This window comes from Notolepis coatsorum (assembly GCF_963971535.1).
Source record: "Notolepis coatsorum genome assembly, chromosome: 1".
Taxonomy (NCBI): domain Eukaryota; kingdom Metazoa; phylum Chordata; class Actinopteri; order Aulopiformes; family Paralepididae; genus Notolepis; species Notolepis coatsorum.
In genome coordinates this window covers 219656062-219800240 of record NC_140165.1, presented here as the reverse complement: position 1 = coordinate 219800240, position 144179 = coordinate 219656062, and the positions used below count along the sequence as shown (strand labels likewise).

General features: G+C 43.6%; 2 protein-coding genes across 2 annotated transcripts; one reads left to right on the top strand and one right to left on the bottom strand.

The window, feature by feature from the left end:
- Positions 1 to 1580: 1580 nt before the first annotated feature.
- On the bottom strand, positions 1581 to 3794 carry rnf7 (ring finger protein 7). Its single transcript, XM_084325987.1, has 3 exons — positions 3602 to 3794; positions 3420 to 3467; positions 1581 to 2070 (listed from the first exon to the last, which is right to left on the bottom strand). Exons 1-3 carry the CDS (start codon positions 3765 to 3767, stop codon positions 1952 to 1954), a joined length of 333 nt encoding a protein of 110 aa, XP_084182113.1. The 5' UTR covers positions 3768 to 3794; the 3' UTR covers positions 1581 to 1951.
- A 26337-nt stretch (positions 3795 to 30131) lies between these two features.
- On the top strand, positions 30132 to 129401 carry LOC311229220 (transmembrane protein 255B). Its single transcript, XM_084315293.1, has 9 exons — positions 30132 to 30265; positions 30914 to 31053; positions 61447 to 61509; positions 79964 to 80053; positions 80602 to 80682; positions 96204 to 96289; positions 117161 to 117320; positions 118532 to 118639; positions 129211 to 129401. Exons 1-9 carry the CDS (start codon positions 30196 to 30198, stop codon positions 129361 to 129363), a joined length of 951 nt encoding a protein of 316 aa, XP_084171419.1. The 5' UTR covers positions 30132 to 30195; the 3' UTR covers positions 129364 to 129401.
- The last annotated feature ends 14778 nt before the right edge of the window (positions 129402 to 144179 follow it).

Below are 144179 nucleotides of genomic sequence, written 5' to 3'. Positions count from 1 at the left end.
TGGTTAGAAGTGGTGGAGAGAATAAAAGCTAGCATTTAATGGTAATGTCTGGTTAGGAGCGAGGGATAATGGACGGATTATGCATGGGGGGGTGCGAGCAAGAGCATATGTGTGTAGGGGAATAGATAGCAGGTATTAGGGGTATATCTTGTATAAGACATTTATCCAAACGATGAGTTAACGGATGTACACTGTTTTACAATGCTTGTATATCTAATCGTGTGTTGTCATGTTTGTTTATGTGTTTGTTTAAAAAATAATTAAAAAAAAAATACAAAAAAAAAAGTTTTTTATCTTTAGTTTTTACTAAAACATTTAGATTAGATTAGATTTAATGTATTGTCATTATACACAGTACAGTACAATGAAAAGAGTTTGGCATCAAACCAGAGTGCAAATGTAACAAAGTGCAATAGTAATATACAATGTACAGGTGATTAAACTGGGTATGTTGAGTTGTAGTATTAATGTGTACAGTGATACAGGTATAAAGACACTATGGTAGTAAGTCATACTGGCCAGCAGTGTAACTAGGTAAGGGCTATGTACATATATATTATCTAAAGATTATATGCAGGTATTTACAGACAGGTGTGGATATATATATATATATACAGAGCATTATTGTACATGCCATCATACAGTTATGTTATATGCAGGTGTATTTAAGTAGGTATATAGAAGGATAAGGATTGTATGCAGGTATATTCAGACAGATAATGTATGTATATGCTGTACATTTAAATATATACGGTATATACAGCACTATTGTACATGCTATCATACAGAATTATATGGGTAGACTAAAGTACGAGGTAGGTAGTTATGATTACATTGTAGGGCAGTTGTAGAGTGAAAGCAGTAGATGTATATCCATGGCCAAATCTCTTGTGGATGTGATCTGTCCATAGATCTCACCACCAAAGTGACGGCATATACACTACACAACTGAACCGGTATGCTGTTTGTATGAGAAACTGCTATACTTCTTGAATTTACTAGTCTCACACGCCAGCTGTTTGCCAACATACAGTAGTACACTATATGCCAAACGGAATTCACAAATGTTGTCAGTTTCTTACCATCCTCTAGTGGTCAAGTAGAAATAGCACCATTCAATGATCAACAGATGCATTTGAGTTGTATTTATATTGTTTACCATAATTTAGTTTAGTTTCTCAGTAGAGAAACATACTGAGGACTTGTAGCACCTCCTATAGAAAAAACGATTGGGAATTACAGATTCAGTAAATTGAAAAATAAATGCAAACAATACCCTGCTCTTCTTTTAAAATGATTAATCAATAGAATGGAACAACTTGACACAATTCTAGGTCGTCCTCGGACGGGCCCTCCATCGGTGCTTCGAGTCATCCCGATTCTCCATGCATCTGGCTAGCTCGCCGGTGCATTCTGTTCCTGCATTTCTCCTGAGTACGTCCACGTAGGTTAATGTGGGACGTCCTCGTGATCGATGCCCGTGTGTTGGTTCCCACAGCACAAGTTTGCTGGTTGGCAGCTCATGGCACAATTCAGAAGGTACATAAATGAACAAAATGTGCATATTGTATATATATATATATACACTATTCTTTATTGTTATTATAAAGACCAAGATATCTATTCCAAGACATTTTGGACACCACCACAAACAACAATACAACATAAAAAACACAGAATCAAGCACTGCAACTAGGCTCAGTCTTCTCTTCAAAACTCTTCCACCTTCGTTCATCCACATTCGGCTCCACCAGTAGATGTCTACCCGGTCTTCATCATCTGAATATTGTCCACTGTACTTCTTTAGTGTCAGATGACTTGACAACAGCATGCACTATGTAGGAAGAGAACTGTAGATTTCAATGACTTGCGTACAGGATTGCAGCAATCAGTGTCTGATCTGCCATCACAAACAAGACAGAGGGGGGAGATGGGATCTTTGTAGTAGTGCTCATTTGCCAATTCTCTGAACGACCCAGTCCTGCTGGCAAAGGGGACAGCGATTGTTTTGTTTCACCCAAAGTGACATGCAGCAGTTATGGAAGGAGTGGTTGCACTCTCCCCACACCACTTTGAGAGAGAAAGATAGAGGAGGGATGGGGAGAGTGGGAGAGAGAGAGAGGTGTTAACATTTACATGAACCGTCAGAGCAAATTGAATAGTTACAGTAATTCAGCATGCACACACACACACCACACTTATACCGTTTAAATTCTGAACACTGTTGCCTATACTCAACCTATACCGTATGAACTCGGATGCCTATACTCAATCCATACTTGTCTACTGCCTACAACTGTCTTACACTGTACTCATAACTACCTACCTCAATCTATAGTCTATCCATATACTGTAACACTGTAGGATAGCAATGTACAATAGTATCTATATCTGATATATATATATACCAATACTGTACACTGTATACCATCTATATGTCATACCTACTATTATTAATACCACTGGCTAGTATTGTGTATTTATTACCAGTGTATTCATACAAGTACCACTGTATAATACTGTACATTAGCTAGCCTTAGCATATAGTCCGTAGCTTCGTCATATATACTCACATGTTCACATGTTATTCACTGTATATTGCTATGCACTTTACTGTTACTTTGCACTGTGGGTAGGTGCCAACTTAATTTCATTGTACTGTACTTGTGCTGTTCATTTAGTGTTAAAACACAGACGGGCCTTTTTTGTGTGTGTTAGCCTACAAAACGTAGCTAAACTGGCTAACTCATACCGTGACCGCCTCTATGTACAGAACCAAGATACTTGCTTTACTGCTAGTGGTAATGAGTTAACACACTGTGGTTCTCGACGTGGGGTTCAAGGGGTTTGTTCCGGTGGGCCCCCATACAAAACGGGGGATATTTTAATTTCACTATCAACTTACTTCATTGACTAGAAGTTAGCCCAATGAGAGAATGTTTGAACTACCATTCTGATCATAGCTAGCCTAATAAGCCTATACACTCATCACGGTTGCCTCCCTGCCTGGCTAGAGAGTTACTGTATGGAATGAATAACGTTACATCTTGGATGGGGATAAGAGCTTATCAATATGGGGGTCCGTAGCCTGATGTATGGATTTTGGGGTCCTTGACAGCAAAGGGGTTGTGAACCATTGAGTTAATATACTTAAACCAACGACCTGTATTTGCAAATCTGGTATGTCATAAATTTATAGATGTAGCAGTACTGTCTATCTGTATGTCATGTATGTCATATATGTCCTGATGAATTGAAAATGGAGGACCCTGATGTAAACAAGACGAAAGTCTCTCTGGTCTGCATATTGAACCCATTCTGCAATCTGTTAATAAAGTTTTCAATCAATCAATCACCAGTTTTGCTTAGCTAACTTAGCTAACGTTAGGAAACCCATACAACCACGAACAGTGTCTTACCAACACAGTCTTCTTGTTTGTTTTCAGCCTGGCATCGGAGGCACGCATCTGTAATGTGAATCAACGAGTAACGTTAAATAAAATCACAAGATAATCATTGATAATATATCTCAGTTCACGAGACACAAGCTAACTCGGTTGCCAGGCTAACGTTAGCCAGCTCACCGGTCATCAGGACGTACCCATCACTTGCACCCTGCAAATGGCACATGTGTCACATTCAACGTCCCAGCTCCACATGGCCACGGCGTTCCACTTCTTGAGAGAAAACATCTTGTCGCCGCTTTGTTTAGACCCCGAAGACGTGTTGTGAGAGTGAACTAAACTCGGTTCGTCACCCTCGTCCATCTCTGCTGCAGGATAAATTAGCTAGCTAAACAAAATGGACGAAGCTATATCATGCGACGAGATGCTAGTTGTTTTGGGTACTTGTGCTTATCTTTCGGAGCGACACTGGGGGGCGCTGTTTTCTGGGATTTGAGGGTGCTACACATATATAGAGAGAGAGAGAGAGAGAGAGAGAGAGAGAGAGAGAGAGAGAGAGAGAGAGAGAGAGAGAGAGAGAGAGAGAGAGAGAGAGAGAGAGAGAGAGAGAGAGAGAGAGAGAGAGAGAGAGAGAGAGAGAGAGAGAGAGAGAGAGAGAGAGAGAGAGAGAGAGAGAGAGAGAGAGAGAGACCTGTACTAGGGTGAAAGAAACAATCCCCACTACCAAAATGAAAGTTTACCCAAATCAAAAACCCTGGGTAGACAAATCCGTCCGTGAAGCTCTGAGAGAGCGCACCAAAGCATACAATGACGGCCTAGTGGCAGGCAACATGAATGACCACAAGGTGGCGCAACACAACGTAAGGAGGACAGTGTCAGAGGCCAAACGGCGCTACAGGGATAAAATTGAACTCCAGTTTGAACAAGCTGACTCTAGAGCTATGTGGCAGGGGCTCAAAACGATGACAGACTACAAAGGCGCCTCCCTCAAACTGAACAGTGACATCTCCTTAGCAAACGACCTCAATACCTTCTATGCGAGGTTTGATGCTGGTAATAACAACACCAGCTCACAAGCCTCGGCAATGGGGGGGGGGGGGTCGGCTGCTGATGGAGGCGCAGTGTTCAGGGTAACAGAGCATGAGGTGAGGCGGACCTTTAAAAAAGTGAATATCAGGAAGGCAGCAGGTCCGGACGGCATCCCCGGCCGCGTCCTAAAAGTCTGTGCCGACCAACTGGCCCCAGTATTCACTGACATATTTAACCTGTCCTTAGAACAGGCTGTCATCCCCACCTGCCTGAAGAAGTCCACTATTATCCCTGTACCCAAAAAATCCAAGCCTGCTTGCCTCAACGACTACCGCCCTGTAGCTCTCACCTCCATAGCCATGAAGTGCTTTGAGAAGCTAGTAAAGGGCTACATCTGCTCCTCCCTCCCCATCAACATGGACCCCCTGCAATTTGCATACCGCCCCAACAGGTCCACGGAGGACGCCATATCCCATGTGCTGCACACAGCAGCATCACACCTGGACAAGAGGCAGGGGAACTATGTGAGAATGCTATTCATCGACTACAGCTCGGCATTCAATACCATAGTCCCCTCCATACTCATAGCCAAGCTCAGGGACCTGGGCTTGGGCTATGACCTCTGCCAGTGGGTCTTGGACTTCCTGACTGGCAGACCCCAGGTGGTGAGAGCAGGCAACTGCACCTCCTCATCCATCACCCTCAACATAGGGGCCCCCCAGGGCTGTGTTCTGAGTCCCCTCCTCTACTCCCTGTACACACACGACTGTGTGGCTCAGCGGAGTAGCAATACAATCGTCAAATTTGCTGACGACACAGTGGTGGTGGGCCTGATCTCTGCCAACGACGAGAGGGCCTACCTGGAAGAGGTCAAGGTCCTGGCGGGATGGTGCCAGGAAAACAGCCTCTCCCTGAACGTCAGCAAAACAAAGGAGATGATTGTGGACTTCAGGAGGTCGGGGGTCAAGGACTACAGCCCCCTCAGCATCGACGGGGCACCGGTTGAGAGAGTCAACAGCTTCAAGTACCTCGGAGCCCACATATCCGAGGACTTGACATGGACCATACACATTAACAGTGTGGTGAAGAAGGCACGACAACGCCTCTACTTCCTCAGGCGCCTAAGGAAGTTCCAAGTCAGCCAGAAGATCCTTAAGAACTTCTACTCATGTACAATAGAGAGCATCTTGACCGGCAACATCACCTCCTGGTTTGGGAATAGCACTGCAAAAGACCAAAGCAGACTACAAAGAGTGACACGTTCAGCCGAACGCACAATTGGAGGGGGGCTCCCCACCCTCCAGAACATTTACTACAAGCGTTGCAAGGGGAAGGCTAAGAGAATTATTAAGGACTCGAGCCACCCGAACAACTGCCTCTTTGAACTGCTGCCGTCAGGCAAGCGATACAGGAGTCTCAAGGCGAGCACAGAAAGACTCAGAAGTAGCTTCTATCCCCAGGCCATCAGGCTGCTAAACGAACAATGAATGAACACTACACAACAACAACCACCAAACACACATAGCACACACATCCACACGCACACACTCACTTTAAACAAACACACTGTAGCACCCACTACACACACTTTATAGCACACACCCACTTTAAACAAACACACTGTAGCACCCACTCCCCACACTTTATATTTATGGATGAAGGATTGCACTACAACTCGTACACCTTACTGTAAATTGTACCTAAAATTGTACCTCATCCCATTTCTGCTTTGCACTAGATAGTACTGTACATTAGTACACTGCATAGTATTGTGTATTGTATATTATATGGTAACTCAGAACATTGTACATATGTCTATACCGAACAACTGTGACCTCATTTTCTTCTTCTAAATTCATGCTATATTATGTTATTATGTTATTTGATACTATCTTGTCTAGCACAGTCTCTGGAGCGTAACAGTAAGAAGCATTTTGTATGAAAGTATTCTGTACTTCTGTATGACAACTATTAAAGAACTTGAACTTGAACTTGAGAGAGGTGTCCGTGTGAGAAACGTGCATAATCAAGGGCGAAAGGCTCGACAGACAGTAGGCTGGCCTGGGTAAATAGGCTATTGTTGCTAGACATTTTTCTTTCTGTGTTTTTGTTTCATTAGATACATATTTCAAAAATATATGTAAAAAAAAAAAAAAAAATGTGTGAAGTCTGAAGACACACCAGTTTATTGAAGAGAGTGGCAACATTTGAGCAGATATAATGTTGTCATGACAAAGACTCCTCGGTGTGTGTGAGGATGGCCGATTTAACCTGTGCACACTCACAATGTGCAACAGGTGCGCACCCGGAATTTCTTATTTGAGGGTTTCCATGGTAACCTGTTGTGTATATAAGCTGTGGGCTTGCTGAGTTCTTCAGTTGGCAAATATTTCATACAGCAACTGAGGACAAGCAAACTCATTTCTATATTTCAGGTAGATAAGCACAGGATAATAATATAACTTATGTTAGGTAATTCATGTTATGTGTAATATAGAAACATACACTTTATTACCAGTAGATGTCAGTAAACGCTCTTGTTAGACAGTGTTACTGTAGGTAACAGTGTTGGAAGAAAATGTACCAGCTTATTACAGTACCACATTGGTCTAACTTTAAAGGCACATGCAGTCATTTGTGTTGCTACAACTGGAATATTACACTGGCCTTATCCTTTCAGTAGCCATAATACTGATATAGTAGGCTATTTAATTTGATTTCAAACCTTTATTTCAACTCGTGAGACACTGAGGTTACCATCATTTACAGCAACAAGACATAGTTTATCAGCTATTTCATACATATAGGCACAACAAATAGGTGTAAACAATTTAAAAAATCAATACATACAATCAATACAAGTCGACACAGTGGTCGGAGATCATACTTTTAAATGCAGCAAAAGAAGGAAGAGCTCAAAGAACACCTACGGGAGACTGCAATTCGAAACTGGCCCCTAGAAATGTCCTAACCCAGTTGTACAGTAAATTACCAAGTATGGCTTTGTCAGTATTCCAATGTACAGTGTACAGTGTCCCCCACCCACCCCCTACCCAACCCCCCCCCCCACCTCCAATGTACAGCCCCCCCCCCACCTCCAATGTACAGTCCCCACTCCCCCTCCCCCCACCCACCCAACCCCACCCCACCTACCCAACCTCCTCGAGTCCAATGTACAGTTTCTACGTCAAATGTATATACACTCTTTTCTGTACACTTTTTGTATCACAAACAGTACTGTATTTGCAAATCTGGTATGTCATAAATGTATAGATGTAGCAGTACTGTCTATCTGTATGTCGTGTGTGTCATATATGTTATGATGAATTGAAAATGGGGGACCCTGATGTAAACAAGACGAAAGTCTTTCTCTGGTCTGCATCCCCTTAACAATTGTATGTATTGAGCTGTACTGTACTGTACCCATTCTGCAATCTGTTAATACAATTTTCAATCAATCAAGCCTTCAGCTTCAGAGTCAGTCTGAGGACATTCCAGGTGTTGGAAGCATCAAAGGAGAAAGCAGTTTTTCCTAGTTCAGAGCAAACTCGAGGAACCCTAAGAACCAACCACTAACCAGCCATTTGAATATGTAGAATAGGTTACAATATTCCATTCCAATAGTGTTGTGATGTAAGGGGAAAGCTTACCAATAAGGGCTTTAAAAATAAATAAATACCAATGATAGTTATGCAACCAGAGAAGACCATCCAACCTTTTCATAAAGGACACAGTGGTGGGTACTGCTCATCATCTGTCACCAGTAATAAATCTGAGGGCAGAATGATAGACAGAGTCCAGCGTTGAAGAGTTGAAGCCATATAGAGAAGTTGTATAGAGAAATGTGGGTATAGCCTATACCCTACTCTATACTGCCCCCCAAACTCTCAAATATAATGCTGTTATATATACTTCAAGTTGCAGGTATATATCAAGGAGAGAGAGAAAGAGGAAGGAGTGGGGGGGGGGTTAAGGTATTTTGATATTTTGTTCTTCAGTTGAATGAAAACCTGCTTAAAATGTACCTGTAATGCTTAGGGGTTATGCTGCTGAATCCCTCATACACGCCTTCATCTCCTCCCGCCTGGACTATTGCAACTCCCTCCTCACTGGCATCACCTCCCGCTCCCTCCATAAACTGCAGATGGTCCAAAACTCAGCCGCCCGCCTCCTCACTAACACCCGGTCCCGTGAACACATCACTCCTGTCCTCCACTCTCTCCACTGGCTCCCGATCAAACAACGCATAAACTTCAAAACACTACTCCTCAACTTCAAAGCCCTCCATAGCCTGGCCCCCCCTACCTGACTGATCTCCTTCTTCCCTACCGCCCCACCCGTTCCCTCCGGTCCTCCTCCACTGCCTCCTTCACTGTCCCGACATCCAAACTCAAAAACGTTGGTGATCGGGCCTTCTCTCGCACTGCACCCCGACTCTGGAACTCCCTCCCTCAGTCCATCAGAGACTCCCCTACACTCTCCACCTTCAAAGCTCGCCTCAAAACCCACCTGTTCTCCCTTGCCTTCAACCCCCCCCACCCATACCCCCCCCCCCAACCCGATTGATGTCTGTTCCTGTCGCTCTGTCTTTTTGTGTTATCTCATGCTGTTTCCCCCATGGTCTCATGTTCCTTTTTTTTTTTTTTTGTATTTTTTTTTTAATAATTTTTTAAACAAACACATAAACAAACATGACAACACACGATAAGATATACAAGCATTAGTTGTCAGTGCACATCCAATGAAATCACATTTTAGTTAATTGTATTATATAGGATATGAATGAATGAATGAATGAAAACTTTATTAACAGATTGCAGAATGGGTACAGTGCAGTACAGCTCAATACATACAATTGTTAAGGGGATGCAGACCAGAGAAAGACTTTCGTCTTGTTTCCACCAGGGTCCCCCATTTCCAATTCATCGTAACATATATGACATACATGACATACAGATAGACAGTACTGCTACATCTATACATTTATGACATACCAGATTTGCAATTACAGTACTGTATTTGTGATACAAAAAGAGTCCAGAAAGAAAAGAGTATATACATTAGGCGTAGAAACTGTACATTGGATTGGGTAGGTGGGGGTGGGACTGTACATTGGAGGTGGTTGGGGGGGGGGGGGGGGGGTAGGAGTGGGGGGGGGGGGGGGTGTTGGCGGGGGTTGTGTTCGGACATTTACAGGGGCCAGTTTCGAGTTGCAGTCTCCCTTAGGTGTTTTTTGAGAGTGTTTTTGAAAGTGGGTAGTGATTCACATTCCTTTACAGCTTTGGGTAGGGCGTTCCACATTGATGTGGCATAATTGCGAAACGTGTTTAGTCCCTTGTTTGAGCCGAATCTGGGTTTAACATGATTTGTGGAGCTCCCTCTGGTGTTGTGATCGTGGTATTCACTGACCTTTGGGAAGTATTTAGTCATGTACATGGGTACCTTGGTCGTGTAGTGTATCTTGTAGACCAGGCCCATTGCAAGTTGCTGTACTCTGTCGTCTACTCTAAGCCATCCTAGGTTGTCAAAGTGGGCAGGGGTGAGGTGGGTTCTAGGAGTAAGGTCAAGCAGTAGTCTGACCAGTTTGTTTTGAGATGTTTGTAATTTTGTTTTTAGCGCCTTTGAGGTGCTTTGGTACCATGAGGTGCAAGCATAGTCGTAGTACCCTTGAATGAGTGCTCCTGCTAGAGTCTTCAGGGTATTCTTGTTTACCAGTGAGGAGATCCGGTACAAGAAACGAGTTCGTTGGTTGACTTTTTTTATTACATTGGATGCCATTTTGTCACAGGAAAGATTTGCCTCTAGGATGGAACCCAGGTAGGGGTAGATATACCCCTAATACCTGTTATCTAAAAACCTACACACATTATGCTCCACACATGTTCCTTTTTTTATGTTTTTTGTTTTTACTATAACTACTGTCAGCGACTTCGGGTCATTGAGAAGCGCTATACAAATAAGATGAATTATTATTATTATTATTATTATTATTATTATTATTATTATTATTATTATTATTATTATTATTATTATTATTATTATTATTATTATTATTATTATTATTATTATAAACCACAGCCCCCAACAGTTTGGCCACACTATCAAAGTGTTGAAGTGATTAATCATATTGTACGATTGAATAATAATAATAATAATAATAATAATAATAATAATAATAATAATAATAATAATAATAATAATAATAATAATAATAATAATAATAATAATAATAATAATAATAATAATAATGCAGGACCTGTTGCAGAGGTCTTTATTTATTTTTTATTTTTATTTTATTTATTTATTTATTTATTTATTTATTTATTTTTTATTTTTATTTTTATTTTTATATTTACTTTATTTATGAACAAGCCAAGCCAAATATTTCTATTATATCTTTATTCAGTGTCCTTTTATCTGCTGCTACATACATTATGAATGTGAATGGCAAGAGTCTCCTTTCCTTACATTCCTCATGAATTGATGGAGGACCATAATTTGCACCTTGTAATACAGTAGTTTATTTGTTAATATTGTTAGTGTTTTATAAATGAGTTGGCAGTTATTTCATACAGCAACCGAGGACAAGCCAACTAATTCAACTAAGTCTTTCATTCATTATTTCAGAATAAACCCAATCACCCAGTGACCATAAAATTTCACTGTGGAGAGTCCTTTCTTCATAATGGCAACATATTTTGGTGAGCCCAACAGCCAGGAGTGAGTTCATTGTTTTTCACCAGACGAACCATTTCATCAGAGTCAAACCTAGAGTCATCACAACCATCATTAGCCGTCATCAGCAGTAGGCTTGCCGCGGGAGTCAGTGTTACCGGTGTTACTCTGTGTTCAGGCATTTACATTTACATTTACATTTAGTCATTTAGCTGACGCTTTTATCCAAAGCGACTTACAAGTTCTGTACGACAAGACAGCAAGAAGGGTACAACTCTATCAGCTGAGTAACAATGTTTATCAAAGTGTATATATATATTTTTTTATTATCATTTCAGATAATGGTTGAAGAAGTGAGTCTTTAGTCGACGGCGAAAGATTGGACGGGATTCGGCTGTCCTAACTGGGATGGGTAGTTCATTCCACCATTGTGGGGCAAGGACTGAGAATAGGCGGCTTCTCTTTGATGACCCTCCGGGAGCTTGGATAGGAGTAGGTCTGAGGCGGCCAGAAGATGCAGAGCGTAGGGGTCTTGAGGGTGTGTAGTTAGAGACCATTGGCTGGAGGTAGGGGGGAGCGGTTCCCTTTGCCGCACGGTATGCTAGGTCGAGGGCCTTGAAGCGGATACGTGCAGCAATGGGGAGCCAGTGCAGGTCCCTAAGAAGTGGGGTGACATGGGCCGACTTCGGTAGGTTTGAGATCAGGTGGGCCGCTGCGTTTTGAATGAGTTGAAGAGGCTTGGTGGCAGTGGCCGGGAGGCCAGCTAGCAGTGCGTTGCAGTAGTCGAGGCGGGAGATGACTGTTGATTGGACAAGTAGTTGGGTGGCTTCTTTTGTCAGGAAGGGGCGTATCCTTCTGACGTTGCTCAGGAGGAATCTGCAGGTTCTGGTTGTCGCTGCGATGTGAGCAGAGAAGTTCAACTGGTCGTCGAGGACAACACCAAGGTTCTTGGCGGTCGGGGACGCGGTCACAGCTGCATTCTCGACTGTGATGGAGAGGTCGGTCAGGGGGGAGGATTTGGCCGTCAGGTGGAGCAATTCTGTTTTGCTTAGGTTCAGTTTGAGGTGGTTGGTCGTCATCCAGCCGGAGATGTCGGACAGACAGGCCGAGATCCGCTCAGAGACGTGGATATCTGAGGGAGGGAGGGAAGGAGAGGAAGAGTTGAGTATCATCGGCATAACAATGATATGAGAAGCCATGAGACGTGATAATGTTACCCAGTGATTTAGTGTAGAGGGAGAAGAGAAGGGGTCCTAGGACCGAGCCCTGGGGGACACCCGTCCGCAGGGGGCGGGTGGCTGACAGAGTCCCTCTCCATGACACTTGGTAGGAGCGGTCGTTGAGGTATGATGTCAGCCATGTCAGCGCAGATCCAGCCACTCCCATACCTGCGAGGGCCGCGAGGAGGATCTGATGGTTGCCTGTGTCGAAGGCTGCAGATAGATCTAGGAGAATCAGGACAGAGGAGAGGCCTTTCGCTTTTGCTAAGTGAAGTGCCTCTGTGACCGCAATGAGGGCCATTTCTGTGAGGTGGCCAGTCCGGAAGCCAGACTGATTGGGGTCTAGGAGGTCATTCTGTAAGAGATAAGCAGTAAGTTGGTTGGATACAGCACGTTCAAGTGTTTTAGAAAGGAAGGAGAGAAGAGAGACAGGACGATAGTTGCCTATGACGGTGGGGTTCAGGGTTGGTTTTTTTATGAGGGGCGTGACTCTGGCTTGTTTTAGGGAGGTGGGGACCACCCCCGAGTTGAGTGAGGAGTTGATGGTTGCAGTTAGGAATGGGAGAATGTCCGGTGCTATGGTCTGGAGGAGTGGGGAGGGTAGCTGGTCCAGCTGGCATGTAGTCGGACGGTTTGACGTTACCAGTGTCAGGATCTCGGCTTCTGTAATAGGAGAGAAAGATGACAGAGTGAAGGATGAGGTTCTCAATTCAGTGTTTGGAATGGGTGGGGGTTGGGAGAAGGAGCTGCGGATGTTCTCCACTTTTTCCTCAAAGAAGATCGCAAAGTCTTCGGCAGAAAAAGATGAGGGAGGAGGGGGTGGGGGGGGGGGGGGGTGGAGTGAGGAGGGAGGACATGGTAGCATGCAGTTTGCGAAGATTCTTGGCAGAGGCCTCGATCCTATGGTGAAAGAAAGAAGCTTTGGCATTAGTAATGGTTTTGGAGAATGTTAACAAGAGGTTGTGATATGTGTCGATGTCAGCAGTGAGGCGTGACTTTCTATACTTCCTCTCAGCCGCTCTCAGGACCTGTCTTTGTTCTCTCACTGCATCCGTCAGCCATGGACTGGGTGGGGAATGGCGGGCAGGTTTCTCAACGAGGGGACAGAGCTTGTCGAAGGAGGTTGCAAGGGCTGAGAGGAGGGTGGAGGTTGCCATCTCTGTGGGGAGAGCAGAGAAGGTGTCACTCAAAGGTAGAGCGGATATTATGTCAGAGGAGAGGGTGGAGGGGGATAGGGAGGGCAGGTTGCGTCTGAGTGAGACGGTTTGAGTTGGGGTGAAGACCTTTCGGTTAAGCATAAGAGTTAGTGAGAAGGATATGAAGGAATGGTCAGATACATGTAGGGGAGTTACCGTGGTGTTAATGATGCTGGAGTTACGGGAAAATATGAGATCCAAGGAGTTGCCTGCTTTGTGGGTGGGAGGCATGGCAGTGGGAGTCAGGTCAAATTGTTGTAGGAGGGAGACCACTGGGACCGACTGAGATGAGTCAGGCAGGTTGAAGTCGCCCAATAGAAGGAGAGGGGTACCATCTTCCGGTAAGGAGCTTAGAAGCATGTCCAGCTCATCTGTGAAGTGATCGAGGGGACCTGGAGGGCGATAGAGTGTAACAATGGTGAGATTGAAAGGATTAGAGACAGGCATCCACAGAGTACTTGCCCACCACCCCAACAATGTATGCTTAAAAAATAAGGTATATAGAAATAAAACCTGTTTAGTTCATCTCTGCATATCAGTGCCCACATTCATCAAATGAAAAACTAAAATTTATAAAATACTAAGTGTGTTATAAATACTTAGTCAGACAACATTATAAAGTGAAAGGGTCTGCACAGACAGCATATCTATTTTATAGATCTGTGCAGCAGAGTCACAGTACAGAGTATACTAAGGTAGATTTTACTTTGTGTGAAGGAGACATACCCCACATTCATTTTAATATAGAATTTTGGATTTGAGGGAATAAACAATAATTGAAAATCATAATTTTAAAATAACTGTACCAGCTTATTACAGTACCACATGGGTCTAACCTTAAAGGGACATGCAGTAATTTGTGTTGCTACAAATGGAATATTACACTGGCCTTATCCTTTCAGTAGCTATAAGACTAGAGAAAGTATAGGGACAGGGTATAGCCTACTCTAGTCTATACTGCACCCAAACTCAAATATATCTGAGTTGCAGATATATACTGTACCAGCGAGATAGATAGAGGACAGAGTGGGGGGCGGGGTTAAGGCACATTTGATATTTTGTTCTTCAGTGAGTGAAAAATTGCTTAAAATATACCTGTTATGTTTAGGGGTTATAAACTATAGCCCCCAACCGTTTGGTTAACTGTCAAAGTGTTTAATCATATTGTAAGCTTGAACAGGCCAAGCCAAATATTTATATTATATCTTTATACAGTATACTTTTCCTGCTGGAACATAAATTAGTTCTGTCTGTGCAAGAGAACAGTCTGTACTGTACTGTACAATCCCCATGAATTGATGGAGGACCAGAATAATGGTATAGCGCGCGCTCGCTCTCTCTCTCTCTCCGGTTGAAACCATCGTGATGCTATCAGCTTTTTAGCCACTGTGATACCGGATAAAACCAATCTCTTTAGCTGTGGAGGTACTGCATGCTCAAAGACATCATTTAGCAGTAATACAGAGGGGTGTACAGGTATATCCAGAGTTAAGAGATTTGCTAATTGCTGGGTCACTTCTTTCCAAAATATCTTAACTGGTGGGCAGTCCCAGTACATGTGCATAAATGTCCCTTCGTCCCCATTTATACATAGGGAGCATTTGGAGCAGTGGCGGCCGCTGCCGCTGGTGCCTTGTGGGTCGCAGTTCACGTTAATAGGTCGAGTTGAAAATGTAATGCTCTGAGATGCTCTGGAGCAATCTCTCTCTGTCTCTCGGATCAATCAAATCAAATAATTAACACATGTATGTTGTCATTTTAAACAACTCACCATTCATTCATTATGCATCAGCAGCAGCTAAATAAATGTTATACTTATAGTTCACAACACAGCAGCGCGTTTTGAATCGCCAGCCTATTATCGTCTCAGCAAGCACAGTCAATACTTTTTTCCGTAGCCGCATTTCGCGGAGACAGCTGTGTATAGCGAGAGAGAGAGAGAGAGCGAGAGAGAGAGTTACGTATCATGTATTAAACTAGAGTTAAGATCGCTAATCTACCTTGTTGTTGGCTTGTTGATAAAGTATATCCACTCTATGGCATTGTCCATCCAGCCTGTGTTGATGTCCATCCAGTGGCGGCTCGCCACTAGTGGGCGCAAGGGCGCCGACCCACCTGCTGGCCAGCTGCTGTTAAATCAGAGAAGAAGACAATAAAACTTTTTCGTTTTTGTGTTTTATAGCCCTATAAATAATATAAACATGTTTAAAATGAATACTATTTACTCATTTTAAGTATGTTTGTATTTCCAATGCACAATATAACGTTATTATCTAAATTAAAAAAACATCGTTTTCTTGAGCAGGAAGTGACGTTTTTTTTATTTTTTCGTATTTCTCGCCTGAGGGCTAGAAGCGATCGCGCTCTGAGTGCGCGTCACAGTTTGATCGCTGTCTCCGTCACAGCCAATCAGTGCATACGGCGTTGTGCGTTGAAATATGACTATTATGTTGGAATCCGAGCGCAATTTGAAGCGGTCTAGCCCAGCAGCGTGAACTTCCGTGAAGAATTTCCATAGCCGCATTTTCGTGGAGACGCTCTGATTGGCCGACGCGATGCCAGTTTTTTTCCATAGCCGCATTTCTCGGGTTCTTGCTTAGAGAGAGAATGCGCCAGGTTTATTCAAGGACTGAGTATTTTCATTTCGATTTATAGTTAGCTAAAGCTACCACCATGGAATTGGATAATTCTGTTAAATCCATCAAATCAACACCGTTTGAAAGACGGACAAATCATTGGCCGAATCCAATTTCTAGGTTATTATTCCTAGGTTGGTGATCGGTGGAGATAGTGTTGTTGTGAGAATGATGCAGGCAGCTGTTTGTCTTAGACGAGCGTACCGTGACTGCAAGTTCTTTAGACTGTTAAGCTTAGGCACTCTTTCAAAGTTGGTTATGGTTAGAGTTTGTCTTAGAGCATGGCGATAGAACGCCAGGTAGTTTGCAGGCTGTTCGAGGCGGAAATGGACAAAGACACAGCTCTTCACTCACACAGCTTGTTGGCTAACAACAAGCTATATGGATGCGCACAATGGATGGACATCAACACAGGCTGGATGGACAATGCCATAGAGTGGATATACTTTATCAACAAGCCAACAACAAGGTAGATTAGCGATCTTAACTCTAGTTTAATACATGATACGTAACTCTCTCTCTCGCTCTCTCTCTCTCTCTCGCTATACACAGCTGTCTCCGCGAAATGCGGCTACGGAAAAAAGTATTGACTGTGCTTGCTGAGACGATAATAGGCTGGCGATTCAAAACGCGCTGCTGTGTTGTGAACTATAAGTATAACATTTATTTAGCTGCTGCTGATGCATAATGAATGAATGGTGAGTTGTTTAAAATGACAACATACATGTGTTAATTATTTGATTTGATTGATCCGAGAGACAGAGAGAGATTGCTCCAGAGCATCTCAGAGCATTACATTTTCAACTCGACCTATTAACGTGAACTGCGACCCACAAGGCACCAGCGGCAGCGGCCGCCACAGTCCATCCATTGTGCGCATCCATATAGCTTGTTGTTAGCCAACAAGCTGTGTGAGTGAAGAGCTGTGTCTTTGTCCATTTCCGCCTCGAACAGCCTGCAAACTACCTGGCGTTCTATCGCCATGCTCTAAGACAAACTCTAACCATAACCAACTTTGAAAGAGTGCCTAAGCTTAACAGTCTAAAGAACTTGCAGTCACGGTACGCTCGTCTAAGACAAACAGCTGCCTGCATCATTCTCACAACAACACTATCTCCACCGATCACCAACCTAGGAATAATAACCTAGAAATTGGATTCGGCCAATGATTTGTCCGTCTTTCAAACGGTGTTGATTTGATGGATTTAACAGAATTATCCAATTCCATGGTGGTAGCTTTAGCTAACTATAAATCGAAATGAAAATACTCAGTCCTTGAATAAACCTGGCGCATTCTCTCTCTAAGCAAGAACCCGAGAAATGCGGCTATGGAAAAAAACTGGCATCGCGTCGGCCAATCAGAGCGTCTCCACGAAAATGCGGCTATGGAAATTCTTCACGGAAGTTCACGCTGCTGGGCTAGACCGCTTCAAATTGCGCTCGGATTCCAACATAATAGTCATATTTCAACGCACAACGCCGTATGCACTGATTGGCTGTGACGGAGACAGCGATCAAACTGTGACGCGCACTCAGAGCGCGATCGCTTCTAGCCCTCGGGCGAGAAATACGAAAAAATAAAAAAAACGTCACTTCCTGCTCAAGAAAACGATGTTTTTTTAATTTAGATAATAACGTTATATTGTGCATTGGAAATACAAACATACTTAAAATGAGTAAATAGTATTCATTTTAAACATGTTTATATTATTTATAGGGCTATAAAACACAAAAACGAAAAAGTTTTATTGTCTTCTTCTCTGATTTAACAGCAGCTGGCCAGCAGGTGGGTCGGCGCCCTTGCGCCCACTAGTGGCGAGCCGCCACTGTTGGAGTCTTGTTTAAGACCCATTTTGTTCAGTCTTATTGGAGTTAAGTATGTCCTGTGAATATAGTTAATATTGATTTGTTGATGGTCCGGGTTCCTTGATGCAAGTCGTACATTTGCCCAGGCCTCTTGCCAGTCAAAGTCTGTCTCCAGGTCTGGTATATCCCTCCTCCAGACTAAGTCTAGATGGAGGGTTTCATACGAGGCCGTTAGTAATTGATGATAAAGATCTGATACAAAACCTCTCGATGTCTCTCTTTCATAGAAAAAATTGTGGTATCTGTGGTGTACAATTGGTATATTTAATGGGACACCGTGAGCCTTCAAACATGCCAATAACTGTGCGTAAAAATAATATGTGGACTTGGTGAGATTAAATTTGTTGCGTATTTCATTGAAACTACAAAAACCCTGTTTGTTGAAAACGTCTCCTAATGAGTGTATGCCTTGCTTTTCCCATCTAGGGAATCTTATAGGTTGTTTTCCAATGAAGAGTGCATTGCGAGATCCAAACTTAAATAGACTCAAGGCATGGCCATAGGCACAGCTGCACTGGATCAGGTGCAATCAAGCCCATACACCTGCCGACCCATGAGGCAATCAACCACAGGGACCAGGGATTGACAGCTATCCCTCACAGAAAGGTGAAATAAAGCAAAAATAGACAGCTATCCCTCACAGAAAGGTGAAATAAAGCAAAAATAGACAGCTGTCCCTCACAGAAAGGTGAAATAAAGCAAAACAATGACACAACAGGGTTCTTTTACTGCTCTGTTGCCTAATGGTCAGACTGACATTGCAGTCATGTGGAGCCAATTAAGACATTCACCTCTATATGATCGCTCACATTCAAGTGTGATGAGCGCTCGCGTGGCAATTACAATAATAATAACAATGGCTGCATTTCTATAATGCGTTTTAGTTCAAGTTCCACTCAAAGCGCTGAAATGACTGCATTCTTTTTCAGTATGGGTGGCCCAGGAATCGAACCCCTAACCCTGGTAGTGTTAGTGCAATAGCCATTGAGTTACAAAGGACCACAAGTCTATGGACAAGGATAAGTATACTGTATGGACAAATATATGGACCACTGAATTATAGTATTGCCAATTCCTATTTAAACAATCACTCCTTTTCTGGTGACAGACACAAGCTCTTTTAATGCAAGTCTTCGGTGCTAGGTTATCTCGTAAAAGCATAAAAAGTGTCAAGCAAAGTGTCCGGCGTCACCGATAACGACGTCCAACACTCGACAAAAGCAGTTTATCCGAATAATTTCACTATTGTTTATTTTTATTTATTATTTAAATTTTAGCGTTTATCATTTTTATTTTTTATTTTTTTTACTACTGGGCAGTCCAGTAGAGAGAGAGAGAGAGAGAGAGGAAGAACGGGAGACAGAGTGGGGGGAAGACATTCGGCAAATGACGCCGGGTCCGGGAATTGAACCCGGGTCGGCCGTGCCGCGACGCAGCACGTTACATGGTTCGCCACTTGGGCGCCCCCCAGTATTGTTTATTTTTATTGTGAAACTAAGTTGAGAGTTGTAATCCTGTGGCTGCACCAGGACCAGCATGACTGCACGCCAAGGGGAGAGGCCTCCAGTGGACCAGCATGACTGCACGCCAAGGGGAGAAGCCTCCAGTGGACCAGCATGACTGCACGCCAAGGGGAGAGGCCTCCAGTGGACCAGCATGACTGCATGCCAAGGGGAGAGGCCTCCAGTGGACCAGCATGACTGCACGCCAAGGGGAGAGGCCTCCAGTGGACCAGCATGACTGCATGCCAAGGGGAGAGGCCTCCAGTGGACCAGCATGACTGCACGCCAAGGGGAGAGGCCTCCAGTGGACCAGCATGACTGCACGCCAAGGGGAGAAGCCTCCAGTGGACCAGCATGACTGCACGCCAAGGGGAGAGGCCTCCAGTGGACCAGCATGACTGCATGCCAAGGGGAGAGGCCTCCAGTGGACCAGCATGACTGCACGCCAAGGGGAGAGGCCTCCAGTGGACCAGCATGACTGCACGCCAAGGGGAGAGGCCTCCAGTGGACCAGCATGACTGCACGCCAAGGGGAGAGGCCTCCAGTGGACCAGCATGACTGCACGCCAAGGGGAGAGGCCTCCAGTGGACCAGCATGACTGCACGCCAAGGGGAGAGGCCTCCAGTGGACCAGCATGACTGCACGCCAAGGGGAGAGGCCTCCAGTGGGGTTGTGGTGATGAGAAACTCTGAGGGGTCTGGACTGAAGACCAGACAGAAGTTTTGGCTTCGTTTTTTTCTTTTTTACAATGTTGAACAATGTATCCCGCTGCTTGAAAACGGCATGCTGTGTTGTCTTTAGCCGCATATGGAAGATATAGTGATATATGATATTATATCATATATCACTATATCATCCAGATATAAATCCATAAGATAACATAGCCGCAACAGTGTCCCGGGCTTGCTAGCACACATATGGATGATATTGTGATTTATGATATTATATTCATCATCATATTTCATATTTCATATTTCATCATTCATCATACTGTTGCTGTCACCAACACTGTTGCTGCTATGTTATCCTATAGATTTCACTGCTTTGGCCATGTGAGAACTGTAGGTTTCCATGATTTAAAAAAGCTCTGTCAAGAACAATCTGGCTTCAGTGCATGTCACATGAGCTGTGATGCCCACCATGGGTGCCATTCTTGGCCTATTGATACAGTGGCAATGAAAGGGAAATAATCACCTGCCGGGGCTGACAGTGGCTCATGGGGGTTGAGTGGTCGTCTGGTAATCGGATGGTTCCCCGTTCAATTCTAGCTCCTCCCGGCAGCGTGTCGAAGTATCCTTGAGCAAGACACTTAACCCCTAACTGCTCCCGATGAGCAGGTTGGCACCGTGCATGGTTGTCTCCGCCGCCGGTGTGTCAGTGTGTGAATGTGAGGCACAAGTTGTAAAGCGCTTTGGATAAAAGCATTATATAAATGCAGTCCATTTACCTGCCTCAACAGTACAACCCATTGAAACACATCAATGCTTTGCAGCTGTCGGTATAGGATTCTCTTTCAATAAATCATTGCCAATTTTCATAAAGATCAGTGGTGTTATACTCTACAGTCCCTGTGTGCCCCCTCTCTACTATCATATTTCATATTCCATAAAGATCAGTGGTGTTATACTCTACAGTCCCTGTGTGCCTCCTCTCTACTATCATATATCATATTCCATAAAGATCAGTGGTGTTATACTCTACAGTCCCTGTGTGCCCCCCTCTCTACTATCATATTTCATATTCCATAAAGATCAGTGGTGTTATACTCTACAGTACCTGTGTGGGCCCCCTCTCTACTATCATATTTCATATTCCATAAAGATCAGTGGTGTTATACTCTACAGTACCTGTGTGCCCCCTCTCTACTATCATATTTCATATTCCATAAAGATCAGTGGTGTTATACTCTACAGTACCTGTGTGGGCCCCCTCTCTACTATCATATTTCATATTCCATAAAGATCAGTGGTGTTATACTCTACAGTACCTGTGTGGGCCCCCTCTCCCAGCTGCTGTTTTTTGTTTGGTTTGTTAGTAATGCCAATCAAACAAACAGTCAATGAACAAATATCTAAATATACAATCATACACACAGGGGATACAAATATTGGTAAAATGTTTTTGGCTAGGCTGTTTTAGTCTAGCTGGTCCATATCTGCTTCTATTAATTTCTGCTAAACTAGGCTAGCTTGCAGCTGGATAGCTTTCTACTGAATCCAGAGAGGAAATGTATATCTTCTTGTCTGACTCTGGAGAAGATGGAAAGTGCGTGGTTTGTCATTGGTCCAAAGGCTTTTCATTTGTGCTTGTATATTATGTATCAAAAGGAGAAACCTTATCGGATGACTTTTAACCAGATCCAGTAGCTCCTCTTTGAAGTCAGAAATGTTGATTTACAGCCCCACCAGTAGGAATGAACTAAGTAACACATTCTAACTAACTACAGTAACTAACCCCACAAGCCATGACAAATCTTGCATGATTTCATTATTTATGAGGGAAAGAACCACACCATTCAACAAGCTGGCAAAAACATGGGAACCTTCTGTAAGTGCCAACAAATCAACTTTATTTACACTCTAAAAAACAAAAGCTTCTATTTACAACCAAAAGCAGATCTTTGCTTGTAATACAAAGGGGAGTGATTTTCTTTCTTCTTTTTTGTAATATTTCTAAGAACTCTCAGAGTCTTCTTAGTTAATTGTTGTGATCCTCTTCCAACCGCTGGCTGAAGATCTTTGCCATGTTGAAAAAGGACAATGTTATGGAGGTATAGAAGACACCACTCCCAACAAGAAATATGATAGGACGAGGGTTGTTATGATAGAAGTGATCAGAATTTGCCGACATTACCATTTTGTTTGTGTTGTCGAATAGGGTTAATTATATTTGCAACACAATAATCATTGTGAGGACACTGGACACTGAATCCGTTTGTTGTGTTAATTACAGCTCAATGAAATTATGTAGATGAAAGAATAGCATGTGTGAGATTAAGTGCAACATAAATTATCGTTCTTTTTCGGTGAGGTGTAGGGCTGTCAATGCATATTCTATAGTCAAATTAATAATCGAAAAACATACATTCGATTGTGGGGGGAAAAAACAGCCTGACTGTCTGCCTCTCAACTTCTCACGTGGGCCTGAATGCGCTGCGTGACAGAGACAGGAGACACGTGACGTCAATTTCATTTAGTGGAGCTGAAGAAACCAATAACAACTGCATGGTCTGATGGCAGAGTTCAGAACCCAACTTGGTCATGAAGGGTTTGCACTCTGAGCAATCTAAAAAGCCCTGTTTGGAAATACTTCATTTTCATCAACTTGTGGAACCCCTAGACAAAGTTGTATGCAAGCTATTTAAACTACAGCTGGCCTACCTTCTTTTTCTATGCTAACACTATTTTGGGAGTTCTAGCGTCAAGAATGTAAGTAGTCTACTTTTAGTTATTTTTAATAGTACTTTATTGTAAATCATCCCTCAGGGTAAAACATAGATATTGAATAATGAATAGAGACAGAAGTGTCATGCAGGTCCCCAATCTCCCGTTTCATGTCAAGGAAAAGGTATTGTTCCATGTTTATCACACCTTGCCCAGAGGCGCGTTGCTGTGTATGAATGTCCATTCTATCAAACTTTCATTGATTTGATCTCGCTCCGAGAGACAGCCCCTTCTCAATCCAGCACCAATTCCTCCTCACGCAGAGAGAGAGTGTGTAGGTATGTTAATCTTGAAGGTAATTTATTTTATTTACATAATGCACAATAATATGTATATATTTGAATGGTTCAAACCTATGTGTTTTTTTTAGAAGGAATAGTCAAATGTCATTTTAGGCAGCCCTTGTGGCGTGCCCCTTTAAACTTTTAATTATTTCCTCCAACTGTCATGTGCTGTCATGAGTACTGCAGAAAAATTTCATGTTTTGTTGGATTCACTTCTGTCGGACTCCACACTACAAAGTCACAGTTTGCCTGCTTTGCTGCTTGGATTTGTCATCTATTTGTGGTCCCATTTGAGGATAATTGCTCTCTTTCCCACGTTGGGACGCACCTCATCATTGTTGCAGCTGTTGGCCAGAGAGGAAGGCCAAGGTATGAGGTTTCTGCCATCATGGTACAAGCAAACGCTGTACGGCAACATCAGAGTATGGGGTTGATGAGAAGAATGGTATGGTCGGGTGCCATGATGTCCCTCCTACTGCTGTCTCGAACCTAATGACCCACCTGGAAAGCAGTTGAATCCTAGAAATCTTCAAAGAGAACCATGACCCTCAACACCCTCAAATTCCAGCAACATTTTCATCTGAAGGTTTTTCATCTGGTTCATCTGAAGGTCACAAAGGTGGATGAACTCTTTTGGTTTCCACGGCAGGACGGTTTTGGTATTCATAGCGGCAGGATTAGACATTAAAATGTCTATGTAATATGGGATCTAAAGGCATAAATGTGATCCACTGAAAGATATACAGGTATATCCAAGTGGTTAGAATAAGGGATTAAGGGATTTGTCCATGTACAGTATATCATAATATCAAAAGCAATGTAAACCTCATATCAGGTGGCTTTTATTGAAGTTACCGTGAGTGCAGTGCACACGTAATATAAACCAGATAGCAAAGTCCAGCAGCCTCCGTCTCTTGTCATTGTGATTTAGAGGGTGGGAAATTTAATCAGGAATGATCCTCCACACACAGCCTCAAAGATTAGACTTCATGCTCCCCTATCTCACCTCACCCTCAAAGAAATTACAGCAGCTCGAGACGTTTAACATCCATGATTAACTCTCCTACCCCTTAAAGGAGGTGTCTGGGAAATGCTGCTTTTTAGTTGTTTTTTCAGATTTCACAAAATGTATCGGAAATAATCTGGCATCTATCTCTATTTATCTGTCTGTCTGTCTGTCTGTCTGTCTGTCTGTCTGTCTGTCTGTCTGTCTGTCTGTCTGTCTGTCTGTCTGTCTGTCTGTCTGTCTGTCTGTCTGTCTGTCTGTCTGTCTGTCTGTCTGTCTGTCTGTCTGTCTGTCTGTCTGTCTGTCTGTCTGTCTGTCTTTCTGTCTGTCTATCTATCCATCCATCAGTACATCTGTCTTAACATTTTAGAGACTGTTTTCCTCTTTACTAGAAATCTTCAAAGAGGACCATGACCGTCTGTCTGTTTGTCTGTCTGTCCGTCGGTTGATCAGTACTATCACCCCTCGCCTCATTGACAGGATAGTGTGCTCTTACAGTAACATGGAATAGGAATAACATTTGAGTGCTGAATTCTTCTTGAGATCTTCATCGCCGAAGTCAAGTAATATCACGTTTGCTTTTGTTTTATGTCCACAGGTGGTCTGTGTTTGTGTGTAATAGGGAGCGTGTAATTCAATTTATTAGAGTAAACAATGGACGGGTAAATAAAGATGCAAGGCATGTGATATCTGCTCATGAATTCTGTTACCGTGGCCTGAATTCCTTTGACAGATGAAGATTGTTGATAAATGAACACCCACAACAGCTCCCAGGCAGCAATGTTGGCAGTGTCCAAATGTGTAGCTATTTTGTAATCTGCATCTTGCAGTGGTTTGGAAAATAGAGTGTGCATCCATGTGTACTGCTGTTCTGAAGCATCTGCCCTACAAACACATTACATAATGTCAACGTTGCACTTTGGTCATCGTTTGGTAAGTGTTGTGTGTGTGGAAATGACTGTACACGCACACAGTTTCAATGTCGGAACCACAACTTGTTTACTTTAGTCAACTGTCACAAATCACAGATCACACTACTTATATATGTACTGTATCAGCGCATGCTCTGCCCGTAACCAACAGCAACCCATAATAGTCACACTCTTAAAGGCACTGTACCCACTATCACAACATACAGCAAACCTTGTGTAACCAGAACATAACAGTAAATTCATTACCAACATGTCCTCATGGATCGGTAATTTAATAATACAACAATTACGTTACATCACAGTCCTCATCCTTACTTCATTTGAAACGTTATAAGTAGGTTGTTAGAACGTTTGTAAATGACCGGGCTACTGGCTTACATTAAAATATATATCTATAGCCCTATTTATTCCAATGAGGAAACATATATAATTAATCTGATCATTATTCTTTGTAAATATTACACACCTAAGGTGGAATGTTGAAAGAAATGCCCTTCCTATATGTTTTAAAGTCACACTGACTGTCACAGAAGTTTGAATGAAGACCCTCTTTGTATTTCTATTCTATTTTGAGTATACGGTTACTGTGAGCTGAAATTACTCTATGCTTGACTCTCCTCCAGAAGTCAAACAATATCATTGCTTGAGATTTGTTTCCGGTGTGATTTGTCCAATGGCTGTACAGCATTGAGTAACTGTTCAGTTGTTTAAAACTGTGCAGACTTTCTTGTTCTCTGACGCACAGAAGATAATTTCTCATTCTTCTCACAGTCATTTCCCTGTTGATTTCATCATGATTCATATTTAGCTTTCACTAAAAGTAACAATATTTTTCTTATATGAAGTTTCCTCGTGAGATATCAACTAATGTTGGGACGAGTTGAGCTAACGTTAAGGTAGCCAGGGGCCAGCCTAGCTAGCGTTAGTGCAATAACGAGCTAAATTACAAGTTGCAGAATGTAGACTAACGTTATCACTCATATTTTCTATAATGTCAGTCAGCATGGCTAAAATTGTCGTTATCGTAGTCTGTGGCATTCGTTAGTGCAGTAAAACCAATTAATATGTTTTATATAGCCACTGGTTTGTGCTACTGGTGGCTAGATCTAGTTATTGTCATGGTCGGTTTTTCTCTGAGTGCAAAGTGTGATCGTCAGTGTGAAATGTGTGTAACAAATATACAAGAGCCAGATGAGGCGAGGAATGGAGTAAAACCCCAAAGCGGTTATATTTATTATACAAAGATATATGGAACAGGGGAATACTAGGAATTGGGGTAAACAGAACAACACAAAACAGAATAAAAGTCCAAATAAAATGCAACACAATATGTGACAAATAATAAACAAACTTGAGCATTGTCAAAAACAAATGAAACAAAGTATCAAAAGACACCACAGGAACAATTAAAGTCCAATTGCCTGGGAACAAAAAAGATAAACACACACCGGGGCAATCAGAAGGGCAACACGTGGGTAATGTTTCCTTTTTGATTAAATATGAAATATTATTTGGCAATATAGTTCCGTTCGGCGAACAGCATTACCCATTCGTTAAAATAAGAATACTTTAGTTATTCTTTTTTTTTAATCCACTTTTTCTCCTCTCTTTTTTCTATTTTTCTCCCATCCCAATTTCGCTGTGCCAATTCTCCCCTCCCCTGTCTTGAACGTTGGTCGCATATGACCCCCACTGGCCGGTTGTAGGGAGGATAGAAGCCTTGCATCACGTGTCCCCTCCGATACACGAGGAGGCAGCCTGTCACATCTTTTCACCTGCCAGCGCGGACTCTCATTGGCGAGGTGTCTCTGCTGTGCAGGCGTCCCCCAACCGACCTGTAGGAGTCGCTGTCCACAACGTCCAGATTACCACCCATCGACTTCCACCCGCTAACTCTGCCAATTGAGTTAGTATGACGGCCGGCCCAAGCCGGAGGCAACGCCGACAGCCGGATTTGAACCCGGTGTCTCTTGCGATGGTGACGAGCGCAATATCCGCTGCGCCACCCAGCCGCCTTACTTTAGTTATTCTTATGCTTAAATTGAGTGTGCCCGACAGCCCCAGGTGTGTGCTTGTGTAAACATGATGTGCCTGCCGTCATTCTGAGGATGAGGATCGTGCCGTCATTCTGCTGTGTCTATTTATGGAAAGCCAAAAGGGCCACATTTACATCTCATATGTGTGTGGTTACATGAGGCTGTCTCCTATATTGAGACAAAACCTGACGTTGGATATGAGATCTGCTCATCACGCTTTGAGTATCCCCGTACGCCTTAACGTGATGCCGCGTAAGAAGAGTACGTGTGGGTCCCCGCCCGGCCAGGTTGACCTGACGTCATGTTCAGCGTCAGAGCGGATATTACCATATCTTGGAGCGGGGGGGGGGGGGGGGCGGGGGGGGGGGGGGGTCAACTCGAGTTGTGGCATGTGTGGGACCTTTCCAGCCCCGGCTTAGCCATCCGGGGTAATTATGTGTGCGCTCTGCCTGGGTCTATGCCCACGGTCTCAGGAGCCCTCTCTCGGTGCACAGCATGATAAGTGGCCTGGTCGCTGAGAGGTTGAATATGGGACAAATAGGTATTGATGTGGTTAACCCTTTACTATCACACAACCGACGGTCGTGAAAGGGTTAACCTTCTGTGTATTGTCGCAGTGAAAAGGGTTAACCGGTTGGTAGCGCTGCAATGTTTTTTGGGGGGGGGGGGGGGGGGGGGGCGCAGTGGTGAACCTCGCCTAGGGCGCCAAATGTGCTAGGGGGCACATGCGCACAACGACCAGGTAGGGGAGGGGGGAATTGGCATAACGACTAAATTGGGAAGGGAGGAAAAAGCACAGAAAATCAGGCGGAGAAAAAGAGGATAAAAAAATAAAAAAAAATAACGTGTTGCTGTCATCATTGCATAAGAGGGAATTACAGGAACATTTCACAAGAGCCTCGTCTTTCTAGATTTATGCTATATATGACATGATATTCTGCAGATGTCTTTTCTTAATGTTCTGTAATAATCGGCTTATGCTTATATGAATATTTAGGTTTAAAGTATGTTTTGCACCTGAATTGTGTTAGTTATGTCTTTCTTTGATTCCATGTGTGAGTGTGTGTAGCCCCTTTCGTGACTGTGGTTTGCAAGCCTGGGGCTTTTGTGACCGCAGTCACTTGCTCATGGGGTGCGACCACTTTAGAAAATAGCAACCAAGCGTGAACACGGGCGTGGGGGTGTGTCAAAAATATATCAGATATGAATTTAAAAGATACCCAGCGTACAATATGGGTTTAACACAGCTTTACAGTGGGGTCTGGAAGCTCAGAGTTGCTAATAAACAGTTTAAATCATTGTTACAAAGCGAACGTACTTACAGAGCGAGCCGTGTATTTCCGCCTGTAATGCCTGGACCAGGCAGCCAAATGCCTGGTGCGCATGCGCGGTGACACCAATGGCGGAAATACACGGCCCGCTCTGTAAGTATGTTCGCTTTGTAACAATGATTTAAACTGTTTATTAGCAACTCCGAGCTTCCAGACCCCACTGTAAAGCTGTGTTAAACCCATATTGTACGCTGGGTATCTTTGAAATTCATATCTGATATATTTTTGACACACCCCCACGCCCGTGTTCACGCTTGGTTGGTATTTTCTAAAGTGGTCGCACCCCATGAGCAAGTGACTGCGGTCACAAAAGCCCCAGGCTTGCAAACCACAGTCACGAAAGGGGCTAGAGTGTGTGTATGCTATACTCTCCCTCGCCTTGCCTATAGTCAAATAAGGGTTAAAAATACAATTCAGGCCCCGCCAAAGGTTTTAGGAGGTCGTGTTGCCTAAACAAAAATAATGAGTCAATACTAAGCAAAACAACTACCAATCACCAACAACTATAGCTATGAACTTAGTACTCGTATTAAAAAAAGATCATAGAACTCAAAGAACAGGAATGAGGTGTCTGGGATGGCCCATGACAACCCGACGAAAAGTCTATCCCCGTGTTAAGATTGTTTTGCCTTTTTTCATAGTGTGACAATGCAGAATTCCCACGACATGTTTCTTTGGACAGCTATAAAATAGAGTTAATTTGCCAATACTTGGTTCAAATGTAAAATTCCTATGTTGGATTGATTTAACTTTTATCATTCTTACGTGGAATTCGTTAGATAATAGACATTAGGATCGAAATATGGAATATGGGCCTGTTTGCATTGTAGGGAAGATGTAACTTAAAAAAATATATATATATATATATATATAATTTATTTTTTTTATTTTACGATGATTTTAAAAGCAGTCTGTAACTTCTGCGTCACAGGGACTTCGGGTTTGAATTTCATTGTGCCTATTCGTTTGCATACCATATTGAGCCTATGTCCATCTTATTATCTTTCATAAGCATCTTCTAAAAATAGTTGCAACACACCATAACCCTAATGTATTGAGCCGTAGGGCGGCTACTGTATATTGTACCCATTCTGCAATCTGTTAAATACAGTTTTCATTCATTCATCATTCATAAATACATCCGATTTATTTATTGATTGATTGTCGATGCACAGCGTGAAAATATAGAATAAACAAAACAATGGGGGAACTAATTTCTTAGCATATAACGTTGACAGCAAACATTGCCTCAACGGATTGATGCTCATGTGCTGGAATAATAGTCTATTATCTCAAATTGGCTCGAACTGGCATGAAGTTCACCCGGGATCTGGGATCTTGGTTTGGACTTCTCATCTTTGAGAGATAGAATGCGCAGCAGCCTCAACTTTTGTTGCGCTCTAACCTCGTTCCCAGCTTTACCTCGAGAGATAGTTGCGCTCGAATCTTCTCACCTAATGATGCGCACGATTGGTCAGCGGGTTAAAATGGGCGTGACCGTTAGAGTTGTGTGCGCTGTGTAGAGCGTAGCGCTAGATTCGAGCGCAACAAAAGTTGGGGATCCCTACTGTTGTGAGGAGTCAGAACGGAATTTGGATTTCAAAGGAGTTGATATACAGAATCGTGTCTGCGAGCATGAGGACGGGAAACGTGTTGGAAACAGCCGACCGGGATAAACCCATGATGCCAAAGTGCAACCGAGCAGGTAGGCTCCTGCTCCAGCTGTTTGGTGGGGCTGCACGTTCAGCTAATACATATTAATTCTTATTATATCTATAGAGGCCTATTATACCCAAATCATTATACATGTGTAATCTTATTTTGCATATAAGCTATTATCTTAAATACATTCGCTGAAAATGTAACACCAATGGATTTGGGAATATTATGCATGTTTAGCATGTACGATAGATAATTAAGCCAGCAAATTCAAACATATATTTTGTCTAGCCTACTTTAAATAAATAAATACAAATATGTAGGTAATAGGCTGCCTATAGGCCTAGCGGAGACATCGACTATAACATGAACTAATTAAGTGATTACATGCATGTTTCTCGAGTCGAATCTGTAAAAAGTGTTTCCAATGTTGATATCCATAAAAGCAGACACAAATTCCACGTGTAAACTAGATGAGAAAGTCAAGATATTTGTATTTCTGCATGCCCAACTCTCAAAGAAAGGCTCGACTATCTAACTTGAATTGATAGCTAACACATAAAAGAGTATTGTATATTGGCATATTGTGCATATAGTAGGTTGCACTGCAACAAACAGTTAATTAAACACATGGGCTAAATAGAATGGGCAGACTGTACAAAGTGACTGCTGGTCTCTCCTCTTTGGATATCAGAAAGTGTGGTGCGGGCGAGGAGAGCTCTGTGGCTGGTAGTGGGGTTGCTCCTCCTCTCCCTGCTCCTGGTGGTGCTGGGCATCTATACGACGACCCGCACAGAGAGCCTGAACATCACCGGCTACTCCTCCGGAGTTGTGGTGAGTGTTTATTTTGTTCAGCCTCACGTTTGCCACCGACGACACCCCTAACAAAAAAGTATAGTGGCATTTACTTTTTTTTTTAATCCTTATTTCCATACCTTGATATTACCATTGTACTGTAAATTTGATTATTATTTAGGACAATGGCTGGTTGATACCTTTTTGTAAGGGACAGTTGAAGTTCATTATGGTTCTTATACCTTAAATGCTGCATTGATGCCACTCACATGGGTGAGGCGTTCAAGCGTTTGTTACCAAGGAAACCAACTGACAATAACATGTTCTCCTGAAGGGCTCTTAATCAACTAATAGTCATAAGATTCAGTCGATTAAACGATTAATTGATTTGATTGACACTTGAATTGAAATGCAATCATCCAGGCGGACCTGTGCACGCTTATAATTTGTCTAAAAATAACTCATTCAGCATGGAAAATCACATCAAATCGACTAATCGACTAACAAAGTCTTGGTTGAGACCAAACTGATCAATCAATCGACCGATCAATTAATTAGGAGAGGGCAGCCCTATTTTCTAGCCATAACCTATAGTTCACTTGGCTTCAGACACTCAGACAGTCTCAATACTTCCTGGAGTTGTGAGAGTTAGAAATAAACAGTTGCAATTGATTAAGCCCCTTTCTTTTCCCTTCCCCAACGTATACATACTGTACCTGTTTTTAACAAAGCCTGCAATTTTGGATGTAGCCTAAATTGTCTGAGAGACTTTATTGACAATATTGTTATGTTTATGTTGGATCGCAAACAAAGGATTAACATTGTGTTGTCAGTAAATGCAGGGGGGGGGGGGGGGGGGGGCATCACAGATTAGGGATTTGTTCTCTGTTGTTTCCAAGCTTCAGTTCAATTATGTTAAGTCCAGTAAACTGTTATCCATCCCAGAAGGACAGTTACTGTCGGAAAGCATAAAAGAACACAAGGAACATGGCCAGGACCTGGCACTAAGTCAGGAATAATTCATATCAAGACACAATTGCAGGATAGACGATGCGGAATCTACGATTATATGTATTTCAGAAACAATGCATGACTATACAGTATTATGACAAGCTGTAAAATGCAAATCCATGGTCATGAAGTATAGAAGTATAGGTTACAGGAGGGGGCAGGAGGCCCTGCTGTTTGGGAGGAAATTAATCATGTTTATGTAATGTTTCAGGGACCTTATGTCCCATTTTCTAAAAACCGTCCCTCCCTTAGACCTCAGTCAGAAAACATGTCTCCGTTCTTATTTCTTATTTTCCTGGCACTGGGGCTACACATTTGTTTTACGTTTGGATCACTGATAGGGACTTTAATCGTCTCTGTGTGTGTCGTGCGACCTCTGGACTTTTGACGAGGAAAAGGGCACAAGGGGACCTGCGGCTGCGGTCGAATAGAGGAAGTAGTCTGTTTCCTTTAATGAAGATCATTGCTGCATAAGTAGAGTCAGTACCACACAGTCTCATCGTCACGGCCGCTGAGAGGAGAGACCACATGAAGGCCACCGCTAACCAAATAGAAACCACTTGAAAATGACTTAGGAGTAGGGTTGGGCATAGTTTGGATTTGAATGATTCCGGTTCCGATTCCGATTCTCCGTTTCGATTCCTGTTCTAAACGATTATTTTTTTTTAAGAATCGAAATTAAGAATCAAAATGCAAATATGTTACTTTCGGTTCCAGAACCGGAAGTTGGGAACTGGTTCCTATTAGAACCGGTTCTCGGTGCCCAACCCTACTTAGGAGTGACACATTCAGATGAGAGGCCTGTGGAACTTCTACTCTGTAAAAGGAAGGTTCCAGAGCACTATCATACAGGGCTATACAGAGTCGAGCTACCTATCTGGGACACCGGAATGTAGGGATGGGCAAAACTCACAACATTGCTATTTGATAGTCACTGGGAACTATTTGCCTATTATTCAAAGATCCACCCTGCTCCCCACGTATTATTGTTGTGTTTTTACTTAACTCATTCCGGGCCAACAGCGCCCTCTGCTGATGGCCTTTTCCATGCCAGCGCTTTAGTCAATGGGAGGACGGGGATATTTGCGAACGCTTAAACTATATCTTAAATTATGGCTATGGGTCTAATACACCTGTCGCTTATCAATGACTTGCTTGCACTCAACATGTACGAAACGGATTGTTTTTGCATCTGTTCATTTCCATTTTATACCGCTTTGAATACGAGTATAGTTTTGGAAATTTCTATTAATTCCAGCGAAATCCGCGATAGTGGAATACACAAAACATGTTGTAATTTTTCGGCTGATTTATGAATAGTTTTCAAATAAACGCTAGATTATCGATAGTATATGTGTCCTCATGTACGAAGAGAAATGGGGTCTGAAAAATCGCTTCTAAGTACTTTGGTCGGCGCGAACCTCACACACACACACACACACACACACACACGCTCCGATGGCGGTGATAGGATCTGATTACGCCAAGATTCGTAACATAAAGGCCTTACCTCACATCTGATGTCATGCAAAAAGATTAATCCAATTCCTGATCGCCATTCCAAATATCGATCGCGTCCATTGCTCCAACATTATAGTCCAAAACACAATGGGTCTCATTCTCCAAAATTTTTCAAAGAGTTCTCTTGGAAGACTTATCTTGGAACCGACTGAGACAGAATCAATGACAAGTTCACTCTGAGTCCCGAACGTGCTGGTAATATGTCTTAACACTTTGGATGCCACGCCGTGTTTTCCTTTTCACCCCCTTGATGCCCAAACCCACTCCAATGTTAACTTAATATCGCCTAATCTATGTTTTGCATCTATTATGGCTATGTGTCTAATCTGCCTGTCGCTTATCAAAGACTCATTTTCCAGTCAACATTGACAAGGCAGATTGTTTTTTTATCGCTTCATTTCCGTTTGATAGCATTTTGAAAATCACTCGTTTTCGCGGAAAAAACTACCCATTCTATGATAATCGCCTTTTACTGGAATATTCCAGAACGTTGTCATTTGTCGGCCTATTTATGAATCGTTTTCAAATAAACGCTAGATGATCGATAGTATATGTGTGCGCACGCACGCTCGTGCCGCGCGCTGATAATCGCTGCTCTTATTTCCTGATGGCTTTTACAGTGAAACAGCAATATCACATATAGTGGAAACGCTTATATATCCGTGAAAACGAGTCTGATTATCCTAAGACTGATAACATAGATTCCTTACCTGACATCAGATGGTATCCAAATGGTATATTCCAATTCCTGATCACCATTAGAAAAAAACGATAATTGTATTGATCAACGGTGTATACAGTAGAACACATGATTCCCCGCGGCTCAGCGGCTCCAGAATGAACTCTGGTAACCCCGGCTGCGTCAGTGAGACGTAAAATGTGGAGTCAGAAATCCTTTATCCCATTCACTTTCATTGAGTCCAATCCAAAAGGGTGATTTACCATATGGGAGACGATAGGGGGCGCTTTTTTCACATCTGAGAGCCTGGGGTGACTGGATATCCAACGGTAGGCTTGCTTGATGCAATATGATTTCAGATCGCTAATAAAAAAAAACAAAAAAAACAGAGAAATCTCCTGATGGGCATTCAACGGTCGGGGGGTAAACCCGAGAAATCTCGGGCGTGGCATCCAAAGTGTTAAGGGGCTGAAACGGTCGCACCTGTGATATGATCTGATATCTGCTTGGAGAATGGCATTATGTCCTAAACTCAAAAGCGCGTTCCCGTTCAGGTCATTTGCATACAAAACAACGCCTCCAGAGCTCCTTATAAGGCAAAGTAATGACGCAGCTGTGTGGAAATGGATGCGGAAGTGTCTTGCGCGACCCATCGAAATGAGATTATTAATGTATTGTCATCATATATAGTACAGCTCGTGGTACACCTGCCGCAGCGCGAGCGCGCACACACACACACACACACACACACACACACACACACACACACACACACACACACACACAACACACACACACACGCAGTATACTGTAGCCTACGGCGTAATGAATGAACCCAGTATAGGCTTATTATTCCATTAATGCCTACGGCGTAATGAATGAACGCAGTATAGGCTTATTATTCCATTAATGACTTGTTGCATTAGGATTTAGTAGATACTATATGCTCTGCCCTACGTACAGTATAGGTACAGTCAGGGCCGCCTGGGAGAAATGCGAGGCCCTGTGCGAGATTTAAACGCGACCCCCCCCCCCCCCCCCCCCCCAAAAGGTAAAAAAATATATATATATATATATATATTTTTTTTTTTCATACAGTCAACATATTCTTAAATAATAGCGCTGCCCGAGGCTGGGCATGATACAGTCGACATATAGCAAGAGAGAGAGCGAGAGAGAGCTCCCGTTCTACAGTCAATATACAGTGTACAGAGAGAGAGAGAGAGAGAGAGAGAGACACATTGGAAAGAAATTGAAATGCTATTTGGCCCTAAACAGAGAGTACACAGTGGCAGAATACCTGAGCACTGTGACTGAAGATCCTTGACTAGGTACAGACTCAGCGAGCACAGCCTAGCCATCGAGAAAGGCCGCCATAGGCAGACTGTGTGTGTTAGAAAGAGAGAGAGAGAGAGAGAGAGCATGTGTGTTTGTCGTGTGTGTGTGTTAGAGAGAGAGCATGTATGAGAGAGATAAGCAAAGATGACCCCCTAAAGGATATTCAACTTTTAATGAAAGAACAAAACAGAAGGAAAAGATAACTTCACAAAGGCAACATGAATATACATAGATCCAAAAGGACAAAGATCAACACTTAAATCCAAAGAGAAGAGGGTCTATACCAGAGAAAACAAAGCAGCAAGGAGCCAATGGCCGACATCAACTAAATAGGCTAGCCAGGTAGGCTACTGACACCAGGCCACACACAGCTTTGGCCAACGGCCCAACGCTACCCAAGCTACACAAACGACCAAGACAATTCACACAGCACATGTCGTATCTCCAAATGTTGTGAAGTAACATATGTTTTGCCTGGAAAAAAACATCGTTATTAACAAAACATTCGGGAGGGGAAGGAAGGAAGAGTGGGGTAATGTCATGACATTTTCATTCATCTTACCTGCACCAAGGAACGCAGGGCGAAAGGCCGCAACACAGGTCTCCATGTTGACGAAAGGCCTCTCGCTGGCGGCACAAAAAGAAGCTATGGCCGGAGCCTTGTCATGGTGCAGGCCCGACTACATCTTCTGTCAAAGATGATGTCGTAGTCAGAGTGCCAGAACCCCCTGCTATTCTCACGGCTAATGTCAATGGTCGTAGCACAAGCTAACAGCTAACTCTAGGATAACTGATAGCATCAAGCTAACGTTCCCAGCCGAGCGCAGCCGGCAGCTAACGTCGTAGCTAAACAGCTAACTGGCTAACAGTTAGCTCAACCCGGCTATCGCTAACCATTAGCTAACGCAGAAGCAAGCTATGCGGCTACCACTGAAAAACTGTACAATGTGAGAAAAGCAATACAGGTGCTGACACCAGGCCACACACCGTTAGCTACTAGTACTACAACAGCTAGTCGGCCAGTTTGGCTCCAGAGAGAGAGAGAGAGAGAGAGAGAGATATCCACGGCGGGAATAGAATAGAGTTAATAGAATAGGTTAAAAACTCACCAAACGTCCAAGAGGATGGAGACAACCGCGTGGAGTTGACGAAGTTCATCTGCCAAACGACCATCCTCTTCATCTTGGCTGCATGCGCTGTCTCTAGGTTAGCTAACGCTAGTTAGCCTTTAGCTAAGCTAGCTACTAGCCGACATCATCATGGCTATATCCCGACTGCACCATGACAAGGCTCCGGCCATTTGTCCCGCCAGCGAGAGGCCTTTCGTCAACGTTCCTTGGTGACCGACCGACTGATAATGACCGACCTCTTCGTCTTGGCTGGCATAACTAAGCATAACCTCCAAAGCTGCACGCGCGAAATAGTCAAACGCAGCTGACGCACGCCGGCGTACACATGATGTAACCACTCCCTTCGTTGAAACCAATAGTATGTCTGCTGCAGAGCCCCAGAGCTCCAATAGTGAGTATGTCTCCTGCAGAGCCGCAGACCCAGGAACAAGTCAGACACATTCTACAAACGTGTCTAATGTGAAATATATAAGCATATAAGCAAAACTACATTTTTGGTCTGTGATGAAAAAGGGCCTCGCGGGAAGGGGGGCCTCGCAAAAAAAAAAAAAAAAAAATAAATAAATAAATAAATAAATTTATTTATTTTTTGTGCGAGGCCCCCCTTCCCGCGAGGCCCGCACTGCTCGCACACCCCCTGAGGCGGCCCTGGGTACAGTCTGTACTTATACTGTACGTAGGGCAGAGGCAGAGCATATATAGTATATACTAAATCCTAATGAAACAAGTAACTAGAATATATTAAGCCTATACTGTTCATTAGACACGTAGGCCATACTGGCGCACACAAGACTTGTTATGGAATATTAATACAGTCTATTTCCATGCGATTAGCTTTAGTTCTTATTTATTTATTTATCCACTGTCATTTCAGTGCTGGTGTATAGGCTATATAGTGTATTTCAATATAAGTTTAATTGATTAATGATATATTGGAAGGAATGCAGGTTTATAGCTATATCAACCCCCTCCAATGTACAGTAAATTACCAAGTATGGTTTTGTCAATATTCCAATGTACAGTTTTGCTTGTACAGTGTCCCCCACCCACCCCTCCTACCCAACCGCCCCCTCCCACCCAACCACCTCCAATGTACAGTCCCCCCCCCCCCCCAACCCCACCCCACCTACCCAACCTCCTCCAACCGTTTCTACGTCAAATGTATATACTCTCTTTTCTGGACTCTTTTTGTATCACAAACAGTACTGTATTTGCAAATCTGGTATGTCATAAATGTATAGATGTAGCAGTACTGTCTATCTGTATGTCGTGTGTGTCATATATGTTATGATGAATTGAAAATGGGGGACCCTGATGTAAACAAGACAAAAGTCTTTCTCTGGTCTGCATCCCCTTAACAATTGTATGTAATTGAGCTGTACTGTACTGTACCCATTCTGCAATCTGTTAATAAAGTTTTCAATCAATCAATCAATCAATCAATCAATCAATCAATCAATCAATCAATCAATCAATCAATCAATCAATCAAACAAAGGTCTGTCCCATTGTATACCAATCAATGGGATATATTGCATGTTGACCTGCATTCTTTCAAATGTATCTAATTAATCATTAAAACAGATGTGTAACAAATAAGAAATACAAATTCCACAGAAGGCATCAAATAATTATTATTTTCAATTATTTCACAATAATTGCATAATTGTGTTTGAATATCTGAGTAATTAAAGTAATTATACATTTGTCCAAAATAGCTGGTTCAGATATGGTTAAGCAGCTGCCCTGTGATCAGATGAATCCATATTATTTATTTTTCCGACATCAAATGCGTAATTTCTTATCGTACAAATATTGTCATATTTATTTTAATTATGATTAAGTAATTAATTCCAAGGAGGCCTGTAGCGTTAACATGAAGGAATCACTATGAGAACACAGTCTGTCAAGTTAATAACATTTTCAATTAGTCAATCAATCATAAGTGTGCTCCTCAGCACTCTTAAATCTGCTCTCAGCCACACTCAAATCTGATCTCAGGAAAATTTGGCGACTCGCGCTACCAGCCTTAATATGAGGACAGTTTTGGTCGTAAATTTGTTAGGGAATGAGACCCAATGATCCACGATGCTCCCAGTGGGGGGACTCAATGCAATGGTATCCAGCTGCATGCCTGAGAAGTAAAACCTGGACCGGACTTATTTTTTTGATGCACAGTCCCAGCCAATCCAATCCAATGATGTGCAATGCCATCCGGGAGACGATAGGCGGCGGTATTTGCCCTTTTGCGAGCTCAGACCCATTCCCAACAATAACATCCGGTTGGATGGATGAAAATGAATGGATATCGCTAATAAAAGAAATAACTATTGGGGGCGGCTGGGTGGCGCAACGGACTAAGCGCTCGTCACCAACGCAAGAGACACTGGTATCGAATCCGGCTGTCAGCGTTGCCTCCGGCTTGGCCGGCCATCATACTGGCTCGATTGTCAGAGTCAGCGGGAGGGAAGCCGGTGGGTGGGTCCGGGTCGTTGTAAACAGCGACTCCTACAGTTCGGTCGGGGGGCCTGCACAGCAAGGGAAGGATCTGGAGGAGGTAGTGTGACCTTCCACACGTTACACTCTCCCAGTGAGAGTCCGCGCTGCCAGGTGAAAAGAAGTGGTGGGCTGGGTACACATGTGTCGGAGGAAGCATGTGATAGTCTCCGCCCTCCCAGACCGACGGTAGGGGGTAGAGTGCACAACGACCAGGAAGGGGATTGGGAATTGGCATAACGACTAACATTGGGAGGGGAGAAAAACGGAAAAAGAAGGGGGAAAAAGATAATAATAAAAATAAAATAATAAAATAACGATTAAAACCCGACTATACTCGTGATTGGCACGGAAGCGATGGCGAGTTAACCTGACTATACTCGTGGTTGGCCCGGAATGAGTTAATAGTGAATGTGAGATTGTTACGTCTCGGGGTATTGAACCCACTATGAATAATTATACCATTATAAACATGGCCCAGGTAATAGCGAAACATGGCTCAGAATGCCAGATACCTCAACTAACCTATAAACATGGCCCAAAATGTCAGTAAAATGTAATGGTGTTCAACCTTGTTACAACCAAGCCTATGTGACTTGCCCTAAGGCCTCAACAGTCACAGGAATATGACTCGTTTTCCCGGTAGGCCTTGGTTGCAGCGTGGTGGACAACAAGAAGTCGGACACGTTTGACCAAAAAATAACAATATTTATTTAACAGCTATTTAAAGAACAAAAGGTGGAGAGCTCGGTGCTCCAGCCTCCATGGTTTAGGATACCACAAAAAGCACATGGACAAAAATATAGCAAAGAGCAAAAAGGTCAAGAATAGTGAGAGCACAGGTGAGAGAGCACTTCTGAGAGCACTCTGGTGAGAGACAACAAGTGACGAGCTCCTGGTCTGCTTATTACACCCCTTCCTGACAGGCAGCGACGCAAGCGAGCGTGATTGCGAAAATGATTAAAATGTATTCGTTTCAATCAGACTATCCTGATCTGCCGCGAGACAGCGAACTGAGCAGCGATGTCGTTCCCCCCTCAAATATTCGCTCGCTGTGTCTCTAGTTGAGCGATTGCGCGTCCGAGTCCTGCCCCTAAACACTTTTTATTGGTAGAGAATCGCAGGCTGCTTTTCCCCCTGTTCCTGGTAACACACACACACACACAGACACACTCGGACACGCGCCGCGTCATATCAGGACAGTGTCGCGCGCAATTTCGTCTCTAGTTCGCTCGCTCGCTGCATGTCAGGAACCGGTGTTATAGGGCGTGGAGCAACAGTGTGTCAATTACACCTCACCAATAGGGCTGACCTTCGATAATTTTTTTGGAATTCGAAGCTTCTGGGCCGAGATTCGATTTTAATTCGAGGCTTCGAAATACATTTCTTTTTTGTGGGACTTGTACAGTACAGCACTTTGTTCAACTTTGTCAGTGCTGTAAAGTTTAAACCTTTTAAAATCTTAGACAAACTAAACACTTTGCTTTCATGAAATATTGTAAGCCGTCATTTGAGGCTTTATAAAAGCAGTACAATGAACACAAATCTGTCAGTGCCGAGTCCGACCTCATCTTAAATAACAAACAGCATTTAAGACAGCCCTAAGTGACACCACACTCAAACCACAATGTGAATGTATCACCAAAAGACAGTAAGTATACCCTCCACCATGTGAAAGTACACATAACAAACCTAATATAATGTTTCCCTACCAGGAGCGTTCACACCGTGGTCTTGAGATGGCTATAGCTCTGGGTGCCCTGTGTCAACATTGTGTTGGAAGTGTGATTGACATTGATGTCAAGCTAATGCTTGTTGGACGCCACTGGGGGGCAGAACGGTATGAGTGAATTACTGATGAGTAAGTAAGTGAGTGAGTGAGTGAGTTAGTGACATTAGGCTTGTTTGAGATGACTTTCGGCTCGCCTCGAAAACAAGCAAGAGTAGCCGATTACAGCCGGGAGAGGCGTCAAAAAGTCGAACACTTCTTGAGTTGACTAGCCTGTTCGCCTCGTCTCGCAATGACAGATATCGCGTTCACGTTCTCACACACGCACACACACATACACACACATATATATATATAAATATTGAGGCAACACTGAATTATTCAGCAGACGCTTTATCATGTAAGATGTGTGCAATGAGATATAGGCCTATATGTTTCGGCTAATTATAATTTCGAGAGCACTGATAATGTTTGGCCAGCTAATTATCCTTTGGATCCTATGTGGGGGGGTCTATGAGAACAGGTAGAAATACTATAACACTCACTACAAATAGATGTGAATCAAGTCTTCATTTATTATTATTATTAGTATTATTGAATACAGGAGTGTGTGTACCAAGAGCTTCTTCAAATAACTTTCTCATTATATTTTGTTCAGGGGGTTGATAATAATAATAATACATTTTATTTATAAAGCGCTTTTCAAGAACCCAAAGACTCTGACAATGAGCAAAACAAATGAACAGAGAAACAAAGAACCACAGGGAATAAGCAACAGTATGAATATGCAGGACATAAAACCATGGGTATACAAGTAACAAATACAGAGTCCAGTAGGGAAGTAAGGAAACCGAGGGGAGGTGGTAGGTTGGAGGAGGGTGGTTATGGGTAGGGTAGGTTGTTATCATATCACTCGACATCGATAATTATTGATATTGTTATAAGTATTAAAAAATAAATAATAATAATTAAATTTAAAAGAAAATGTTTTTTTTTTTTTTTAACAACAGATATATGTTTATTTTGCAGCAATTCTTTGTCGTTGCTGCCATCTTTAGTGTTACAGCCCCTCACACTCCAGTTCACAGGCTGCAGCTGGTTTGAAAGCTAAAGTAAACAGGCTTCTCTGCTGGCTGTGGCTCCAGGGGAGTTGAATAGTTCTGGCTCTGCTAGTTTCTTTTCTATCTTTTGGCACTTTTTTGGAGGACAAACCACTGCACATGTGCACCGTGACTGGAGACTAGCTCTGCTAGCACACATAGCCTACTGGGTACTACAGACGGTTTCAAACTGTATTTTAAATTAGAAAGCAAGTTATAAATGGACAAGAGAAAAAGATATCTCAATTTGGTCAGTATTGTCATTTGGACAAGTAAAGACATTACTTTAAGTTGCAGGCAAGAAAGACAAGTCTGTCCACTGTCTCTGGTTTTAAAACTGCCCTGTTGCAGGTCACAAAAAAATAAAATAAAAAAAGTATTGATATTTTCTTTTATTATCAATCGATACTGATTATTAAAATATATCGCGATAATTATCGTTATCGTTTTATCGCCCAGCCCTAGTGTTTGGAAGTTTATGCATTCTTGTATACTGTTGTTATTTCGATATAAACTCCATTGCACAGGGCTGTACGCTAAGCTTTTTCATTATGGGCACTTTTTTAAATAAAATTTGTACCATTATAGTGCAAACAAATATGTTCCTCCTGCCTCATTACTGTGGTCCTTTTATTTAACATTTACGTGCTTTTGTTTTCAGGTTTGTATCTTTTATAATGAGCCAACTGTATTACCACAGCTGCAAACATTTCTTCTTTCATTGATAACAGTGTATTAACAGTGTTCATTAGGGATGGGTATCGTTAGGATTTTATTGATACTACTACTCTTATAGATACTTGCTTAACGGTTCAGTACTTTATCGATACTCTTATCGTTTTTTTTTAATTATTTTGCAAGAATAATTTTTTTTTTATTAAGAACAGAATCGACATTGCTTTATTATTCTTTTATATAACTATATTACTGCACATGGCTACTTTTTGATCAATTAATACAAGCAGTCAGATAAATTAACTATTTTGGGACTTTCTATTTTATTTAGAAAGTTCTTAAATCAGAATGTCCCACCCAATACTCAGCTGTTAAAAACGGTTCAATACTCCATTTTATTAGTAGAGATACTTTTAGAACAATAACCTGATGCTGTATTTTCCATGAGTTGAGTGGATGCATGACCGGAGCTGTGTGTGTGTGTGTGTGTGTGTGTGTGTGTGTGTGTGTGTGTGTGTGTGTGTGTGTGTGTGTGTGTGTGTGTGTGTTTCTGTGTGTGTGTGTGTGTGCGTGCGTGCGTGCATGCTTTGCGTAGTGGGCGTGTCAACAGTGTCAGCTGAACTTGCACCAAACAAGGCATAGGGAAATAGTCAGACAGACATCCCAGAATTATTTCATAATACAAAGTTTCTGAATGGATATTTGGATTAAACCAAGTTGTATGCAGTGATGAACGGTCTTTCCCCGCAGAACTCGTTACTTAACGTTACACGGGTCGCGCTATCTAACGATAGCAGTGTAACTTAAAGCGCGCTATGCATGCTTTTTTCGAACGTTTCGTTTTATCCGCTATGATGAGCTCTGCTCTGCTTCAGCACGGACATTACCTCTCAAGTACCCGTATGCATGCGTGAGTGTGAGCATTTGTGTGTAACTAACAGCCCCGCTCATCGGGCAGACGGAGAGAGACCGAGGGAGGAGAAATATAGAAAACGGCCAACAAGATTAGTTTGCAACGTTTAAATTCCTCGAAAAAAAGGAGTGAAATGCAAATGAAAGGGTTGAAATCAGTACTCGCATGGGTGCCCCCAAATATTTTTTTCTACTCGCAAAGGCAAAATTCGGGCACAATATGCGATGCCCTCGTCGCACTGTACAGCCCTGTTGCAGATATGTTTATTAAGACAGCATTTATGCGGAATGTGTAAAGCGTTCAATTGTGAATGTCAGTACTCTGATAAAAATTATTTGGTGTCTGTTCATGAAGTTTATCTTGGAATAATGATGGATAAGATAGACGTCTCATAACTTCCTTGTGGGTGGTGACAACTTTTCTGAGCCAATGAGCGCTTTGCGCAAACCAGAGCAAGTTGTTTCCCATCTAGGCTGGTAAAGATATGCCTCCTAAAGCGTGTAAACGGAAGTACAGGAAGTACAGGCTACAGGCTTTCCGGTTTCGACAAAACAATTATAGAAACGTGTGAAGTGCACAATATTTCCTCGTTTAAGCCACTGCAATGGCTTTGCCTGAAGAATTTACTACATGACCGGGACGTTCTAGCTTGTTTGCCGACAGGATTTGGGAAAAGTTTGGTCCGTTCGGAGGCAGCTTCCAGGGGAAGTACATACACCGGAAATTCTACCCCATACACACTTTCGGCGTAGTTCTTTACCAGACTTTATCTCACGGAGGAGATAAAACTGGGAACGAGGTTATTTCCCATCATGCATGAGGTTGAGCAGTCGGTGGAGTGCCTCGCTCCCGTGAGATTTCCGCAGCTCGCGCAGTCAGATAACCCGAACTAGCCGGACAACATTCTAACTGCCATGCAACACGCTTGGCAAGGCCGTGGTCAAAACTGTGCAGGCCTAGCTCATCTCAAACAAGCCTATTGTCAGTCATGGTGCTTTGCATCTAGGGAGTAAGGTGGTACATTTACCCACATAATCCTTGGTTTATATCTCATCTGTTTCTTGAATCAGAAGGGCTGTGCTAGCTGTTGTTTTTGAGAAAATACAAAATATACAGTACAGTATACAGTATAAACACTTCACAGTCAGTGGTGCGTTGGTGATTTCATACCTGGTTGCACTGTGTTTTAATGACGCCACGTGCACGCACGCTCCCGCGCATGCGCATAAATGTTCCCTTGTGTGCGCACAGACTAAAGACAATGCCTAATTGCCTCTAGGAATGGAATGTAACACATTTCATTCACAAGTTTTGTGTGAATGTATCTGAGGACGTATTTGAACACACCTGACACCCTGAGCTAATGTTATGCAAAGTAGCCAGGTGGGTACTTGGCGAGTTGGCGCATCAGTCGAGTGCAGCGCATTCCTCTGAGCACGCACGTGCACATCCGTGCATGTGCGTGCGCATGCTTCTGCTCACAGAGCCGGTTGCTCGCCGCGCAACCCCGTCCCATTACCAATGCACCCCTGCTCACAGGCTCATGCATTTTCATTGCATATATTTCTGTGAGGGCATTTATTTACCTCCCAGCTGGATTGTATATGATACACTTGTGTTGAAGTATGGGGGAATACTTATGGGACCAATATAAAACCATTATATATACTACAGAAGAGGGCTGTAAGAATCACACTTAAAGTGAATTATCGAGAACACACAAACACATTATTTATTAAATCTAGAATAATTAAACATGGTTAAGTTTCAAACAATGTTAATTATGTTTAGGGCAAGAAATAATAATTATTATTATTATTAAATTTTTTCTTGTTTAACTGTGGATTGTGTGTTTCTTGTATAATGGTATAAATTATTATTTTGTGTAAATTAGGTTGTAAGTAAATACTTGTTTAGTTTAGGAATAAGGGGCAGGTAACTATACGATTTATTCTTCTTCCTGCTCCTTTTGTCCATGGAATGATATTTATGATTGTGTAATGAAGAAACTCAGATTGTATTGATTCCATGTGGCAAATAAAAACTCTGAACTCTACTGAACTGAACTGAACAGACAGCATTCCAAGCTAAATAAAAGTAATTTCCCCTGCATTAATAGTACACACTGGATCATTTATAATCACTGGTTATTTTTACTGAGATTAATTTCACAGAGCTGACCAAAAATCTGCCAGGGGATGAGGACAAAAATAATTGCCCACGACTGGAGAACATCTTGTGAACATATCACCTCCCTCCAACAGCCCGACCTGCTGAAGCAAGTGCTGTCAAGTGTGGATGTGGATTTCACAGTACAAATTAAATGGCAGACTTGAGAGAGAGCGCTGTTCTTGCTGCAGGGGCAAATGTCTGCCAGATCTGGATCCTTACCTGTAGAATAAACACCTTCTCTTTGTAAGGAAATATGCCGGCCGTGTCTTATCATCCCAGTGCTGCACAGGGAAGAGGAAGCAGCTCTCCAGCCTGCAGTGATACGTACTGTCTGTGCCTGAAGAGGACACAAGGAAGAGGAAATGGCTCTGCAGTGATATTGTCTGTTGTGGGTGAATGTGAGTAAGGATTTACTCAGACAAAGGTAGACTCAGTTGATAAGGTTTATTAGCTTACAACCCATGAGAATTTGGCTGGAGAGACCCAACAATCCCCTGGCCGGGGGGGTCTCGTGCAGGCTCCTTGAGACAGGGGAAGCGCTGGTCTACAGGTCATAGAAGGTGGGTGTGTCCAGATGGGAGAGACAATTGGATTGGATGGGGGGGGGGGGGTGAGGGGGGGAGTTAGGAGATGGAAAGAGAGAGGGGGGGGGGGGTATTGGGTGAGAGGGACGAGGTAAGGAAGGGGGAAGGGGGGGGGGGGTGAGTTAGGAGATGGAGGTGAACATGGTTTGGGGGGCTGGTGGGAGGTTGAAGGTGGGAGACAGAAGGTGAATGGTAATTGAAGTGTTATCGAGACAATGAAGACAACGAGTTGCAGACTGGACTCAAGTTTACTTGGTTGACATAGCGACGCTCATACATACTGGTGCACTCTTATATATTGTCCGGGTTGCACACCGGCATTATATGGTACCTACTGCATATCACTACATCCCCCCTGTTTAGCAGCATCGCCCCATATAATTAGCGGAACACTCTTATGTCAATAGTCCACTGAAATCACATCACCAAGTGCAAATCCTCCCCCTTATTTAGGTTTACATTCACCCCCCAAGACCATAATGATAACAAAGCACCAGAGTCCCCATGATGACCCAGCCTTGTGCTCCTGTTGTTGTTCTGGCCCTCTGTAGTGGGCACCTTCCGTGCAATAATGTGTGCTCAGGTCACATAGTCTTTGTAAAAATCTGGTCTGTTCACAACCCTCCCACATCTTGTGCGTCTTGGTCCTGGGCTATTGGGCACCTGTGTAGTACAGGGTGACATCGTAGGTGTTTCCGGTGGGTCACTCTGCATTGTAGGTGTTTCCGGTGGGCCCTCGTGGGTGTCCTCTTGAAGCTGTGGCACAGCAAAGTGTGTCTGTGTTAGACTTCTCTGCATCTGTGGGATGTATAGCTCACGCAGGTGGCTCCTGCACCGCCTGACCTGGTTGCCATTTGGTGTTTGTACAACATAGCTTCTTGGCTCAATGCATTTTTGTACAATGATAGCTGGATGCCATGTCCCTCTATCCTTGTTCAGCACAGTCACATGCTGTCCGGGGCGGAGTGGGGGTAATTCTCTGCGGCAGCTGCGGTCGTGATGCTCTTTTAGGTCCGCTGTTCTCTGTTCCATGTGAACCCTATGCTCCTCCCTGCCTGGCTCTGCCCGACTTGGCAGCAGGGTGGTGACAGGTCTCCCAAATATCAATTCTGCTGGTGATGGCAGTTTACTGTCGATGGGCGTCGCTCTGACCTGTAGTAATGCCATCTGTAGATTGCCTCCCTGTTCCAGGGTTTTGGTCACAATTGATTTGATGTGTCTCACGTGCCTTTCAATGAACCCATTGCTCTTTGGGTAATGGGGCGAGCTTGTGATGTGTTTGACTCCCCAGTCTGTTACAAACCTTTGGAAGGCCTGCCCTGTGTACTGGGGCCCATTATCTGTTAGGATCTCGTCTACTCGGCCAAACAGTGACAGGTACATCTGCATTTTTTGTGCGATTGCATGGCTAGACACATTAGGCATTTCATCCACCAGTGGATATTTGGAATACCTGTCCACAGTCAGAAGGAACTGGCGACCTTTGACCTCAAATAGGTCAGAAGCGATAGACTGCCATGGTTTGGATGGTATGTGGTGTGGGTGGAGAGGTTCTTTTGGGTTTGCATCTTGATGTTCCACACACACTCTGCAGGATCTGCACACCCTTTCGATGTCATCATTCATTTTGATCCAATAGACACTTTCTCTGGCAAGGCGACGCGTTTTCTCAATCCCTTGGTGGCCCACATGTAACTGTTTCAGGATGTCCTCAGTCATGGAGTCTGGGATGAGTACCTGTCTACCTTTGAATATGACTCCTGCTTCCATTGCGAGCTCATCCCTGAAGGACCAGTAAGCACGCAGGTCCTTCGGTAGGTCTTTGATGTGCTCTGGCCATCCTAGGTGAATGACTTCTTTGAGGGCATTAAGTTTGAGATCCCTCACTGTTTCTGTACGGAGAGCGTCCTGTTTCTCAGGGGAGAAGTTTATTAATGCAATGGCATATTGCTTCTGATCCTCGATCTCCATATCAACTCCATCAATGCGCTCATCTAGCTCTATGTCCCCATGGTTTTCTGGGTTTGGCAACCGGCTGAGGGTGTCTGCCAGGATCATTTGAGTACCGGGTCGGTACATGACTTCATAATTGTACCCTTGTGTCTTTATCAGCATGCGCTGGAGTCGTGGTGGTGCAGCATGCAGTGGTTTTGCACATATGGTCACGAGTGGTTTGTGGTCTGTTACCACGAGAAACGATTTCCCATATAGGTACGTGTGGTATCGCTGCATCCCATATACAATGGCTAGCATCTCTCGCTCTATATTGCTGTATCTTGACTGGCAGTCAGTCAGTGTCTTTGAGCCAAAGGCGATGGGCCTGTTGTTCTGCACCAAAGCAATGCCCAATCCCTTCTGTGATGCATCCACTTCAAGGGTTAAAGGTGTGTTTGGGTCATAGTACTTCAGACATGCATGCTCGGTGACCGTAGACTTCAGGTCCTCGAAGCATTTCTGGTGGTCAGTGTCCCATATCCATGGAGCTTCGTTTTTTAGCAGCCCCCTCAAGGTGTGAGCCTTATCTGCAAACTTTGGTATATAGGGGGACAGGTATGTTAGCATTCCCATGAATCTGTGCAGATCATCTTTGTTTTGGGGTGTTGGCATGTGTTGTATGTCCCTGATCTTATCTGGGTCTGGCATGATGCCCTTGCCTGTGTACAGGTTGCCGAAGAAGGAAATGCTGCTTTGTTTTATGGTGCACTTGTCGCTGTTGAAAACAACACCTGCCTCGCCAGCTCGTTGCATCAGGTTGGTCAGGTTCTTGTCATGCTCTTCCTCGTTTGCTCCATATACTGCTATGTCATCAGCTATGCTGACCACACCTTGGAGCCCCTCTAGGATCTGGTCCATCTTGGCCTGGAAGAGGTCTTGAGACACACTCAGACCGAATGGTAAGCGCTTCCAGCAGTACCGGCCAAATGGAGTCCGGAATGTTGTTAGGAGTTGTGAGTCTTTATCCAGGTGTATAGACCAATACCCTGCTTTTGCGTCAAGCTTGCTAAATATTTTGGCATTAGCAAATTCTGGGTTTAATTCCTCCACAGTTGGAATTTTGTGTGGGCATCTCCTAAGGCTGGCATTCAGTTTTTGAGGATCTAGGCATAGCCTAAGGGAGCCGTCTTTTTTTGTGCCGTATGTCAGACTGGAGCACCAGTCTGTGTGTTCTTCCACCTTTCTTATTACACCTTGCTCCACCATTTTATCCAGCTCTGATTTTAGCTTGTCTTTGATGTGGATACTGCATTTCCGTGGTGGGTCAATGAAAGGTTTAGCATCCTTTTTTAAGAAGAGCTTAGCGGTTCCACTAAAATTGCCTAATTTATCAAACTGGTCTGGGTAAGCTTTCTTTAGCTCCGCAATGTTTGATATCCTCTTCAGTGGCTTCTGGCTGTTGTTAACCTTCTTGTTTACTGTATCAACATTGACAGTTACCAGGTTTAACAGCTCACTGGTTGGCAGTCCAACTACAGCTGGACCTGGCACATCCACAACATAGAACCTGGCATTGATCCATTGTGAGTCTTTGTACTGGCATGGAATGTCGATAGTACCCATACAGGGAATCTGATGACCACTGTATGCCGATAGCCTCCTGTAATTTCTCCTCAGCTTCTCCTGCGCACACGCATCCTTGCCATACATCTGTCTGAAGGTGCGTAGTGGAAGAGTATTGCCTGATGCCCCTGTGTCTATTTTTAGACGGAGTGTATGTCTGTGGCCTGGTAGGTCAGGTGGTCTCACGTTCAGTGTTGTGTATGCCTCTTCTCTGGGTGGCTTGCTCTCAATGCTGTGCATGCACTTCTCACTGATGGTGATTGAGTAGAATTTTGTTTGGTACTCCCCTGCTTCATCAGCCTCTGTGCTGTCTATAGCATTGATATGGGACTCACCCCGCTGTCTGTGGTAACTCCTGGAGGCCTGTTGTCTGTCCTGTCTTTGTGGTGGTGGTGGAGACTTGCTTCTTTGGCTTTGACCGAAGCGTTGTTGTCCCTGCCGCCTGCTTTTCCTGCAGCACTTCGCCCAGTGGCCTCTGGTACCACAGGCAGAGCATTCATCGTTGAATGCAGGACATTGACGGGGTTTATGGCTCCTGCCACAGTTTTGGCATATTCGCCCTCTGTCCACTGCATGTATTTTCTCACCATGTGACATACCCAGTTGGTGTAACTGTTCATTGCCTGCTGATAGGGCTTCATATTTCCGCCCCTCTTGTAGTACCTCTTGTAGAGGATGGCCTTTGGGTTTGCTGTACAGGTCATTCCTCAGAGCATCGTGGGGTGTGCTGGCAATGATCAGCTCCATTAAACGTTCATTGAGCTCTTCATCAATAAACTGGCATTTTTGAGCTAATGTTCTGGCTCTGGTCACAAAATCATCAATGCTTTCGTCTGTTTTTTGTCTATATTGCATTAATTGGAGCCTATGGATTCTAAAGTTAACATTCAATTTTAACTGACCTTCATAGAATTCCCATAGTTTGGCTGGCTTTTTTTTGTCAGCCTCACTGAGTCCACTAGCATTCAGCCGTTTCAGTCCTTCATCTCCAATGCCACGACATATTTTTCGTGCCTGTTTAGCATCGTCCTCTATTTCCTCATCTTCCAGGTAAAGAGATATTTTTTGTTTAAACAATGAAATAGCCTCACCCTGATCCGGGTCGGCCCAATTCATTGTTGGCAAATGTGATGCCATGACGTCTTCTCATTCGGGTTGCGCTTCCAGCGTGTGGACTGCTGCTGTCAGTTGTCAGCTGTCAGATTGCTTCATTAGCGCCGAGTTAGCGCTGACGGAGTGACGGGTTTCCTACTGCCGATGCATAATTATCCTCAGACAATCTCCCGTCCTGCTTGTAGCAATCCACTACTGTTACCGCTGTCACCATGAAGTGTTATCGAGACAATGAAGACAACGAGTTGCAGACTGGACTCAAGTTTACTTGGTTGACATAGGGACGCTCATACATACTGGTGCACTCTTATATATTGTCCGGGTTGCACACCGGCATTATATGGTACCTACTGCATATCACTACAGTAATAGGATGGGGGGAGGTTGCTGGGGGATTGTTTGAGGGGGGGGGTCTGGGGATTATTCCCTCACACTGTCCTGAAGAGGACAGAGGGAAGAGGAAACGTCTCTCCAGCTTGCAGTGATATTGTCTGTCCTGAAGAGGACGTCATTAGTAGCCTAACAGCCCAAACCCACCGAACGCGGGCGATCAGCGCTTCACTTTCGCTCCCATGTTAATGGGCGTCGCTGTTTACACCGGCCGCGCGCGGGCGGGAAGCACATGTCTTCACTTTGGTTGGATTCAGAGGTGATGCTGTTATTTTACTGAAATTCGAATAATAGCCGTAGGATTTTGCAGAGTAATTGAAGAGCTTATTTAATCAGCAAATCTGTAAAATTGTGAGGGAAAGTGAGCAGATGGACCTTGTTAAATCTAGCGCTCTCCGGGGATCCGCATGTGTACAGTAGTTCTCCTGGAAATAATTCATTCAGCATGACAAAGTGCATTAAGAACAACTACACTATATAATGTAATAAAGTCCAGTAAGGCCATAATCCATAGATTGAACCTCTAAGAGGGAACAGCTTCACAGGGCCCAGCTGCTCGGGGGCCCATGGAGGCCAGCAATAAACACATTTGAATATATTCCACAAGTGAAACAGGTTGGGAGGAACCATTCACTTGACCTTTTCAGGCGCCCCAGTCTGTGTTCGGGTTAACACATCATGTGTAATACTGTATTGGTCTGCATATAAGACCACCGGTCTAATTTTTGGAGAAATACTTTTTTGAAGACCAAATCTTGTATTTTATAAAGAAAATCATCTCTGTCAATCTCCTGGGAGCGACCCAATGAAACGGTAGCAGTTGCATAGCATAAATATAGAATTATAGATCCCTTCACTCATCTACATAGTTTCCATTGGTATTCATACTGTATATTAGAATATGAGCTCGATGCTGTTAAATATTTGTAAATAATGATTGTATATGTATCACTGTCATTGCTCTATGAAAAATGTGATGCTTGTAGTGACGACAGTAGGTGAAATGAGAGCTTTCACATAGGTCCTAATGGGGTATAAAGACTTGTGCGCGTGTGTGTGACATGTACAGAACGATAACAAGGAATTAGCCTATACAGCACATTAGCATTAACAGCTGCATATTGGTATAAAAACAATGAATAATTCCTGTTGACTTTCTGAAGCTAAGAAGTGAAAAGTGAAAATCATTACAATGTAATTTTTTGTTGAAATGTCCTCATTACAATTAGTTTCATAGGACATCCACTTCTCTCTCTCTCTCTCTCTCTCTCTCTCTCTCTCTCTCTCTCTCTCTCTCTCTCTCTCTCTCTCTCTCTCTCTCTCTCTCTCTCTCTCTCTCTCTCTCTCTCTCTCTCTCTCTCTCTCTCTCTCTCTCTCTCTCTCTCTCTCTCTCTCTATTTTAGAGTGTGAATGCAAACGTCAAACTATTCTGATGTGTCTGTTGTTGTGTGTGTGTGTGTGTGTGGGGCTGACGTGAAAGCCTGTTAAAATATTCAGACACGCTCGACGCAACCGATAGCTTCTCGGGACACACGGTTTGTATTATGCTTGGCTTTGACTGAGCTACAGTGTGATATTCAGACAGAGAGAGAGAGAGAGTGACAGAGAGAGAGGGGAAAAGAGGAGAGAAGGAGTGAAAAAAAGATAAAAAAAAACAAAAACACAATTACCTCTTCAGCTGGGCATGTCTCGAGCAGCTGGCCCATAACTCACACAAGGCTTTGTAATATGCTGGCGTTGGGCTGCGGGGACCAGTAGAGCCAGGCAATACATAAAAATATGTGGTGTGTTCTAGACGAGGATCATAACTCTCAGTTTAGCCTACAAACTATAAACATCAGGATCCAATGCGTTCTCATGTCCCCCTGCATCACATTCTCACCCGGTCCCCTAACCTCTGTGTGTGTTCTTCACACTCAGACACTCAACCCATAGATGCTCCCTATGGCGCCTTGCATGAGTTCCTCCACTGTGAATGTGTGAGTGAATGGGAGAAGTTGGAAAGTGCTTTGGATAAAAGCGATATATAAATGCATTCCATTTACCATTTATGTAGTCTGGGGAAACTGTGCCGTGGCACTGTTTCAAAGTTGTCATCTTTCAAGCGGTTTAAATGTTATGATTGGTTTTTTTTAAGTCCTCTTCTCATAGCCACAGATTGCTGCTTTCCAGAACTTGTTGATTGGTGCCGTGTTGTTTCTTGTGGCTCAAAATGATGACTTATACCCATTCCAATTTCTTTTTCTCTTTTGGGATATTCAAGAGTTTCATTCCAAAATGAGAAATTCACTACTTCAAAACACAGATTGCTGAAATTAAAGTAAAACTCATTATAAGATAGTCGGTATCTGCGGCTGGGTGGCGCAGCGGACATTGCGCTTGTCACCAACGCACGAGACACCGGTATCGAATCCGGCTGTCGGCGTTGCCTCCGGCTTGGGCCGGCCATCATACTAACTCAATTGGCAGAGTTAGCGGGTGGGAAGTCGATGGTAATCTGGACGTTGTAAACAGCGACTCCTACAGGTCGGTTGGGGCGCCTGCACAGCAGAGACAGGAAAATGGCGGGGGAAGTGTGAGCCTCCTACACGTTACTCCTCGCCAAATGAGAGTCCGCGCTGGCAGGTGAAAAGATGCGACTGGCTTCCTACACATGTATCGGAGGGGACATGCGATGGGCTTCTATCCTCCCTACAACCGGCCCGTGGGGGGCACATGCGTGCAACGTTTAAGACAGGGGAGGGGAGAATTGGCACGGAAAAATTGGGATGGGAGAAAAATTGAAAAAGAGGAGAAAAAGTGGATAAAAAAAAAGATAGTCGGTATCTTAACACCTTTGGATTTAAAATAACATTTTAAAATCCTTTTTACCATACAATTTTTTAATGCACACGTACAGTAGTTTGGCTCAGGTTAAAGAACACAGCTGTCAAACCATAAAGAGCACAGCTGACTTATCAACTTATATAACTAACGACCGGGAAGGAAAATGCACCAATGGCAACTGGAGAACTTTCCCCCAAAATTTGCAAATGCTTTTTTATCTAACATTGTTAGATATTAGTTGGGCAATATTTCAATATAATTGCTGGTATCAACGACATATAACTAGCCACAATGATCAGGTCTGCCTCGACAGAGGGACACATCTAATCGTGACTCAACAGCCTTCAATTAGATCCACTCAAATCAGTTACGTTGAGTGTACATACATATTATTTTGAAAAAATAATGTACAAAGCAAGAATACATTTATTCCCTGGCAACATCCCAAAAAAATTCTCAGATAGAGAGGTGGACTATGATTTAAGAGGGAAATTTAATTGAAAACAGCCGTGTGTTCGCACTACTCTTAAAAGCATGTGTATTTCTGTTTGTGGGGTGACTCTCTGGAATAGATTGGATGACGAAATTAAACTGAGTAAAAACATAATACAGTTCAAAAGGAAATACAAAAGAGCGATTCTTGAAAGGTACAGTAAAGAGGAGGGAAGTTGAGAGATGTTGAAAGGTACAGTAAAGAGGAGGGAAGTTGAGAGATGTTGAAAGGTACAGTAAAGAGGAGGGAGGTTGAGATATGTTGAAAGGTACAGTAAAGAGGAGGGAAGTTGAGAGATGTTGAAAGGTACAGTAAAGAGGAGGGAAGTTGAGAGATGTTGAAAGGTACAGTAAAGAGGAGGGAGGTTGAGATATGTTGAAAGGTACAGTAAGGTACAGTAAAGTACAGTAAAGAGGAGGGAAGTTGAGAGATGTTGAAAGGTATAAAGAGGAGGGAAGTTGAGAGATGTTGAAAGGTACAGTAAAGAGGAGGGAAGTTGAGAGATGTTGAAAGGTATAAAGAGGAGGGAAGTTGAGAGATGTTGAAAGGTACAGTAAAGAGGAGGGAGGTTGAGAGATGTTGAAATGATTGACTTGAGGGCGGCTGGGTGGCGCAGCGGACTAAGTGCTCGTCACCAACGCGAGAGACACTAGTATCGAATCCGGCTGTCAGCGTTGCCTCCGGCTTGGCCGGCCGTCATACTGGCTCAATTGGCTGAGTCAGCGGGAGGGAAGCCGGTGGGTGGTAATCTGGTCGTTGTAAACAGCAACTCCTACAGGTCGGTCAGGGCGCCTGCACAGCGAGGAAGGGAGATGGTGAGGGAAGTGTGAGCCTCCCACACGTTACACCTCACCAATGAGAGTCCACGCTGGCAGGTGAAAAGAAGCTGACTCTGCATGTATCGGAGGGGACATGTGATAGTATCTATCAACCCTCCCTAGACCGACCAGGCACATGCGAGCAACGCCCAGGAAGGGGAGGGGGGAATTGGCATGACTAAATTGGGATGGGAGAAAAACAGAGAAAAACAGGAGGAGAAAAAGTGGATAAAAAATTAAAATAAATGATTGACTTGAATGAATGAATGACTTTTATTTATATAGCACCCTTCACAGCACGAATGCACATGGTGCTTTACACTACAACTTAGTATATAAAAACAAAAACAAAAATCTGAAATAAATGACAACAGACAGCAGTTAAAAACAGTGAAACCAGATAAAATAGTAGAATAAAATAATTTAGATAAAATAATCAGTCACTAATTAAAAAACAAAACTATAGGAACAGTGAGGACAGGAAAGAGTGCCTATGTATGACCAAAAGCCTTTCTAAACATATGTGTTTTTAGTTGTTTTTTAAAGGAGTTTTCTGAGGGGGCAGTTTGCAGGTCCAGGGGGAGAGCGTTCCAGAGCATTGATGCCGTCACCTCGAAGGCTCGATCACCCCTTGTTTTAAGCCTGGACCTGGGGACCACCAGGAGGTGCTGATCGGCAGATCTGAGTGAGCGGGTGTTGGTAACTTGGTGTAGGGATGGATGAGTTCAGTGATGTAGATAGGGGCCTGACCGTGGAGTGCTCTGAAAGTAAAAGTGAGGACTTTGAAGTTCTATAGTGTACCGGGAACCAGTGCAGGGATGCCAGAATGGGAGTGATGTGACATGATTTTTTTGACCTTGTGAGTAGCCTGGCTGCAGCATTTTGGACCATTTGTAGTTTGTCTGTGGATGATTTGGTGAGACAGGTGAAAAGTGAGTTGCAGTAGTCAAGCCTAGAGGAAATAAAAGCATTAATACTTGTATTGTATTAGTTTGTTTTGGTTTTGGTTCTGATCTAGTCAGCATAAACCTTTTGCTTTCTAAAGATACTGGAAGGACAGTAACCTATTGATTGTACAATAAGTTATTATTCATTAAAAGTAATGATGAACTGATCGTCAAGTGATTTTGTCCGTAGATGACATTGAAGATTGTGTTTGAAGGTGTACTTGGTTATGTATCTCAGGACTAATGATGGAGTGGTTGAGATATCGAAAGACTGAAAACATCTTTTGTTAAGGGTTTATTGTAAATAAGGGGTTAAGAAGCTAAGCATCTTGCTTCTTCCTATTCCTTTTCGGACAAGAGACTGTTTTTTTTATTCTTCTATTTTACTTTACTTATTTTTCTTTCTTTCACAGCAAATGATCTTGCATTTTAATTGTATCTTTTCATTGTTATCTTTCGATTATTTGATATTGTTCGAAATAAACGATTCATTCATTCATTCATTCAGAGATAAGCAATCATAAATACAGCATATAAATCACAGCATATAAAATCACTAATACAAAAGCAATTTGATTAAAACATGTACAACTTGATCAACAATGATTAGTGATCATTGACAAAAGGCCTTCAACACTGTCAATCACACCATTCTGATTGACAAGCTAAAAGCAATTGGTTTGATAGTCTATCAGTGAGCTGGATGCAATCCTACCTGGAGGGGAGAGAACAGATGGTGGAGGTAAACGGTACGCGTGAATATTAAAGGCAACCAACTTGTGTTCAGCCTTTCGTTCAGCGTTTCTCTGATTGGCCACACGGCCACGTGACCGCGCTGGCGCGCGGCAGAGAGTTGCACCGCCTGCGGCAGCGGCCGTCTTCCATTGGCCGTCGCAATGACTTGTTTTGTTTACATCAGGGTGAACGCTGTTGTATTCGCAAATATGAGAGCCAGCAATACGCAGCTCCAGTTAACCTAATTTATACCGTAATGAATCATTAAAAAATATATACCGTTAACTGGAATATGTTGTTTCTTTACACATATGTTGGATTATGTAATTGGTTTGTCATGACAAAACAATAAAAATCGCTACTTTACATCAGGGTGAACGCTGTTACGCTGCCACCACCCACTTCAATGACAGAGCTCTCATATTTGCGAATGCATAAACTATATCTTAAATTATGGCTATGTGTCTAATATGGCTGTCGCGAAGTCATTGATAAGCATAAGATATAGTTTATGCATTCGCAAAATATGAGAGCTCTGTCATTGAAAGGGCTTCTACAACGGACGACGGCCGCTGCTGCTGGAGCTGGACCGAGTCAAGCCGGCGGCGGCGCACAGGAAGCCGGGGAACAACCACCGCATCGCCCCGCTGGCGCTTCAGCAGCCTCCACTGATGTACAGTGACGAGTGAATCTGGTAGTTGGTTTATGACGTTAAAAACACGAAATAACATATAACGTTACAGCGTACAGTTTCTAGTTAATCAGTCAGGCGTCAGCCTCCACACTGATGTACAGTGACTGACGTTAAAAACGCCAAATAACATATAACGTTACAATGTACAGTTTCTAGTTACAGTAGTGACGCGTGAATCGAGATAGTCCTAACAGTGTTTATTATTAAGAGTCAGATAGTCCTAACAGTGTTTATTAGTAAGAGTCAGATAGTCCTAACAGTGTTTATTATTAAGAGTCAGATAGTCCTAACAGTGTTTATTATTAAGAGTCCTAACAGTGTTTATTATTAATTAACGTCATAAACGAACTACCAGATTTATTTTGCACCAGGGAACTTGAAGGTTCCTGCCGCGCTCGCGGCAAAAGGGGGCGGGCTAGCGGCGTGGGGTCGTGGCCAATCAATATTCACGCAAACGGTACCCTATCCCCCACCCCCCTCCCTCCCAGTGAGCTGTGGTGTTCCACAAGGAAGCATACTAGGACCGCTACTGTTCCTAATTTATGCAAATGACATGTCATCAGCTTGTGACTGCAACTTGTTCCTGTTTGCGGACGACTCAGCCCTGCTGGTCTCTGACAAGAAAAAGTTACAGGTTGAAAAAACCCTCACCTCGGAACTACGCAAAATCTGCATATGGCTCGCTGATAACAAACTATCATTACACATGGGCAAAACAGAGTCCATTTTCTTCGGTTCAAATAACAAACTCAGCAAGACCGACGGCTTCTCAGTTACAGTGGGTGACAATATTGTCACAAGGAAAGATGAAATTACCTACCTGGGTTCCATCCTAGAGGCTAATCTTTCCTGTGACAAAATGGCATCCAATGTAATAAAAAAAGTCAACCAACGAACTTCATTCTTGTACCGGATCTCCTCTCTGGTAAACAAGAATACCCTGAAGTCTCTGGCAGGAGCACTCATTCAAGGGTACTACGACTATGCTTGCACCACATGGTACCAAAGCACCTCAAAGGCGCTAAAAACAAAATTACAAACATCTCAAAACAAACTGGTCAGACTACTGCTTGACCTTACTCCTAGAACCCACCTTACCCCTGCCCACTTTGACAACCTAGGGTGGCTTAGAGTAGACGACAGAGTACAGCAACTTGCAATGGGCCTGGTCTACAAGATACACTACACGACCAAGGTACCCATGTACATGTCAAAATACTTCCCAAAGGTCAGCGAATACGGTATACCACGATCACAACACCAGAGGGAGCTTCACAAATCATGTTAAACCCAGATTCGGCTCAAACAAGGGACTAAACACGTTTAGCAATTATGCCACATCAATGTGGAACGCCCTACCCAAAGCTGTAAAGGAATGTGAATCACTACCCACTTTCAAAACCACTCTCAAAGAACACCTACGGGAGACTTCAATTCGAAACTGGCCCCTGTAAATGTCCTAACCCAACCCCCTCCAATGTACAGTAAATGACCAAGTATGGTTTTGTCAATATTCCAATGTACAGTTTTGCTTGTACAGTGTCCCCCACCCACCCCTCCTACCCAACCACCTCCAATGTACAGTCCCCCCCCCACCCACCCAACCCCACCCCACCTACCCAACCTCCTCTAATGTAGCCTACAGTTTCTACGTCAAATGTATATACTCTCTTTTATGGACTCTTTTTGTATCACAAACAGTACTGTATTTGCAAATCTGGTATGTCATAAATGTATAGATGTAGCAGTACTGTCTATCTGTATGTCGTGTGTGTCATATATGTTATGATGAATTGAAAATGGGGGACCCTGATGTAAACTAGACGAAAGTCTTTCTCTGGTCTGCATCCCCTTAACAATTGTATGTATTGAGCTCTACTGTACAGTACCCATTCTGCAATCTGTTAATAAAGTTTTCAATCAATCAATCAATCAATCAATCAATCAATCAATCAATCAATCAAGGTCTAAAATTCTGCAATAGAGGGGAGAGCCACATTTTTTTGGGATTGGGATTGGCGGGCATTCCATGAGCTAGGGGCATCATAATAAAATGCAGATTTACCCTGTTCTGAGCAAACTCGGGGAACCTCAAGGACCAGCCAGGCACTAGAACGGGTTCCATAGGTTCCAACATTCCATTCCAATAATGATATGATATATAAGAAGGTAGCTTACCAGTAAAATCTACAAATACCAGTGTTTGTAGTGCCTCTCTGTCAGCCAGAGCCAACCAACCTTCTCATAAAGGACAAAGTGATGAGTGTCGTATCTATCACCAGTAAAGAATCTGAGGGCAGAGTGATAGACAGAGTCCAATGATTTAAGAGTTGAGGCCGCAGCATAGTAGTAATAGTAGTAGTAGTAATTAATTAATTAAACAGTGACAAGACGGAACTTTTCATCATCGGCACCAACACATCACACTCACTATCAATTACTCCACCATCACCCCTTCCCCCCTAGTCCGCAACCTCTGCGTCATCCTCGACCCCACCCTCTCATTTGACCCCCATGTCCGCTCCATTGTAAAAACATCATACTTTCACCTCTGCAACATTGCCAAAATTCGTCACTGCCTCTCCCCCCCTGCTGCTGAATCCCTCATCTCCTCCCGCCTTGACTACTGCAACTCCCTCCTCACTGGCATCACCTCCCGCTCCCTTCATAAACTGCAGATGGTCCAGTACTCAGCCGCCCGCCTCCTCACTAACACCCGGTCCCGTGAACACATCACTCCTGTCCTCCACTCCTTCCACTGGCTCCCGATCAAGGAACGCATCAACTTCAAAACTCACCTTCAAAGCCCTCCATAGCCTGGCCCCCCCCTACCTGACTGACCTCCTTCTCCCTTACCGCCCCACCCATTCCCTCCGGTCCTCTTCCACTGCTTCCCTCATTGTCCCGTCATCCAAACTTAAACATTTTGGTGACCGGGCTTTCTCACGAGCTGCACCCAGACTTTGGAACACCCTCCCTCAGACTGTCCGAGACTCTCCCTCACTCTCCACCTTTAAATCCCGACTCAAAACCTACCTGTTCTCCCAAGCATACAACCTTCCCTACCCATAACCACCCTCCTCCAACCTACCACCTCCCCTCCCCTTCCCTACTTTCTCTCCCTCTCCTGCGCCCCCCCCCCCCCCCCCCCTCCCCTCGGTTTCCTTACTTCCCTGACTGTTCCCCTACTGGACTCTGTATCTGTTACTTGTTACCCGTGGTTGTGTGTCCTGTGTATTCATCCTGTTGTTTTTTCCCCCTGTGGTTATTTGTTTCTCTGTTCATTTGTTTTGCTCATTGTCAGCGTCTTTGGGTTTTGAAAAGCGCTTTATAAATAAAATGTATTATTATTATTATTAAGATGAATAAGAAAAGTGCTTTGACAACTCTCTTCCTACTAATCAAAAGAAAGATGGTTCTGTTTCTGTACAGGAAGCCAAACATCTACTGTATTATTATTGTTGTTGTTTGTCATTTCATTGACAGTGACAGCGATGTTGTTTATTTGCAGTTGGCTTTTGGGTCATTCCTGGGTGTCCTTGGACTCTGTTTGGAGGAAAACCGCAAGCAGCTGGTACGTATATCTGTCTATCCTTTATTTTCTCTCTCTTTTTCTCTCTCACGTACGTGTACATACACACAGCAAAATCTTCTTTTGCTCTATGGTGCCTCAATAAATATTCACAAGCTACTGTGTGCTGATGTCGCGTTTCCTCAGGCACTGTAGAGGGTAGAGGCGCTGGTGTGCTGATGTTTCCTCAGGCACTGTAGAGGGTAGAGGCTAGAGCCATATGAAATCTGTTTTATTATTTTCCAAATTCCATTTTATTCTTTCCCAAATTCAGTTTTTTCAGAATTCTGTATTTAGATTTTTATGCTCATTTTACCATCAGAAATAGTGTCTAATAAGTGGGAATGAATAAATGTCCACAATTCAATAAGATATAACAGTCCATTTAATGTTTTTAAGTGCTGCAACTCAGAAATACAGTTAGATTTTACACAATATCTTTCAAATAATATTGTGACAAAATAAAAATGCACACAAAATAAAAATACACATGTCTAGTGTAAACAATAGATACAGCTAGCTACTACTGACATTATCACAATGACAATGTCAGTAGCCTAGCTATATCTATTATATTGTGATGAAATATAGTAATGCATAATTTAGGCACCTTTAGTTTATTTCATTTATAAAGGACAGTGTGTACTGACAATCATTTGCATTAAACAAATGGATGGGTGCACCAGATTTAGCAAGAAGCTATCATTTCCATCTATAGTCCTATGTACTATAACGTTACATAGCTATTTAAGTTTATTTAGTTTATAAAGGACAGTGTGTACTGACAATCATTTGCATTAAACAAATGGATGGGTGCACCAGATTTAGCAAGAAGCTATAATTTCCATCTATAGTCCTATGTACTGTAACGTTACAGTACATAGCTATTTAATCACAATAGTGTCAGTGATTAGCGATTGATTGATTGAATTGATTGAATTTATTTGACAACCAAAATTACATACAATACCGGTACACAACATGTACAGCCATCACATATAATCTAAAATCGTCGAGGATTAAAACACAATAAAACCTTACGGTTTATTTCCATTGTGGTCCTCACAATGGACAATGGACAATATTACTAGTATGCACCATGTACAAATAAGACATATAAATACAATACAAAAAACTATGTGACTAAGCCATTTCTTCATATCTTTTTTGAAATTTCTTTCTGAGACAATCATTTTTATGGACACTGGCAGTTTGTCCCACTCATAGGCTGCAGAGTACCGAAAGGTATTTTTCCCCATTGAGCTACTGAAAATGCACAGTTTGAGTAAGGGATAATGTATAGCTACGAGGTCATTGTCGCAAAATAATTGACCAACACGTAGTTTAAAATACCGAGCCGCTTCGGCGAGGTGTTTTAAACGTCAGTGAAGGTCAATTATTTTGCGACAATGACCGAGTAAAGCTATACATTATCCCGCTTATTACATGGCTAACTTACTAACAATATACCTAATTCATTTGACAAATCGCAGTTGTTCTGTGGCTCTGTCAGCCCAAATAAAGTGATTATTATTATCGCGGGCAGCCTCTGTTCTGGCTCCGCTGTAATCTACACACACTCCGCTGTCGCCTGTCAGTGCAGCCGCGGCAGGTGTGTCTGATTTGCTGCACTGATGTGGGCTTGATTGCGAACAGCTGCGCACATCGGTCATTATTGTCCCACAGCGGTCATTATTGAAAAATAATGACCGATGTCGGGGGGCTATTGACCAATCACAAGCAAGCATTTCGGCGAATGTGAAAACGCCATGTAATAATGTCAGTTAACATGCCCCTCGTTGCATAGGAGTGGGTGTCCCCAAAGCACATAAAATAATTTGCGAGATATGAGGGGACCCTATTATACATTATTTTATGGGTAAGGCCCAACTTGATTTGAATAACCCGTTTTTCCACTGGGAGCCAGTTAAGTTGTTTAAATATGGCTACATCCAGGTGAGTGCCGGTAGGAAGCTTCAACACTACTCTAATCATTTTGTTTTGGGCAGTGTGAATTTTTTTTCTTTTTTTTCTGGGGGGCACTACTGTACCAGAAGGAGGCAGCGTAGTCAAAATGACTCTGGATCAGGGCACCTGACACCATCCTAAGTGTTTTTTTATCCAACATCTCAGACTTACATGCTAGGAATTTGGTCCTTTGGCTTATCCTAGCCAGGGCTTTCAAGGCCATAGCCTCCCCTGTGAGACATTCGTCCAAGGTGCATCTTGATCTTCGCACGTGTTTTTGCGGGTCCAGTCCACGGTACGTTGACAGAATTAGCTAAACACCTTATCGCCGGAGGCATAAAAGTCATTAGGATACTGATCTGCTCAGAATTTAGGGCTTATTGCGGAATTTCTTAGCTTCTTGACGACGTTATCACTAAAGCAGCGAGACGCTGTACCGTCCCCGCCGGACTCCCCGGTCATGTTTGCTTTGTCCCTGCCGGACTCCCCGGTCATGTTTGCTTTGTCCCTGCCGGACTCCCCGGTCATGTTTGCTTTGTCCCTGCCGGACTCCCCGGTCATGTTTGCTTTGCACCAAACGTTCCATCTCCTCCCGAAAACGGAATTTCAGTCCAGATTAGACAAAATTCTGCAATATTCCACATTTTACAGTTGATTCCATTTTTATTGGTAAATTCCGCGATTCCGTGAACGCGGATTTCATATGGCTCTAGTAGAGGCGCTGGTGTGCTGATGTTTCCTCAGGCACTGTAGAGGGTAGAGGCGCTGGTGTGCTGATGTTTCCTCAGGCACTGTAGAGGGTAGAGGCGCTGGTGTACTGATGTTTCCTCAGGCACTGTAGAGGGTAGAGGCGCTGGTGTACTGATGTTTCCTCAGGCACTGTAGAGGGTAGAGACGCTGGTGTGCTGATGTTTCCTCAGGCACTGTAGAGGGTAGAGGCGCTGGTGTACTGATGTTTCCTCAGGCACTGTAGAGGGTAGAGGCGCTGGTGTACTGATGTTTCCTCAGGCACTGTAGAGGGTAGAGGCGCTGGTGTACTGATGTTTCCTCAGGCACTGTAGAGGGTAGAGGCGCTGGTGTACTGATGTTTCCTCAGGCACTGTAGAGGGTAGAGGCGCTGGTGTACTGATGTTTCCTCAGGCACTGTAGAGGGTAGAGGCGCTGGTGTACTGATGTTTCCTCAGGCACTGTAGAGGGTAGAGGCGCTGGTGTACTGATGTTTCCTCAGGCACTGTAGAGGGTAGAGGCGCTGGTGTACTGATGTTTCCTCAGGCACTGTAGAGGGTAGAGGCGCTGGTGTACTGATGTTTCCTCAGGCACTGTAGAGGGTAGAGGCGCTGGTGTACTGATGTTTCCTCAGGCACTGTAGAGGGTAGAGGCGCTGGTGTACTGATGTTTCCTCAGGCACTGTAGAGGGTAGAGGCGCTGGTGTGCTGATGTTTCCTCAGGCACTGTAGAGGGTAGAGGCGCTGGTGTACTGATGTTTCCTCAGGCACTGTAGAGGGTAGAGGCGCTGGTGTACTGATGTTTCCTCAGGCACTGTAGAGGGTAGAGGCGCTGGTGTACTGATGTTTCCTCAGGCACTGTAGAGGGTAGAGGCGCTGGTGTACTGATGTTTCCTCAGGCACTGTAGAGGGTAGAGGCGCTGGTGTACTGATGTTTCCTCAGGCACTGTAGAGCAGGGGTTCCCAAAGTTTTCAGGCCGTGACCCCCACTATTATAGGAAGTTATTATTTTTAATAAATGGAAATGTATGGTTGAAACATGCAAACGTTCAAACGCACACACACTAATAAGCATTGGAGGCTTTTAACCAGGGCCAGACTGGGGAAATCATTAAGGCCAGGAAATATAGTGCGAAATATAGCCCCAGTCAGGCCACTTTTTAAGCGGGGGGTCTGGGGGTCCCCCACCAGGACATTCTTTGTTACAAAGACTTCATTTCCTGCATTCTGGTGCAGGAATATTTTTATTTGTACCCTTTAAATGCCAGTGTTTGTGATGGCATCACAAATTATTGTTAAAGAACAGGCTAGCATATGTATGATTAGCAACAACACTGATTTTGATGGATTTTCAGTTTTTTTGTAATGTCAGATTGAAAAAAATACTCTTACCATAAGGGACTAAATTGTCCTCTTCAAAAACGCCATACAAATATGACTATATGTCGAAATAATTTACCACTTTTTCTTTCATAAATCTTTTATTCAACTTCAGCCCTGATCATAACACCACATATTCATTTTATAATTCTAACCCTTTAAATGCCAGTGTGTGTGATGGCATATATTTGCAATATATCAAATGCAAAGTAGATTTTTCTGGGGGGGATTATTACAGGCTAGCATGTGTCAATGATTAGCAACAACACTGATTTTGATGGATTTTTAGTTTTTTGTAAGGGTCCCGCCTCCACCAATCACATACGGCTCCCTTTGTGTGTGTGTGTGTGAGCGAGAGAGAGAGAGAGATAGTTCTCCAACTTGTGTGAGTTGCAGTGATCTCCTGGTTGTTCCCCACCTAGATAACTATTGCACCGCAGGGGTGGCCAACCCGCGGCCCGCAAGCCGCATGTGGCTCTTTGCCCGTCAATGTGTGGCTCTTGCATCCAAAACATTTTTAAATAAAAAAGATTTTATAATTTTTTATTATTATTATTTAAAAAATATGTCACTCATTCCATAAGGACGTAGAATAAACATTTACAGATTTTTTTTAAATGGACCATTTGCACATTTCCATTTATTAAAAAAATTATAAAAAAAATATAATTATTATTATAAAAAAAAGATATATATTTTTTTTACCTCCTATAATTGTGGGGGTTGCGGCTCTCTGACACCGTTATTTCGGGGGTCGCGGCCTGAAAACTTTGGGAACCCCTGATTTAGCTGACGCTTTTATCCAAAGCGACTTAGAAGTTCTGTACGACAAGTCATCAGGAAGGGCACAACTCTATCAGCTGAGTAACAATGTTCATCAAAGTGTTGAGTGCTACAGTGTAGGTTAGTTTATTAGAACAAGTGCATTACAGTAAGGTCAAATAAACATCCTGACAACTGAGGGATTTGTCTTCCTTCTTTCTTAATCTTGAAGTTTAAAGCTAAGTAGCCAACGATTGATTTGTAGAATATTTTGAATGCAATCAGGCATACAATGGGGTTAATTATTGACTGTTAAGAAGTAATCAGGAGCGAGTGCTATCATCAGCATTTCAAGGTCCCATAGGTTATTTTTTATTAATATTTGATCATATAAATGTGCATAACACTTTTCTTCCCAGATATTCAGAATATATCTACAATCTTATTAATATTAAATTATTCGTTATACGTTTGCATTATTCTGATTGGCAGCCTATACTTATTGAGATTAACACCTAAAAGCAGTGGTCATTGTCACTCCATCTGCTTGGCAGGCGATGGTAGATCTCTCCAGCCGGGGGAAAGGGCAAAGTAGATATTGTGCCAAAAAAGGGTTACCCACCCCTGCTCTACTATCAGTTATTCTTCTGTATATACTCTAACAAGATGCAACCTCTTGTTTTGGGTTACCGCCTCTTACGGACTGGAGTGCATCTAGGGGTATGAAGGTTAGTCATCCAACTCCAGCCCTAACGTTGAGTGAATTATTGAAGAAAGAAACAGAGAAAAGAAAAAAGGGTCCTGTTTTCCATGAACAAAGAAACAACCAGACATTACAACCACACAAACAACCATAGATTATCTTACCAGAATCTGCCCACAAGGTCTCTGGCAGGGACAAGCACCACCTGGGGCCCTCCTAGCACAGTAGAGTTTCTCCAGTCCCCTTAGAGTTTGTTTGGTTTGGTTGGGTCACCCTACAGTAGGTAGCTTCTCGTCTCGACGGTAATCGGTGTTACTTCCTTGCACGATATTATAGCAGCTATCCCTGTCTGAAATCTGATGACCTTCATGGTTGCCGCTTGTTACACGTGGCAAAGTAAAAGCTTGAATCTTGAAATACACACGAGCTGGTGTTAATAATTTCTTTAATTTCTCATTTCCTTTGTATTGGGGTGGGAAGTTGCCACAGGAATGGGTTGGATGATTTCTTTCACATGTTTCATTCATATGTTTGTATTTAGAAAATTATCAAAAACAGTCGACCAGAACAAAACTTATCTGAGATCAGTGCTCTTAGTCTAAGATGCTCTTTATGAGATCTTTATGAATCTGTGTGCATCTGCTATTATTTTTTCCTCTGGCCAAAAACCTTCGTATATCTTCATCCCCTGGCCTGCTCACTGACAAAGTAATCTTAGCTTGGCAGATTCATTGGACGTGCTGATGTTAGTAAATTACTAGCCTAGTTGATGTGTATTCAAATTCTTTTGATCACATTTTAATTTAAATGTTTTTATATACAACAACAAACACCACATTGACATCAACAATAATAATAATAATAATAATGACAAGACAATAAAAATAACAAATACAGACTTACAACTTGAGTTGATGTGTATTCAAAAGCATTCTTCATCATACATGTAAACCAGCCATGGGAAAAACACTTGAGTCATGGATTTGATGATGTGGTGTAATGAGGTCAACCATAGCAAGGAAGAGCGTGCCATATCAGAACATCAGAATATCAGAAAGATAAGAACTGAATCTTGGTATTCTGCCCTCCACATTTCTCCAAGCTTCAATAGAGGCCTTACACAGAATGTTTGTGTATTTCTCCTTCTTCCAGGATGGCTGTCTGTAACCATTGGTAACCACTTTCATAAGAACATGCTTAATTTATGTGCAGTGGTAGAATAGGTAAAACACTGAAAAAGCATATGGCATTGCTATTCTACTGTGAATTGTTTACAACATCAATTACATTTTATTTGTCATTAACACAATGTGCTGCAAATAATGACAATTAAAGGAGGGCTGCGGCTTCACCAAATAGTGCAAGAAAAAGGGGGGGCACATGGGGACATACTTAGCATCAGATAAATACAGATAAAAACACAGATTAAGATTAAAGATACAAATTAGAACACATGAATATCATCATATTTGCAGAATTACATTGAATGAGGTAGAGTCATGTGATTTAGCTGTTGTGCAAATGGTCTTGAATGAGGTAGAGGAGGCATGTATGGGGCTGTGCAAATATCATTAAATTAGGTAGAGTCATGTATGGAACTGTGCAAATATCATTGATTAATTGAAAATGGAGGACCCTTATGTAAACAAGACAAAAGTATTTTTCTGGTCTTCATCCTCTTAGCAGTTGTTTGTATTGAGCTGTACTCTATTGTACCCATTCCGTAATAAAGTTTTCAATCAATCAATCAATCAATCAATCAATCAATCAATCAATCAATCAATCAATCAATCAATCAATTGAATGATGTAGAGTCATGTATGGAACTGTGCAAATATCATTGAATGAGGTAGAGTCATGTATGGAACTGTGCAAATATCATTGAATGATGGAAGAGACAAAACGAAGCAGATGGGTATTTAATGGCCAAAAAATAAACAGTGCACAGAAACATATACAAAAAACTGAAATCAAAGTCACGCACTGGAAAGCATAACCCTAAGGTATGCAACGTAAAACAATGGGAGACATTGAACAATGACCAACACAGAGAACAGGAACTCAAATAAATACACAGGAACAAATTACCAACAAAAAACACCTGGGATGATTACAACAAGAGACACCTGGGAGGAGAAACAGACTACAGGAAGTGAAATGAGGAACTACAACTATGGAAAACAAGACAACCAAATATAAGACACTGGGGCAAAACAAGAAACTACAACTAATACTAAACAGTGAACATAATACAAGAAAGTAAAAAAAAAAGTCCAAACTAACAGGGAAACATGGAGGGGAGCGAGAAGGGGAGAGAAGAGAGAAAGAACACAGAGAGACAAAGATAACACATAATGACACAGGGAGAGGCAGAGCAGGGGAGAACTGTCCATGGACTGTGCATCTCCATCACTGAGGCCGATGCGATGCGCATCTCGATACGGTGCCAACGATATGATACATTAACGATACATTTGAAGCACCGGGCGATGCGATGCGATACGATTCACCCCCTGTTGAGATACGATACGATTCGATACGATTTGATTCAACCTAATGCGATTCGGGGCGATACGATGCGATTCAACACGATGCAAAATAATGATACAATTTTATGGTATGACAGAGGATTTGGTTGTATTCCTTATATGCAGCTTATATTATTATTAAAAATAAAATAATCTACTGTAAGACAATTTATATAAAAACTCTTGGGTGCCTAAGAAGACTTTTGCATAGTACTGTGTTTTCTATCCACTTTAGCTAAACACACACACACACACACACACACACACACACACACACACACACACACACACACACACACACACACACACACACACACACACACACACACACACACACACACACACACACACACACACACACACACACACACAATGTATATACACACTACTGTGAGACAATAATAATCACACACAAAGGGATAATGGCTTATAGCAGACTTAATGATTTTATAATATTTCAGATAATGAAATTAAATGTTTATCTTATCATCAACTATCCAATTAGTATTTATATTGTAACGTTTGGCCACTTTAAATCATTGAGAGAGAGAGAGAGAGAGAGAGAGAGAGAGAGAGAGAGAGAGAGAGAGAGAGAGAGAGAGAGAGAGAGAGAGAGAGAGAGAGAGAGAGAGAGAGAGAGAGATGCTCCGTAGCTGACCACACCATGATGGCATTTGTCAACAACACAGTTTGAACCTGGCTGGAGGAAGCGATATAAAGAAACAAATTGCCAATAAATGTGAAGTTATCTTTGAACCTGTTGTCAAGCGTCTTCAATATACCCCCCCCCCCCCCCCCCCCATTTCCACACTAATGGAACTGGTGTTGCAGAGTCACGTTAGTTAGTTAGACACTGTAGTTTAGCGTTAGCCAGAGGCTACTAGCGTTAGCCAGTTGATCAATTCTATTCATGTCTCCTCCTCCTCGACTTCCACTGTTTGTTGATAACTGTGACGCGGCTCTCGCCTTCTGTAGTAGCGAAGCAAAGATAGTATCTGCTGTGTGCAGTCACAGTGCAGTGGATGAGAGGAAATTATATGAATGAATCGGTTTTGACCGATGCAAAGACGCTACAACAAGATGCATCGCGAGTTCAGCCTGAATTGTAGCCGATGCGGACTTATTCCACCGGTGCACTCGCATCGTGAACGTTTATGCCGGTGCACCGATGCGAATCGATGAATTTTAACATCACTACCATGGACAGGCCAGAGAAGGAAGATTGGGGGAAAAGACCAGGAGAAGGGGACTGGAGAAGGAAGGCTGGGGAAACAAACCAAGGAGAAGGAGACTGGAGAAGGAAGGCTGGGGTAACAAACCAAGGAGAAGGAGACTGGAGAAGGAAGGCTGGGGAAACAAACCAAGGAGAAGGAGACTGGAGAAGGAAGGCTGGGGTAACAAACCAAGGAGAAGGAGACTGGAGAAGGAAGGCTGGGGAAACAGGGGCAGGGGCAAAAGCAGGGGTTTCTCTAAAGTGGGAGGAGGAGTAGGAGGTTCAAGGGGTATTCTGGGAGCAGGAGCAGAAGCAACGTGCTCCCCGGAAACAGGAGCAGGGAGCTGCTCAGTAACAGGAGCAGGGAGCTGCTCAGGAACAGGAGCAGGGAGCTGCTCAGTAACAGGAGCAGGGAGCTCCTCAGTAACAGGAGCAGGGAGCTCCTCAGTAACAGGAGCAGGGAGCTCCTCAGTAACAGGAGCAGGGAGCTCCTCAGTAACAGGAGCAGGGAGCTCCTCAGTAACAGGAGCAGGGAGCTCCTCAGTAACAGGAGCAGAGAGCTGCTCAGGAACAGGAGCAGGGAGCTGCTCAGTAACAGGAGCAGGGAGCTCCTCAGTAACAGGAGCAGGGAGCTGCTCAGTAACAGGAGCAGGGAGCTGCTCAGTAACAGGAGCAGGGAGCTCCTCAGTAACAGGAGCAGGGAGCTGCTCAGTAACAGGAGCAGGGAGCTGCTCAGTAACAGGAGCAGGGAGCTGCTCAGTAACAGGAGCAGGGAGCTGCTCAGTAACAGGAGCAGGGAGCTCCTCAGTAACAGGAGCAGGGAGCTGCTCAGTAACAGGAGCAGGGAGCTGCTCAGTAACAGGAGCAGGGAGCTCCTCAGTAACAGGAGCAGGGAGCTGCTCAGTAACAGGAGCAGGGAGCTCCTCAGTAACAGGAGCAGGGAGCTGCTCAGTAACAGGAGCAGGGAGCTGCTCAGTAACAGGAGCAGGGAGCTGCTCAGTAACAGGAGCAGGGAGCTCCTCAGTAACAGGAGCAGGGAGCTGCTCAGTAACAGGAGCAGAGAGCTCCTCAGTAACAGGAGCAGGGAGCTGCTCAGTAACAGGAGCAGGGAGCTCCTCAGTAACAGGAGCAGGGAGCTCCTCAGTAACAGGAGCAGGGAGCTGCTCAGTAACAGGAGCAGGGAGCTGCTCAGGAACAGGAGCAGGGAGCTGCTCAGTAACAGGAGCAGGGAGCTGCTCAGTAACAGGAGCAGGGAGCTCCTCAGTAACAGGAGCAGGGAGCTCCTCAGTAACAGGAGCAGGGAGCTGCTCAGTAACAGGAGCAGGGAGCTGCTCAGTAACAGGAGCAGGGAGCTGCTCAGTAACAGGAGCAGGGAGCTGCTCAGTAAGAGGAGCAGGGAGCTGCTCAGTAACAGGAGCAGGGAGCTGCTCAGTAACAGGAGCAGGGAGCTGCTCAGTAACAGGAGCAGGGAGCTGCTCAGTAACAGGAGCAGGGAGCTGCTCAGTAACAGGAGCAGGGAGCTGCTCAGTAACAGTGAACATAGACAATGGACCAGCACAGAGAACAGGAAACAAGGAACTAAAATACACAGGGAGAAATAACAAACAAGAAACACCTGGGATGATTATGATTGGAGACACCTGGGAGGGGAACAGACTGACAAAGAACTACAGGAAATTAAACCAAATTCCAGACACTGGGACAAAACAAGAAACTACAAACAGTGAACATAATACAAGAAAGTAAAAAAGTCTAAACTAGCAGGGGAAAAGAGAGAGATGGGGGGGGGAGAGAGAGAGAGAGAGAGAGAGAGAGAGAGAGAGAGAGAGAGAGAGAGAGAGAGAGAGAGAGAAGAGAAAGAACCCAGTGTGTGTGTGTGTGTGTGTGTGTGTGTGTGTGTGTGTGTGTGTGTGTGTGTGTGTGTGTGTGTGTGTGTGTGTGTGTGTGTTGTATTTCGCCGGGATCACCACCTTATTGTAGAGCTATGTCGGTGGGAATCTCGCACTCCTGGCAGCGTGTATGCTTTACCCAACGCAGTTGTGTTTCCGCGTGCGGGTTTTGCGCTCTGATTGGCCAGGTCATGTGACATGTGCGCCAATCGTGGGACAGCAAGTTCTGCGCCTATTTCCGGGTCTAACAGCCTGCAAACTACCTGGTGTTCTATCGCCATGCTCTAAGACAAACTCTAACCTTAACCAACTTCGAAAGAGTGCCTAAGCTTAACCGTCGAAAGAAGGGGAGGCGTTCTATCGCCATGCTCTAAGACAAACTCTAACCTTAACCAACTTCGAAAGAGCGCCTAAGCTTAACCAGTGTAGACACTTGCGGTCCCACGATTGGGCGTACATCATGTCACATGACCAGAAATTACCTGGCCAATCAGAGACGCGGAAACACAACTGCGTTGGGTAAAGCATTCACCCCTCCTGGCAGGGTCAGCCAAGCCGAACACGTCAAAGGGTAGAGGCCAGACTAAGAGTGATCCCAGAACACCTTAACGGCAGAGCAGGCGGAAGATGGTGGGTGTGAGAACCACCACAACGGCTGTGAAGGTGGAGGAAGGCACCCCCACTGCCACGTGGGTAAACCCGGGGGGGTACAGTGGCTAGGGGAGTAAACCCTGAAGACAAATCTGCCCTGGGGACAGGCACCGGACCACCGGCAGCCCCCTGCAACACCTGCCAGACGAACGTCAGCATGGGTTCTCTCCTGCCACTGGAGGTCAATCTGCAAGGAATGAAGATGGTGAGAGTGAGGACTGTACAGCCACACCCTCACCGTAATCCTCACCTATGTGCAAGCGTGGTGTTGTGGAATGGTGGTAGGTACAGGCCAAGGATGTGGCTGCGAGTGTCTAGCCAAATCATGCACACAGGTGACAATGGTCACTGAGACTGCGGGATGGAGCAGCGCATTGCTTTGGCAGCTTCCATTGTGACTGGGCAGCTCCACACTGCTCACCCCCGAGATGGGGAAGGACCTAGAAAAGGTGGTCCGAACATTATCTGCTCTTCTATCTCCGGGCGGTATACTGCAACTGTCAGAGCATCCCTCTGTGCGGTCGAAAAACTAAAGTAAGAAATAAGCATTTATGCATTGCTTCGTGGACTGTTCGCACACTGCAGCTCTCAGCAAGACCAGACTACATGGAGATGACTCCCTGGCAGAGGTTGGTGCAGGGTACACCTTCTTCTGGAAGGGGGTCCCTGAAGGCACTCCATGGAGTAGGCTTTGCTGTGAAGTCCCAACTGCTGCAACGCATCCCTGAGTCCCCTATCGGCGTCAAGCGAACGCCTAATGACATGACGCATTCCCCTTGCAAAGGGACGCTTCGCCACTCTCATTAGTGCTTATGCACCAACTCTAGATGCTGAGTTCAAGATCAAAGAGGATTTCTACCGAGCTCTGGACTCCATACTAGGGGTGTAACGGTACACAGAAGCCACGGTTCGGTACGTACCTCGGTATTGGGGTCACGGTTCGGTACGAGTTTGTTACAACAGAAAACACATATTTATAATAATTATTATTAATATAATTTATTTTAAATTTAAAATTTTTTATGTATATATTATATTTATGATAATTATTATAATTATTATTATTAAATAGAATAATTTTCTATAGGCTTGCCGTGGTAGTCAGTGATACTGGTGTCATTCTGCCCCTTTAACAACTTATCCTTGCTAAGTTTCAGTTTCACTTCTAGAGAGAATTTAACTTCACGACGAGACTGAATACTAGAGAACAGATGACATATTACAACAATGGCAGAGGATTATTTGGATTTAAACACAGTGGAGTTCAGATGATCTGTCCGGAAAAGTATGTTTATTTTTTTTATTTGATTGTGCCTGTGAGTCCGGTGGGGGAGAATGTTGATGTGTTTGTTGGCGATGCGTGTGTGTTTCTTTCCATTGATTTCATTTGGTTAACGTTATTGGGCGAACAAGAAAACAAAAGAAAACTGTAAAATTGTAATGACCCTGCAGCTGTTCCAATGTAAATGTGCCTTCCTCCGCTCTGAAGTCGGACTCGGTGTGCCCGGCCACGCGCTCTGTTCTCGCACGGACCTCGCGAGTGCCTGCATGTGGGACTTGTGTGTTTGCGCTGTGGGGCATATTCGTCGTATGATGCGCGTACCGCACCGTGACGGCCGTACTGTCAATTTGCGGGACAAATACACGTACCGTTACACCCCTACTCCATACTACAGAAAACTCCAGCTACGGACTCATGGGAGACTTCAATGCCAGAGTGGGCATGGAGCACCTGGTATGGGACAGAGTTATTGGCCAACACGGAGTAGGGAAGATAAATAACTATGGGCTTTGGCTCCTCTCCCTCTGTGCAGAACACCACCTGGTCATAACACCATCTTCCAGATGAAGAACAGGTTCAAAACCACCTGGCAGCCCCCCCCGCTCTAAACACTGGCATCTCCTGGTCTATGTGATTGTACGCCAAAAGAACAGGCAGGATGTCCTTACCACCTGGGTCATGCATGGAGCCGAGTGCTGGACTGATCACCTCATGGTCAGATCCAAACTCCTCATGAGTATTAAACCCTGTGGACCAAGGGCAGCACCTAACAAGAAACTCAATTATGCAGCACTGAACACTCCCACCTCGAAAGACCACCTCCTTGCTGAAAACCTCAACAAGATCCCGGGGCAATCAGCTGACTGTCCAGCTCTGCGCCAGGCTATCCACAGCGTAGCCTCTGAGGCGCTTGGTCAGATGAGGAAACGTCACCAGGACTGGTTTGATTGTAACTCAGCCAAGATAGTCCCTACTAAAAACCAAGCATGAAGCCCACAAAGCTCTCCTGTCCTGCCCTGGTTCTCCAACCCTGAAAGCTGCCTTTGCTGCAGCAAGAACAGCAACCCAGTGCGCCCTCTGGACTATGGAGGACACCTGGTGGATACAGCAATGGAGCCTGATCCAAAGCCTGGTAGACTGCAACAACACCCAGGGTTTTTACGATGCCATCAAAGCATTGTATGGCCCCAGGAAGCGGGCGATTGCTCCAGTTCGATCAGTCGACGGTTATAATCTCTTTAAGGACCGACATGAGATCCTCGCCCGATGGGCAAACCACTTTGAGTCTCTACTCTATCACACCAACCCCACTAACCCGCATAGCCTGGATAATCTCACAGACATGCCCCATCACACACCTGGACACCCCACCACACTTCTCTGAGACCCGTCAAGCCATTGCGGGTCTAAAGAACAATAAAAGCCCTGGACCCGATGGCATCCCAGCAGAGGGTTTCAAACACGGAGGATACCTCCTCACGCGCCGTCTGTACCTCCTGAGCACTTTGCTCTCATTTGGCGGCTCCGGGCTGCATTTTTTGCCAATATGCATTGTTTGAAAGTTGAATTTGCCGCCTTTCAATCGTCACCACACTCAACCTATTGTGTGCTTCGGTTCTCGAGTTACAAGACAAAATATCAAGACAAGCCATTCCGACAAGTGACCACGTCCGGTTGTAAACGGTCCTGATGGCGAAAATTATTGACCACCATTGTAGCCAAGCGCTGAGTGCAACGAGAAGGGGGCAGAAGAAGATGAACAAGTTCTTTGTTTTTACTCGTGCGTCTGAATGAATGGAAGTGGATGGCCATTTTGGATAATCACGCTGTAATTGCGGTACACACATTACAAAAACCTTTGTTAAACACACATTTTCTGTGGGATTTTTATAACCTGTACTACATAAGACTTCAGGCTATGGAACCGTCAGGTTTTCCAGCTCCTACCTCTCAGCTGGAACCCAAAAACACGCATCTGGCAACAAGTCAACATAAAAGTAAGGAGAAAATATTTTATTTCAGTGTGTTTAAACCCCTGTTTCTCTATTACATTAGCACTCAAAATGATTTTTCTTTATTGTGTAAGAAACTTCAAAATGTTACCTTTCAAAAGAGACCAGAGTCATGCATGGCCAATCGACAGGCATTTTTGCTAAATTTGCAGGACTGTTAACACTTTGAGCGCCACGCCGTGTTTTCCTTTTTACCCCCTTGAATGCCACGGTCCACTCCCAATGTTAACGTTAATATCGCCTAATCTATGTTTTAAATTATGGCTATGTGTCTAATCTGCCCGTCGCTTATCAAAGAATCATTTTCCAGTCAGTGTTGTCAAGGCAGATTGGTTTTTTATCGCTTCATTTACGTTTGAGAGCATTTTGAAAAGCACTCGTTTTCAGGTGAAAAACAGCCCATTCTGTGATAATCGCTTTTTACTGGAATATTCCAGAACGTTGATATTTGTCGGCCTATTTATGAATCGTTTTCAAATAAATGCTAGATGATCAATAGTATACGTGCACGCACGCACGTTCGAGCCGCACGCTGATAATAGCTGATTTCATTTCCTCATGGATTTTACAGTGAAACAGATAGAGCACATATCACAAAAAAGCTTATATCTCCTCGAAAACGAGTCTGATTATCCTAACACTGATAACATAGATTCCTTACCTGACATCAGATGGTATCCAAATGGTATATTCCAATTCCTGATCACCATTCGAAAAAATCGATAAGTGTATAGATCTAACGTGTATACAGTAGAACTCATGATCCGCGGGGCTCAGAGGATCCAGAATGAACTCTGGTAACCCCGGCTGCATCAGTGGACTGGAAAATGTGGACTGGAATTATTTTTTTTCCATCCATTTTCATTGAGTCCATTCCAAAAGGGTGATTTACCATCTGGGAGACGATAGGGGGTGCTTTTTTCACATCTGATCGCCGGCGGCCCTTGGGTAGGCTAGGGTAGGCTCGCGTGATGCAATATGATTTTAGATCGCTAAAAAAAAAATAATAATAATTCCGAGAAATCTCGTGAGTGGCTTTCAACGTAACTATCGTAAACACGAGATTAGCCGTGAGTGGCTCTCAAAGTGTTAAGGGGTTAAAACAGTGGATAATTTCACCTACCTCGGCTCCATGACTTATGCTGCTCGCTTGACGCGGATATACACACGTATCAATAAAACCACATCATCCTTTGGACACCTACGCAGCAGGGTTTTCGGAAATGAAACCTGAAGGTCAGCACCAAGGTTGTCGTTTATAACGCAGTATGTCTCTCCACTCTGCTCTATGGAGCAGAATCCTGGACCCCATACCGTCGGCACATCACCAACCTGGAGGCCTTCCACATCCGCTGCCTACAGAGGATTCTCTGCCTGACCTGGGAAGATCGAGTCCCCCATACAGACATCCTCAACAACACCAACTCAATCTGTATGGCGGCAGCTATGGCCAAAAAACATCTTTGCTGGATAGGGCACACCATTTGTATGCCTGACCATCGCCTGCCCCGCCAAGTCCTCTATGGCCAACTGAGAGGAGCAAAGCGGGCTGCTGGAGGCCAAAAGGACTATACCAGGGACCTCCTAAAGCGAGCAAACATCAACATCACGCAGCTTGAAACTCTGACACTCAACAGATCAGCCTGGCAAGTCACTTGTGCCACTGCAGTTTCCCAAATACACCAAACCAACCAAGACCAAAGATCTGAGAGGCGCACCAGCGACACCACGAGAAGTGGCACCAGCGGCAGCGTTGCTGAATCCCCCCCCATCCCTGGAGCAAGTGTCATCATCGAACACGATGGACAGCTAAGAGAGTATGTGTGTGTGTTTGTCTGTGTGTAGGGGTCAGATAAAGGTATAGGAGTGTCTGCATAATGTGTGTGTGTGTGTGTGTGTGTGTGTGTGTGTGTGTGTGTGTGTGTGTGTGTGTGTGTGTGTGTGTGTGTGTGTGTGTGTGTGTGTGTGTGTGTGTGTGTGTGTGTGTGTGTGTGTGTGTGTGTGTGTGTGTGTGTGTGTGTGTGTGTGTGTGTGTGTGTGTGTGTGTGTGTGTGTGAGCATGGCGAATGTGGGGTTCGGAGGGGGTGGGTAGAGTTCAGCAGGCAGCCAGGTTTAGATGGGTAACAGTTTGGAGAAGAAGCTGTTTCTGAGCCTGGTAGTGCAGGCTCTGAGGCTCCTGATACGCCTCCCAGAGGGCAGGAGGGAGAACGGGCCGTGGTTGGGGTTGGTGGGATCTCTGATGCTGATGCTGAGACCTCTACACAGGCAGTATTTGTGATAGATGTCTTTTATAGCTGGGAGCTGGTGATATACACTGGATCACCTTGACAACCCGCTGCACAGCTTTCTGGTCAGCTGATGTTACCGGCACACAGGGATATAAACAGCATCAGATAAATACAGATGCATGCTATTACTGTTATACTGCATCTTGTTTACATCCAGTAGTAAACCAAAATATTATGTTTTTAGCAACCATGGCCACCATTGTTTTGCACATAGCAACCATTGTCTCTTCCATTGACATGTACAAAACAATGGTTGCTATGTTACAGGCAGCCATGCTAGAAGAAAGAGAACTACACAAACATTCCGTGCAAGGCCTTGATCCTTTCAGAAGTATTATGTTGCTATTCCGTTGCTAGGGGGAACATCTTTGACTACTGTTTATTTCCTGTCAGTAACTGTATTAACAAACATTGCAACAGGAAATGACAAAGGGCCCTATTTACAATGTTTATGTTGTAAAGTTTGAAGAGGTGATTGAGATAATTATAACATAATCTGGAATACCTTGCGTTATTATTCCTAGCACAGTGCTCAGTGGCTGAGAAGAATCCCAATTATCCTATAATGCTTTATTCACTATAGTCAAACAAAGGTCATGGTGAACTTTATTATCCCATCATCTTGCGATCACAAGAATGAATGAAAATTCAGCCAAACTCTGCAAAACATTTGTGACGGCTTGCAATGTGACCAATCCCCACAAGCTACTTGCAATTTTAGACTCTAGCAATATTTTGTCTCATAATTTAAACAAAAAGTTAATCAGAAGAAGTTACTGCAGGTGAAAGTTTTGATTTAGAGATATAAATATTTGTCCAAGGTAGAACACACAAAACCGCATTGACTCTGATGAAGACGCTGCGTCGAAACGTTAGTTTAAAATAAAGTTTATTGCCTTAAATCCCTTGTGTTCTACTTTGGACCAAATCTCTGAAGTTTGTCCCTGATTCAAGATTGCTCTACTCTGAGAGCACCAGACAGGTGGCTTGGTTGGAGCGTGTGTAACTCCTCCCTTCATACATATTTGGCCTTTCTTTCTCCTCATCTCTCTCCAGCTGGTAGCTGCCATAGTGTTTCTCAGCTTTGGCATCATTGCCTCCTCCTTCTGTCTGGTCATCGATGGGATCTTCATTGTTTTTAACATGGTGAGTTACCTACACAAATTGTGGTTCTCAAAGTGGGGGTCTGGACCCTACAATACTTAATAATATGAATAATACTAATAATCATAATAATTACAATCATAATAACAATAATAATAACAATAATGATAATAACAACAATAATAATACTAATCATAATCATAATCATAATCATAGTTTCAGACCCCTTGCCCCCATCCGACATTAAAGGAAGTTCCTTCCTCAGCACAATCCATGCTGTGCTGGACCAAACGAATGCAACGGCAATGGGACCATGCTCCAGTCCATCCAAGCCCCGACATAAACACTGAGACGTACTTCGGCTGCACCGTGGAGCAGGTTTCAGGATTTATTTCAAGGGCTTGTACAGACTCGCTTTGTGACGAACAAACCGGAGCCGCCGGTCCTGAGTATGAAGAACAGCATGGATTGTGTTGAGAAAGGACTCTACCATCATATGTTTTGAAATATTGAGTAAATATTGGGTCACCCCCCTCCCCTAAAATGAAACCTAAGTATTGTAAGATGTTTCTTCGTCTGTCTCCTTGCAGGATGTGCGTCCTCTGGAAGCAGGGAGGTGTCAGTTTTACACCAGTGGCAGCGGCTACATCTATGAGAATTACTACGCCCATGTAAGTAACAGTGTCTATGAGAATTACTACGCCCCTGTAAGTAACAGTATCTATGAGAATTACTATGCCTCCATAAGTAACAGTATCTATGAGAATTACTACGCCTCCATCAGTAACAACGTCTATGAGAATTACTATGCCTCTGTAAGTAACCGTATCTATGAGAATTACTACGCCTCCATCAGTAACAGTATCTATGAGAATTACTATACCTCTGTAAGTAACAACGTCTATGACAATTACTACGCCTCCATCAGTAACAGTATCTATGAGAATTACTATACCTCTGTAAGTAACAACGTCTATGACAATTACTACGCCTCTGTAAGTAACAGTATCTACACTATGACAATTACTACGCCTCCATCAGTAACAACGTCTATGACAATTACTATGCCTCCATAAGTAACAGTATCTATGAGAATTACTACACCTCTATAAGTAACAGTGTCAATGAGAATTACTACGCCTCCATAAGTAACAGTGTCAATGAGAATTACTACGCCTCCATTAGTAACAATGTCTATGAGAATTACTATAGAGTAGGCATGTTTATGATCTCAATATTGTGGAGAAATAATGCCTTGCTCATTGGCCACGTCTTAACAGCACTTGTGGCTGTTGCTCCTGGTCTCTAATGCTAGATTATATACTACACAGCTTTCAGCTACCAGTTTTATTATTTCTCAAATTCTTATTTCATCTTTTTACATTTCCCTTCTTTCTTATTTCTCTGGCTTAATTTGTTATACATTTTTACCACCCAAAAATGTGTATAAATTAAACAGTACAAAAAGTTTACCATTTCTTGACACAGGGATTTTGGCTGTGGTCACTGCAGGTAGGCATATCACTCTTGTGTCAGGCTGTTTACTGATGGAGGAGCCATTCAAAAACATACAGACAGCAGCTACAACTAAGCGAACGTTCCTGTGTCTCAGTTCCCCCACCTATAGTGAAGTTGTGTCTGTAGTTTAGTTTAGTTTATTTTTATTTTATTTACCCAGGGACAGTGCACATTAATCAACATCTTCAGTCTCCATATCAATGTAAATGTGCCTGAATTAGCTAATGACCTAGTTTTCATCTGTAGTCTCCATGTCTTTATGGTGTGGGAGGAAACTGGAGTACCCAGAGGAAACCCACGCAAACACAGGGAAACATGCAAACTCCACACAGAAAGGCCCCCTGCTGGGGTTCGAACCCAGGCCCTTCTTGCTCCTAACACACTCCTAACACTAACCTGGAACACCCATGTAGATAGCCTGTGTAGCAGACTACAACAATGACTGCACTTTCTACGCCGCCTTAGAGTTCATGGTGTAAGGGCGGCTGGGTGGCGCAGCGGAGATTGCGCTCGTCACCAATGCGAGAGACTCCGGTCTCGAATCCGGGTGTCAGCATTGCCTCCGGCTTGGGCCAGCCGGCATACTAACTCGTTTGGCTGAGTAAGCGGGGGGGGGGGAAGTCGATGGGGTGGTAATCTGGCGTTGTGGACAGCGACTCCTACAGGTCAGGTCAGGGCGCCTGCACAGCAAAAGACAAGAAGTGGTGAAGGCAGCGTGACCTCTCACGCGTTACACTTCACCAATGAGAGTCTGCGCTGTCAGGTGTAAAGAGAGCCGCTGGCTATCTCTGCATGTGTCGGAGGAAGCATGTGGTAGACCTCAGGGCTCCCTTGACCGACCAGTGGGGGGCACATGTGCATAACGACTAAATTGGGATGGGAGGAAAAAGCACAGAAAATCAGGCGGAGAAAAAGATAAAATAAAAAATAAAGAGTTCATGGTGTAGATCAAAAATGTATGTTACTTTTTTACCAATCTGTATTAGAGAGTCTCATCAGATACGGTATTACAGCTTGGTTTGGTAACCTGTCTGTACAACTAAAGTCCAAACTGTTTCGTCTGATGCAGACTGCATGGAAGACCATAGGGGTGAAAGGTCACCCATCCCTGCAGTCTATTTTTTAACAGGCTACTCTAAGGCAAACCAATAGAATTGTCTCGGACCCCTCCCATGTTTTACATGCCGAGTATGAGCTACTGCCCTCTGGGAGGAGGTTTAGAGTTCCACGCTCTAGACTAAATAGGTTTAAAAACTCCTTTATTCCGATCTCAGTTAAACTTTTAAATAGTGCCAGATAAATGGCAATTATCAAATAACTGATATTTGGTTGTTATATTATCGATGTTCGATAACCGATATTTGGGTATACTATTATATGTATATATATGTGGTGTTTCCAGACATCCTGCTGTGCAGGTACTTTACTATCTTTTACATTGTTTATCTCCTCTGTTTGGAGTCAGTTGTGTTGCGTCATGTCTGTATGTATGTGTCTGTGGCTGTAGTGTGGGTGTAAGCCCAAGACAAATTTCCCAGCTGATGGGACAATGAAGTGACTCTTGACTTGACTCTTGCTGTGAGGCAGCAGTGCTAACCACTGTGCCACCATGCCGTCTGTAACACTGTATCGCAGCCTACTTCTTCTGACTCATGGACTGCTATTATTTGAGTTGTAGCCTGCTTGAACCTTGTCCACATATACAGGTATTTTTGAAACCGTAGGTGTTTCTATCCATTACTGGCCTTTCGTCCCCAATGCAAGTCTTAGGTCACTGAAACCGGACCCTATTTGAAAACTTGCCAGGGTGAAGATTCTTTAGAAACGTTTAAAAACACATTTGTGTGGACGGGTGAAACCAGAGCTTATGGAAAATGCTAACATCATGACTAATGGCCCTCATTCATCAACGTGACGTAGAAAATGTTCTATTTCCATACTTAAGCACAGAATTTAGAATGTGTGCACGCACAAAAAAACGGGATTCATCACACGTGCGTACACAGGTCCTACGCACACCTGTCATGATAAATATCACCTTGGTCCTACGCCGAGGCTCGTGCACACTTTCACGTATTTGCATACCAGAACCGCCCCGATTAACCATATACGGTAATGGACACCCCCATGAAATGTGGAAAAGTGGACTAACCCAAGCGAACTCTGAGAGACTTCACTGAGAGCGAGATTGATCACCAACAACTTGAACGTATAATCTTCGGTGCACCGGGAGCCAAGGATGTTGACTGACCCAGTCCTGCTACAGAACCAGCACATTGACAGAAATAAATGACAAGAGATGACCCGACATTAAGCACTGTAATGACTGAAATTAAATCAATTTCAGCACGCCAACTCTGCGCTCTACAATGCCTATTGTGTGCGCTCGTCATGAGCCTGTGGTTCTGATCAGAGTCATTATGGCTTCGGTGGATAACCCTGATCTACATTGTGATGTTTTAGATACCCCAGTAATAACATTACAATTGAATTAAATACAATTAGGCCTGAATGAGACTCCGGCCACCGGCACATTATCAGCCAAAATGCGCGTTTATTGATGGAGCAAACTCTGAGAGATTGTTCACAGAGGCGCTGCCGAACCAAGATATAATATGATGTGTATAATATAATGTGTGTAGAGGCATATGATACAATCTATTTCGTTGTTGGTATTAGGTAGCCTATGAATTACATATAATAGCAGCCAGCCTACATTATGCAACAGTAACTTGCGCATATATAACACACAGGCTGTATGTTATATATGCGCAAGATACAACAGCTAGATTAATGATCAAGTTAGTTTACTGTATGCAGGCTTCGCAGGGCTGTGTGACACAGCCCTGCGAAGCCTGCATACAGTAAACTAACTTGATCATTAATCTAGCTGTTGTATCTTTACGCTTATGAAAACATTAAATAATATGTATAGGCTATAGGCCGCCTATATTCTCAAATGGCTTAATGGCTATCCGAGTCCTCGATATCCGAGCGGACGGACCAGTATTTATATGATCATATCATATTCATATTCATATCATAGTTTACTCTATCAGCCTACCAGCATGTAATACGTTCTTTGTTAGAACTCAACTCGTTATTATTTTGCGCATAGATTGCAGAAATACGGGAACGTTTTGATTTAGGCTTTGACACAGAATACAAGTCATGATATCACCCACACGATATATGCTCTGTGTCCAGAGCATGTATGCTTTTCATTCATTTAAGACACATTTATTGCAAGGGTTTTGTATACACATACACTCTGTCACAAATACACAAATAACCTCTGTCTGTTCTCGTTGCAATGCGCGTTTATATCGTGGGTGTTCATATGACTTGTATTCTGCTTACAGCTTCGGGGTTCCACTTATTACGTTTAACAATGGCAAAGCCTTTTAAATATAATCAAAACGTTCCCGTATTTCTGCAATATATGCGCAAAATAATAACGAGTTGAGTTACGCGGAACGCAGTCAGTGCTTATTTCCGCGTTGTAAAAATATTCTACCACCGGGCGCCAACTACGCATGGTCCGACCTGTGCTTAAATATACGCACAAAGTCAAGCACAAGTTCAAATTGATGAATCCCACACTTTGCTTAGAAATGATTGTACGCACGGGTTACGCACATATCTGTGCGTACGTCAATTTGATAAATGAGGGCCCTGCAGGGTTCCCATTATTTTGGTTATTTTCTCTGCAATCAGTACCACGGAGAGCTCCCTGCAGCCTCCCTCCAGGTCATATCATTCGTTTTTGCGTGCTGGACAGCATTTTCTATTTAAACAAAGTGGGAAAAACCCTGGTTTAAAAAATACTCGATATGGACCAGGCCTTGGTCATCTGTTGTAACTTTTCCATTTTAAATTAGTTTAAATTAGACTTCATCATCTCTTGAGAAACCACATGGATTACTGGTAGACAATCCCCTTCTGGAAGTTACAGTCTAGAATGAACGCAGAGAATGAATGCAGACACCCGCTGACATAACGTACTGTGTACACACACAGCTGATTTTAATGATGAGGGTTCTCTTCCTTCGTTAAAATCTTTAGCTTTATTCAATTTTCTCAGTACTTCTCCGCTCTCTGTCTCAGTTTCTCTCCCTTTCTCTTTGACTGTGTGTGTGTGTGTGTGTGTGTGTGTGTGTGTGTGTGTGTGTGTGTGTGCGTGCGTGCGTGCGTGCGTGTTTGTGCATACTCTGCCCTCCCCCACCCCCACTCTATGCTGATAGGATGCAGGCAAAGAGTTATGGATGCTGACAGATGCCTAGACAGACATATGTGGAAGATGAGAGACCTACACTTTGATATGGAACGTTAATTATTATCAGATTTTCAATACTGCATCGATATCGTTACATCCCAAGCTCTTGGTATTGAGTTTTAGTATTGTGGAAATGCTCTCATGCTGAAACCCTGTTGTAGCCTGGTATTACCCTGATATCCAATACCAGTATTGTCAGTGTACCATAGCTCTAAGATTATATTGGGACAGCGGTGGTCTAAAGGTTAGAGTAGCGGGTTTGTGACCGGAAGGTCGTCTGTTTGAATCCCCCGGACAGGAAAGTGAATGAATAACTCTCTCCCATCCCTCAATACCAAGCGTTGAGCAAGGCACTTAACTGCCAACTGCTACAGTGGACTTGCACAGTGGTCAACAGTGTCAGACTGTGGTTGTACTGGGCAGCTCCTAGTGGTCAACAGTGTCAGACTGTGGTTGTACTGGGCAGCTCCTAGTGGTCAACAGTGTCAGACTGTGGTTGTACTCGGAAGCTCCTAGTGGTCAACAGTATCAGACTGTGGTTGTACTGGGAAGCTCCTAGTGGTCAACAGTGTCAGACTGTGGTTGTACTGGGAAGCTCCCAGGTATGAATGGAACTGTGTGAAGCAGGGTGTTCCTGCCTGGGGGGTAGCTTATAATGAGGCATCAATTCTCACAAGGCAACGATTCAACTAAAGGCTGATCGTAGCATCGTGTGGTGCTGTCTGATATAACAGAGTTGGAGAAATGTGTTAAGGTGTTAAACAGAGTTCTGTATCGTTAGTGGCTTAGCTTGGCATCGCTACTGCACTATCTCGCGTACGTGCACGCGTACTGAATAAACCACAAATGTACCTCTAATACCAGTATTAGTCTGACCACACCCCTCATCAGCTTACCTTCATAAGCAGGTGTGTGGTCACCTGCTCTCCTCCTTCTCGCTTTCACCACAAGGAAGAGGTGCCTCGGTAGATCCCCACACTTGACACCATGATGGAAGAAATTGGATTAGGAACAGCTTGGGAAACAAGGATACGTTGACATCATATCTTTATTTTCTCTCTCACTATTTTCGAGAAAATACGGCGATATTGTCTTCGTACTGGAGTGTCTAGAAGATGATGATCATTCTACAAACCCTCCACCGGTTTTCGTATTGGGAGCACGCCGCTGCATGCTTCTCAACTGCAGTTCCTTGCTGTGTTTGTTGGGGTGAAACCTGTCAGGCCACAGCTGAACTGTCGGACATGCCGCTGTTGTGAGGAGCGGTGCGTTCCAGGTTGGGTGAGTAGTGTTTGCTGGCGGGCTCCACTTGTCTGTTAGTGCTATGGGGGCTACTTGACAAAGTTTATGGAAACCGGCCCCAGGCTAGGGTCCTTTGTTTAGCCGTCTAGGCGACAGAAGGCCTTGGTCTGGCGACCATTATAGTTTTAACTAGTGGGCCGCGACCATTGACACTGGTGATCCCTGTGTGTTCTGGACGAGTGGATTCTCTCTGTCACCGTGTTAAGACCCCATCTTTCATATCCAAATGAGAGTATTCCTTCACGAGGGGATATGTGCATGTAATGTGCGATAGCGGCAGATTCATGTTCAAAGTCAGCTATACAGGCCAGTTGGTACTGTGCTGATTCCGCCGGACGTGTTAATGTCACCGTTGTGAAGCGGTGTTGACGTCTTGTTTTCTCTTTTCTCTTAAAAAGTGAGGAGGGTTCAGAACGGCGGCCTGTCTGGGTGAGTGTTATGTCATTGTTTACATGTTCATAGCTTACGGTTAGCCGGTCGGTGGCCTGGCGCGGGGTAGCTTGGCTTCTCGCGCGCCGCCGGGAGCTCGCTCCTGATCGCGTGCGTCGTAGATCGGCGTCTCGCGAGCGGAAGCAATAGCACCCGAACGGTTGGAGCAGCCGTTAGCTTGATGCTATTCTGTTGAACGTGCTTTGATTTTTAACATGTTTTACACTCTTGACCACGACGTCATCCTTGACAGGGGATGTTCGTCGACCCTGCCTGAGCCTAGACGGGGATTGCGTCAACAAAGAGGACTGTAGCGACTGGTGGAGCGGCGACGCTGCCCGGATCGAACAACACGGGACGGCTGTGTTCTACGGTGGCTTGTGACTGCACTTCGCTGATCTGCGTTCCGGGCAGGTACGGGGTTGGCCAGACCTCATAAACACGTCTTCTGGTTTTACCTTGCTAAATGTATTGTGAATAACGGTGTTTTTTCCCAAAGCGTGTGTTGTTGCAATGCATTTGAGATACGTTGCGGGTTGTGTGTGAGCTGTTTTTGTCACTGGCAGTTAGCTTCTCCGTGAGGTCGTGATGTATTGATCTGGTTGTTGTGTGAGAAACATCATGGTGTTTATGTGTACCGTGTACTCACTACTAAGGCAACTAACCTATGAAGCTATGCTTGGTGACGAGTGAGTAAAAGAATGTTCTTTCTCAGACTGTAATGACAATGAACAGTGAGTTCACACATTAACAGGTTTTCCTGTTTTAACTGGCCGTATTGAGGGTAAAATAGGAGGATTGTGTTTCCCCCCCCGGTTCCCTGGGGACTTTATCACCTCCTATCAGACATGTTGTGCATTAATTGTGTCTTTTGTGTGGTAGGGATACGATGTAACTCTCAGCTTGATTGCTGAGGTTGTGCTAAATCTGCTGGAGAAACTTATTTCCTAAAGGGAAATTGGTTTGGTTGCTGTCATGTGTGCTTAGCAAGGCCTGTGGTCGATACTAATCAAGAATGATGTATTCTCTCATTGTGAAAAAAACGGCGTTCCTCTGTTGAGTGTTTTTGCCATTTTTTGTAGGTGATGATGGGTTGTGTGTGTCATGTGACCTACAACTGGGTTGTACTGGCCACAGAAGCACATGTGTATGTTGGACCGGGGTTCTTAGAGCCCTCTCTATTCTGTGTTTTTCCTTAGTAAAAATCAGATAGCAGGTTAGCTCGTGCGCTGTGTGGAGCTGTGAAACGCTTCATAGAGCTGACTATGACTGTGTCATATTCTCTTTTTGTCGTTACGTCGTATCATGGGTGTGGGGTCGTAAAGGGGTGAACTGGTAACCTTTCCTCTCCCCATTGTTCTGTCGGTCAGGGGTACACCCCCTGTCCTTCAAGGTTCCCGTCACGTGGCGGTTCGGCACGTTACGGGGGGGGGGGGGGGGGGGGAGGGAGTTCCTGGTCCCACGGCCTGGTATATTGGGCGTGTGCACCGCAGGAATTCCCCCGCCATAGAGTACGTCACCGTGCGCGTCTCTGTTGGTAGGACTTCCGTGTGCTGTTCAGGTCCATGTGATGGATCTGTTTTCAGGGGGGGTGGTCAGGGCTCCTCCTCACCAAGCGCCTACTCAGGCCTTCTGTGAGTTCGGACTCCTTCTTCCATGTGAGGAAGCCTCCATCAGAGTACAGAGCCTTCCTCCTCAGATTGTCAAAGTGAGTGGACCCTCTAGAAGGGTCCTTTTCTATTGTATGTATATTCGATTCAATTCGTTTATTGAGTGTGTATGGGTTCGGTGCCTCTTCCCCGGAGGCCCTAAAACCAGTTTTTTACATGGCTCAAGGTGCAATATATTCTTTTCAATCTGTACAGCTCGCGTGGGAAGTCTCTCTGGGGATCCCCGTCTCTTTCCTATGGGAGGGTGGTGGGATGTAAAAATGTGAACATTTTTTACCCCGGCTGTGTAGACTGGGATACATACTGTTGATGCTTCCTTCTTTCTATTCCAGAAGTGTTGGAGTTAGGGAGTGTCACACCCCTCTTGTCGTTCCCCTGGGCGCCTTGGGGATTCAATGACAGGTCTAAATAGCCTGTTCATTGATGGGGGTGTGTCCCGACGCACGTATAGTGCTAGCTCGCTGTAAACAGGCGATTGACTGGCACGCCTTAGTTGCTTGTGGTTGAAACAGCGTTTTTATAAAGCAACTGAGATGGGGGTTTTTCCTCTTCCGGCGACCACATCCCATGACCTGGGTGGGTTGTCGACGGATTCTCGTTCATGTCTGGGGGATGATGACGGGATGGATCTGAACATATGTAGTGGGGTCTCACGCCCTTGGGGTGGGCCACCAGGCGCGGTTCGTCCCGACGTCTGGGTGGCGCCTTCTTTTCATGTTAAGATCAACACGCATATCTGCCCTTCTCCTGGAGTAGGCATGTCGGCGTGGTTAGGGCACGGGACTGGTTCTGGTCACGCTGGTCCAGATCAGTTGAACCCGTTGTCCGCCGGGGATGCAGATCTGCTGTTCTGGTACCCTGAGGGACTTGGGCTTTTTTCAGGGGGAAAAATGCCAGGTCGGTCTGGGTGTCACAGGGTTAAGCGCTATGGAGACCCTGGTTGGGTATGTTTTTACTCAGCACTGTCGTCATGGCTTACAGCCATGCCATTCTGTACGCGCTCGATCTCGTCGGATCTCGGCCGCTACACAGGTTGGTCCTGGTTAGTACTTGGTTGGGAGACCGCCGGGGAATACCAGGTACGGTGTGCTTAGGGGCTGGTTCTCCATTATTTTTCGCTCCTCTCTCACGCATGGCGAAGAGGGGCCTGTGGGGGTGGTTTTTTGACCTCCTCTGGTGACCCTGTGCTTCCCGTACCGCCAGGCCCGGTCCGAAGTGATGTTTGCGACCCGTAGGCCTGGGTTAACCCTTTTTGGAAACTGAAACACTTGTACTGCGGTATAGCCGGTGTATACCCGCAGGTGTGTTTTGGAGTTTTTTCTTGAGGGGTTATAGGAACAACCACCGCATTGGGTAACACCGAGGTGGTTGATTCCCTGGTGTGTTGGAGCAGTGTCAACTCCCGGGTTCACCGTTTGAGGGTGCCCCTGCACGTTCATGACGTCTGCCAATCGTGTCAGCCTTCTCTGCCTCGACCCCTCTGGGTGGGGGTTGTTAAATGGAGGCTTGGTCATGCAACACCGCCAGCTTACGCTCCTTCCGCCGGGGCGGCTGTGTTCAGCTGTCCCCTCTGGCGCCTGTCTCGTCCGCAGTCTCCAGGCTAGGGTTAACAGCCTGTTGCCTGGTTTTTCCCCGGTGCGCTGCCTGCTTCCGTTGGTTAACCTTTTTTGTGTGCTTACGGCCATGCTGACTGCCTATTCTGCAGGGTCAGTGTGCCAGGCGGTGTACTATTGGGGGGACGGGGCCCGCTCGGCTTACGGCCATACCGACCTGAACACGCCCGGTCTCGTCCGATCTCGGAAGCTGGGCAGGTTCTGGCCTGGTTGGTTCCGCCTGGGAATACCAGGTGCAGTAACTGAGGGGCCTTTGTCCGAATACGCTGGCGATGTGGGGGGCGGGGCACTACGTGCCCACCTGGTGGGGTCTTGATGCTGGCATCATGGACTTCTCCGGGCCCCCATTCCAGGGAGTCCAGTCCTTTTGGTGGGTCTGGGTCTTCCTTCGTGCTCCGCTGCTACGGCCTTGCCACGGGGTTGGGTTTGCCCTTGACCCCGTGATTCTGGGGGCAGTAACGAGGTTGTTCCTCCGTTCGTTCCCGGGTGGCATGCGGGTTGTGCGTGTGTGTAGTCGTGGGGTCAAGCCACGGTCTGCTCACCCTGTGCGTTGAGTTGCTTGAGTGCCTCTTCGCACGGTCGGGTCCGTCGCCCTCCCGTGACGTCCCTAATAGGGGGGCTACCCTCCATTAGGGGGGGTCGGGGGGGCTCGGCCCTCCCTGTTCTGATGGTTTTGGGGGGCTGTCAGCGGGGTGTATTTGTCAGCCAAGTGGCTCCGCTTGGCCTCCCTTGTGCAGTAGCGATGCCAAGCTAAGCCACTAACGATACAGAACGTTAGGTTATGACTATAACCAAGTTCTGTTAGTTAGGGGCGATGCTTGGCATCGGACGCCGCTGCAGCCCTTGTCCTCACCTTGTGGTGAAAGCTTGGGAAGGAGGAGAGCAGGTGACCACACACCTGCTTATGAAGGTAAGCTGATGAGGGGTGTGGTCAGACTAATACTGGTATTAGAGGTACATTTGTGGTTTATTCAGTACGCGTGCACGTACGCGAGATAGTGCAGTAGCGATGCCAAGCATCGCCCCTAACTAACAGAACTTGGTTATAGTCATAACCTAACGTTTTCTTCACAGCTCGCTTTTGTTTATATTCACATTTCCACCCACATATGAATGTTGTGTTGTTGTGTTGTATCATTACACTGTTTTACTCTGTCTATTCTATTTTACTAATTTTATTATTGTCTATTTTTTAAACTGAATCAAACCATAAACAAGGTGGCCTAGGATGTTAGATCCTAATGTGAAAAAACTGTGATCTTATTATGTCTGCACTTTATGTGCTCATTTTATGCCTGTCTTTTTTCTGTTATGAAGCACTTTGAGTTGCAATTTTTGTAGGAAAGGTGCTATACAAACAAAGTTTATTATTAGTATTATTATCAAATGGAACATTGTCCAGCTTACACTGTTTTTCATTCAAGTGTTAAGCACTGCTTAATAATAATATTGAACTCTCAACCTCATTTTGGTTGTAATATGATTTGACAAAGATGTTGTAATGTGTTGCCTGAATCACAATATATCAGATGATATCAATCATATGTCACTGATTGAAAATGTATTGTATTCATGTACTGTAGTAACAACACTTGTGATATCACCAACTATGGAATCGTTGTCTTAACTCATTCTGGGCCAGTCACGGGAAAAGTCGGGTTTTAATCGTTATTTCTTTTATTAGCTATATCCATTAATTTTTCATCCATCCAGCCTGATGTTATCATTGGGAATGGGTCTGAGCTCGCAAAAGGGCAAATACCGCCACCTACACCTTCCAGCTGGTATTGCACCCCATTATAAATGGTGTAGTTTCTTTTCTGGCCCGATCTGAGCCGTGCGGGCTGGGTTTAAATACTCCGGCAGGACTAGCGTTTACAAACGATACATCTCCGATGCTGCCCCCCCCCATCATATGCAATGCCGGACAATGTGGGACGGACCTCCACGAGCAGTATTTGGAATGGCGATCAGATAATTGGATACTTTTTTTTGCATTACATCAGAGACCAGGGCCCTCATTCATCAATAGTGTGCGTAGAACATTTCTATTTCCACACGTAAGCACGGAATGTAGAACTAGTGTACGCACAGGGAAGTCGGGATTCATCACACGGTGCGTACGCAGGCTCTATGCCCCTCCGTGTTGATGAATACCACTTTGTTCTACCGTCAATGCTTGTGCATGATTATCCATATATGGTCATGAAAATGAGGAAACACCCCCCATGGGATGTGAAATAATGGACTGACCCGAGCGGAACCCTGAGAAACTCCACGAAGATTGTTCACTGCTGTCGAACCAAGAAGACACTATCGCGTATTATGGGATAAATAATAAAAGGCGGACTTGTAAACGGTGATGTCAGATATCAACGGCTCCCTAAGACCATTGCTGCAATTCTGCCTGGACAGCTCAGAATACTAATAAAGACCGTTCGTTGACCACTGTTTGGCGTTGGTTGTGTGTCATTATAACCGTGCTGTAATATGAATGCCTTTATTAGTTGTGTTCGATTGGCTATATGATTTTTAGAGGCATCTATTTTGTTGTCGGCTAATAAAGACCGCGCTGGAATATGACTGCCTTTTCCCGTGTTGTTTGATTGATACCCAGGGATTAAAGTTCTCCTCAATTCTATTCCAAATCGCGATGGATCTCCCGTCAATTTTCTACCTGCTGCATATGATTTCTAGAGGCATACTACAATCTATTTTGATGTCAGTATTGGGTAGCCTATATAAACAATAATAGAGAGCATATACAAGAACAATGAATCACTGCATGTATGATGTAGGCATGCCTTTCAATACATGAACTTGAATTCCATCATGTTTGTGTGCGGGACTCACAAGGCTGTTGTCACAATGGGTGGTACCGGTACAGTAATAATTACAGTCCACACAATATCACGATCCATGCCATAGCCTATGTTCTATTAGGACAGGGGTTCCCAAACTTTTCAGGCCGGGGCCCAGAAAATAAGGCGTCAGAGAGCCGCGGCCCAATGCACATCGTCTGGCTTTTTTTATTTTTTTTGTCAGGCGACCGATTTTTTAAGCCAAATATCACTTCAATCCTATTAAGTTAGTTCAAGTTAGTTATTCATTTATATGTGCTATTTATGAGAGGGCTAACTTGTTGCAAAATAATAATGATAATAATAATAGCCTCATTAAAATACTATTGTTGCTTCGGTTGTTTTCAGCGTTTTATGTGCATAATCTGTTATTTAGTTTGAAATGTTCGTTGAAATAAGTAGATTTTTCGTTTTTGTTTATTTATTAAGTTAATATAAAACCATATAGTCACATTTTAGAATACAATAGAATAGAATTTTAGAATACAACTAGAAACACTGTCCTGGCCTGCTTCTAAGTTCAGTGGCCTGACAAAAAAAATTTAAATAAAAAAATAAAAAAATAAAAAATAAAAAATAAAAAAAATGTTTTTTTTATTTTTTTTTTATTTTTTTTTTTATTTTTTTAAAATCATCTCGCGGCCCATCCGTGGCTGCTCGCGGCCCACCTTTGGGTCGCGACCCCGACTTTGGGAACCACTGTATTAGGACATGATCTGTGACAACAAATGTTCTAGAATGTTTGATTAAGATATCATACTCTGACAGCATGCCTATGAGCAACAAAAACGCGAACTTGAATCCCATCATATACATAGTCTGTCCACTATCTGCATGGTGTCATTGCAATGCGTTTTCTATTCTTTCTTATACAGTAAAAAGGGGGAAGAACACTATATTCATATGACTTATTCTGCTTACAGCTTCGAAATTCCACTTGTTTCGTTTAACGTAAAGCCTTTTAAATATAATCAAAACGTTCCCGTGTTTCGGCGGTCTGTGCGCAAAATAATAACGAGTTGAGCTTTATGATTTATGATGAATTGAAAATGGGGGACCCTGATGTAAACAAGACGAAAGTTGGTCTGCATCCCCAATTAACAATTGTATGTACTGAGCTGTACTGTACTGTACCCATTCTGCAATCTGTTAATAAACTTTTCAATCAATCAATCAATCAAGCTACGCGGAGCGCAGTCAGTCAGTAGCCTACACCCCGTATATTCCGATAACGCTATATAAACCATGCTGCATTCATTCTGAGAGAAAGATCTATTATTCCAAATGCTATTTATAGGGTTTTGACCATAATTACACTACTGTTGCTATTTTACAATGAACTATAATGAACTACGGTTCGTACAGAACATGCCAGTGTTATTATGCACAGAAGCTCATTTCCTTGTTGTAATAATATATTCTACCACTGGGCGTCAGGTAAGTGTGGTCTGACCTGTGCGTAGATGTAAGCACGGAGTCAAGTTCAAATCGAAATTGATGAATCCCACTCTTTGCTTAGAAATGATCGTACGCACAGGGTAAGCACAGATCTGTGCGTAGAACACGTTGATGAATGAGGGCCCAGGTTAGGACTCTATATATCCAATCTTGCGTTGATCTGATATTTCTTTCTACCGTGATCGAAGCTGTCTGTGTGTGCTGTGTGTGGCTTTTTACCGTTGGCTGCGGTGGGGGGGGGGGGGGGGGGGGGGGGCACTAGGAGGGCCATTTCATGTATGCACAAGGAAAGATAATAATGATAATCTAGCGTTGATTTCAGGAAGATTCGATAATCAGGTGAAAAATGACAACGTGATAAGTGTATTCCACTAAAACGCTATTATCGCGTCTTTTCCTGCAATTACTCGGAAGCACCCAAACTATATTCACATTCAAAACGGTATAAAACGGAAATGTACGGATGAAAAAACTATCCGTTTTGTGCATGTTGACTGGAAGCAACTCACTGACAATCGACGGGTGTATTAGACCCATAGCTATAATATAAGATATATCTTAAGCACTCGCAAATGTCGCAGTCTCCCCATTGCTTAAAGCGATGGCGTTCTAGCGCCCCCTGGCGCCCTGACCCCTGGCGCTGATTGAGTTAAAGGGTAAGTTCAAATTGTTGCCCCATTCCTTGCCAAGGATGTTATCAATTGGTAGAGTCCTTTCTCAGCATTATTTTTCATACAAACAGCTTTGGCTAGTTAGCCACAAAACTAAAATAATGGGGCCATGTGCTTTTTTCAGTGGCCCCATTAACTTAACATTCGTTTTGTTGCTAACTAAAGACAAGCTTGGTATACAGTATGAAGCATGGCATGGATTGTGCTAAGAAATGACTCTACCCTTTGACAATGTGAGTAGGAAATATAATAATTCTGAACATTTAAGAAATTGCTTTGTATTGGTAAAAGATGTATACCTCTATTGTTGACACCTTTATATACCTCTACTGTTTATACCTCTATTGTTTATACTTCTACTGTTTATACCTATATTGTCTGTCTCGTCTTGCAGGTGCCATGTCGGAATCTGAAGGAGTCCTGCACTATGACAGTACGAAGTGGGACCTGCTATTGCTGTGACCTGTATGACTGTGCCAAGTAAGACAATTACCCGCCCCCCCTTCTTTCTACAGCTACTGTATCTCTCTCTCTCTGTCTCTCTCTCTCTCTCTCTCTCTCTCTCTCTCTCTCTCTCTCTCTCTCTCTCTCTCTCTCTCTCTCTCTCTCTCTCTCTCTCTCTCTCTCTCTCTCTCTCTCTCTCTCTCTCTCTCTCTCTCTCTCTCTCTCTCTCTCTCTATCTCTCTCTCTCTCTCTCTCTATCTCTCTCTCTCTCTCTCTCGAGCTTTGTTTAGGTGTGCAGCTTGACCTTACACTCCAAATATCAGATTCTAAGCATGTATATATTTGTACAGGTTAGCTGAAATGACATACATTTAAGCATTACATCACGCGCACGACTATAAGTGGTATAATGTCTTTTATACAATTGGCGAATTCATCCAACCTTATTGCTATGGACTTCACATATTCCATCTTAATACAAATAGCCTGAGACCTAAACTGGCTGAAATCAAACAGTTGTTTTTAAACGGTAAGGCTAACATATTGTGTTTCACAGAAACAAAATTAGACTCATCTGTACAGGATCCAGAGATTGAAATTGAAAACTACTCAATAGTCAGGAGAGATAGAAATCAGTATGGAGGTGGCGTCTGTGTGTATATACACAAGGATACCAAATACATCAACCGTACTGACCTTAAAGGATAACTCCACTTTTTTTTTAAATTAGCTTATTTAACATCTTCCCTGGAGTTAGACAAGAAGATGCATACCTTTTTTGTCTCTGTGCGTGCATTTTAGCTTTGGGAATAGACGCTCCGTTAGCATAGCTTAGCTTCATCACTGGAAGTGGGGGAGGACAGTAGCCTTACAGTGCCTTACAGTGTATTGCAAGGTCTGACATTGACCAAACTTGATATGCATGACCTTGGTGGGCTCTAGGTCAACTCCTGAAAAGGGGGTCAATGTCAGACCTTGCAATCAAAAGTTAGGGGCGCACTGAAATTATGGCAAGGGTTATTAGCCCCCTAACTTTTGATTGCAAAGTCTGACATTGACCCCCTTTTCAGGAGTTGACCTAGAGCCCACCAAGGTCATGCATATCAAGTTTGGTCAATGTCAGACCTTGCAATACACTGTAAGGCACTGTAAGGCTACTGTCCTCCCCCACTTCCAGTGATGAAGCTAAGCTATGCTAACGGAGCGTCTATTCCCAAAGCTAAAATGCACGCACAGAGACAAAAAAGGTATGCATCTTCTTGTCTAACTCCAGGGAAGATGTTAAATAAGCTAATTTAAAAAAAAAAGTGGAGTTATCCTTTAACCATGATGAAATTGAAACTGTTTGGATTGAAATCTTATTAGACAGGGCGAAACCAGTACTAGTAGGCACAATCTATAGACCACCAGAACAGAGTGGCTTTTATGACACACTTGATGGGTGTTTAGCTGGGGTGGAGGGGGTAGAAAAAATTCTTATTGGGGACTGGAACACGGATATGCTGCGTAAAGCAGCACCCGTCTTCAAGGCCTTCAGTAGATTTTCTGATCTGCACGGTTTCAGCCAGCTAATCACCCAACCCACAAGGGTATGTGATTCGACACAAACCACCATTGACCTCATTTTGACCTCTGACAAGTCAATGATCTCCAATAAAGGGGTGATAGCATGCGGGTTAAGTGATCATTATATGATTTTCTGTACCCGCAAAAAGCTAAAACAGAAGGCCGGCTGTCACAAAACAGTCACATCTAGAGACCTCAAAACTTACTCTAGTGAGGCCTTTAACCTAGAACTGGGGAGCTTGGACTGGTCAGATTAACTCAGTGGTACACAGGTTGAAGAAACATGGCTTGGATTCAAAACCAAATTCACAGAAATACTCAACAACATGGCACCCATAAGAACCACCAGGGTTAAAAATCGCGCTGAGCCATGGATGCACACTGAAATACTGGCCGCTATGAAAACCAGAGAAAAAAATGCTCTGAACTTCATAAAAGTCAGACAAAGCTTTCTAAAAGCTCAAACAGTGAACTCCAAGCCCACGTGGTTGAACTAAAAATTCAAAGAAACAGACTAAGAAATGACGTAAACACCATGATCAGAACCGCAAAAAGAAATTTCATCAACGACAAAACTGAGGAAAACAAAAACAAACCCCGCAAACTTTGGAAATTACTCAATAATCAACTAGGCTGCAGTAAAAAACTTAAAACCAGATTCTCAAACATAAACATAAAGACGGACAACACGCTCATCACAGACAAGCTGGATGTAGCCAATTACTTAATTAAACATCTTCTTCACAAACATAGCCACAACACTGGTAAACAAACTACCCTCCCACTCAGGGCATTATGGGGTAGAACACATAGTAGCATACTACAAAAACCTAGGGGTCCACAAAGACGACTTCAAACTTGAAATGGTAACAACCGATGAGGTACTAAAAAAATTTAGCGCCCTCCAACCTAACAAGGCCACTGGCCATGACAACATCCCCTCCAAATTCCTCAGAGACGCAGCAGCCGCCATCACCCCAGTCATCACACACATAATAAACCTCTCTATAAAACAGGGGCACGTCCCCAAGGACTTCAAAATTGCAAGAGTGACCCCTCTGCACAAAAAGGGCAGCAAATTAGACCCAGGCAACTACCGACCTGTTTCTATTCTTACCTCCATCTCGAAAGTCATGGAGAAAATAGTCTACGAACAGGTCGAAAAGTACCTGGCGGAAAAAAATCTAATCTACGAATTCCAATCTGGCTTCAGAACGTCCCACTCCACTGACACATGCCTCCTCTATTTGAACGACCACATCAAACAAGAGGTGGACGCGGGCAAATACTGCGGCATGGTCATGCTGGACCTACAAAAGGCCTTCGACACTGTCAATCACTCCATTCTAATGGACAAGCTAAAAGCAATTGGTTTTGATAGCTTATCAGTGAGCTGGATGCAATCCTACCTGGAGGGGAGAGAACAGATGGTAGAGGTAAACGGTACTCTATCCCCCTCCCTCACAGTGAGCTGTGGTGTTCCACAAGGAAGCATACTAGGACCGCTACTCTTCCTAATTTATGCAAATGACATATCGTCAGCCTGTGACTGCAACTTGTTCCTGTTTGCGGACGACTCAGCCCTGCTGGTCTCTGACAAGAACAAGTTGCAGGTTGAAAAAACCCTCAGCTCGGAACTAGGCAAAATCTGCATATGGCTCGCTGATAACAAACTATCATTACACATGGGCAAAACAGAGTCCATTCTCTTCGGTTCAAATAACAAACTCAGCAAGACCGACGGCTTCTCAGTTACAGTGGGTGACAATATTGTCACACGGAAAGATGAAATTACCTACCTGGGTTCCATCCTAGAGGCAAATCTTTCCTGTGACAAAATGGCATCCAATGTAATAAAAAAAGTCAACCAACAAACTAGATTCTTGTACCGGATCTCCTCTCTGGTAAACAAGAATACCCTGAAGACTCTGGCATGAGCACTCATTCAAGGGTACTATGACTATGCGTGCACCTCATGGTACCAAAGCACCTCAAAGGCGCTTAAAACAAAATTACAGGGGAGCTCCAGTAGCTCACCACGTACCGCGAGCGCTATTTCAGCGCCGTGGACAACCGTGCTCGTCACGGATCTGGGGCTTAGCGAGTTCGAATCCCGACTGCAGCCGTGCCTTTCCCAGAGTGTCTTCCCCCCCATCTGAACCCTTTCAGCCTGTTTCTGTCGGTCATCCTTGACCAGTATAAATGTGATAAACACATAAAAGAGCCAGGGGAATGGCCAAAGTTTAAAAAAAAAATAAAAAATTACAAACATCACAAAACAAACTGGTCAGACTACTACTTGACCTGAACCCCAGAACCCACCTCACCCCTGCCCACTTTGACAACGTAGGATGGCTTAGAGTAGACGACAGAGTACAGCAACTTGCAATGGGCCTGGTCTACAAGATACACTATACGACCGGGGTGCCCATGTACATGTCAAAATACTTCCCAAAGGTCAGTGAATACCACAACCACTACACCAGAGGAAGCTCAACAAATCATGTTAAACCCAGATTCGGCTCAAACAAGGGACTAAACACGTTTCGCAATTATGCCACAACAATGTGGAATGCCCTACCCAAAGCTGTAAAGGAATGTGAATCCCTGCCCACATTCAAAACCGCTCTTAAAGAGCACCTACGGGAGGCTGCAATTCGAAACTGGCCACCGTAAATGCCCAAAACCTCCACCACCTCCTAATAGACAGTCTCCTCCCCACCGCATGTATATATCCCCTCCCCGCCGTATGTATATTTCTCTCCCACCCACCCACCCCCTCCTAATGTACAGTCCCCTCCCCACCATATGTATATACTCTGTCAGGATCTAGGGGTAACAGTACTGTATATTTGAATACCGTTTATGTCACAAATGTATCAGTACTGTAACTGCCCCCCGGCTTGGTGTTGAAATAAAGATGCGGTTATGTTTCGTACAGATGCTTTTATTTATTTTCTCTTTTGCATTTCAGCTTAGCAGTACTGTAGCTTTTCTTTGGTAGTTTGTCGTTTGTACAGGTAGTGACGGTTGCCTCATTTGCTCCGTTTGCACCCCGTTTGCACCCCGTTTGCACCGTGAAAACTGCATAGGACAGTCAAACACAAACATACAATTAGTTACATAGTTCATAGTTCAATATTGTTCACATGTTGTTCATTATTATACCAACGTGTTCAAACAAACAATTGCATTCAAAGATATTTAAAGGTGAACTCGTCTTCCATAACAAAGGCACTCAGGGAAAAACAATGATAAATAATAACGTTACTTGTCCGGCAGCAGGTGCCTTTGATTAGAAGCTACTCCGTGAGTGCACCACTTTACATGTTTATAAATGTTTGGCAGTTACACATAATATATATATAGACCTCTTCAACAACAGTAATAATAATAATACATTTGAGTGTTCGACATACCTTATTCCGCTTTACCAAGGGGAGTTATTTAACTGGAGTAAGGTTCTTCTATCATACATATTTCGCTGCCTGCTCCGTCGTTATCTCTGAGTTACTTCCGCCTTGGTCACACAGGAAGCTGTGACCTTTATACTATAGGAAAGACGAGCTCTGCCCCCATGTGGACACGAAATGAAAATGCACAAGTGGCTCCGAAATATTCTTTTCTTAAATAGATAAATAGAGAGCTCAGTATTCTGAGCCAATACAGATAAGTTGATCATCTAGACCAACGCAAATCAAAGCTTACTGACAGTAAAGATGATAGGCATCTTTACCCTTGGCGGTCAGTTACACTCCCACCAAATCCTGCTATGACGGATAAGCACAAAACAATTAATTTAGTCATACAGGATTTCCTTTTAGATTTCACATAGCATCAAAATAATACAATTCAAGCGTTTCTATACTAATTACTCTCGAGGAGGAGTACCAATTTCTGGATCGGTCGCTCGAGGACTGAAGGTCTGGTAGAGTGATCTTTTCGCTCCCCAGTCTGTATTTTTACTCGACGTACTAGACCGTCGCTCTCTTGAGTGGCTTCGACGACCCGACATAGTTGCCACTGGCTTCTTGGCAGGTTACTGTCCTTGAGGATGACTATGTCGTTCACCTTGAGGTTACGCCGTGGTACGTGCCACTTCTGGCGTGTAGAAATGTTCAGGAGGTATTCCTTCTTCCAGCGGCTCCAGAATTGTTCGATTAGGTACTGGACTCTGCGCCATCTCTTGGTTGCATACATGTCCTCTTTAACAAATCTCCCAGGGGGTGGAAGAGCGATTTTAGACTTCATCATGACGAGATGGTTTGGTGTTTGATTTGATTTTAAGGTTTTAAGGGGATTTTAAGGGTCCTAGCGCCATAGGATCGTTGATACCATCTACTGTCAGTGGTCGGCTGTTTACAATAGCTGTAGCTTGATAGAAGAGTGTTCTAAGGGAGGCGTCATCAAGTCTGCCTGGACACAGAGCGATAGTGGCGTTCAGCACATTTCTTACTGTCCTGATTTGACGTTCCCAGACACCACCTGCATGGCTGGCGGATGGAGCGTTGAAGACAAATTCACACTGTTTCTCTGCTAGAAAGATCTCCAGTAAACTGGCATCACATTGTTTGAGTGCTTCTTTAAACTGGTTTCTAGCTCCCACGAAGTTAGTACCGTGGTCGCAATGAAGTTGCCGAACAGCTCCTCTGAGGCTGATGAAGCATCTCAAGGCGTTAATGAATGAGTCTGTTGATAAGTCTTCAAGCATCTCGATGTGGACAGCTCGTGAAGCTAGGCAAGTTAGTATCAGGCCATACCTTTTGTACTCCTTTCGAGCCTTTTTAATCAGGAAGGGGCCGAAGCAGTCCATGCCACTGTATGAGAAAGGCGGTGAGTCTTCCACACGCTCTTTAGGGAGTTCAGCCATTTGCTGCTCTTCAGTAGGTCGTCGGAGTTTCCTGCATCGTACACAGTTGTGAATCAGCTTGGCTACTAATTTGCTCCCATCAATGACCCAGAATCCATTTGCTCTCAGTTCCATTTGGGTTTGACTTCGGCCTTGGTGACAAACTTGAGCGTGGTGATGAGCCGTAATTAGCTTGGTGATAGGGCTGTCTTTTGGCAAAATGATGGGATATTTCATTTCTTGACTGAGGGATGAGCGTCTCAATCTTCCACCCACACAGAGAAGTTCTCGATGCAGAATTGGATCAAGGGAATGAAGAGCACTTGAACTTGGAAGAGCATCTCCTTCCTGGCATCTCTTAATTTCCTGAGAGAAGGCTTGCTGCTGGACAAGCTTGATCACTATTTTGGCAGCTCTTTCTCGTTCTTCGACTGTCACCAGTTCGGTGTTGTGTACTTTTCCCGATCCCAGCCTCTTGATTCTTGCAACTACTTTCAGGATCTTTGACCATGAAGAGATCTGATTTAGGCGAATTAGAATGTCTGTACAACTGTTAACTTTGGTTGTGAAAGCTTGGACAGCCTTAACCTCAGGATCGCCTACGAGTAGGTCTGCGAAGGGATTCAGTTTGGGATGTACTTCTTGCTCCCAGAGAAATGTAGGACCTGACATCCAGTTTGTTGAAGGAATGTGAGATGCCTGAAGGCCTCTGGAGGCATGATCTGCCGGGTTCTCTGCTGTTTCGATATAGTGCCATTTACTTGGGTCAGTGTTTTCTCTTATCAGTTGGACTCTGTTCGCGACGAACACATGGAACCTTCTTGCCTCATTATTGATGTAGCCCAGAACTACTTGTGAATCTGTCCAGAAGAATTCTTCATCGATCTTCATCTGCAGTTCTCTTTTCAGCAACACACTTAATTTGGTTGCGACCACTGCCGCTGAGAGCTCTAGTCGTGGGATGCTTGAGACCTTTGTGGGTGCTACTCTTGCTTTGGCCATCACAAGACTGGAGTGTACTGTATTTTTGTCATTTTTGTACCTGAGGTAGGAACAAGCGCCATACCCCATGCTGCTGGCATCGGCAAAGTGATGCAGTTCCGTCTTGATGATGTTGCCGAAGTCATGTGGGTGATAGCATCTAGGGATTGTGAATTCCTTTAAGTTATATAGCCCGATCTTCCATTCCTCCCACCGTGGCTTTAAGTCATCTGGCAGTGGATCGTCCCATCTTATGCCTCTGCGGCATAGTTCTTGGAGTATGCGTTTTCCGCTTAGGGTGAATGGGGCAACAAACCCGAGTGGGTCATAAAGAGAGGCGACGATGGAGAGGATTCCTCGACGGGTTGAAGGCTGGTCTTTCATGTTGACATTGAAGCTGAAGGTGTCGTTGTCTATAGACCACTGAAGGCCAAGTGCATGCTCAGTTGGGGTCGCTTCTAGCTTAAGTTCGAGAGGGTCAGTGATTGTTGCTCTTTCTGAGGGTTTCACACAGTCGAGGACGTCTTTGTGGTTAGAGTTGAATTTGTGGAGGCGTAGGCCTCCTCGTTTGCACAATTTTTGTGCCTCGATGATCAGTTTCTTGGCCTCTTCGACTGATGAAACGCTGGCTAACCCATCATCAATGTAGAAGTTCTTCTCAATGAAGGCTGAGGCTGCTGGGTAGTCTTCTCTATGTTGGTGTGCCATGTACCTTAGGCCAAAATTGGCACATCCAGGAGACGAAGCAGCTCCAAAGAGGTGAACTGCCATCCTGTATTCCTGTGGTTCTGTTTCCAAATCACCTTCCCTCCACCACTGGAACTTGAGGTATTTTCGAGAGTCAGGGTGGACGAAGAACTGGTGGAACATTCTTTCCACGTCGCAGATTATGGCCACGTCTTCCTTTCTGAAGCGGCATAGAACTCCTATTAGGGAGTTGATTAAGTCGGGACCGGTCAATAGACAGTCATTTAGGGAAACTGCACAGAATTTAGCTGAGCAGTCAAACACGACCCGTAGCCTGCCAGGCTTTTGAGGGTGGTAAATGCCGTGATGAGGAAGGTACCAAGCGGTCTCTCCATATGAAGTGGTATGGTCAAGTTCTGCGTCACCTTTCTCGATGATGTCTTTCATGAAAGCCTTATAGCGTTTGTGATACTCTTTATCCGTCTTTAGCTTCTTCTTTAGAGACTGGAGGCGGACTGTAGCTAGTCTGTTGTTGTTTGGTAGGGATGGTGGGCTGCTACCCTTGAAAGGTAGAGGCATCTCGTAGTGTCCATCTTCTTTCTGTCTGATGTTCTCGCTGAGGAATTGTATGAAGTGAACATCTTCTTGAGACACGTACTTGTCCTCGTAGTTCCTTTCAGAGAAGTCCGACTCAAGTACTTTAAGGACATCTGTTGTAGACAGGGCTGGTATTTCTTTTACTGACACTCTATGTACAAAGCTCTGGCTCCCTTGTCGGTCCAGATGAGGGTTAGATGAGCCTATTATGCTCCAGCCAAGCTCTGTCCTCTGTGCAAAAGGTTCGTTTTCACAGCCTGTGATGACTTCGAGTGGAGCTAGCGCTGAGGGACAATCACATCCTATTAACATACCCACTTCACAGTCTAGAAGTGATGGTAACTTGTTTACGAGATGCTTGAGGTGAGGCCACTGTAGCGCTGTTTTACCAGTAGGAATGTAGGATTTGTCTACTGGGATGAAGCTACGAGTGTAGGCTTGTGGCACTCTGATGTTGTTTGCAGAATGGAGTCCTCTGATTTGTAGGCCACTGACACTCTTGCTGGTTATAACTGTATTTACAGCAGTCATTGTACTGAGTCTCAGCTTCACAGGTTGACTTTCCACACTTAACTCCTTAAGCAGGTCCTCTAAGATAAACGTTGTATCACTCTGTGTGTCGAGTAGTGCGTAAGTGAGCACCGTTATCTGTGGCTCTTGAACTGAAGACACAAGGACTGGGACAATGCTTGAGGTCGCAGAAGCACATCGGGTTGTAGTGTGAGACACGACTCTGCGGACTTCTTGGCTCCGGTAGTTTGCAGTAGATGTGCCACTCTGGGTTGTCTCTGGTGCTTGTGACCTCTCTTCGTGCAGACACGTTGGATGACGACGGTTGCAGGTGTTGCAGGTATGTCGCCGTTTACAGTCCTTGCTGGAGTGTCCCTTCCTCAGACATCCAAAGCAGAGGTGATTTTGGTAGATGTACGTTCTCTTATCCTCTATAGACCTTGATGCGAAGTTAGTGCATGTAGCAATGCCATGATTCTCATTCTTGCAGATTGGGCAAGGTGGTCTGGCTCTATAGGGTGAATACTGTGTCTCCACGATGTTGCTCTTTATGTGAGTGCTTGTATTCAACGCTCTGGCTCTCTTGGAAAACCTCTCGTCTGAGGCTCTGGAGTTCAACAGTAGTGGGGTAGCGATGGGGTTACAAGCTATTCGTGCCTCTTTGTTCAGAAACTTTGAAAAGTGTGCAAGACTTGGATAGCTTCCAGATTTATCTAGCTCTTCTACGATGATCCTGCTCCATCTTCGCACAATCCACTCAGGTAGTTTCTTGAGCAGTTTGTGGTTCTCTTCACAGTCGTTCAAGATGTCCAGCCCTCGGACATGTGGAATTGCCTCTGTGCATCCCTGTAGGAAGTCTGCAAACTCTCGGAGCGCCAGAGGATCGTTTGTGTTTATCTTAGGCCATCTCATTAGCTTGTCTCTGAACGCCCTTTGTATAATGAAGGGGTTTCCATACCTCTCTTCCAACACTCTCCAGGCACCTTTATATGCTTCTTCGGAGTCTCTGTAAAATAATCCTTCCACAGACTTACGAGCTTCTCCAGTAAGGTACATTTTCAGATAAAACATCTTATCACTTGTTGGGAGAGGCTTTCGGTGTATCAGGGTCATGAAGGTCATTTTCCAATCAACAAATTTCATATGGTCACCGTTGAATATTGTTGGTTCTGGTGTAGGTAGGCGATTCATGCTTAATGCACTTGTGATTGCTTCGGCTAGACTGAAGGCCTTGGTTTGCCGTCGCGCTGGGAGATGCTTGACGTTGGAATGCTGTAGGATGTAGCGGAGCACTATATTCAGGATTTTGGTGAGCAGTATTTATTTCATGGTCAGTGACTTCTTCTTCTTCGTTGTCTAGATCACTTCCCGAACTGTATGCCCTCACTCGGGCTGCTGCTACCTGGACTTCCTTCTCTGCTTGTAGCTGCTGTAACTTCATCCTCTCCTCCTCCAGCTTACGTCGACTCTGCACCTTCATCTTCTCCATTTCCATCAGCATGGCTGCCTCTTCCCCCTCTAGTTGGAGGAGACTGGTTTGCTGAGCCTGGATCACTTGAATGGCCTTTACCTCTTCTACTTTAGCCGCGAGTTCAGCTTCCCTCCGCCTGTTTGATGCCTTGGAACGTTGAGAGTGAATTGTTTCAGTATTTGTGTGACCATATACAGATCTGTACTCTTCTTTGTTCAGAGCTATTCTCACCCTCTCCTTCTCAAGTCTTTCATTAAAATCTTCCTCTTTTGTTTCCAGCTGCTTACACACAAGCTCTTGGGTGTCTGTCGTCAGCTGAATACAGGCGTCCATTTTATTTGCGATCTCAGGAGTCGTGGCATGGTTACGTAAAATGGACTCATATAAACTTCTTACTAAGTCACAACTTGCTTGAATGTCTTGTTTTAGTCTTTCAAGTTCTTCTGCTGGACAGAAGGTTCTTAGCTTCCCTCTTGCTTCCTTGGCTATCTTCTTCCACTTCTGATAAGCTTTGTTAAAAGCTTTCTCATTCCTCTTATCCTCCACTTCACGATTTTCTTTTCCTTTCTCGGTTAGAGTTCTTTGGCGAGCACCTGTTCTGTTCTGTTCCAACTCCAAGAGGTTGCCAGCATCGTCTTCTTGGGCCGACATTGTGCTTGATCACACACACTCAAAATATCAAATAAATAGATGGTATTTAAGAGTTCCACTTGCTGGGATGGATATCAGACAGCATAATATTCATTAAATATACAGGAGTTGCCACACGTCCGTGGTATTGCTGGGATGGATACCAGACAGCATGAGGGTAATTAGATATACAGAAGTTGCCACACGTCCGTGGTATTGCTGGGATGGATACCAGACAGCATAGGGTTAATTAGATATACAGGAGTTGCCACACGTCCGTGGTTTTGCTGGGATGGATACCAGACAGCATAGGGTTAATTAGATATACAGGAGTTGCCACACGTCCGTGGTTTTGCTGGGATGGATACCAGACAGCATAGGGTTAACTCAGTAGGTTCATTCTTCCTTCTCTTCATACATGTATTTTCTTTAGTGTAGGGTCCTCAACATACATGTATTCTCTTCGGAGTATGGTCTTCATTGTACATGTATTTTCTTCAGAGTGAGGTCTTCAACATATATGTATTTTCTTCAGAGTATGGTCTTCATTGTACATGCATTTTCTTCAGAGTGAGGTCTTCAACATACATGCATTTTCTTTGGAGTATGATCTTCATTGTACATTTATCCACTTCAGAATAAAGTCTTCATAATACATCCATCCTCTTCAGAACATCTATCCTCTTCAGAGTAAGGTCTACTTCACATTTATCCACTTCAGAATGAGGTTTCATAATACATTTATCCTCTTCAGAGTATGGGTTTTACTCACTGTTTATCATCTTCAGAGTATGGGTTTTACTCACTGTTTATCATCTTCAGAGTATGGGTTTTACTCACTGTTGATCATCTTCAGAGTATGGGTTTTACTCACTGTTGATCATCTTCAGAGTATGGATTTTACTCACTGTTTATCATCTTCAGAGTATGGGTAAGTTTTCACTCACCACTGGTCGGTAAGTTTTCACTGTAACTGCCCCCCGGCTTGGTGTTGAAATAAAGATGCGGTTATGTTTCGTACAGATGCTTTTATTTATTTTCTCTTTTGCATTTCAGCTTAGCAGTACTGTAGCTTTTCTTTGGTAGTTTGTCGTTTGTACAGGTAGTGACGGTTGCCTCATTTGCTCCGTTTGCACCCCGTTTGCACCGTGAAAACTGCATAGGACAGTCAAACACAAACATACAATTAGTTACATAGTTCATAGTTAAATATTGTTCACATGTTGTTCATTATTATACCAACGTGTTCAAACAAACAATTGCATTCAAAGATATTTAAAGGTGAACTCGTCTTCCATAACAAAGGCACTCAGGGAAAAACAATGATAAATAATAACGTTACTTGTCCGGCAGCAGGTGCCTTTGATTAGAAGCTACTCCGTGAGTGCACCACTTTACATGTTTATAAATGTTTGGCAGTTACACATAATATATATATAGACCTCTTCAACAACAGTAATAATAATAATAATACATTTGAGTGTTCGACATACCTTATTCCGCTTTACCAAGGGGAGTTATTTAACTGGAGTAAGGTTCTTCTATCATACATAATTCGCTGCCTGCTCCGTCGTTATCTCTGAGTTACTTCCGCCTTGGTCACACAGGAAGCTGTGACCTTTATACTATAGGAAAGACGAGCTCTGCCCCCATGTGGACACGAAATGAAAATGCACAAGTGGCTCCGAAATATTCTTTTCTTAAATAGATAAATAGAGAGCTCAGTATTCTGAGCCAATACAGAGAAGTTGATCATCTAGACCAGGGGTTCCCAAACTTTTCTGGCCAGGGCCCAGAAAATAAGGCGTCAGAGAGCCGCGGCCCAATGCACATCGTCGGGCTTTTTTTTTTAATTTTTTTGCCAGGCGACCGATTTTTTAAGCCAAATATCACTTCAATCCTATTAAGTTAGTTCAAGTTAGTTATTCATTTATATGTGCTATTTATGAGAGGGCTAACTTGTTGCAAAATAATAATGATAATAATAATAGCCTCATTAAAATACTATTGTTGCTTCGGTTGTTTTCAGCGTTTTATGTGCATAATCTGTTATTTAGTTTGAAATGTTCGTTGAAATAAGTAGATTTTTCGTTTTTGTTTATTTATTAAGTTAATATAAAACCATATAGTCACATTTTAGAATACAATAGAATAGAATTTTAGAATACAACTAGAAACACTGTCCTGGCCTGCTTCTAAGTTCAGTGGCCTGACAAAAAAATAATAATAAAAAAATAAAAAATACGTTTTTTTTTTTTTTTTTATCATCTCGCGGCCCACCCGTGGCTGCTCGCGGCCCACCTTTGGGTCGCGACCCCGACTTTGGGAACCACTGATCTAGACCAACGCAAATCAAAGCTTCCTGACAGTAAAGATGATAGGCATCTTTACCCTTGGCGGTCAGTTACAAATACTAAATACCTATATGTCCCTATATGCCATAAATGTCATGTATGTTGTGTATGTCATAAATGTCTATATGAATTGAAAATGGGGGACCCTGATGGAAACAAGACTAACGTCTTTCTCAGGTCTGCATCCCCTTAACAATTGTATGTATTGAGCCGTACTGTATTGTACCCATTCTGCAATCTGTTAAATAAAGTTTTCATTCATTCATTCATTCTATACAATAAACACACATTAATTGAAGATTTATTCACAAAACCATCCGCAGAAGAGAAGTTGGCTCCGTGTGTAGAAGCAGCTCGGAGGTGCGCTGTTTCAAAGCATGCCATCTAAGAATGAAGTGAGCGGTTGTTATTGGATTGATTGATTGATTGATTGATTGATTGAACATTTTATTATTCATCCAACCTTATTGCTATACAATAAACACACATTAATTTAAGCATAATGGAGATTTATTCACAAAACCATCAGCAGAAAAAGTAGGTAAAAAAAAAAAAAGAGTTGCCTCCCTTTTTTTTAACCTACTTTCTATAGAAGCAGCTTGGATGTGCGCTGTTTCAAAGGATGCCATCTAAGAATGAAGTGAGCGGTTGTTATTGGATTGATTGATTGATTGATTGAAAATGTTATTAATGTCCGCCTTGTGCTTCGAAGTGGTTATGCTTTGGCCCTCTTTCGAAGTGGGTTATGCTTAGAGTTTGGAATCAGGGCTGGTGGTCTATCACCCTGCTCTAAAGATAAACTTTAACATAAAACTAGACAAACAATACAGTAACAGTAAAAATCAATGATAAATCACAGGACAATGACAGAAATAATAATAACAATAATGACAGTCCAGTAATTAAATCAAAATAAATGTAGATTAAAAGACATAAAAATAATAAATACAATACAATACAATACATGTGCTCTTGCTCGCTCTTCCTCGCTCTTTCCTTCCCCTTCCCTCCCCCTCCACCCCCCCTCAGGACCCCCTCTTGGACTATACATCCACTATTCCATTTAACATCAGAAATTACAAGTTCATATGCTTCCCTTTATCTTTTCCACCACAGCTAACCAGATTGCTATGCTGGCTTCATTAACACCTAAAATTCGTGCAGTAGATATCTCTAGATAAATCACATCGAGATAGGTAGAAACCCACACCTTCCAGCACATTTTATCCGGTTGAATCCAGCGTGACGCTATCAACTTTTTGGCAGCCGTAAGACTGGACAAAATTTTTCTTTTTACATGTACAGAGGTTGATAACTGAGAAACATCATTCAACAACAATACAGAAGGCAGTATAGGTATGGTCAGAGATACAAATTCTGATAATTGAGTGGTTACTGCATAAATGTACCAAGATCACAGTTTAAACATAAGGAGCATCGAGGGTCTTGTCTGAGCCCCATTAGGTGCAAACATCTAGGAGTCAGGTAAGTCCTATGAACAAAGTTAAGGTTAATCTGTTGGTGATCTGGGTTACGTGATGATAGCCGCACATTTGCCCAGACTTCATCCCAATCAAAATCTACTTCCAAGTTTGGGATATCCTTCCTCCAAACCGAGTCTAGGGGAAGGATTTCATATGAGGACGTAAGTAAGTGACGATAAAAGTCAGAGACGAAGCCTCTCGATGTCTCCTTTTCATAAAATAATTTGTAAAATCTGTGGTGCTCAAGTGGAATCTTTAATGAGACTTTGTGAGCCTTTAAAGCTGCTCTTAATTGTAGATAGAAAAAATAAGTGGAGCTGGTGAGGTTATATTTGTTAAATATATCTTGATAACTGCAGAAACCATGGTCATCGAAGATATCCCCCAATGTATGTATGCCTTTCTTTTCCCATTTAGGAAATCTGATAGGTTGTTGTGCAATAAGGAGTAAATTGTTATTAAATAGGGGAGAATGACTGTGCCATTTATGGCGGTTTGTACACTTTTTCTGTGTCACGCCATATCCGGATCACATGTGTAATAAGAGGGCCAAATCTCGAGTTGCATTGCTTAATTGATAAGTTGGTGTACACTATATCCTGCAGTCTATGTGGTGCCACTATGTTCTCCTCTAATGGTTTCCAGGATACAGATGCTTGAGAATCAAACCAGGTGATCAGTGGTCTTAAAGAGAACGCTTTAAAATAATAGTTGAAGTCTGGAAATGCTAAACCCTGTCGGCTTTATTTCTTTTGCTAAAATCATCTATTACTTTGAGAAGATGAGGTAGGGAGGTGGTAGGGTTTTGCATGAACAATAATACATTGTCCGCATATAAGCTAATGTGATGCTGTGTTCCCTTAATTGAGATCGGCGCTATGGACTGGGATTGTTTTATGTACTGTGCCAAAGGCTCTAGGGATAGAGCAAATAGTCCGGGACTAAGAGGACAACCCTGTCTAGACAAGCGTGACACAGGAAAGTGTGGGGAGCAGAATTTACCTGTTAAAATCATGACCGATGGATCTGTATATAGTACTTTGATCATATTAATGAACCCCTCTCCTAACCCCATCCTTCCAAGTACTGCCCATAAATAAGACCATTCCAACCTATCAAAGGCCTTCATCGCATTCCAAGGATAATACAGCTATAGGAGGCGCGGCATCCTTGCTGGAGTCTATCACATGCAGTAACCGTCTAATATTATCCGTGATCAGGCGGCCTCTTATGAAGCCTGTCTGATCAGGGTGAACTAAAGATGTCATATGTTTTTGAAGTCGGATGGCTAGTACCTTAGCGTACAGCTTGAGATCGGTTCCGAGGAGGCTTAAGGGTCTATAACAGTGGTGCCCAACCAGTAGATCGCGATCGACAGGTAGATCGCGGGCTGATTTCAAGTAGATCTTGATTAATAAAATTTGATTATTATAAAAATTTTTTTTTTTTTTTTTTTTTTTTTGCTAAATCAACTCTTCCTCTCCTTGTTAACTACAACAAGCAATGCTGTTTGTTATTTAAGATGAGGTCGGACTCGGCACTGACAGATTTGTGTTCATTATGCTGCTTTTATAAAGCCTCAAATGACGGCTGGTATAGCTCTCGGGCTAGGTGGTAAATAAAAAAGTAGATCTTGGTTCAAAAAAGGTTGGGCACCCCTGGTCTATAACTACCGCATTCGGTGGGGTCTTTATCTTTTTTAAGTAGGATAGATATGAGTGCCATATTGACATCCCTGGAGAAGTTCCCCTGTTTGATTGAGTATAAAATCATATCCAGTAATAGTGGTCCAATTACATCCCAACATGAGAGGTACAGTTCGGGTGGAATGCCATCCCAGCCAGGGGCTTTACCCTTTTGCAATTCAGATATAGCCTCCCTAAGTTCCTCTAGTGCAGGGGTCGGCAACCTGCGGCCTTGAGGCCGCATGCGGCTCTTTAGCCAATCAGCTGCGGCTCCCTGGCCAAAAAAATATTTTTAAATATTATTATTATTATAATTTTTTTTAATTATTATTATTTTGGAGATCGATGTCATACTGTGACACTGAAATTTAAAAATATTTCATTGACTACTTTTTATTTTATAAATGTTCCACAAATAAGGGAAGGACTCAAATATACCTGAATAGTTCAGGGTTTTATTTCAAAGTCGGTCTACAGACACCAGTGTTTTGTCTCCTCTTCTGTGTTTTATAAAAAAAATAGGTCTACACAGCCAGTATTTTTTCTCCTCTTCATAAGAGTTTGAGGTTTTCCTTTGTTATAACAGGTAAAAACAGCTATTAAAAAGTCAAAATTTTTCTTTTTGTTGCTTTATAATCCCATTAATGCAACAAACTGTGTGCTATAAGTATAAAGTATAATACATCGCAAATTACTTTGGGTATGCAATTGTCAGGCGTTTTATGCTAAATGTGGGGTATGCTTGGGGATATAAAACGTTATACACTGTGTTATCTTCATTTTAAGGGTAAATAGGTTGTGCGGCTCCCTGAGCATTTTATTTTGTGGGACGGGGGAAAAGTGGCTCTTTTGATAGTAAAGGTTGCTGACCCCTGCTCTAGTGTAATAGGTGCATCTAACCGTTTAGCATCTTCCTTTGAAAGTTTAGGTAAGTTAATTTGATCTAGAAATTTATCCAGTTTATTACGATCGAATATCACTTCTGACTTGTACAGGTTGGAGTAAAACGTACGGTAGGTCTCGTTGATTTTTTTGGGGTCTGTAATAACAAGTCCCTGTTGGTCCTTAATGGCAGGCATATCAGCAAATTGTTCACTGGATCGTATCTTCATAGCTAGTAGGTGACTAGGTTTAGAACCGTGAAAGTAATAATGTTGTCTTGTTCTGCGTATTTGAAATTCAGATTGTTGTCTTAAAATGGAGTTAATCTCCTTTTTCAACACTTTAATTTGAGACTCCAGTTGACACGAGTAGTTGCGTTGTAAAGAGGAGAACAACGAAGAGTGAAGCACTTCCAGCTCTACCAATTTGGATTGACGTTTCTTGCGGAGGTTGGAGGCAAAGACAGTAGTGTTTTCCTTGATAAAACCCTTTACCGATCTCCATAACGTTCTGGGGTCTTGTACCAAACACGCATTAATCTGCAGGAATTCACTGAGTTTATTTTTGAATTGTAGATTGAATTCATTGTTTTTCAACAGTGTCGAGTTAAAGCGCCATCTTGGGGCTCGGGATGTCATTCTACTGAATGAGCCCTTTAGGAGTAAATAGTTGTGATCTGACAGTGCAATGGGCCCCAGTTCAACGTCAAAGCTATCAAATAGTCTAGGGGATGCAAAAACATAATCTATTCTAAACAATGTCCTGTGTCTTGCTGAGAAAAAGGAGTACTCTCGCGCCGTTGGATTGAGCGATCGCCACAGATAATTTACTCCTGTATCTTTGGCCCAGGCCTGTAGTGCAGTAGAGGCCTGTTTCTGGTCATAGGATGTGGTGAGATTAGATTTATCAATCGAGGGATCCCAGATGGCATTAAAATCCGCACCAATTATAAATGAATACCCAGGGAGATCTAACATCGCTCTAGTGAGTGAAGCGTAGAAGTTAGCGTCGTAAAGATTAGGGGCGTAAGCCGCTACCAAAGCGATTTTCCTGTTACAGTAATCTATTTTAGCAATAGTTACTCGGCCATTTGCATCAGACCATACGTCCAACAATTTAATATTCAACTTCTGTTTCACTACTATAGCTACACCACGGGATTTAGTGCCAAAAGATTAGTAGCTTATGTTTTGATATATTTTATCCGCCAGCTTTACATTGTCAGCCAATAAAAGGTGCGTTTCACTTAAAAGAGCAACATCAACCTGTTGTCTTTTCATCCATGTAAGGATGCTTTTGCGTTTATGTTGTATATTGAGACCCCCTGTATTCCAAATCAAGATATTTAAATTAGCCATAGTCTAGACAGGTTGCAGTATTCCTGTGTGTAATTCGTCTGGAGTAGCAATTCATAATAGATATATATCCAACTGTTAAGGTCCTGTTGAGAGCCGAGCTTGAGCCTAGTAACAAACATATAAAATACACATACATATAATCCCCTATTCCCACTTCCCTCCCCCCCTTTAAAGTACACAACCAGTATACCCATATCGAGCTATTCAACCTTAACTCCCCTATGCAAATTTCCATAGGGTCTAAAACTATAAATTCTACCATTAGTAGATTATCATCAGTGGCTTGGCCACTCTCCCGTTAAATAAAAAGGAGATATAAAAATAAAATATGCCTCAAAGATTAGAGTACATTCACTTAAACCTTATACGAACTTGGCTAAGTTTAAACACATCGTAGAAATAGAAAGGAAAGGCATTGGAACTAAATAAAAGAAGCCTCAAAGAGTAGAGTACATTTACTTAAACCTTAAAAGAACTTGGCTAAGTTTAAACACCTAGAAGAAATAGAAAGGAAAGGCAATGGAACTATTGCAAAAGAAAAGAAGGAGGTTTAAATACTTATATGCAGTACGTCCACCAGGCCAGGGGTGGGCGATGTTCCGCTGTGAAGACTGTTGTTTCCTCCGGAGGTGACCTAAGCCGTGTGTGTATTCACAGAACGCATGTTAAAGTTCTAGAATATTCAATTTCATTTTAATAAAAGTGACATTAGTCCATCGTATCAGGAGAGGGCGCTGTGCAGCAGCTCGTCTGATATTATAGTATCTTCTGCAATGTTCCAAATGCACACACACGGGGAAAACATTAAAATAATAATAATAAAAACAATCTCCGGAGGTCCCAGTCATGGCCCAACACAATGACTTGCATAAAAATCATAGATCATTAAACCGAGCTAACTTGAATCTACCCAACCTAGATGTAGCGAACCATTAAAATAAAGTATCTAGACGATATCCAGCGTCACATAGTAAACCTATTTATGAATCAAGGTTATCAATCTGGTTCTTCAGGAAGGTTTCAGCTTCATCTAAAGATAAACTCTAAGCATAACCCACTTCGAAAGAGGGCCAAAGCATAACCACTTTGAAGCAATAGGTTGCTTCAAAGCATGCCGTCTAACAGTGAAGTGAGCGGTTGTTATTGGTTTGATTTATTGATTGATTGAAAATGTTATTAACAGTGAAATGAGAGTGTCCTTTTGAAGGAGAGGGAGGTTCTATAACAAATGGCACAAAAACAACACACTCCGCGCGATTTATATTTTGTTTCACAATGAGTCATGACCAACCAATTACATAATCCAACATTGTGTAAGCAACTAACACATTCCACGTGACAGAATCATTTTTGAATGAGTCGTTATGACGCTATTAATACATTCATTCATAAAGATTATTGTCCACCATCTTGGTTTCATTCCTAAAACCACGAACGGCGGAGTGATTGTAATTCGGTTGTGGGCGGGTTCTGGGATCACGTGGAGTGTGTTATGAGAAATAACAACGTCTAACTTGACTGTTTCAGAATCAAGAAATTTGCATGCCATTGTATAAAATGTAATAATGAGGCTATGAATACCTATCTGATGAAAATGTTGATTCATGTTGATTCAACCTAACTAACTCAATAACCAGAGCTGTTGTCCTTTGTGTGTGTGTGTGTGTGTGTGTGTGTGTGTGTGTGTGTGTGTGTGTGTGTGTGTGTGTGTGTGTGTGTGTGTGTGTGTGTGTGTGTGTGTGTATGTGTGTGTGTGTGTGTGTGTGTGTGTGTGTGTGTGTGTGTGTGTGTGTGTGTGTGTGTGTGTGTGTGTGTGTGTGTGTGTGTGTGTGTGTGCATATGTGTGTGTACAGCGGAGGCTATCTGAACAACTACTATGAGTTTGTTGGTGTTCAGAGCTGCCAGGATGTGCTGACTCTGTACGCTCTCATCTGGGTCCTGACTTGTCTCAACCTGGTGGCCTTCTTCATGGGAATACTGACCACAGCCGTACTGGGCAGCATCAAAGACCTGGTGAGAGACACACACACGCACGCACATACTGTATTACTCGCAACTCACTTTCTGATGCTCTCATATTTGATGAAAAGAGGTTACAATGTTTCAAACTCGCAAGGTATATTCGGCAGGTTTTGCAAACAGGTGCATTGCAGGTGTTAAATAGAAACACGACATACAAATATCAATTCATAGATCCATATTATGTCATTGTCCGCTGTTTCACATCAGCTTTAACCCTTTCACTACTGCACTACAGATGTTTAACCCTTTCAAAGGGTTAACCTTCTGTAGTGTGGTAGTGAAAGGGTTAAATGTTCAGATCACTTTATAGCATCCCAAAGTATAGGCATGATGAAGATAAAACCTCATGGGGAAGCTAGTGAATGTGACTATAGATGAGGCATGATGAAGATAAAACCTCATGGGGAAGCTAGTGAACGTGGCTATAGATGAGGCAGGATGAAGATAACACCTCATGGGGAAGCTAGTGAACGTGGCTATAGATGAGGCATGATGAAGATAAAACCTTATGGGGAAGCTAGTGAACGTGGCTATAGATGAGGCAGGATGAAGATAACACCTCATGGGGAAGCTAGTGAATGTGGCTATAGATGAGGCATGATGAAGATAACACCTCATGGGGAAGCTAGTGAATGTGACTATAGATGAGGCAGGATGAAGATAAAACCTCATGGGGAAGCTAGTGAACGTGGCTATAGATGAGGCAGGATGAAGATAAAACTTTATGGAGATGAGTAGCTCCAGCACTCATTCCCACACATGTATCAATCAGCTCAATGAAAACCAGCTTATACAAAAGGTGACTCAGAGGAAGGACAATAGAGAATCTCATCCTATTCCTCTCATCCCTGGCAGTTATCAAATCAAGATAGTTAATGGTCTGATTGTGTCTGAATGTTTTACACAAAACACATGCGACACAAACAATAGCTCAAGCTTGAAGCTTACCTAGAACCTGTAGGCACATCATTGGATGATTCAACAATATTACCCTTGATGTAAATCTTAGAAACTCTCTAACTTACCTTCTTAGAATCTTCTGTTCCAGACATTTTTTTGTGTGTTTTTTCATTTGGACTACAGACGTCTGTTGGGGCAATTTCTACCAGCCCTTAATTTTTTATAAATGTCTGTTTATTTGTTTGTGTGTGTGTGTGTGTGTTTGTCTTTGTCTGCACCTGTGTCTGTGTGTATACCAACAGAAGTGCAGCAGTCTTGGAGGAGGGACTCAGTCTTCTGAGAGTGGCGTGTCGTCTCCTACAGCTCCTCTGCTGATGGACAGCAGAAACTTAGCACATCAACTCTACCCGGTCAGTCTCCACTACGACACCCCTTATACCCACATCTTATCTTGCAGGGTCAGAGACCTGGGCCCTATTCCCCGTACCTGGTTCAACTAAGTCGATCAAAAGTCCCATTATCCAGATTAAATTAACCCGATGTTTGAATCCAGGCTTTCCCTGTTCCTCGAACGCTGATTCAGTCTCGTTAATTCGAACCAGACTTGATACTCGGGATCAGTGCGCGCGGCCGCCTCACCTGAAAAGACAGCAGGTGTCGATCGCAGAAATCCTGATTTTCTAATGGCATTGATTGATTGATTGATTGATTGATTGATTGATTGATTGATTGACAGGGCATCCGCGGATCCTTAAAAAGTCTTAAAAAGTCTTAAATTTGTTTATCAACTATTAAGGCCTTAATTTGTCTTAATGTCTTAAATCCATCTTTCAGAGGTCTTAAAAAATGCCATAGACAGGAAAGATAAAATACCATGTCATCTTATGTTTCATTATGAAATCTGGGGAAAAACGGTTAACGGGAGATACAGTCAGACTTTTTATTTACGCAGACCGGAATGGGGCGGAACCAACAGAGGTATGTTTGTCGGGAACTATTTCAGCAACGGAGTCTATAGCTAACGTTAGCAAGCACTAACGTTGCGTTTAGTTATGGGAAAGCGCAAATTTTACGAGAACTGGCTCGACAACCCAGTGTTTGCATCATGGAACTATTTCAGCAACGGAGTCTATAGCTAACGTAGCCCCTTTCGTGACTGTGATGCACGCCAATATGCTTTGGCATGCAGCACAGTCACGAATGGGGCTATAGCTAACGTAACGTTAGCAGCGAAGCCTGCTGCAAACGCAGCAAATCAAGATTTTAAACTGGGGACGGTGGGAGTGAAAGCAGTCGAGTCGCACATGCTGAGCTCTAAGCATACTTCTATTAACAAAACCCGCCTGCAAACTAGTATTTCGCATTTATTTTCGGCCCCTGCAGCCTCCACCTCAGCTGCACCATCTCAGGTAGGACTACCGGCAACCTGTCATGTATGTTGTGTATGTCATAAATGTCACTATGAATTGAAAATGGGGGACCTTGATGTAAACAAGACGAAAGTCTTTCTCTGGTCTGCATCTCCTTAACAATTGTGTGTATTGAGCCATACTGTATTATACCCATTCTGCAATCTGTTAAATAAAGTTTTCATTCATTCAACCTATTAATACTATATCTATATCTGTACATATATCTTACTTACTCTTAGTTACGCTGCTGGCTAGTACGACTTGAATGAATGAAAACTTTATTAACAGATTGCAGAATGGGTACAATACAGTACGGCTCAATACACAATTGTATTTATAGCCGGTGACGTCGTGTCCACCGGTAGTGGTGGCTTATTCACATTACTGTCTCCTAGACAGCTCACCCTCTAGCAGCCCAATCTTGCTTAAACAGTAACTATGTAAATTAAGTATAATAAGTACTTATCGACTTCAGAAAAAAGGTACCTATTGTACGTTATAGCCATAAGTAATATATTGACGCATTTGCGAAAATGTATAATGTGTACGTATTACAGTACATATTACATACAAATCTTTTTTTTTCATAAAACGTTTGAGTTCCCCTCAGTGGCGGAACTTTGGTCCCAGCGGTGGGGGGGACATATTAGGGGGCGTGGTCAGTGACGTCGTAGGGGGGGGGGGGCGGCCCCCCTTCCCAATTATTTTTTTTCTAATACCAGGTGTGCAATACGCATTTTCCCAGGCGGTGGCGCCTCTTGTAAGAAGTGGTCATCGTGGAGCCAGGGCGCGTGTAGCTTTATGCCAAGCAAGCAGTGCAAAAACTTACCGTAGTGGCATGCAGTAATGCGCCTTTCATTTTCCGCCGCCCAGCACCCAGGTCGCGCGGAAATAGGCTGTCTATTGCCATTCTCTTTGACAAACTCTAACCTTAACCAGCTCCTTAACAACGCCTAAACTTAACCGTTCTAACCTTAACCAACTCCGAAACCATGCCTAACCTTAACCATAGAAATTATATTGCCATTCTCTTTGACAAACTCTAACCTTAACCAGCTCCTTAACAGCGCCTAAACTTAACCGTTCTAACCTTAACCAACTCCGAAACAATGCCTAACCTTAATCGGCGAAAGAATACACGTTAAAAAAAAATCACGTTAAAAAATATTTTCGATGGGATTCGAACTCGCCAGCAAACAAGCCATAGGATCCACAGCCATGTGTCCTTGCCAATTGAGCTATTGCTAGATACTGAATTTAGGGGCGGTGACTTATATATATTGAGCTCCGCTCGTGTCGCATGCGCGGGCACCTCGCGCGAGCACGCCGGCGCACGCACGCACCTGAGCGAGCACGCCGCCGCCGGTGCACGCACGGTAGCATTTGTCTGAAAAGAAGGGCGCTTTACCGCACTAGCGTGCGGTGACGAATGCGGAAGCATTTTTGCACTGCTTGCTTGGCATTAACGTACAGGCAGCCAGGGCTTGTCCAGCTGCACGTCCGCTAATTTAATATAATGATACTAGTGAATATTTTTTAACTCTGTCAAAATAAACGAGCTGCATAGGCATAATAAACTGTAAGCGACATATACATGTTTGCACTGTCTTTTTTCTATTATAAAGTGCCTCTCGAGACTGGTCCATAACACATAACAGATCAGTCATTTGATTGTAATGCAGGTGCTCGCATTATAAATCGAATGTATGCGAGACAAACAATGTAATCGTTTTGATGCATACATCTCTGCCCAGCCTACCCCACCTGTTGCTGTTGCGCCCCCGCACAGAGACCCATATCCCCGCACCAGAACGCTACGACGGGGACGTCTCTAAATGTCATGCCTTTATTTTTCAATATTCACTAGTATTCGGACAACAGCCGCACACTTAAAGTGATACATCTAAAATCGCTTACCTTACCTGTCGGGGGTCCAGGACTCCTGCGTTAGAATGGGCGACAGGCAGCTCAATTCGTTCCCTGCATACATCACAAAAGGTATTCGATTTCGACCACCCTCCCGGGGCTCGGATTATGATAGTTCTTGTAACTGCCTCGGCTACACGCTGCTTTAATAACACTGCATTATCGAGACAGCGCCCCTATGTATGACTTTGAGGAACTGGCAATGAATTCCAAGAGTAGGGTAAATCTGCAGTGCCGGCACTGTGTAGTAGCGAGTCACAGTGCTGGCCGCCAGGCTGCGCAGTTGCAGCGGTTTGGAAAACATGGGGGGGACAAATACTGCATTCTGAAATCATGCGGGGGACATTTTCCGGGGACCCCCCCGCAAATTACGCCCCTGGTTCCCCTGCTGGGGAGTGAACATGGGGCACTCGCATGGAAGGCAAATGCCTTCACCCCAAGACTACAGAGACACACTTTTCCAATAGCCTTGCCCAAACCCTAACCACACTGTTACCATAAACTAAATACATAAATAACCTTAAGGTTAATCCTAACCGTGCCTAACCATGCCTAACCATGAACGTCGAACCCTAACCCTAACCTTAACCCTAACTTTATATCTTATCCATAACCGCTAAACCTTAAAACAAACCATCATCATAGTATTGCTGTGTTTGTATCAGGGTGGTTCAGTATAGTGGTGAGAGCACTCGTCCGCAACCACAATTATTATTGGTTTGACTCCTGGTCGCAGTGTTTGTTTTGGACCTTTGCCAATACGAAATCCTAACTTTCCTGTGGTCAATTAGTACTTTATTTACGTTTTCTGATGAGACTGTGTTGCCTCTTGGCAAGGCTGACAGTAGCGCGTTGACCGCAAAGAAATACAACCATCAGGATGCCTTTTTCCCTCTCAAAGATGCTTCTGTGGACCTACAAATTACAGGATCAGACTATAAACAATTAACATTTAATTACAAGCCAACCACTGGTGGACCCACAAAACAACAGGATCAGACTATAAACTGGACAATAAAGACAAAGGAATGTTTTGTGTTTTTTTTTATAAACAAGGAGAAAATATGATTCCAGGTGGATTCCATCACCTCACTGTTCATCAGCAAAACTGTCAGACCTTAATGATCAACCATAACTCCTGAACTGCTTTCAAAGAAAGATGATGCAACGTGGTACGGTCTTTCTTTGGGGTTGGGGTTCCCGTGTGACAGTTTTGGCAGTGGAGTTGTGTTTCTGTCTGGCCTGGTTTCTGTAGTGTCAATGGGCCTCATTCATGAAGCGATATAAGAACAGATTTCGTTCTTAACTAGCATTTCCTCTTATTTTGTTCTTACCTGGGATTCAGCAATGTTTTCTTATTGTTGCTTTTCTCTCAGGCAAGACCAAATTCTAAGAGTGCTCGAGAGCACTCTTACCCAGATAAGAAACTCTTACCCAGATGAGAAACATTTAAAAAAAAGCCTATCATTCCTAATAATAATAATACATCAGATTTATATAGCGCCTTTCCTAATGCTCAAAGACACTTTACAAAACAAACAATACAATACAGTTTTAGTAGATACAATACAAAAATATATATAAAAAGGTGAGAGAGGAAGGAGTTCATGGGTTGAAAGCAAACCATATTGGTCAATTAGCATAGAAATGAATGACAGGAAGGAGCTGACAACTCATAAAACGTCCGCTATGGACACAAGCCCTTCCTCTGTACTGTTCTGTTCAGTGTTGGGCAAGTTACTTTTAAAAAGTAACTAGTTACAGTTACTAGTTACTTCTTCCAAAAAGTAACTAAATTACTTACACAGTTACAAATTATAAAAGTAACTAGTTACTCCAGAAAGTAACTATTGCGTTACCTTCAATATATATATTTTTTTACATAAACAACATACACAAATCTAAACTATTTTAATGTTGCTGTGGGACAAAGTGAGACTAGCCTCCAATCAAATGCCATGTATGTAGATATTATAATTACTATGTTTATATATTAGTGGATCATACAAATACAATAGATGTTTTGGAACTTTTGATATGTATTGCCCCTCAACAGGCCACAACTGGGCAACATTAAATTATGCTTGTTAAGCACTATACCAAAAATAAATAACAAATATATACTGATTGATTGAACATTTTAATTAACAGATTGCAGAATGGGTACAATACAGTACGGCTCAATACACACAATTGTTAAGGGGATGCAGATCAGAGAAAGACTTTCGTCTTGTTTACATCAGGGTCCCCCATTTTCAATTCATGACATACACAACATACAGATATAAGAATCTAATCGAATCATTCTAAACCAATCTAATCATGACATTTAAGACATGCATGACATACAGATAAATTATCTCTGCGCACCAGACTGTGCTATTAAACCAGGAAGTGCAGCACTATGTTGAGCCCATAGATATATATCTATGGTTGAGCCTGTCAGCAGTAGAGCCACTACTGCCCTGCGCTGCAACACAAGAGTGAACCGCTGTCTCACACTGACTGCTCGCTTATTATGTTGTTCCGTTGGATTCGTTTTAGATTATTTGTACACTACACAGACCCGCGGTCTCCGCTGACTGAATCGCTTGTGTTGTGGCTCAGACTCTCGATGCGTTAGACCTGCCCACCTCTACCTTTGATTGGCTTACCATGACATTTTACTCAGCCTCAGCCAATCGTCAGCATGTATGCTTGGCTCGCGCACTGCCCACTAAACAAGGAAGAACATATTATTGCCTCTCGGCGCAGAGATCTGTCTGATGAAAGAAACAGGTTCATTCATAGTAACGTGCCGCATTTTTTTGCAGTAACGCTAATGGCGTTATTAAGATTGGAAGAGTAATCCGTTAGATTACTCGTTACTGAAAAAACTAATGCCGTTAGTAACGCCATTACTTTACTTATAGCGCCGTTATTCCCATCACTGGTTCTGTTCTCATCTGTTCTCTTCTGTTCTGTTCTCCTCTGTACTGTTCTGTTCTCATCTGTTCTCTTCTCTTCTCCTCTGTACTGTTCTGTTCTCATCTGTTCTGTTCTGTTCTCCTCTGTTCTGTTCTTTTCTGCCTGGTTCTGTTCTGTTCTCCTCTGTTATGTTCTCCTCTACTCTGTTCTGTTGTCACCTGGGCGCTGCAAGCTGCAAGCGCGAGCGATCACGACTCCATTTTTTTAATTCCTGCATACAAACAAAGATCGCGTGACGTCGTCGTGTCACGTGAGACAAAAAAGTGGTCTGACGAATCAGAGGCCGCGCTCCGTGATGCGTTCGAGGACACAGACTGGGACGTGTTTAAAGGAAGCGCCAGTGACGTCAGCGAGTACGCTGATACCGTTGTGAGTTATATAACAACAGTGGCAGACGGTATTGTCCTCACAAAGAAGGCGCGGGTTTTCCCAAACCAGAAGCCTTGGGTGGACAGCACTATAAGAGCAGCCCTGAACTCACGCACCACGGCTTATAACCTGGGCAGAGAGTCAGGAAATATGGAAGAGTACAAGGCTTCAGTCTACACTCTGCGCAAGGCTGTTAAACTTGCTAAGAGGACATATGCTGAGAAACTGGAGACACAAATGGCACAAAACGACACAAGAGGCTTGTGGAGGGGACTGAAGACAATAACTGACTACAAAGTCAGCGCCCCCTCAATGGGGAGCGACGACGCCTCTCTCGCGGACAAACTCAACTCCTTCTACGCTCGGTTCGGTGTAGACAGTGTCGCCGCTAGCCCTCTGGCTAGTGACGTCACTGGCACACCGGCTGTTGTGGAGGGGGGGGGGGGGGCAACCGCGGGGGGGCGGGGGCGCTCTCTCGTTGTCGGAACACAGTGTGAGAAGAGCATTTATGCAGGTGAACACCAGGAAGGCTGCGGGCCCAGATGGTATAACAGGACGCATACTTAAGTCCTGTGCAAACCAGCTTGCCCCGGTGTTCACCGCCATATTTAATCAATCCCTGGCGGAGTCAGTAGTCCCTGCCTGCTTCAAGATGTCTACCATCATCCCGGTACCGAAGAAACCCTCCCCAACATGTCCAAATGACTACAGACCGGTGGCACTCACCTCTGTGGTCATGAAATGTTTCGAGAGGCTGGTCAAGGACCACATTTGTGCCTCTCTCCCCAGTGATATGGACCCTATGCAATTTGCATACAGGACAAACAGGTCCACTGACGACGCGGTCTCCCAGGTACTGCACAGCACTCTCTCCCACCTTGACCGTCAGAAGGGGGGCTATGTGAGACTGTTGTTCATTGACTACAGCTCAGCGTTCAACACCATAGTCCCCACCAGACTGGTGGACAAGCTGATCGAGCTAGGTCTGAGCTCCGCCCTGAGCGCCTGGGTACTGGACTTTCTGAGTGAAAGACCGCAGGCGGTCAGGGTGGGGGGTCAGACCTCCAACACCATCACCCTGAGCATCGGGTCCCCCCAGGGCTGTGTTCTAAGCCCCCTGCTGTACTCACTCTACACACACGATTGTGTGGCCAAGTTCAGCTCCAACTCCATAGTGAAGTTCGCAGACGACACAGTGGTGGTGGGGCTGATCTCGGACAACGACGAGAAGGCCTACCGAGAGGAGGTTGAGGTACTGGAACGTTGGTGCCAGGACAACAGCCTGCTCCTGAACATTGGTAAAACCAAGGAGCTGATCGTGGATTATAGGAGAGGACAGCAGGAGACACACACACCACTGATGATTAACGGGGCTACCATGGACAGGGTGAGCAGCTTCAAGTACCTGGGGGTCCACATCTCAGAGGATCTGACATGGTCAACACACATAGACACAGTAGTAAAGAAAGCGAAGCAGCGCCTCTACCACCTGAGACAGTTAAGGAAGTTCAGAGTATCGGGGAAGATACTCCAGTCCTTCTACTCAGGAGCTGTAGAGAGCATCTTGACCGGAAACATCACTGCCTGGTATGGGAACAGCACGGCACAGGACAAGAAGGCCCTACAGAGAGTGGTGCGCTCAGCCGAGCGTACCACGGGTATTGCGCTACCTCCCCTGCAGGCTCTATACAACAAGAGGTGCAAATCCAGAGCCTGCAGGATAATGAAAGACCCCCACCACCCCAATAACAGCCTGTTCCAGCTGCTGAGGTCAGGCAGACGCCTGCGAACCCCAGCTACTAGGACGGAGAGGCTTAGGCTAAGCTTCTTCCCCCAGGCCATCAGAGCCTTGAACAATGAACATTGAGAGACACAGAAACTGAACTATCCACACACAAGCACACACTAGCACATACACGACACGCACGCTGAGCACGCTCACACACTAGCAGCCACTTTAACACTCATGCCGCACACACGCACACTTATGGCCAGAGGAAAGGCCACTTAAATTAGTATAACATCAGGAACAGTGTATTGCACTACTAAAGCTACCTAGCATGTCCTATATGCTCTGTAAATACTATGTACAGATACCGAGATGGCACACCATGTACCTGTTTATTGCACTGTTGTTTTTTATTGGATTCTATTATATGTTGTACCACTGTATTTTTATTGGACTCTATTATATGTTGTACCACTGTATTGCACATCGTCGCGGGCAAGACCAGCCGCATTTCATTGTTATGCCGTGACAATTAAAACTCTTGACTCTTGACTTGACCTGTACTGTTCTCCTCTGCCCTGTTCTGTTCACCTCGGTTCTGTTCTCCTCTGTACTGTGCTCCTCTGTTATGTTCTCTTCTACTCTGTTCTGTTCTGTTCACCTCTGTCCTGTTCTCCTCTATCCTGTTCTGTTCAGTTCTCCTCTGTTCTGTGCTATTCTCTTCAGTTCTGACCTGTTCTGTTCTGTCCCCTTCAGACCTGTTCTGCTCTGTTCTCCTCTGTTCTATGCTATTCTCTTCTCTTCTGTCCTGTTCCATTTACCTCTGTTCTATTATCCTCTGTTCTGTGCTATTTTCTTCTGTTCTGACCTGTTCTATCCCATTCTGTTCTATCCCGTCCTAATCTTTTCTATTCTGTCCTGTTCTGACCTGTTATATTCTGTTCTGTTCTGACCTGTTATATTCTGTTCTGTTCTGTTCTCCTCTATCCTGTTATGTTCAGTTATCTTCTGTTCTCTTCTGTTCTCTTCTGTTCTGTTCTGTTTTGTTCTCCTCTGTTCTCTTCTGTTCTCTTCTGTTCTCTTCTGTTCTGTTCTGTTCTGTTCTCTTCTCTTCTCTTCTCTTCTCTTCTCTTCTCTTCTCTTCTCTTCTCTTCTCTTCTCTTCTCTTCTCTTCTCTATTCTTCTCTTCTGAACTGAACGGGTCAAAACACGCAGAGGCACTGTACAAGAAGGGCCAGAGCTGACTCTACTTCCTCAGAAGGCTGAGATCCTTCAATGTCTGTACAAGGATGTTGAGGATGTTCTATGAGTCGGTGGTGGCGGGCGCCTTCTTGTACGCTGTGACCTGCTGGGGCAGCGGATTGAGAGCAGGGGACACAACCAGGCTGGATAAGCTGGTCAGGAAGGCCAGTAGCATGGTTGGGGTGGAGCTGGACTCCCTAGCGAGGGTGGCGGAGAGGAGGAGCCTTGCTAAGCTCCAGGCCATCAGGGAAAACCCCTCCCACCCACTATACACAGACTTGGCTGACAGGAGGAGCATGCTCAGTGCTAGGCTCACACTACCTAAATGCAGCACTGAACGGCACAGGAAGTCCTTCATTCCAACAGCCATCAGACTAGTAATGCATCACTGTGCCTCACTGCATCACTGAGCACAGAGTGACCATCTTCCTGGACTCTTACTTTTGAAACAGCACTGCAATATTACTTCAGTATATTTTTACTGTATTTATTTACTGTATATTTTATTCCATTTTTATTCTATTCTTATCTTAGGCGATTTGATTTGTTTTGTTATTCTTATTCGTGACCTGTTCTGTCTAAATGTTTAATGTTGAGCGATTTGCAGTGTCAAATTTCCCTCGGGATAATAAAAGTATTTCTATTCTATCTCTCCTCTCCTCTTCTCTTCTCTTCTCTTCTCTTCTCTTCTCTTCTCTTCTCTTCTCTTCTCTTCTCTTCTCTTCTCTTCTCTTCTCTTCTCTTCTCTTCTCTTCTCTTCTCTTCTCTTCTCTTCTCTTCTCTTCTGTCCTGTCCTGTCCTGTCCTGTCCTGTCCTGTTCTGACCTGTTCTCTTCTGTCCTGTTCTGACCTGTTCTTTTCTGTTCTGTTATGTCCTGTTCTGACCCGTTCTCTTCTGTTCTGACCTGTTCTGTCCTGTCCTGTTCTGACCTGTTCTCTTCTGTCCTGTCCTGTCCTGTTCTGACCTGTTCTCTTCTGTCCTGTCCTGTCCTGTCCTGTTCTGACCTGTTCTTTTCTGTTCTGTTATGTCCTGTTCTGACCCGTTATCTTCTGTTATGTCCTGTTCTGACCTGTTCTGTCCTGTTCTGACCCGTTCTCTTCTGTTCTGTCCTGTTCTGACCTGTTCTGACCTGTTCTGTCCTGTTCTGACCCGTTCTCTTCTGTTATGTCCTGTCCTGTCCTGCCCTGTTCTCTTCTGTCCTGTCCTGTTCTGACCTGTTATCTTCTGTCCTGTCCTGTTCTCTTCTCTTCTGTCCTGTCCTGTTCTGACCCATTCTCTTCTGTTCTGTCCTGTCCTGTTCTGACCCGTTCTCTTCTGTTATGTCCTGTCCATCCAGAGAGTCCCCATGTACCTCTCCCCGGCAGCAGAGAGCGGCAGCTGCCAGAGTCCTTCACCATCTGAGAGTCCTCCTCCCGCGCAGTCCAACCCTCCTCCCTTCGCCCCACTGTACAACCCTCTGGCCTTCAAAGCCCCAGGCTATTCTGCCTGAGCTGCTGCACTGCATTCTGCCGCCATGTTCCACCAGCAACCGGCTGCACATATCAAGAGAGACTGAACATGGGCAAAATAGAACACAATAAATATGCTATATCAATATATATTTTTATATATAACATAATTATACACAATATATATATTTTTTTTTATTTTGGTTTTCTTCTTCCTTCTCCTCCACCACAAAAGAGAAATATATATATATATATATATGTATATATATATATATATATATATATATATTTCTCTTTTGTGGTGGAGGAGAAGGAAGAAGAAAACCAAAATAAAAAAGATTACGACACTAATTATTGTTATTCTTCTTCACCAGACACAGTTTCTACAATTTGTCCTTCAACATGAAATGTTAGCATACCAAATCATAGGACTCATAGACAGTAGGGCTGAAAGCCTGGAGCGAGATGTGCCCAGTGATTTCAATATGGACATGCATCCTCTTCTTTATTTCCGCATTTTGACTGGTGTCTGGTGCAGACGAATAACTAACTAAAATCCTAAATGTCTAAGTATCCCTTTAAACTTTTATATTGTGGTTTTTGTTTTTTAACCCTTTCACTACCACACTACAAAGCGTTAACACTTTCACTACCACACTACAGAAGGTTAACCATTTCACTACCACACTACAAAGGGTTAACACGTTCACTACCACACAACAGAAGGTTAACCCTTTCACTACCACACTACAAAGGGTTAATGCTTTCACCACCACACGGCAGAAGGTAAACCTTTCACTACCACACTACAGACGGTTAATCGCCTGTAGTGTGGTAGTGAAAGGGTTATCCTTCTATCGGGTGGTAGTGAAAGGGTTAATATTATCTCTGAATTCTATATGGGGAAGTCTAGAACCCTGCAGGATCTCACATGAGAGTGTGTACACCTGGAGGGAGCGGTCACACTCATCTGACACACAGCAGAAAGGAAACAGATGGAAAGTATCACTGTCAGTTTGTTTTCAAAATACAATCTGACGTAATGTACGACTGGACAAAACGGACGGCGATGTATCTATCCATCAGTTCCAAAACTGTCTGGAACTCATCATATCGGATAAAAATCCGGCAGAGATGGACACATCATTAGCCACGTCTGGCAGGACGGACACTCAACGTTAACAAATATAAAACAGATGTAGACAGACATAACCGGACAAATCAGTGTGACTACCCCCTAAAGATGTATCAAATATACGTTTGTGCCCAGGTTTTGGGAGAGACTTGCTTTAATATGCTTGTCAACTGTAAATATCTTGTACTTACAAAATTGCTTTCACTAGTTCAGGAGTACATCAAGACACAAGACACAAAACAAAGTTACATGTTTACATTTATCGACAAAAGGAGAATGTAAAGGTAAAGGTAGGGCACATAATGAACAGCATCCCAGGGGACCAGCATGGATGCAGTGCCTGCTTGGGGGGGTTGTGACACGAGGTGCTTTCAGACTGCATTCCCTGGAGAAGGACAGTGGCTGGGCGTGGAGTGAAAAAGCTTGGCTGCAGTCCAGTTTGGCCAAATAGCGAACATTGAAAATAACGTTATAATCGTTTTCGTGTATTGATCACACTAGATTGATCAACTTACAACTAACCATTTCCTGGTTGATTTGATTTAATTTAATTTCAAACCTTTATTTCAACTCGTGAGACACCAAGGTTAACCTAATTTACAGCGACAACAAGCCTACAAAACAAAACACAGTTATCAGTAGATTCATTCATATACAGTAGGCACAACAACAAAGAATAAGATTATACTTTTAAATGCAGCAAGAGAAGAAAGAACCTCCAACTTTAGAGTCAGTAGGAGGTAGGGCTGTCTTAAATACTTCGAAGTTTGGCATGGGATTCGAATGGGAAAATAAAATAGAATTTTCTTTTTTTTACCTGCAAAATCAACTCTGCCTCTCTTTGTTAACCACAACAAGCAATGCTGTTTGTTATTTAAGATGAGGTCAGACTCTGCACTGACAGATTTGTGTTCATTGTGCTGCTTTTATAAAGCCTCAAATGACGGCTTACAATATTTCATGAAAGTGTTTCGTTTGTCTAAGATTTAAAAAGGTTTAAACTTTACAGCACTGATAATTCTCTATAGTATTTTTTATAGTGTCCCGACCGATATAAAAACATGTCTTAATAAAAGATTAAGTCGAATTCTGCCTTCTCTATTAACTACATATAAATATTTATATAATTGTTTGCTTTATAGACGAAGGTTGCAACATAATTATGTAATGTAATGTTGTTGGCTGTGTAATGGAGAGCAGCCGCCCAGGCAGCGCAGCTCCCGAGTCATTCATTAATTTAATTAATTAATTAATCCAATCCAATCCACTTTATTTATAGAGCACATTTAAAAACAACAAAGATGACCAAAGTGCTGTACAAGTCCCACAACATAAAAAATAAAGAAATAAAATATTTTTTAGATTTCTTTTATCTCGAAGCTTCGAATTAAAATCGAATCTTGGCCCCGAAGCTTCGAATGCCAAAAGAAAAATCGAAGGTCAGCCCTAGTAGGAGGGCTTCCAAGGTGTTGGAAGCACCAAAGGAAAAAAGCAGCTTTACCTAGTTCAGAGCAAAGAAGACCAGGCAGTCATTTTGAACATGTAGAATAGGTTCCAAGATTCCATTCCAACAGTGATGTGATGAACAGTAAGGGGGAAGCTTAACAATAAGGGCTTTAAAAAGTTTAACAAGTTGATGAGAGTGCTAAAATGGCCAATAGCCAACTTTAAATTGACCTAAATACTAACATGAAATTGTTCTGACAGCACTATTGATGTAACTAAGAGATCTGCTGGGAAATACGTTTTAATGCATTTCAACTACAATATGAGGTTGACTCGGGCATCCAGCCCCGTGCAGCAGAGCACAGTTGAACAGAAGTGCATCCCCAGGTCTGCTTGGTTGTGGTTATGACATGCAAACAGAAACAGAAAACAAACAAAAAACGAAACAAAATACTTTACAGTGTTAAATACAATTTAAGATAATTTATATAATCTTAATTAATAAAGTGAATCTACTGTAAATGCAGCAGAGGTTTTGAGGCAGGTTATTCCAAAGAGTTAATGCTCTAAAAATAAAATATCTCCTTAAAGCGTTGGTTTTTGGACCTGGCAAATCAAGCTGCCCACTACTGGAATTCAGGGGCGGGGCTAGGGGGTGGCTACTTGGGCTCAAGCCCCGAATGTTTTCTGAAAAGCCCCGAATCTACTTTAAAGGGGAACTATTTTACTATTTCTTTCACTATTTGGGCACTTTTACACAATTCCTGTGAGTCTATGGAACACCTCTGTAATATATAATATTTTTATTTAAATTTTTTTTTTGACAATTAATCATAAAATATGTTTGCACCAGATTTAGCATAAGCTAATTTCCATCTGTAGTCTATCCAGCTGCTAACTGTATTTGAGTGAGTTAAGTCTTGGTGTTATGGTAGACTCAGACCTAAGCTGTAAATCACAATCAGCAAGTTGACAAAAACATAATTCTTCCACCTTAGAAACATAGCTAAAGTACGCCATTTATAAATCAAAAGGACGCTGAAAACCAGATCCATGCCTTTATCTCAAGCCGACTCGACTACTGTAATGCACTCCTTACCGGCCTCCCGAAAAAATACGATGATAACTATTTTATTGCAATGCACTATTGCATTATTTTATTCTATTTGACTAACTATTTTATTGCACTGCACTATTTTACTTTGTATCAGTGATAATCAAACCGTAAACAAAGACGCCTATTAACACTTTCAGCGCCAGATGGCGCTGTTTACTGTTACTGTTGAAAGGCCAGCGCCTTTTAACATGGGGATACGTGGCTGTGTTTGCAGGCCTAAAGCTATATTATATATTATAGCTATGGATCTAATAATATAGTCGATTGTCATTGAGTTTCTTCCGGTCAAGATGCAAAAAACAGATAATTTTACCATCCATACATTTCCGTTTTATACCGTCGTGAATATGAGTGTAGTTTCAGGGTGGTCTGGTGTCATTTCCAAAATGCTTCGTAATGGCCGGCAACGTGTATTCTAGTAAACGCGTTATCGTTTCTTCCCTGGAATAGCTACTGTTCTCAAATCAAATTCAGATTATCGGTATTATGTTTCATCATGGATGCATGAAGGGGGGGGGGGGGGGGCGCCCCTCCGTGCTTTGATCGCAACCAACGGAACACGCCACACACACACACACGCCCCGATCAGCATGACGGAATTTTTGGATCAGCGCAATCTGTCCCGAAAAGAATATTCCAATTATCTGATCGCCATTCCAAGTACTGATGTCGATCAAGGTGCCAACGTAATCCAGCATTGAACATGAACCCGACCCTCGTCGATGCATGCGTTATAAGCGTTTGGCTTGACCGAGTAGTTAGACCCCGCCCGCAGGCCGCAGCTCGGCCCAGACACCAAGCCACATCGTTTCAAATGGAGTGCAATAGCGGCCGCAAGGCGTGAGGCGGACTTTTGAGATCTCAGACCCATCCCCAGTGATAACACAGGCTGCCGGCATGTCTTTATGAATGGAAATATCAAATAAAAGAAACAACGATGAAAACCCGACTATACTCTGGTTTTCGGGGGTCCTGGCGCTCAACGTTCGGCGAGTTAACCCTAGATCTTAGATCCTAATATGAAAAACAATGTGATTTAATGTTCTATGTCTTACCTTGACTTTGTCTATTTTGATGCTATCTATTTTATGCTTTATGTCTGCACTTTATGCATTGCTCTTGATCTGCCAATGTTGTGCTCATTTTATGCCTTTTTTTTTTACTGCTGTGAAGCACTTTGAGCTGCAATTCTTGTATGAAAGGTGCTATACAAATACAGTGTATTATTATTATTATTATAATTATTATAATTATAATTATTATTATTATTATTATTATTATTATTATTATTATTATTATTATTATTATTATTATTATTATTATTATTATTATTATTATTATTATTATTATTATTATTATTATTATTATTATTATTATTATTATTATTATTATTATTATTATTATTATTATTATTATTATTATTATTATTATTATTATTATTATTATTATTATTATTATTATTATTATTATTATTATTATTATTATTATTATTATTATTATTATTATTATTATTATTATTATTATTATTATTATTATTATTATTATTATTATTATTATTATTATTATTATTATTATTATTATTATTATTATTATTATTATTATTATTATTATTATTATTATTATTATTATTATTATTATTATTAATTATTATTATTATTGTTTGCTTCATTAATTAAAGGGTGTGAATTTAAGTGTTCTCTAGTGCCTTTTGTCCGCTTTAAGGTGGTGGTATAAGTTAAAGGTTGTGGTGTCGAAGTAAAAAGAATTCCGTGTCCGCTATCGCGGGCACCTATCTGGGCTAAGCCCCGGATCTCCTACAATCCTAAATCCGCCCCTGCTGGAACCTCTAGTGTAATGCCCATGCACAGTATTAGAGAGTTGCAGTCAGTTACCACAAACCAGCACACAGAAGGAGGGTGAAGGGCTGGTCCAGAAAAAGGCTGTAACTGCGAGGAGGACCCTACACGCAGCTGGCCCCCATCCAGGGCTGGGGTGATGGGGGGGAGACGGAAAGGGGGAAGGAAATGAAAGGAGGCAGTCTTGGGCTCCCATTCCCTGAGGGATGCGGACAAAAAAATATTTGGAATGGACTCAAAAAACGATTTCCTGACCTCTTTAGAATGAAGACGGTTGAGCGAGTTCCTGGGGAAAGGGGCCCCCTGACTATGAAACAATGGTGTGGCAGGTGGGTTGTTTCTTGCAGTGAGAGAAGAAGTCGCTCTGGAACAAGGAGAAAAATAGGGGTGTCGTGTATAACCAACAAATGAAGTGTATGGAAGGGTACACTTAAGAATTGCAATAGGCAAGTACATATCTTCAAGCTTGGCACAGTTGAGAGTGACAGAGAGGTGAAGGAATTACTTATTAATAGGAATACACAGGAATTGTGGAGAGAAGGAGAGATTAATTGGTAGAGCTTAGATATGGTGTGCCATAGAAGTAACATAGGAGAACTGTTCTATTACTAATCTATACTAAGGTGTTATGATTATGTTGAGGTGCAAACGTGTGGAGAGCACATGATGATTGATGAGGCAGAGTCCATGCGCAAAAGTGGGTAGCAAGGTGTTTGGTTACACCCTTCCTCCTGAAATTGTTATAACTTTGATTGCATATGAATACATTATTTTATTTTTTATAAATGTACTTTGTAGATGAAAAACACCTCATAGGCAGGCAATATTACTAACTCACTCACTCACTCACTCACTCGCATATTAATTCACTCATTCACTCATGGTTAAACGCTCTGCGCCTACTAAATGGTAAATGGCGCTTTTATGGCGCTTTACAATTTTGTTCCTCACATTCACCGATTCACTCACACATTCACACACCGACGGAAGAGGCAAGCATGCAAGGTGCCAACCTGCTCATCGGGAGCAATTAGGGGTTAAGTGTCTTGCTCAAGGACACTTCGACAGGAGCGGGAATCGAACCGGGAATATTCTGAATATCAGACAACCGCTCTACCTTCTGAGCATGAGTCTGTGCTTCCAACCTGACCCATATCAGAAAGGACCGATGCTACACTGATACCTCAGACCCATGGAACGCTATGCAAGCTAGCACTCCCTTGTGTCTGAAACAGAGAGAAAGAAACAAAGAGGCTCCCAGGGGGAAATGGGGAAATTATTCCTCTCATCTGACCCATCCTAATCGCTTAGGACCAGCGATCAGCCACAGACAGCCCGAGGACCAACTCCAGTTGTAATGCCAATATCTTGGTCAAGGGCAATTGCAGGAGTGAACCAAGCATGCATGTCTTTTATGGTGTGGGAGGAAACCAGAGTACCCGGAGGACTCCCACACACCCACAGGGAAAACATGGAAACTCCACACGTCTGGTTTGAACCCGGGATCGTCTTGTGCAACAGTACTCTGTGCCACCTGCCATTTATAAAGTCACAGTGAATCACTGTGGTGGTGGTGTGTGTTTATGGTCCTGTTCCTCATTCCATGATGAATTCCTGGCAATGTCATCACGTAAAGGAAAAAGATATATTTTGTCCTGTGCGAGTCAACGGCTCTCCCTACTATGTACAAGCCTCGGGCATGGAGTGAAACATTCAAATAAAAGCCTCCGAAGCTGGTAACCTCAACCCTTTAAACCTGTGTTACCAAGGCAATGGGTGTATACAGGTGCTTGGCCTACAAGGCTGCACAGCTGGAGAAAGAGAAATGAGGAGAGCAACGTCAGACCCAGAATTGCAAGATCATTTTCATGGTAGACGGGACTAGCAATTGGCGATTCAGGGTCTAGTTCCAATGCTCATTTCCATGACATCAAAGTGCCTGTCATCCATTCATGTGCTGTGGTCTGCTGCCTAGTCATGTCATTGCCATGCCAATTCTGGGCTGGTACCAGTAACAAGAATAAGCGTTATGGTGTTGGTGGATGTGGTGGTGGGGTGTTTGGAACATTGATCTGCGTCCAGACAGCATACCGTATGCTCCACAAACTGCCATTTCTCTTTTTATTGTATTACAAGAAGGGAATGGAATCTAGGCAATTCTCATACAAATGCCCCGACTCAAACACACAAACCAATGCAATTACTGTAATCCTAATTGGAACCCAATGACCAATGCTAATCCACTTTACCACCAGTAACATGATCAGATTCTATTGGATCGATCTGTGTATTGATTTCTCAGAAGAAATCAGGTTAATACAGGATCTGCGTCTCGACAACCACATAATGTACTGTATGTATATGGATTTTAGACTTTTTAACGAACAGACCACAAAAGGCGAGGATCAACAATCACATGTCTTCCACACTGGTGCTGAGCACAGGCTGCCCCCGGGGATGTGTGCTAAGCCCCCTATTATATTTGAATGACCACAGCCATTGGCTAATGGGGCGGACCTGTTAGTTGACTGGTTAGGCTATCGCCTGTTGTCTGGGTGACCCAGGTTTGATTCCTGGCTGCCAACCCCAATTCATTACAATATTCTACATGCACATAATTATGACTGTACTGTAGAAAATCGTCGGAAAGGAGAAATGCACAATTTCTATCTTGCGACCACACAAAGCCGTGTGTAATTTATTTCATTTAAAGCACAAGTGACAGCTGTCAGAACTATGCCGTGCTAGCCTCTGACAGCTCCTAGTAACCACACATTTTATCAATGAAATCCCACAGAGTGTCTTCTCTCAGCCCAACCCCAAAACCAACCTCCTTAAAGTGACAGTGCCCCATCAACACATCAAAACAATACAATGGTGAATTATGTCTATAGAACCCACTACAGTACTTCCCTATATGAGAATTTCAATTTGATTGTAAAATTTGCGGATAATACAACTGTAATTGGGCTCATTACTGCAAACGATGGATCATCATATAGGAGCGAGATTGCACGTCTTGTTAGTTGGTGCGAGGACAACAATCTAGACCTAGGAAATTATATTTGATTTTAGAAAGAACAAAGTGGAGCCACCGCTATTGTAATACATGGAGCATTTATGTTGAGAGGGTTCAATGTTTTCCATTCCTTGGAATTGAGATTGCACATGATTTGTTATGGTCAACAAACACAAACATCCCCATTAAAAGAAAAGCTCAACAACATGTATTTTTGAAGACAGCTTAAGAAGTTTTACATGGGACACAGTTGTACATACTCAGTTGTTGGCGCCATAGAGATCATCTATTGCTCTAGAATACGCTTGTGCGCAATGTGGATTGTGGAAGAACCAAGCCACCCAGCCAACAAGCTGTTTGTCTCTATGCAGTCGGGGAAGCAGTACCAATCTGCACATGTTCTCATCATAAAAAGTACAGAGACGATGAATGAATGACAACTGGTCAAAGAGCTGAGTCAGATTTTCTCTAAGATGCATGTCATGAGATGTAAACAGATTACATTGTTTGAATGTGTAATGTATGTACTTATTTTAAATATGTACATGTAACCCAGGTTTCAGATTCATAACTATTTAAGTTATAAGAACATAAATAGTTAATGCCATTGAATAAGAACATAAATAGTTAAGGCTATTATGTAGGAACAGAAGTAGTTAATATTATTGGGTACCAAGTCCCTTTGAATGACAGCATTGCCCTTTAATTTGCGTCATGACGTGAGTGAGATAGATGTCGCGACAGCCACGTTTTGCTTTATGGCACGCGAGTCTTGCTACTGCGCAGATGCAGACACAATGCCTGTAGATTCAACACGCAGTTGAACAGAGCTAGATAACGAGATGAGATAGCATGATAAAACCAGTTATCAAACAGTTATAAAAGATTCCCCCAGTTGCAAAACCGAAGAAGCGTTGCAGTTAAAGTAGCCTGCGGTTTTGGTGAGTTTGTCAACATTGACTGTTTTGTCGAATAGCTTAAATGGTTAGCTCCATGCTACAAGCTAATAATGCTACAAGCTAATAACGATACCGTAGCTTCATTCTGAGTCATACACGAACTACCCCAAGCTCAATTTGGTTAAATGGAAACTAGGAACGAACCATTTCAGAAGTAGGCCTACTTATAATTGTATTGATATGCTGTACGATAAGAACATGGTCTATATACATTTTGAATGTTTTTGAGAGTTTTATGAGTGGGGAATGTTCCACATGCTAGCGCACTTTACCCTAAATTAGCATGTGGCATATGATCCCACGTGCTGGGATGAGACAGCCTACTTTAGCTTAGCATAGCTAAAAGTAGCCTGATTGATTATTCATTCTGAAAGCAATGAAAATATGATGAAGCGATAAAAGATGGTAAATAGCTTTTATTTTCTGAATGCCTGCTCACAAGCAGGCCAGGTTTTTCTAGCACCCCGTTCCACCCTGGGAGCAGTTCCAGGAGTCCAGATCACCCATCACCACGTGTGCCTACGAGGGGACGAGGCGGTGTGCCGGACGATGCAAGATGGCGAGCCAACCCACTGAACCTCTGATATAGCTCAAGGCTAATGCCAGCCTGATTCGAATACCCCTGTTGCCCAACTCCTGTTACCTCAACAGTCCGGTAGGATTGAACTGACTGAACTTGAATCATAAGAACTTCCACGGATTGAACTGACCTGAACACAAGGACATTCCAAGGGCTTCGACCCTGTTCACCTTTTGTTACTTTGATATTGTATTTTGTATTTGATTTAATTTGATATATGGGTATTGATATTCTCCTATAGGAAGGGAGACTTAAAGGGTAATTACACCCAGTAAGATACTTGAACCACTGATAAGCTACTTGAACCATTGATATTCTCCTACAAGAAGGGAGACTTAAAGGGTAAATACACCCAGTAAGTTATCAGAACTACTGATGTTCTCTTGTAAAGAGGATGAGTTAATGGGATTCTAGTGTACCCATTGATGACATTGATTATAGTTGAATCACTGATGGTTCTCCTGTAAAGAGAGAAGGTTTAAAGGAGAGGTTATTGAAAGAACCTAAAAGGGATACTTCACCACTACCGTTTACATCTGTATGTATTATGTATGTCTAGCTAGCGCGCATTGAATAAACACCGGTTATTGTTATAATTCTGTCTCTGGTCCACTATTCTTAAATTGTGCATGTTACTCCTCTCCTCGTTTCGTACCTAGAACTGTGCCCGTGGCGAACAGCTGTTACAAGTAGGTGACACAAGTGCTACATACACATTGTACATTGTGGATACGTAAATATTATGTGTGCTTTTTCCTGTGGTCGATTAGTCCTTTATTTACATATTGTAAGCAAGAACGGTCTGCAATCCATCAAGGCCACAACATGCCGACTCAGTAAGAGTTTGTATCAAAGCGCAGTGCGCACCCTCAATAGCATGGTACGCTGACTGACAGAGGCTGCACTAAATGTACTTGCACTTTATTATATCAGAACCTTGCTTCTTTCCCACAGGATTTTCAGAGACTATGGGGGGTGAACCTCCGACCCTCTAGGGGGGTCCGGGGGGCATGCCCCCCCTAATTCTTTTAAATTGTTTTGGTACATTTTAAAGTTAAATGCATCAATCTGGTGCACTTTGAGAGCAAAATAAAGAGGCTAGATCTATGATGAACTTTGTGCTCAAAACACTAGTGCACTAGACTAGTGCTTCCCAATCCTCTCCTCGAAGCACCCCAGCCGTTCAATGTATTTGTTGAATTCCACCACCACCACACCTGATTCAACTTAACGATAGGTTATAACTATAACCAAGTTCTGTGAGTAATGGTGACGCTCAGCGTCACGACTGCACTATACTTCACTCGTGCACGCGCACTGAATAAAAAATTCCACAATGTACCTTTACATCCCAACATTCGTCTGGCCACACCCCTATCAGCTTACCTTCATAAGCAGGTGTGTGGTCACCTACTCGCCTCCTTCCCAAGCTTTCACCACAAGGTGAGATCAAGGGCCGCAGCGGCGCCTGACGCTGAGCGTCACCATTACTCACAGAACTTGGTTATAGTTATAACCTATCGTTCTGTTTCGTAATGGATCTCGCTCAGCGTCACGACTGCTGAGCGAGAGCCATAGCCCGACAAATGTACCCCGCTGAGGCCCACCACAACCATCAGATCGGGGAGGACCGAGCCCCCCCGACCCTCCCTAATGGAGGATACCCTCCCCATTGAAGGTTTACGGGAGGGAAACGGATCCGACCGTGCGAAGAGGCACTCAAGCAACTCAACGCACAGGGTGAGCAGACCGTGGCTTGACCCCACGACTACACACACGCACAACCCGCATGCCACCCGGGAACGAACGGAAGGAACAACCTCGTTACTGCCCCCAGAATCACAGGGTCAAGAACAAACCCAACCCCGTGGCAAGGCCGTAGCAGCGGAGCGCGAAGGAAGACCCAGACCCACTGAAGGACTGGATCCCCTGGAAAACGGGGGCCCGGAGAGGTTAATTACGCCAGGCATCAAGACCCCACCAGGTGGTCACTTAGTGACACCGCCCCCCACATCGCCAGCATATTCGGATAAGGCCCCTCCAAGAGTGGGCCCTTTCCCCCCAATAGCACACCGCCTGGCACACTGACCCTGCAGAACAGGCAGTCAGCATGGCCGTAAGCACACAAAAAAGGTTAACCAACGGAAGCAGGCAGCGCACCGGGGAAAACCAGGCAGCAGGCTGTAACCTGAGCCTGGAGCACTGCGGACGAGACAGGCGCCAAAGGAGTCAGCTGAAAACAGCCGCCCCGGCGGAAGGGGCGTATGCTGGCGTTGTTGATCACCATGACAAAGCCTCCATTAAAAAAAACCCACCCAGAGGGGTTGAGGCAGAGAAGGCTGACATGATTGGCAGACGACATGAACGTGCAGGGGCACACTCAACCGGGTAACCCGGGAGTTGACTCTGCTCCAACACACCAGGGAACCAACCACCCTGTCGTTACCATATGCGGTGGTTGTTCCTATAACCCCTCAAGAAAAAACTCCAAAACACACCTGCTGGCATACACTGGCTATACCGCAGTACAAGTGTTTCAGTTTTCAAAAAAGGGTTATCCCAGGCCTACGGTATCAACAAAACTTTACTTCGGACCGGGCCCGGCGGCACGGGAAGCACAGGGTTACCAGAGGAGGTCCAAGACCACCCCAACAGCCCCCTCTTCGCCACGCGTGAGAGAGGAGCGAAAAGAATGGAGAACCAGCCCTAAGCACACCGCACTTGGTATTCCCAGGCGGTCTCCCAACCAAGTACTAACCAGGACCGAACCTGCGTAGCATCCGAGATCGAACGAGATCGGGCGTGTACAGGTTGGCATGGCCGTAAGCCATTACGATAGTGCAGAGTACAACATGTACCCAACAAAGGGTCTCCATAACGCCTAACCCTGTGACACCCGGACCGACCCGGCATTTTCCCCCCCGAAAAAAGCACAAGTCCCTCAGGGTACCAGAACAGCAGATCTGCATCCCCGGCGGACAACGGGTTAACTGACCTGGACCAGCGTGACCAGACCAGTCCCGTGTCCTAACCACGCCGACATGCCCACTCCAGGAGAGGGGGTAGGTATGCGTGTCGATCTAAAACATGAAAAGAGGGCGCCACCCAGACGGTCCATTTAGACCGTGCTCAGTGGCCCACCCCAAGGGCGTGAGACCCCTCTACCTATGTTCAGATCTATTCCGTTAACATCCCCCAGATATGAACGAGAATTCATCGAGACAACCTAGTAAACTGGCGCTCGGAAGAGACAAAACTCCATCCCAGTTGCCCTATAAAAACGCTGTTTTAACAAGCAACCAAGGCGCACTTAGCCCCTGTGTGATTCTGTCACAGAAACACACCTGAGCCAGCACTATGTATGCGTCGAGACCCAAACACATCAATGGATAGTCTAGCAAGACACTAAAAACATTGTTCCTCCAAGTCGCCTGGGAGAACGACACGGAGCCGTCGTGCTTCATGTACCTTCCTCTTTTTATTCAAAAAAGAAAGAACACAGACTGACATGAATCCCTCGTGACGACGCTGAGGGTAAAAATTGTTTACATTTTTACATCCCACCACCCTCCCATAGGGAGGAGACGGAAATCCCCAGAGAGACTTCCCACGCGAGCTGTATAGATTGAAAAGAATATATTGCAACATTGAGCCATGTAATATTTTGGGTTAGGGCTCTCCGAGGAGGAGGCACTGAACCAATACACACTCAATAATCGAATTGAATCGAATACACACACAATAGAGCAGGACTCCTTTTTGAAGTTCTACTCACCTTGACAATCTGAGGAGGAGGCTCTGAACTCTGAGGAGGCTCCATCACAGGGAAGGAGAGTCCTAACTCACAGAAGGCCCGAGTAGGAGCTTCGTGAGGAGGAGCCCTGACCACTCCCTGAAACAGATCCATCATATGGACCTGAACAGCTCACGGAAGTCTTACCAACAGAGACGCGCACAGTGACGTACTCTATGGCGGGGGAATTTCTGCGGTGCACACGCCTAATCTTCCAGGGCGTGGGACCAGGAAACTACCCCCCCCCCTCTTACCCTGTAACGTGCCGAACAGCAACGTGACAGGAACCTTGAAGGACAGGAGGTTGTAACCCCTGCCCATCAAAAAGGGGAGGAAAGGATTACCAGTTCACCCCTTTATGACCCCACACCCATGATACGATGTAATGACAAAAAAGAGCATGACACAGTCACAGTCAGCTACATGAAGTGTCTAACAGCTTCACACAGCTCATGTGCTAACCTGCTATCTGATTTTTACTAAGGAAAAAACACAGAATAGAGAGGGCCCCCTTAAGAGCCCCGGTACCAGACTTACACATGTGCTTCTGTGGCCAACCTAACCCAGTTGTAGATCACAAGACACACACAACCCTTTATCACCACAAAAAAAGGCAAATACACTCTACTGTTACGTTCTGGACACCGACTGAGGTCGGTGACCACCCACATTCCTGGCATTTGTCACTGGGCTTGTCACCTGTCCTTTCCCTGTCAATTAGTGCTGTCACTTAGGGGTGGTTCCTGATTGGCTGTCACGGGTGTGTGTGTGGAATGTTGGTATTTGGTGTCTGTTGTGAAGGGCCAGATTAAACCGAATATATATATTTATTTATATATATATATTTAATTGTATTTGTATATTCTCTAATATTCCCTGATATCCCTTGTATATTCCTTGTACAATATGCATTGAATATCCATTCTAGCCTACTGAACATCCCATAATAGTC

Coding starts and splice junctions, on each gene's coding strand:
- rnf7 (XM_084325987.1), bottom strand. CDS start 3,767: ATGGACGAGGGTGACGAACCGAGTTTAGTTCACTCTCACAACACGTCT. Junction 3,468..3,601: donor TTGCAGGGTGCAAGTGATGG/GTACGTCCTGAT, acceptor TTCACATTACAG/ATGCGTGCCTCCGATGCCAG. Junction 2,071..3,419: donor CAAACAAGAAGACTGTGTTG/GTAAGACACTGT, acceptor TCTCTCTCAAAG/TGGTGTGGGGAGAGTGCAAC.
- LOC311229220 (XM_084315293.1), top strand. CDS start 30,196: ATGAGGACGGGAAACGTGTTGGAAACAGCCGACCGGGATAAACCCATG. Junction 30,266..30,913: donor GCCAAAGTGCAACCGAGCAG/GTAGGCTCCTGC, acceptor TTTGGATATCAG/AAAGTGTGGTGCGGGCGAGG. Junction 117,321..118,531: donor TGGGCAGCATCAAAGACCTG/GTGAGAGACACA, acceptor GTATACCAACAG/AAGTGCAGCAGTCTTGGAGG.